At 40.5% G+C, this 110,778-nt stretch overlaps 2 protein-coding genes across 6 annotated transcripts; both read left to right on the forward strand.

Annotated features, from left to right (window-relative positions):
• The first annotated feature begins 18,949 nt into the window (after positions 1-18,949).
• On the forward strand, positions 18,950-81,462 carry rfng (RFNG O-fucosylpeptide 3-beta-N-acetylglucosaminyltransferase). 3 transcript variants are annotated; one of them, XM_028819676.2, is made up of 9 exons: positions 18,951-19,252; positions 30,817-31,348; positions 60,075-60,123; positions 62,360-62,462; positions 66,572-66,725; positions 68,313-68,398; positions 68,904-69,069; positions 76,857-76,942; positions 79,170-81,462. In XM_028819676.2, exons 2-9 carry the CDS (start codon positions 30,899-30,901, stop codon positions 79,234-79,236), a joined length of 1,161 nt encoding a protein of 386 aa, XP_028675509.1. In that variant the 5' UTR covers positions 18,951-19,252; positions 30,817-30,898; the 3' UTR covers positions 79,237-81,462. The 3 variants fall into 3 exon arrangements, with proteins under 3 accessions (XP_051792481.1, XP_028675509.1, XP_028675510.1); XM_028819677.2 differs by lacking the exon at positions 18,951-19,252 and adding an exon at positions 19,278-19,495; XM_051936521.1 differs by lacking the exon at positions 79,170-81,462 and having other exon boundaries at positions 18,950-19,252; positions 76,857-76,946.
• Positions 81,463-86,417: 4,955 nt separating this feature from the next.
• Positions 86,418-104,361, forward strand: dcxr (dicarbonyl/L-xylulose reductase). Of its 3 annotated transcripts, none has more exons than XM_028819679.2 (9): positions 86,418-86,510; positions 86,694-86,795; positions 93,604-93,701; positions 94,284-94,438; positions 95,556-95,598; positions 98,068-98,167; positions 98,507-98,571; positions 99,090-99,207; positions 100,480-104,361. In XM_028819679.2, the coding sequence occupies exons 2-9, from the start codon at positions 86,744-86,746 to the stop codon at positions 100,581-100,583; spliced, it is 735 nt and encodes a 244-aa protein (XP_028675512.1). In that variant the 5' UTR covers positions 86,418-86,510; positions 86,694-86,743; the 3' UTR covers positions 100,584-104,361. The 3 variants fall into 3 exon arrangements, with proteins under 3 accessions (XP_028675512.1, XP_028675515.1, XP_028675514.1); XM_028819682.2 differs by having other exon boundaries at positions 86,434-86,510; positions 86,697-86,795; XM_028819681.2 differs by having other exon boundaries at positions 86,486-86,563.
• Positions 104,362-110,778: the final 6,417 nt, after the last annotated feature.

The following is a 110,778-nucleotide window of genomic DNA, read 5'->3' on the forward strand; positions in this document are numbered from 1 at the left end:
CCTGCTGGTTTAACGTTGAATGTCGCAACCACCAGGGAGCCTCACTACCTTACTTTACTAGACACAAGGAGGCCATAGGCGCTTCTCCATTGATTAAATATTCATTATCAATTAGTGGTCTTAGCAAAACACAATACATGTTTAGCTGACATTCCATAAACTAGCATAATTAAAGTCCACATGCAGTTAATTAAATGAATTTGTTATGTACTTCTATTGATAAGCCATAGTCAATCACAAGTCTGTAATTCAGTCCCCCGGTTTTTCCTAACCTATACCTGTCATTCCTTCCAGAGCACCACACAGTATCAGCTAGAATGTCTGCCTGTCTCACTGATAAAGCAGACTGGATAAAGGAACACCGTCTCCAACTCAACCTGAAGACGGATCTACTTGGTATTATCCCAGCTAGTCCTGTCTATTCCTCATCCCATCTCTGTTCAGGGTGGTTCACCATCACCAACACCTGCCAAGTCAGTACGCAACCTTGGGGTGGTGATCAGTGACTAGCTGTACTTCAGGGACATTGTTACTACGGTTTCTTGGTCTTACAGATTTACTCCGTACAATATCCACAAAATCAAACCATACAGTGCATCCATTTTTTTATTTTTAATAAATTTGCAAAAACCTCAAGTAAACTTTTTCCACGTTGTCATTATGGGGTGTTGTGTGTAGAATTCTGAGGAAAAAAATGAATTTAATCCATTTTGGAATAAGGCTGTAACATAACAAAATGTGGAAAAAGTGATGCGCTGTGAATATTTTCCAGATGCACTGTAGATAGATAGATACTTTATTAATCCCAAGGGGAAATTCACATACTCCAGCAGCAGCATACCGATAAAAAAAAATATTAAATTAAAGAGTAATAAAAATTAGGTAAAAACAGACAATAACTTTGTATAATGTTAACGTTTACCCCCCTGGTGGAATTGAAGAGTCGCATAGTGTGACGGAGGACCGATCTCCTCAGTCTGTCAGTGGAGCAGGACGGTGACAGCAGTCTGTCGCTGAAGCTGCTCCTCTGTCTGGAGATGATCCTGTTTAGTGGATGCAGTGGATTCTCCATAATTGACAGGAGTCTGCTCAGCGCCCGTCGCTCTGCCACGGATGTCAAACTGTCCAGCTCCAGGCCTACAATAGAGTCTGCCTTCCTCACCAGTTTATCCAGGTGTGAGGCGTCCTTCTTCTTTATGCTGCCTCCCCAGCACACCACTGCGTAGAAGAGGGCGCTCACCACAACTGTCTGATAGAACATCTGCAGCATCATAACCAATCATAACCAGTACATAACCAACAGTTTATCTTGGTATCATCAGGCATGAAGTAGGGCACACTCATGCAAAGCACTGTCAAACAACTTCACACGCAATCACACACATCTTTAGGATGCGAGAGGTAAACCATGGTGCAGACACAGAGGCAGAGCCCAGGACTCTGGAGCTGGGACGCAGCACTTGCAACTTCTGTGTCCCTTTGCTGCTGCATGAAAATCAACCAGAGAGAAGAAATGAATTAAGATCTTTTCAACTTCTCATAACAACCACAGCTAACTTACTTGACCTAATCAGCAGGCTTTCTCTTCATAAACAATAAAATGCCTTTCAAAGTACACCACCACTTTAAATTCTTTCAACTGTAAAGGCTTTTCATTATCACGACTCACTTGGACTACAGCATCCTGATTTGCATTCTCTTTGTTCAAAATTCAATGACAAGAATTGAAAAACACCAATATTTTCAACATGACAATATATTATTTCTTCCATCTGCTTGCAAAAATGAGAACCTAAAATTGAGTACTCTATACATGTGACAGTGATGACCCTTAAAACCAGTGACTACAGACCAATGGCACTTATGTCCCACATCATGAGAAGCTGGTCCTGGACTATATGAGTCCTCTTGTAAAGGACAACCTGGACCCTCTGCAGTTTGCGTACTGAACAAAGATTGGAGTTGAAGATGATATTATCTATCAGCTTCATGAAGTTTGACAAAGCTGACAGCACGGTGAGAGTTAACATTTTGATTTGTCCAGTGCCTTCAATGCCATTCATGTAAAGGGATCAAGTGAATGAGCCCATGTCGTCCTGGAAAATGGACGATCTGTCTGGCAGTCCACAGTTTGTGAGACTCGAGGACTGTGAGAGCAACCCTGGAGCACCACAAGAATCAGTCCCGTCACTTTCTGACTTCACTCTGTGCACCTTGGACTAGAAATATAACACTAGGTCATGTTATTTGCAGAAATTCCCTGAAGGTTCTGTACTAATGGAGTTTGTTGACAAGGGAGATGAGATGGAGGAGAGGAGTCTGGTGGAGAACTTTGTTTCTTGGTGCAGAAAGAAACATCAGCATACCCAAGGAACCGGTTATTGATGTTTGCTGCACCAAAGAGTCTGTGTGTCCAACTGCTATTCAGGGAGTGCATGTAGAGGCGGCGCATTGCTATAAGTACTTGGGGGTCCACATGAGTGACAAGCTGGACTGGTGTCGTAACACAGAGGAGCTAAAGAAGAAAGGGCAGAGCAGGAAAACAAATAAATAAAGGGCTGTCTATCGGAGGCCAAGTGCCATATATAAAGCCTTTTGTAAAACATTAGAGGCTCCTAATGTTGTTGATTAGTTTTGGAGCAGAACCGCATCAGGCCGAATGATTATCTCATATAATTCTGTAAAAATAGTTAAACAGAATTTCATAAACAGTTGGGGACCAACCAGGAAACTAATTTAATAAATAAGGTCAAAATGAAAAGAAAAATGGCAACAATAGAGACATCTAGGGTCCTTGTCATAGTAATTAAAGGCTTCTCTTTTATGGAGTTCTTAATGCTCAGTGAGTGTGGTCCAAATGGACACTGTCTTCTGGTTCCTTCAGGGTTTAAGTAGCTCCCAGGGTGGAAGGGGTGGGACTCCTGGGGCTATTCCAGAAATCACGTTATGGTCCATCGGGGGGACTTGTCCTCTGGTCTGTGGGGAACAGAGAAGAGGTGGTTAGCAATCGATTTCACCCCACGCTGTGGTTGACTGCCCTACCTTAAAAGAGCTAACAGATGCCTTGATGCTCCACCAAGCGCTTGCATGCAACACACACCACTTATGTGCAGTGATGATACAAAGTTATGGTGTACTGTATGCAGTATTGTTCATCTGGAACATTTTGGTAAATCAAGATAGCTCCAGATTGTCATATTTATAGTGCCATTTGTAGAACATTGAATATAGCTCCTTGTCCCAAATTGACACATTTTTAAAATGTATATTTACGGTGGATTGCCCTATGGCAAACTGGGTACCACGTCCAGAATTGTTCCATCATTGCACCTGATACTATTGTGACCAGTTCTGGCCCCTGTGACTCTGAACTGCATTAAGCAGACTTGGTAAGTTTATATGGCAACCAAAATAGAAGCAAACAGCAGCAAGATTCAAAGAGCAGTCCTGGTTAGTTCTTGTTGCAAGAGCCGTTAATACCATGTTATAGTGCTGCCAATTCAGCAGCACTCCATGCTGCAAACACAACCCATAAGGAACTAAGCGGGAGCCTTCGCCAGCCTGCTTTGATCACTCATCTCTCGCAGACGGTCTTGATGACTCATCCTTTCACCATGATACAGTCTGAATTATGAGTCATCCTTTTTTATAAGGTGCAAATGACATACCCATGAGGAGTGATAGGCACATTAGAAACACAGGGACCTGAATAACAACCCTATATGCCGCCGAATCTGCTGGAGTGTGTTGTATTCTCTAGGATTATAACAAAGGAGTAGCATCCTAACAATGACCAGATCATCTTTGGGCGTAGGACTGAAACCACAGTAGTTAGGGAAGATCATCCATCCATCCATTATCCAACCCGCTATATCCTAACTACAGGGTCACGGGGGTCTGCTGGATTCAATCCCAGCCAATACAGGGTGCAAGGCAGGAAACAAACCCCGGGCAGGGCGCCAGCCCACCGCAGGGCACACACACACTAGGGACAATTTAGAATCGCCAATGCACCTAACCTGCATGTCTTTGGACTGTGGGAGGAAACCGGAGTACCCGGAGGAAACCCACACAGACACGGGAAGAACATGCAAACTCCATGCAGGGAGGACCCGGGAAGTGCCACCGTGCCGCCCTCAGGGAAGATCAGCAAAAAGAATAAACCTGGTGTAGCCGCCGAAGCATAAGGCAAGATCAAGCACGGGTAAAACGCATGTCGAAAGAAATCTCTCAGTTCAAAAGTTTGCTTTAAAATTATTTAGTGAAAGTTAAAAGCAAATAATCCACACAAGAATAAAGAAAAAAGTTGTTACACATATAGAATAAAAGGCAAAAAAAGGAAAAATGTATCTTCTCTAAACTTAACTTTTCTTGAGAAACTTTAGTTATTTCTGTACTTAACAGTTCTTTACTTCTTCTTTCTATACTTAAAAGATTCTTAGCTTCTTCTTCTGTGCACTATAAATAAATAAGTGCTGTTGTACGAGTTACTTTACACTCTCGAAAAGCCCGTAGGCTCATAAGTACATAGGCATGTGCACAGGCACGGTCACGGTTAAAAACCGCACGCCTCTACACCTTACACATGGCAAGGCTGTCACTAACTGAAGAATAAGGTTTACTGAGAGCTATTAGAAATGGCAAGAATATACCAATGCAATTCTACTTATGGGGGTTTTAGGAACCTCCCATATATTATGCATTGTCATCTTAATATAATATTTATGAATCTTATATAACTATGAAAATGACTTTTACACCTGGCTCTGTGAGATGGCAGGATTAACCTTTGTGCCATATTGTTGTTTGGTCATCAGTCCCTCAGCCCTTATTAGTAGCTATATACATCATCAGACCTGTTCAATCCAGTACAATGTTGTGGGGTGTTAATTTATTATATTACCAAAAATTAAAAAATTATACTGATTTGAATATAGATAGATAGATACATAGATAGATAGATAGATAGAATTTGGTATAGTAGGCAGGATTAGATAGATAGATAGATAGATAGATAGATAGATAGATAGATAGATAGATAGATAGAGTTTGGTATAGTAGGCAGGATTAGATAGATAGATAGATAGATAGATAGATAGATAGATAGATAGATAGATAGATAGATAGATAGATAGAATTTGGTATAGTAGGCAGGATTAGATAGATAGATAGATAGATAGATAGATAGATAGATAGATAGATAGATAGATAGATAGATAGATAGATAGAATTTGGTATAGTAGGCAGGATTAGATAGATAGATAGATAGATAGATAGATAGATAGATAGATAGATAGATAGATAGATAGATAGATAGATAGATAGATAGAATTTGGTATAGTAGGCAGGATTAGATAGATAGATAGATAGATAGATAGATAGATAGATAGATAGATAGAATTTGGTATAGTAGGCAGGATTAGATAGATAGATAGATAGATATAGATAGATAGATAGATAGATAGATAGATAGATAGATAGATAGATAGATAGATAGATAGATAGAATTTGGTATAGTAGGCAGGATTAGATAGATAGATAGATAGATAGATAGATAGATAGATAGATAGATAGATAGATAGATAGATAGATAGAATTTGGTATAGTAGGCAGGATTAGATAGATAGATAGATAGATAGATAGATAGATAGATAGATAGATAGATAGATAGATAGATAGATAGATAGATAGATAGATAGATAGAATTTGGTATAGTAGGCAGGATTAGATAGATAGATAGATAGATAGATAGAATTTGGTATAGTAGGCAGGATTAGATAGATAGATAGATAGATAGATAGATAGATAGATAGATAGATAGATAGATAGATAGATAGATATCAAATTCTATCTATCTATCTATCTATCTATCTATCTATCTATCTATCTATCTATCTATCTATCTATCTATCTATCTATCTAATCCTGCCTACTATACCAAATTCTATCTATCTATCTATCTATCTATCTATCTATCTATCTATCTATCTATCTATCTATCTATCTAATCCTGCCTACTATACCAAATTCTATCTATCTATCTATCTATCTAATCCTGCCTACTATACCAAATTCTATCTATCTATCTATCTGTTTTAAATGTATTTAACGAACTCATTTATATTTTTGGAATGTCTGTGTCAAGAATTTGTAAAAGGGAATGTTTACTTTGCAATTTTTTGTTTGGCCAGGCCAAGTTGGCAACTTTAAAAACAAGAAGAAATAGAGATAAAGATCTGAAAACCACTGATGCTCTATTAATGTTTAAGGTCCTCCTTCAAAGTAGATTGAAGATCGAATTTGCATATTTTAAACTAATTAATCAATTAGATATATTTATAGAAATCTGGGCTGAAAATGATGTTTTATGTTCCACAGAAAATTAATGTCTAATACTAAAGTATGAGTAGAAAAACTTTGTTTTTAAATATTGTTGAATTTTGGCTGTTAATTTGACTGCAACTATGTTATAATTGTTAATGAAGGTCTATTTAAAATTTGTTTTAAATCCTAATTATTCCTGTTCAGGCTCATAGGATCCTTATTTACTTCATAATCAAATGTAAAGTGTGTATGGGTAGACCAGTATCAGCATTACAACATTAAAAATAATGCATGAGGCAGTGTGTGAATAATCACATGATTGTAAATTATTATCAAAGAGCTGTTGTGAATAGGATGCTCATGGCAGAGCAAATGTTAGCGTGAGCCAGCGGAATAATTTAGAATCTATTTTTATTATCATTATTACGTTGATGACACCTTTATTCAAGGTGACTTACAACAACTGAGATACAATTGTTTCCATTTATTTTGGTTTCCAATTGGAGCACAACCTCAGGGATTGAAATCCAAAGTCTGCCCTTTATGCAAAGGGTCTTACAAATCACAAGTACAGTTTATGAAGAGAAATACCAGCACAACTGAAGTGACTTAGCCCCAACTGTTACAGTAAGGAATTCTTTTTCAGGATACACACTGCAAGAACACCCCAGAGACAGAAACGCATGGTGACAACTGAGAAGACTGCCAAATGCCCAAAAAATTCTGACCAAATAAAAGCTTTCAGGCGGCACGGTGGCGCAGTGGGTAGCGCTGCTCCCTCGCAGTAAGGAGACCCGGGTTTGCTTCCCGGGTTCTCCCTGCATGGAGTTTGCGTGTTCTCCCCGTGTTTGCATGGGTTTCCTCCCACAGTCCAAAGACATGCAGGTTAGGTGAATTGGCGTTCCTAAATTGTCCCTGGTGTGTGTGTGCCCTGCGGTGGGCTGGCGCCCTGCCTGGGGTTTGTTTCCTGCCTTGCGCCCTGTATTGGGTGGGATTGGCTCCAGCAGACCCCCGTGACCCTGTAGTTAGGATATAGTGGTTTGGATAATGGATGGATGGATAAAAGCTTTCCTTTTACATCCTTATATCGAAGTTTCTTTAAGACGAGATGATCAGTGTCACACTGTATTTTTAATGTTGAAAACCAAATGTTCCGCCTGCTCTAGATGAGCCACCTGAAGGAATTAAAGATATTCTGACTTCTAGATGAACCGATAGAAGTAACTGTTCAGAAAACATAAGAAGCATCAACAGTTCCTTATCTTTAACTTGGTTTTTATTTGAAATTTATTTTCAAAGTATCACTTGTGAAAAAATAATTGAAAAGTAACTTTCAGTTGAACGGAAAACAATGACAACAATAAGGAATGCAATGCTGAAAAGTGAACTTTGTTTTGAATTTAGCTCGATGTTGTTCTCGGTGTTTAATCAGACATTATGTTGTGTGATTTTTCTTTAAGAAACAGAGCAAAGGTACAACCTTCACAAAACGGAGGAATATCTCTTTAAGATTCATAAACCTTTCCCGTTGTTATTTCTCCCTTTTTTCAAAAGAGTTCAATTGTCGATGAGCGCACAGAGGTGCTAAAGACACAGAAATGGTGACATCCCACTGTCAGGGGCGGGGAGGGTTTGAACAAGCGTCATCGTGACGTAGAGGGGCGTGGCTTAAAGTGTTCTGGTGGTTTAAGAATCGAACCACGACGTGCTATTAAAGCAAGTTTTAAAATCAAGAGGGGTCGTTCTCCTCCATCTCTGGGATTACTATGAGACTGGTTAGTACTAATTTGGTACTGGAATGACAAGCAGAAGATAAGAGTGTGAAACCCCGACGCCAAATGTTCATCATTACAAGTTCAAAATGGAAATGACAGTGCGGGATCGCGGACGAAATCATCAAACTAAGGAGGAATTAATTCCCTTTACAAGTCTGCAATAATTACTGCAAACAGAGGCGTGGGTGTTAGAGATTCAGTGTGGCTTTCAAGGGTTATGGTTTAGCCAGCCCCTCAGCCCCACCATCTGCGCTCTTGGCAACGGAATCCTGTAATTTTAATATTTTACATACAAATATTTTTTTTAAACAGAGGTTAGTAGTTTACTTTTAGCTGTACGAATATTCCCATTTAAGAATAGACAATACTTTTGATTAAACCCAGGGAAAACGATAATGGTATTCTCAATGTAAGTTGTTAAATAAGGTGTAGGAAAGAAAACAACCTATCAAAAAACGTAACTTTATTTAAACCAGTTCATGCAGTCCAGAGCATGGCCCCCACAAGGGGGGGGGTACTGACAGGGCTCTAGCCAGGCGGCCCGGGATCACAGGGGCCCGGCGCGGGATGAGTAGATATTATGCACAAACAAAACGTATGAACAGAAAGAAAGCAAATCCTACAGCGTTGAGTGTCAACTTCAGCATAAAATATTTTGAAAACTAAAAACAATATCAAAAAAAGTTTAAGATAAAAAAATTTCTACATACATTTTTCTACAACTTTCTCGCTTTGACATTTTACGAATCCAAATAAAACGTAGACCTGTCCTCTGGTCGAAAATTTTGATATTAATTGTTGATTTGGTGTCATATACTTTATATATTCTTTATTTATAAATATTATAAACAATAAACTTAAACAAATTATACATGGTTTTAAATACAATTAAAGAAGAAATACTACACAAAACAATTAAACATTTACGTCACTTATTTCTGCAGATATAAAAAGAGTTAAAGTTAAAATTTCGATTATTTTCAAAATTGCCGCCATTTTCAAAAAGACGTAATTTCCGGCTTTTTGCAAGAAAATTGAGGTCTGCGACAACCCTTAGTCGGAAAATTTCTTATAGGAAATCCTACATTAGAAAAGTATATCAAAAATGACGGAGTACACGGAAAACTAAGCATCATAGAACCGTACGGATCTTCAACTAAATTGTATACCTACATTTAAAGCTAAACACGCAAACAATTCTATTTATATTCACAATTAGTTTATAAATGATTTAGCTAGGGTGGCGCAGTGGTAGTGCTGCTGCCTCGCAGTTAGGAGACCTGGGTTCGCTTCCCTGGTCCTCCCTGTGTGGAATTTGCATGTTGTCTGCGTGGGTTTCCTTCCAAAGACATGCAGGTTAGGTGGATTGGCGATTCTAAATTGGCCCTTGTGTGTGCTTGGTGTGTTTGTGTGTGTCCTGCGGTGGGTTGGCACCCTGCCCGGGATTGGTTCCTGCCCTGTGTTGGCTGGGATTGGCTCCAGCAGACCCCCGTGACCCTGTGTTCGGATTCAGCGGGTTGGAAAATGGATGGATGGATGATTTAGCTAAAAATGTTGATTTTAGTGAGGTCATTGAAAATTTTGCGTCAAAAAAAGCTAGAAAACAGATTTTGCAATAATTTTTGATACTATTGTAAGTTTTTCATTAGGATCTTTACTTTATAAATATATTCAATAAATGTGCATAATACTTCTTATGTTTTCGCATCATTAACCTCACTTATTTTATTTTAAATCCTATTGGGTATCGCATTTTCCTTAATCCTAGGTGAAGGGCCCACCAGAGATCCTGGCCTAGGGGCCATGGTGCAGAGGCATGGTTGGTCAAGAATCTATCAACGAATCAATGGAGTAAGATCACTGTCAAAAACAACACGTAATAATTATATCATCCGGCCCAAACCTGGAATGGACGTGATGTTTTGCAGTGCCCACACACACACACACACTCTTTTGGATGAGAAATGAAAAGCAGATAACCCTCGAGAATAAACCAGCGATTCGCGAAGCCAATACACATAAAATGAATAAACTTAATGTTTAACTACATTTGAAATACAGTACATTCAACTTTGACGGGCATGCAAAAAATCAAGGCTCTAACTTCACTGTTATCTTAAATTCTTAAAGTAATGATTATGCTTTTTTTAATAAACACCTGCTCCAAGTAATCTGAAATTGACAAAATGATGGCATGGACATATGAGACAAAGGTCACTGTGGTGGACTAGTGTGTCTGTTCAGGTATTACACGTGTTGACACTGGTGCAGTTCACGGCCCACACTAACTTACAATTAAAATTCTTTTTTTTCAGAGAATGAATGCGAGGTTACTTCTAAAATAAAGCAGCGTGATGCGTCTGGGCTTCATTTGCATGTGAAGTATTCAGAGACGAGGCCTTGACTTTTTTGCACAATACTTTGTATAGCTTTTTATGTCTTGATTTCTTTGTAACGTTGTTAGCTGTCATCCAAATAATAACAGCAACAATTTATCTCTTTGGTCATCACTCTAACATTAACAGGCAAGTTTGTAAAAATTTAATCCATCCATCCATTTTCTAAACCTGCTTTATCCTGAGCAGGGTCGTGGAGCAGCAGGAGCGTAACCCAGATAGCATTGGGAGCAAGGCAGGCACATTGCCTGGACATTGCTGGGTAAACAGAGACACACACATCCAGACATAATATAATAAACCAAGTATATCGTATGGTATTAGTTGTTTAATTATTAAATATATGCAAAAAGAAAATATGTTTTTATACACACATATGCACTCACTAGCCTTTTTATTAGGTACACCTTGCTAGGGTTGGACAGAGGCGCAGCTAGAGTTTTCAGCGCCCGGGGACAACTGAAGATTTTGTGCCCCCTCCTGTTTGCCAAAATGCAATGGGGAAGGGAAAGAAACATCAATTTGGCGCCCCCTGGATGCTGCGCCTGGGGACAAATGTCCCCCCTTGCCCCCCCCGCTATGCCTCTGGGGTTGGACCCCCTTTTGCCTTCAGAACTACTCTAGTTCTTCTTGGCATAGATTTAATAATAATAATAATAATTTTTTGCATTTATATAGCGCTTTTCTCACTACTCAAAGCGCTCAGCAATTGCAGGTTAAGGGCCTTGCTTAAGGGCCCAACAGAGCAGAGTCCCTATTGGCATTTACGGGATTCGAACCAGCAACCTTCCGATTGCCAGTGCAGATCTCTAGCCTCAGAGCCACCACTCCACCTTTAAGAAGATCCTGGAAACATACCTAGGGCATTTTGGTCCATATTGACATGATAGCATCATGCAGTTGCTACAGATTTGTCAGCTGCACATCCATGATGTGAATTTCCCATTCCATGACATCCCAAAAATGGTCAATTGCATTGAGAACTGGTGACTGAGGAGGCCATTTGAGTACGATGAACTCATTCTCATGTTCAAGAAACCAGTTTGTGATGTTTTAGGCTTTGTGACATGGCACGTTATAATGTTGGAAGTGGCATTCAGAAGACACTGCAGTCATAAAGGGATGGACGTGGTCAGCAACAATACACAGGTAGGATGTGGCATTTAAATGATGCTCAGTAGGTACTAAGGGGCACAAAGTGTGCCAAAAAAAATATCCCCTGCACGTTAACACCACCACCAGCAGCAGCCTGAACCGTTGATACAAGGCAGTATGGATCCATGTTTTCATGTTGTTGACACCAATTTCTGACCCTACCCTCCGAATGTTGCAGCAGAAATCAAGACTCATCAGGCCAGGCAACGTTTTTCCAGTCTTCTATTGTCCAGTTTTGGTGATCCTGAGTGAATTGTAGCCTCAGTTGCCTGTTCTTAGCTGACAGGAGTGGCACCTGGTATGAGCTCCTGCTGCTGCAGCCCATCTGCCTCAAGGTTCAACGTGTTGTGTGTTCAGAGATTCTCTTCGGCATACAGTACCTTGATTGTAGCAAGTGCTTATTTGATTTCCTGTTACCTTTCTATCAGCTCAAACCAGTCTGGCTGTTCTCCTCTGACCTCTGGCATCAACAAAGCATTTTTACAGAGAACTGACATTAACTGGATATTTTCTCTTTTTTGGACCATTCTCTGTAAACCCTAAAGATGGAGCAACAGTTCTGAAATACTCAGACTGGCCCATCTGGCACCAACAACCATCCATCCATCCATGTTCCAACCCGCTGAATCCGAACACAGGGTCACGGGGGTCTGCTGGAGCCAATCCCAGCCAACACAGGGCACAAGGCAGGGAACCAATCCTGGGCAGGGTGCCAACCCACTGCAGGACACACACAAACACACCCACACACCAAGCACACACTAGGGCCAATTTAGAATCACCAATCCACCTAACCTGCATGTCTTTGGACCGTGGGAGGAAACCGGAGCGCCCGGAGGAAACCCACGCAGACACGGGGAGAACATGCAAACTCCACGCAGGGAGGACCCGGGAAGCGAACCCGGGTCTCCTAACTGCGAGGCAGCAGCGCTACCACTGCGCCACCGTGCCGCCACCAACAACCATGCCACGTTAAAAGTCATCTTTCTTCACTATTATGATGCTTGGTTTGAACTTCAGCAGTTTGTCTTGGCAATGTCTGCATCCCAAAATGCATTGAGTGGCTGTCTTGTGATTGGCTGATTAGATATTTGCGTTAACAAGCAGCTGAACAGGTGTACCTAATAAAGTGGCTGGTGAGTGTACAGTATATACTTCACTGTAATTGTGACTGCTCTTTTAACCTTTAGTCCAGCGTTTCTCAACCTTTAAGTATTTGCCACCCGAGTTTTCATAACAGTTTTAATCGCGCCCCCCCTAACATTTTTTTGAAAGGAGCCCACTAATACCAATTTGTTCTTTTTTAATTAATGATATATCATAGATGCATATTTTATTATACCTACTTAACTTTTATCGACATTTATCTAACTATTTATTTTTCTAGTATCAGAATGCAGTTTAAGTTAATTTGTTTTGGTTTCAATACATGTATTTTACATATTTTCGATTTTTGTTTTCTTTTTTTCACATCTTCGCGCCCCCCTTTTTGTTACATTGCGCCCCCCTAGGGGGGCCCGTCCCACAGGTTGAGAACCACTGCTTTAGTCAATTTTTCTTTCTTTTTAGTCGGTCTAGTGCAGGGGTGGGCAAAGTCAGTCCTGGAGGACCACCGTGGCTGCAGGTTTTCATTCTAACCCTTTTTTATTTTAATGAGTGCCATGATTGTGCTGCTAATTAACTTCTTGTGAATTCATTTTAATTAAATTGCTTCATTTCTTTCCTTAAATGGCACCCAAACAGAAATGAAATGTGAAGTGAGGGAGCCAACAGACGACCACCTAAGTCAGGGCCTCAAACTCCAACCAATTTCACGCCAACCAGCAGCTTAATGAGGTGCTGAGCCTCGTCGTTAATTAAACTCGTTCTTTAATTTCGTGGCTTGTTGCTGCTCTTGTTGTGCATTAGCAGACATTTCCAAAATGGTTGATTTTCTCTTTCTAAGAGCTCTGGTGAAATGCTTTGGGGTCCTGAGCAGATCAACATTCCTGAGACCTTCATCTTTCTTTATTTTCAGATATTTTATGATGGACACCAGTTGTTTTGGCTCATTTTGTATCTCGTTATTGTTTGGCTGCTAATTAAGGAAAAAGTAAAAATTAAGGGGTCTGAGTCTTCAAGAGCAAATCAATTAAAATGAATTCATTAGAAGTTAATTAGCAGCACAAACAGGGCACTAATTCAGAGAAGGGTTAGGATGAAAACCTGCAGCCACGGTGGTCCTCCAGGACCGGACTTGGCGACCCGTGGTCTAAGTGACATCCATATGTGTACAGAAAAAGTGCTTTCTGTTGACACTAATATTTCTTATTATTATACTATGGATGTAGTAGTTCATCTCTTTGGTAAATGGAAGGCAGCAGAGTGGAAGAAATATGTGTTAAAAAACAGGGAAATTAACTAACCAAGTAGAAGCTAGTTGAAATGTCATAAATAAAAGTAATATATACCTTGCAGAGAAGATACTGAACTAGATTTTCCATGAAGATAATTTACTTTGGGCGGCATGGTGGCGTAGTGGGTAGCGCTGCTGCCTCGCAGTTAGGAGACCCGGGTTTGCTTCCTGGGTCCTCCCTGCGTGGAGTTTGCATGTTCTCCCCGTGTCGGCGTGGGTTTCCTCCCAAAGACATGCAGGTTAGGTGGACTGGCGATTCTAAAATGGCCCTAGTGTGTATGCTTGGTGTGTGTGTGTGTTTGTGTGTGTCCTGCGGTGGGTTGGCACCCTGCCCGGGATTGGTTCCTGCCTTGTGCCCTGTGTTGGCTGGGATTGGCTCCAGCAGACCCCCGTGACCCTGTGTTCGGATTCAGCGGGTTGGAAAATGGATGGATGGATAATTTACTCTGAACACATTACAGGCTGCAATAACTTAAAGGAAAAGCTATAAAGAACAGGGATTTGGTTTGCATCATCATCTCTGAGAGCAAACACAAAAGGTCCAGTGAGAGGTACATAGTTGTGTAGGCAAAAACAACTTATTAACGAGAGGTCGCATGAGAATGGCTGCTAATTAACTTCTTGTGAATTCACTTAAATTGAATTGCTTTTTTAAGATTTCTTCATCGTTCCTCTGAATTGCTTCATTTCTTTCCTTAAATGGCACCCAAACAGAAATGAAATGTGAAGTGAGGGAGCCAACAGAAGACCACCTAAGTCAGGGCCTCAAACTCCAACCAATTTCACTCCAACCAGCTGCTTAATGAGGTGCCAATTCTTGTCGTTAATTAAACCTGTTCTTTAATTTCGTGGCTTGCTGCTGCTCTCGTGGTGCAATAGCAGACATTTCCAAAATGGTTGATTTTCTCTTTTCTAAGAGCACTGATAAAATGTTATGGGGACCTGAGAAGATCGACATTCCTGAGACTTTCATCTTTCTTTATTTTCAGATATTCTATGAAGGACACCAGTTGTTTTGGCTCATTTTATATCTCGTTATTGTTTGGCTGCTAGTTTAGGAAAAAGAAACAATTAAGGGGTCTGAGTTTTCAAGCGCAAGTCAATTAAAATTAGTTCAAAAGAAGTTAATTAGCAGCAAAACAAGTGACTCATTGAGAAAAGGGTTACAATGAAAATGTGCAGCCACGGTGGTCCTCTAGGACCAGAGTTGGCGACCCCTGGTCTAGTGTCTATTTGAGAGGGGTTTGCGGTCTGTCATAATATGATAATATCCCATCCATCATTTCCCTAAACGCACTTCATCCATGATCAGGGTCACAGGGGTGGCTGAAGCCTGTCCCAGTAAGCATCATAAGCAAGGCAGGAACAATCCCTGGACTGGGCACCAGTCCATCACAAGGTAAAAACACAGACACGGTCAGGTTAGCGTTGCCAATTCACCTAACCTGCATGTCTTTGGACTGTGGTAGTAAACCGGAGCACCCGGGGGAAACCTGCATGGACACGGAGAGAACATTCAAACTCCACACCAGGAGGACCTGTGACATGAATCCTGGTCTCCTTGTTGTGAGGCAGAAGCACTACCACTGTGCCACACATAATAATATTTAATTTAGCTTCTGTAAAAAGACAAATTTCCTTCTGGGGACAAATTAGTTACTATCTATCTGTCTATAGATTGTAATATGTTTTTTGACACTTAAACACATATTTGGATATTCAAGGTTCAGTTTATTTAGTCATGTTTACCCAAGAAAACATGAAAGTTGCCTTCTAGTTGCATCCAATAACAGACAGAAATGAAAGAAAACAAATTGAGACAAGACACATTAAAACCTACAGAAGAAATTCTAAAATGTTTACATCATTTGAAAGGCAGATATTTGTTAAACCTACTTCTAGTAGATTGACAGTACATTTTACCTAAGTGGGTACAGGATACATAAAAAAATTCTGTACTTCTGAATTTTTTTATTATCTCTGATATTTCTGATTAAGAAGATGTATGGCACTGGGTGGAAAGGAAGTTCTGGAGTGATTTGTGTGGATCTTTAAATTTTTACTGAAATTAGGTTCTGCATGTAATGGGTGCCTGTCATCAATTATTTTTAAAATTGCCTTCTGACACACACTTACCAAATCAGCTACATCAGTCCCGATAGCTTTAGCTATATAATGATAATAATAATAATAATTCTTTACATTTATATAGCGCTTTCCTCACTACTCAAAGCACTTTACACAGTGAGTGAGAAGCCACTTCAGCTAATGTGTAGCATCCACCGGGATGATGTAACAGCAGCCATTTTGGCGCCAGTACACTCACAACTCATTAGCTGCTAGGTGGTGAAGGGGTGAGAGATGATTAGCCAATTACAGGCAGGGGATGATTAGGGGGCTGGAATGACCAGACCATAGAGCAGGGGTGTCGAACTCCAGTCCTGGAGGGCCGCAGTGGCTGCAGGTTTTCATTCTAACCATCTTCTTAATTAGTGACCAGCTTTTGCTGCTAATTAATTCTTTTAATTGACATGACTCAGACCCCTTAGTTGTTTCTTTTTCCTTAATTAGCAGCCAAACAATAATGAGACACAAAACAGGCGGCCACATGACCAGCTCACCTGTGCCCATCACACAGAATCTGAAAATAGAGAAAGGTGGAGGTCTCAGTAAGGCTGATCTCTCAGGTCACCAAAACATCTCAATGGTGTTCTTAGAAAAAAACAAAATCATCAGTTTTGGAAATGTCTGCTGTGGCAGAACGAATAATTAAATAACAGGTTTAATTAATAGCAAGAAGTGGCTTCTCATTAAGAAACTGGTTGGAGTTTGAAGTCCCAGGTTAAGCTGGTCATCTGTTGGCTCGTTTCACATCTCTTTTCTGTTTGGCTGTCATTTAATGAGGAAACAAATCAATTCAGAGGACTGAATCCTTCTAACAGGGCTATTAAAATGAAGGGAAAAGGTGAATTAGCAGTGAAAACTGGTCACTGATTAGGAAAAGGGTTAGAATGAAAACCTGTAGGCACTGCGGCCCTCCAGGCCTGGAGTTCGACAGCCGTGCCATAGAGGGCAGTTTAACCTGTTACATCACGATACACCCTACTCTTTATGAAGGAAGTCCAGGGTTTTAATGACCACAGAGAGTCAGGACCTCAGTTTTACATCTCCTCTGAAGGGCAGTGCCATTTTTTACAGCATGAGTTCACTGTCTCAGCACTGGGACATTGGGATCCACATTCAGACCACAGGGTAAGCGCCCCCTGCTGGCCTTGTCAATGTGTCTTCCAGGAGTACCCCAAGCTTCTCCTGAATATGTTTAGCTTCAGGTGGATGGCCTGTTCTGAAGTGTATGTGGTATTGCTGCATGTTTGGTAATCTGCTGGAGCTTTTTAAAACTTTGGTTTGTCAGACTATTCAAACCAGGCAATGAAGCCGAAAGTGATAACAGATAAAAGGACATTTCTTAACACTTTATGTTAATATATTTTTGAGAAAAATGATGGATAAAATGATTGCAATCTCAAAGTTCGTTTTTGGATTCAAATTTGGAATTATTCCATGGAAATCTTGGAGCGCTGAGTGGAGAACAGGGTGAAAGACTTCATCACAATATCAAGGACATGGAAAAAAGGTATCAGCGATGATAGAATGTCAGTGTGGCCCTGGATTACTGCTGGATGAGTCATAGACTCACGCCTGGACAAACTGGTGAGGAAGGCAGGCTCTATTGTAGGCACAGAGCTGGACAGTTTGACATCTGTGGCAGAGCGACGGGCGCTGAGCAGGCTCCTGTCAATCATGGAGAATCCACTGCAGCCACTGAACAGGATCATCTCCAGACAGAGGAGCAGCTTCAGCGACAGACTGCTGTCACCGTCCTGCTCCACTGACAGACTGAGGAGATCATTCCTCCCCCACACTATGCGACTCTTCAATTCCATCCGGGGGGGTAAACGTTAATATTATACAAAGTTATTGTCTGTCTGTATACCTGCATTGTTGTCACACTTTAATTTGGTATTGTTCTTTATCGGTATGCTGCTGCTGGAGTATGGGAATTTCCCCTTGGGATTAATAAAGTATCTATCTATCTATCTATAGGGACGCACCGGAAAAAGTGGACAAACTAGAAAAGTTATATGTAAGCAAATGAATACGTATTGTTTTTTTTTGTTACATATATGTTTAAAAATATAAGACTGTCTAAATGTCCATCCATCCATCCATTTTCCAACCTGCTGAATCCGAACACAGGGTCACGGGGGTCTGCTGGAGCCAATCCCAGCCAACACAGGGCAGGAACCAATCCCGGGCAGGGTGCCAACCCACTGCAGGACACACACAAACACACCCACGGGACAATTTAGAATCACCAATCCACCATGTCTTTGGACTGTGGGAGGAAACCGGAGCGCCCGGAGGAAACCCACGCAGACACAGGGAGAACATGGAAACTCCACGCAGGGAAGACCCGGGAAGTGAACCCAGGTCCCCAGGTCTCCCACCTGCGAGGCAGCAGCGCTACCCACTGCGCCACCGTGCCACCCCTGTCTAAATGTTTTCATATTAATTTAGAACTATGTTATATACCCCCGTGACCCTGTAGTTAGTAAATAGCGGGTTGGATAAAGGATGGATGGATGCTGAATACAAGAATAAATAATGAAATTTGTTAAATTTAACTACATTTCTTTTCAGTTTTATACTAAAATGTGACATGGTGGAAACATTAAAATGGCATTTTTATTGTGTTTATGAATGCAAATACTACTAAAAGCTTCATCGCAATTAAAACAATTTCTATTAATTTCATGTCGCAGGCCTGTGAAATATAACATACAGAAAACATTTTGGGGCGCCTCACTGGTGCGATACAAGGAGCAGCGGCAAGAGGGCGCTGCGTTTCGTTTTGTGTACTCTCTCTGGCTTGCAGTTAGGGTCGCGGGAGTCAGCGCTTGAAATCGACGGCTTCTTATAGTCGAAGAAACGGACGTCTCTGTTTTGAGGTCTCAAAAAGAACACTGTCATCGTAGTAGAGAAGCCTGTGGAAATCCAGAGTTAAAATGTCATTCCCGACAACATCCAGCGGGCATTAGTGGGTAGATGGGGCAGCGAAAACAATGAGCCCGTGTGTGCCGGCAAGATGCAGCCACCGCCGGACGACCGGAACGTGTGGGATGTGACACTTTTTCGAGCTTTGTTTGGTAAGACTCTTCAGCTCTAACGCGCTTCCTCAAAAAGAAGAGAAGGGTAAAAGTTTTGAAAGGGCCTGGCGGTAGACGCGCGTGCGTACACGAGAAATGTGTGCAGGGGGACTCGAAATGAAAAGTTGGAAGTAAGCCCTCGCCGGCGCAGCTCCGCTCAACTCGCCAGCCTGAGCTCGGCCACTTCGTCGCCAGCGAGTGACAGCTACCAGCTGCAGGCATTCGTCGACACGTACGGTGGTGGTGAGTGATTGGTAAAGGGGTTCTCTTTGTCTGGTCTCGTACTCGTTAGAACTTAAATAATTTGTCAATTACGGAAAAGTTACATTGAAGCCGAGTTTTCTTTGTGGCCGGGGTGAGGATTGGAGCTATTATGCTGGCACACGTATGCCAGTGGCGGGGAGGTCTTGTAAGTCAAATTTGTATTAAACAATGTAAACACTGATTTGTGGACGCGCCTGCTATAAAATGTGTCGATTCTGAATTGGCTCAGCTACAGGGGTGTGTGAGTGAATCAGCCGTGCGAGACACTGGCATCCCGTCCAGGGCTAAATCTTAATCTGTGCGCCCCTCGCGCCTCCCCGAAAACCGGTTACGTGGGATTCAAAAAGTGAATGATTGGATATTTGTACAATATAAAAAAAAATTAATACAAATCGGTATCTTTTATCATGAATAAATTGGCGGAGTGGTGGCTCTGAGGCCAGGGATCTACACTGGCAATCGGAAGGTTGCCGGTTCGAATCCCGTAAATGCCAATAGAGGGACTGTGTTCTGTTGGGCCCTTAACCTGCAATTTCTGAGCGCTTTGAGTAGTGAGAAAAGCGCTAGATAGATACTTTATTAATCCCAAGGGGAAATTCACATACAGCAGCATACTGATAAAGAACAATATTAAATTAAAGAGTGATAACAATGCAGGTATACAGACAGACAATAACTTTGTAAAATTTTAACGTTTACCCCCCCGGGTGGAATTGAAGAGTCGATAAATGCAAAGAATTATAAATAAGAGTGACTGAAATGTGCTGACTCAGAATTAGATTGATCGGCTTAGCAAATCCATAAATCCAAACAGCACTTTGGATGTGCAGACTCGAAAAGGTGTAAATGGGTATGCATAAAATACAAAATGAAGGAAGCCTTATTCACTTCTTATAGCGCCTTTGATAACACGGGCTGTACTAAGGCACGTCACATTACAATGTAAAACAAAGCTGGTTCTCTAAAACTATGCAGTATGTCATAGCTGAGGATTGTTCGACCAGAATTGAAATACCTTTGTGCAGAATCAGCATGACTCTCTGATTACTCCAGCTGTGATGGGAGGCTTATGGCCTTTTCAATTATTCATATTTTGCCAGAATATTACTTATATTGTTTTTGACGTTAGTTCTTCAATGAGTGTTTTTTTTCCATTTAGATATGTTTTTGCAAAAGACATTTAAGCGTTTGTAGCCACGTAGGAATTGGCATTGCTGCTGCCTAGTCACATGATTTTGTCACTCACTATTTACACGATTACAAAATAGATACCACATTTATTTTTATTTGTCTGAGTTCCATGTATTTTATTTTAGAGCATTCAGACTCTTGATGAGAACTGGCATTATTATTAGAAGCACTTTAGAAACTGTAATTCTGCACATGATACCCAATTTAACTGGCATGTTTTTCTTGGACAGTCCCAGATTGGTGCTTTGGATATGCCTGGAACAAAACTGTATCTGAGAATAAATTTCCGCTTTAGAACGTGCCAGAAAATATCTTTTCATTTGAATGTTCTTGTGCGGGGGTGAACTTTGACATGCTGACAAATTCTGATCGAATGAGAATTGTCGAGGCTTTGAGTTGATTTTATGCACCCGCTTAACGTTTCAAAACACAAACAAACTATAGAAAACATGAAATGATGAGAGCAAACAACAAGACTCTCTATGCGGAGGCACAGTGTTTTACTGCCATGCGTGTTTCGAAGTGTATTGATTTACCTCGGGCTTGTTAAAATTGCTTGAAGCGGGACTAGCAGTGCTTGGGTTTTGGTGTTTTTCGCAGGCATTGAGCTAATAAAACGTGCTGGACTCACAATGCCTTGCATTGATTGAGCAGTTGTGAACATCTGGTCAAAATTTCCTGATGTTAATCTGTCCGTGTGGGTGAAGCAAAAAAGCATTAAGTCACTATTTAATCATTTCAGGATCAAAATTCCTGGATTCTTTTATCACAAGAGTCATGGAGTTTGTAAATGGGCTTTTATTGAACACAGCTGCTGCATTGTTGAGAGTGAGAAATTTCTTTTTACTTAAGAATATATGTACGTCGTTTTATTAAAATCTGAAAAAGGAACAACTATACAACAATTAGTGATGAATGCGCACAATGAAAAGAAAATAAGCGTAGAAAAGTCATTTTGTTTTCCTTGTTTGACTTTGCCCAAGGGCGAAGTAAGTAGACCGCGACTTTGACTAATTTGCATGCAGATTAAAATGAAGAGCTAGTGGATTAGCTTTCGTTTTTAAAGATGCAGAGCCGTGTACTTTGTAAATTGGATTGTGCTAGGAAATGTATTTATTTTTTTTTTTGTTTAAGAAGGGCTTGTGTAATGTGCTCGACCAGAGTGGGCGCTAATTCTATTAAAACGAATTTGCACGCTTGCCATCGAGAGGCTTGACGTTTTGAGGGTGCTAGAAATGGTCACTTGCAGCGGGGAGGGATGCACTGCAGGCATTCATTGTCCTCTCGGCTTTGTAGTGGAGGCTGAGATGAAGGAGGGCCATCCACCCCTTTTCACATGGCAGGGCCCCTTTTATGCATTCTCTGAACTCGTCATGGTGGTGTCAAGTACGCCTTTAATGATCAGTGCGTGGCGACCACATGCCTCCTCTGTAAAGGGCCTAACATTTTGTGCATCTCCAGAATGGTCACAAGCATTAAAAAGTTTTTTGCCTCCAGACTCCGAATACGTGTGTGTGAATGAGAGGGAGGTCAGAGGAATGGTGAGGATGAGGGAGTAGAGTTGGCGAAGGTGGATGAGTTTAAACACTTGGGATCAACAGTACAGAGTAACGGGGATTGTGGAACAGAGGTGAAGAAGAGAGTGCAGGCAGGGTGCAATGGGTGGAGAAGAGTGTCAGGAGTGATCAGCAAGAGTGAAAGGGAAGGTCTACAGGACGGTAGTGAGAGCAGCTATGTTATATGGGCTGGAGATGGTGGCACAGGAGACAGAGCTGGAGGTGGCAGAGTTAAAGATGCTAAGATTTGCATTGAGGTGTGATGAGGATGGACAGGATTAGAAATGAGGACATTAGAGGGTCAGCTCAAGTTGGACAGTTGGGAGACAAAGTCAGAGAGGCGAGATGGCGTTGGTTTGGAGATGTGCAGAGGAGAGATGAGGGGTATATTGGGAGAAGGGTGCTAAGGATAAAGCTGCCAGAGAAGAGGAAGGCCTAAGAGGAGGTTTATGGATGTGGTGAGAGAGGACATGCAGGTGATGGGGGTGAAGACCAAAATGGAGAGGACAGGAAGATATGGAAGAAGATGATCCGCTGTGGCAACCACTAACGGGAGCAGCTGAAACAAGAAGCAAGTCATGAGTTAGTTGAGAATGAATTTATTGTATGTACGGCACACCACTTCATTGTTGTAGATGCTTTACAAATATTGTGTAAGAACACTACTATTGTCTACATTACGTGTGTCTGCTACTGATGGTATTTTTCATTACCATGCATTTCTTATGTTTAAGCAGTTGTTTTGTATGTTATAGTTGGATATACTGTAGGTGCAGAGCGCCGGTTATCTTGAGTTAGAACATCAATTTCTATATAGGAAGGACTTAAAGTGTGAAAGTGATTAGCGCTGCGGCCTCATAGCTCCAAAAGATGGAGTTAAATTCTGGGATGGTCATTATCTGTGTGGAGCTTTCATGTTGGTTTCTCTGCTGGCAACTTTGGTTTTCCTTCCAAGTCCCGCAAATATTTGTGTTACTAATAGACATGTCAAAATTTGATTATATGGACTGATGGCCAAGTGCAGACTTTGTTTCTGCCTTGTGCTTGATGTTTTTGTGATAGGCCTAGGCTTCCCATGACCCTTAGAGCAGGTTTGAGAATGGCAGCATAGTAGCACCTTATAGGCCGGAGAGTGCTGACATGTTGTATGTTGATTAGAACATTCAAGTAAGGATTTCCCTGGACTCCGTACATGTGACAGTAATGACTCTGGAAGAGAACGTCTGTGATATGGTTTGCATCTTTGCAGCTGGAGATCCACAAAGTGAGAAAATGAATCACATATCAAAAGTAGTTTTCATTCCTGAGCTTTCAGCCCCTGCCAGGAGCCTTCATCAGAGGATAATGCTTAGACTTACAAGAATCAAAGGCAATATATAGCAAAAGTTACGTGAGGGTGGGGCTAAGTCAGTGTGAACGGGGGTGGGGGGGGGTTATTGGTTGTAAAGATTTTATTTATTATGAACATGTTCTTCTTAAGTTTGTATATGCTGGGTTTATGTCCAAATGTCAGTTGATGGCGTTCTCATTTGATAGCCAAGATTCAGCCAGTTCTCTGGCACTTTTAGTACTGGCCTTAAATCTTACTTGTACATTGTCCCAGTTAAACGTATGTCCTGTTCATTTAGTATGCGTATAGATCTGTGATCGTCAGTCCTTCCTTCTAACAGCGTTGTGATGTTCCTGTGTACGTGTTGTGATTCTTTTTGATGTTTGTCCTATTTATACCGCTGGGCGAGAACTGCATGGAATGCTATAAACTGCGTTTCATGTTTCTGCTGTCGATTTCTTGTTTTTAGCATTAAAGAGTAATGACTCTTCATATCTGTAGCTCCTGGAGGCGAGTTTAAGTCATAGAACAGTCATTGTATGTGTGGAGTTTGCATATTGCGTTTTTGGCTGGATCCAGTAGTCCATTTTTCTTCTTCTATACCAAAGATATACGTATGAGATGAATTGCTGGGTTGGGGAGTGTACTCTGTAATGGACTGTCACCCGCTTTTGCCCATTGGTGCTAGCATAGATAGATAAACAAATAGATAGAATGGACTTTATTTGCCTCATGGGGGGAATTTGGCTTTTTACAGAAGCTCAAGAAATATTATAACAATATAACAACGAGTCAAGTCGGGGAGCATGCACTGGTACAGTGTGTTGCCGCACCCACTACACGACGAAACAACTCTGCCCCCAGGCAGACACGCGGTCCAGTCCCACCCTCCGGAAATGACCCTCTGTCTGCCACAGCCAGGTGTTATGTGGGTGACCCCTTGGCCTGGTCCAGCCACTCGGGTCCCCAACAGTGAGGATCTTACGAGCTGGATCACCCTCGGAGAATTGCGCCACATGTCCGTAGTACTGTAACTGACGCTCCCTCACAATGCAGGCCATGTGCCTCATTTGAGACTCCATGAGCAACACAAAGTCAAACCAGCGGTACCCAAGGATTTTCTGGAGAGACACAGCACTGAAGGAGTCCAGTCTTTGTCTCAGGTCACTGGATAGCGTCCATGTCTCACAACCATATAGCAAGAGAGGAAGCACCAGGACTCTAAAGACTTGGACCTTCGTCCTTTTGCATAGATATCGGGAGCACCACACACCCCTTTCCAGAGACCTCGTGACCCCCCCATGCTCTCCCAATCCGTCTACTGACTTCATAGGAAGAGTCACCAGAGACATGAATGTCACTGCCAAGGTAAGTAAACCTCCCGACGAGGTCGACACTCTCACCTCAGACAGACACACTGCTGATGGCCGTGCCCAAGAGGTCATTAAAGGCCTGGATATAATATAACAACAACCACCTTCAAATACACACAAGAAAATGATACAAAAAAAAAAGAAAATTTCTGACTCGCCTGATAAGTGGAGAGCATTCACAGTGAAGCACTATAAAGTCATATTTCTGTAGGTGGAAAAGAGCAGCAGGAGTGTTTCTTAACACACTCCTGCTGAATAATTTGTTGGGTAAAACATACTCAATGGGTAGTGTCCTGCTGTGTGACTGACGCAGCTGAGATATAATAATAATAATAATAATTCTTTGCATTTATATAGCGCTTTTCTCACAACTCATAGCGCTCAGCAATTGCAGGTTAAGGGCCTTGCTGAAGTGCCCAACAGAGCAGAGTCCCTTTTGGCATTTACGGGATTCGAACCGGCAACCTACCGATTGCCAGTGCATATCCCTAGCCTCAGAGCCACCACTCCGTCTGTAAGACCCAAAAACTAAGATAGGGAACAAAGTCCACAGAAAAAGGTGCAAAAGAAAACGAAGAACTTAAAACTACAGAAAAAACATGAATACTCTCAAATTCTTTTCAGAGTCTCCCACTTCTGCAGTTTTCTAAATGCGGAATAAAATAGGGCTGTGGAGTTGGATTCAGATGACAATTTTGGGTATTTGGAGTCAGGGTCGGAGTCAGCCAAAATGTACTGACTCCGACTCCTAATAAATTTAAATTGTAATGACAAAAATCATTTCACAAACAATAGTCCTAACGAAGTACTTCTCTGATGTAAGAATAAAGCCCAGTGCATAGTTGTGTTACTACTAGTGTGGAGTTCGGCTGAGCTATTATACAACCGGACATTCACATCTTGTAATCTGGATTATGGTACATTACAAAAAGTGTTTTCATTTTATTTCAGATATAATGTGTTTAACAAGTTCATGTGAGTGTAAACAAGTGTAATGATGGAGGTGTGTGCTGTGGCCTGATGTGTGTTCAGGGGTTTAAACTGGCCAACACAGTAGAGAGTCGGCTTCCTAGCCAGTAGTTCTGTGGTTAAATGACGACGTGTGTGTTGCCTTCCTTCAATCAACATGGAAAATACTTTAGCATATTAAATACAGAGGAGTCAGAAGTACCGGAAACTAAGGAGTTGGAGTCGAAGGATTTATCTCCCGACTCCACAGCCCTGGAATAAAACACCAATAATTATAGCACAGTAAAGTGGCTTAGATCACGGCTTGCCCTTTCTGTTGTTTATAACGTAGAGAAAAGCCAAGCAAAATGACACCTTTTATTATATATATAGTTGTTTATAACTAAACCTCTTGACCTTGTCTGTATGCTGTGTGTATTGAGTTGAGGCAGCATGACTGGCTGGTTGGAGGATCTAATAAATTGCCCATTGATAGTATTTGCTGATTTTCCAGATTAGAAGGAAGCAGGTATGAAGATTGTGTGACCATGCCGAGTTCATCATCTTACTGCGTTTAGCCAGTATCTAATTTTCTTTCATTACTTGTCATGTGGATTTTCTATTTAAAGAAAAAAAGCACACATTTTCATACATTTTAACAAATAAGAACAAAAACAGTGTGATGGTATTTAATGAATAGTTTTTACCTTCATTTGCGATTTGACCTTTACTTCACCTACTGAACTGTCTAAATCCTCACCTGAGGACAGTGACGATGGGTGATGTCTTAGAAGCAGGCACTGCAGTGAAGAAAGAAAGAAAAAAAATATCAGACAGTAGGTGACCTCTGATGTGACACAGAATATGAAGGCACTACACTACTTCTTGATCACTTTGGGGCATATCGTATGGATTTTAATAATAATAATTCTTTGTATTTATATAGCGCTTTTCTCACAACACAAAGCGCTTAGCAATTGCAGGTTAAGGGCCTTGCTCAAGGGCCCAACAGAGCGGAGTCGCTATTGGCATTTACAGGATTCGAACCGGCAACCTTCTGATTGCCAGAGCAGATCCCTAGCCTAATAGCTGCCTGATCACTAAAGGTCACCTTTAAATTTTCCTCTCACATCCTGCTTTATTGCAAACAGCTACTTTTGCGATTTTCTCCCATATTTTAAGTATGCATATACAGTGCGACAATTGAAACATCTGTGGGAATCTAAAAGTATTGACGCTGCTGGTGGCAGTGCAGCCCGGATATACCAGATACTGCAAATGGAACAGCCATGCTAAAGAGTCATTACACTAAAAAAGAGCTGAACGCCCCATAAGGGTGGAAAAGTGTGGCGCATAAACCGCTTGTCAACCCAACAACGAGATGTTTGTCCTCTCTTCGTATAAAATTTGGACTGAAAATTTAGTGAAAGCGATAAACAAGGAAGGTGAAGAATTTCACGTTCTGAGACAGATGTTTCCACAGTTAAGGAAGTCATTTTTGTTGGTCCACAAATTAGACACGCCATCAGTGAGCAAGCAGTTTGAAGATCCGCTAGTGGGGTCAAAGGAAACTGCTGGGAAGGCATTCGCAAAAGTTCTTGGCAACTTCAGAGCACCAAACTACATTCAGCTAGCTGGTTGACAACACGACTCAAGAATACAAAAGTAAGCTTTGCAACGTGTCACTAAAGATTCAATTTTGCACTCGCACTTAAGACTTCTTTCTTGCTAATCTCAGTGAAAGGGTTTCACCAGGACATTGCAACAATGGTAATGCGTTATCAGGGCAAGTGGAAGCCTTCAGACTCTGTGGCACACTGACACGAGAAGCATCAGATGCTGAGTACAAACTAAAACCGGCAGTAGAGTGTCAGAATCATGACGTGGTTAAACATGCTATAAATTCAATAAAGGTTCATTTCATGTTTCTACAAATTCCTATGTAAATCTGAAAGTATTTGTGTTCAGTTTGAACCTGTCTGTCGTCATCACCAAAAATGTTTCCGGAATAAAACTTTTGGGGGGAAAAAAGAAAAAAAAACACGATCCAGTGCTATTGAAGCTCAACAAAGCAGAGGCCCTCAGGTACAAAGGAACGGAGTCCCAGTGCGCTGTATGTGTGTTGTTGGTTCTTTTCATGAAGGCAGTGAAAATTTCATTGCTCGAGTTATTTTTAATTTACAGCCTCTATGTACTTTTTTATCACCCTTGTTTGGTTTATATTGTAATGTATGGTGCACTGTATCCACATTTACATGGTATGTACATTTTTTTTTTGTGTATGCAATTTATGCTACGCACATTGTTTTAATTGTAATGTGTGCTGCAGTACATAACCATACTGTTTGCAGTGTGAATAGCTGTCTGTTAAGGATGTTTGGATTTCTGTGCAGTCTGAGGGTCTGGGCTTGCGAGTGTCCTGATAAAAACCAAAGATCCTCTTAGGCACGGCCATCAGCAGTGTGTCTGTCTGCGGTGAGAGTGTCGACCTCGTCGAGAGGTTTACTTACCTTGGCAGTGACATTCATGTCTCTCGTAACGCTTCCTATAAAGTCAGTAGATGGATTGGAAGAGCATGGGGGGGTCATGTGGTCGCTGGGAAAGGGGTGTGTGGCGCTCCTGATATTTCTGCCAAAGGACGAAGGTCCAAGTCTTCAGAGCCCTGGTGCTTCCCCTCTTGCTATATGGTTGTGAGACATGGACGCTATCCAGTGACCTAAGATGAAGACTGGACTCCTTTGGTGCTGGGTACCATTGGTTTGACTTTGTGTCAAATGAGCGGTTGCTCATGGAGTCTCGAATGAGGCACATGACCTGCATTGTGAGGGAGCGTAAGTTACGGCACTACAGCCATGTGGCGATTCCCCGAGGGTGATCCAGCTCATAGGATCCTCATTGTTGAAGACCCAAGTGGTTGGACCTGGCCAAGGGGTCGCCCACATAACACCTCGCAGGGTGGAACTGGAGGGGTCTCCCTGGGGGGTTGCCAACTGTGATCCTGAGGTGTTTCATCTCGTGGTGGGGGCGGCAACACGCTGTACCAGTGCATGATACCCAACTTGACTTGACTTGAATGGATTAATATCATATCCAAGATGTGCTGCTGCCAGTATTGGATCCTGCTGCACAATCTGGGATGTATGCAAGGCATTTCAAATACAGTAATCCCTCACTTATCGTGGGAGATAGGTTCCAAGGCCGACCACGATAACTGAATTTCCGTGAAGTAGGGACACCATATTTATTTAATTATTTAACGTGTATTTGGACGTTTTTAAACCCTCCCTGTATTGTTTACAACCCACCATTTACTCTATTAATAACAGGGACAACTGCTAAGCAATATGAAATCAGTAGATAAGTTTACATTTACTGTATAGCGAAGTGCACGTAGCAGCTTGTAGGCGGTCATGACGTCGTCGACCTTGTTGCAAAGATTCCTAAAGCAGATTCCATCCAGACTACTGCCTTATCACATCCACTTGCAACTCATTTTGCACCCTGGTTAAAGGACACTGCGACCGTAGATCTTATATGCTTTTCCGCCTTTTTAAATAAAAAGAATCGGTGTCCTGCAGCGGTGTAGCTGTTCCCTTCCTTCAACATATCCAAAACTTTTACCTTTTCTGCAATCATTTGCATGTTCTGTTGGTGCTTGGACACGGCCCCTGAAGCAGTAGCATGTTAATGATGAATGAGTGAGATGAGACTTCCTGGTTAATGCAGCACTCTGTCGCTGAGCCAATCGGCAGCACACAGGAACTTAACTGCGTGCTCTGATTGGGTAGCTTTTCAGCCATCCGCCAATAGCATCTCTTGTATGAAATCAACTGGGCAAACCAACTGAGGAAGCAAGTACCAGAAGTAAAAAGACCCATTGTCCGCAGAAACCCGCGAAGCAGCGAAAAATCCGCGTTATATATTTAGATATGCTTACATATAAAATCCGCGAAAAGTGAACCGCGAAGTAGCGAGGGATTACTGTAGATTAGTGACAGCACTCAATTTATTTGTAACAGCTAAATTTTACCAGGGTGAAACCGGCCCCCCTCCCCCCCGGCTCAGGTACTGCTTGTATGGAGTGTGCATGAACCCCATAGATTTTCTTGAGCTATTTTGTTTTTCCCCTCATTAGATCAAGTGGTGAATTTAAATTGGCCCTGTACTAGCGAGTGTTTTGGTGAGTCTGTCCTGCGGTTGCCCAGCGTTATTTCCAGGTTTATTCCCTGTTGGTGTCTGATACTGCCAGGGTTGTCTTTAATTGAAAACTAGCCATAACAGCATGCTGTGCTGTCCGTGGAAAGCAGTAATATTAGACAGGTGCACAGCACATAAGACGGTGAGCGCAAAAGAAGGCTGAGAAAATGGATAAGCAACTTGTGCACTCACACATGCAACTTGTACGTGTAAATATAGTACTTGTGGATATCCTTGTATGCTTACGTAACTCCTTATTGAATTAAATAACATATATTAGCAGAAAATACTCCCATATAGAAAATATTTTAAGTAAACACTTTACCTTCATTGGGAATTAGGTTTGTAATGTATCAAGAACATTAACTAGCTTCAGGTCGCTGTAGGCCAGGGGTTCTCGGGTCCAGTTCTGGAGGTTCACAGTCCCTGCCAGTTTTTGCTTTAAACAAATTTGTTTATAGAAAACGCTTAAGTTTAGAACACAATAATGCCACGTTTAGTGGGGGGTAAAAAAAAAAAACTTCCGCATGAAAAATATCAAAACTTCACCTTTAATGGAATGGATGTGTGAATTCTATTATGGTTTATACTCACTAATGTTTGTCAATTAGAAACTTTACAGTGTCAAGGGTGTGATTCATTATGTGCTATGTTTAATTTAAGTACAGTTTCTTATTTCTAATATATTTTTTTTCTTTCCCACAGGTGCATAGTGCAAAGCATAACCATTATGGGAAGCAGAGTGGTGCATGAAGCTGGCCCCGGTGGCTGAACAGGGCTGCAAAGAATGCACTTCTCCAGGGTGGTAATCAGTAAACTCTGTTTCTTGCTGTCCCTCGCCTTTTCTGCCTTCCTACTGGTCCTGATTCCAGGCCTCCAGCCTCTTCGAAGATCAGGTCACCTTCCCCAGCCAAGGCCTCAGAATAAGTCAGGCGGGGGACAAGGAGGCAGCAGCATGTGGACTCCGGCGGGGTTGAAAACCCACAATGACAAGTCTATAGCTGTAACATGGGGAAGAAAAAGTAAGGCTGGAAACTCTGAATTCATGGGCAGAAACGTCAGTGGTCATGACCCTCCAAGGAGAGGAGCACTGGATTTAAACCACCAGCAGCAATTGCCCAGTAATGAACCCTTACATTTAGAGGACATTTTTATTGCTGTGAAAACAACAAGGAAATATCACAAGTCTCGGCTAGATCTGCTGTTTCAGACCTGGATATCGAGAGCCAACGAAGAAGTAAGTGGCAAGGCATCAATGCTTTGAGTATGAACAAATTTATAACCAAGTTACAGCATTATTTTCTATGCAATTCAAATATGCTTTGTACTAGAGACCAGTTTGTATTTAAAATATGAATCATTTAACAATTATTTTAAATGTTGCCTTTACAAATGAACACCATAAATACTGGAAGAATAATCAACATGCATAGCTTTCAGATACTAGAAATCACACAGACTTTAACAGAGTGCCCGATGGAGACCGTTGAGGAACAACTCAGATTGCGTATTCCTGTGATGTTTAGCGAATTTCTCATTATACATATGTGATGTTACATGATACGCCCGGTAATTTGTGTCTTTCTCAGCATGCACATTTTATTTATTTATTTTTATTGGATTTCATTGATTTTTTTTATTAAAATCAAATAACATTTGTTTTACAAGACTTGGTTCGAAAACGAATCAACCCCCACACATGAGAAAGAGAGCTAGGCCAGCTGAGTGGTAAAAATAAGTAAATAGATAAATTAATAAATGAATAAAAGTAAATAGAATTAAAAAAAAGGCACGCTTATTTTAGAGACATAGCTTGTGCTTTGTTCTCCTAAAACAGGTTGGTTTGTCATAACCAAAATTAATTTCTTTTTAGAAAATTGTTCAAGAATTATTTGTTCTTTGGCAGAATCCTATATGTAAACGTCTAAGCGTGGATGTGTGTGTGTGTGTGTGTGTGTGTCTGTCCGGCCCGGCAGTAGGAGGTGGAGTCGGGGTAAGGGCTTCACCTCCGAGGATACGCAAGGGAGGCAAACACATCGGCAAAGCGAAACCTCCGAAGAAAGTCACTCGCTTAGTCGCTGAAACAGAAGTGAGGCGAACACATCGGCAAAACGAAACCTCCGAAGAAACCTGAGGTTTCCTGACCTGACCTGACATCTCGACATTTCAATTTTTTTTCTGACCATTTCAATAGTTTCTAGGACCGGCTTACACAGCTAGTCTTTTTATATACGTTTACAGTATTCCGACATGAGTTAACATGTGGTCTGATCGACTGCCATAATGTCACAGTGCATGACTTACAGGCCTACCAACACGCAGTTCAGCTATACTATAACAAAATTACAAGAAACATTGTGTGTAATTACTGTTGAACTCTGATTTTACATTCCCATATTGAATGTTTTTCTGCATTTAGCATTTTTTTTGTGTGGTATTTTTGAACATGAAAAAAAGTTCTCATCTAAACAAATGTTATATTCACTCTACAGCAAAAAATTATTTTGCCTTGTATCGTTTTTTCGACAGTTCAAATAAATTTTGTGGGTCATTTAAATCCAATACGAGTGTATATACAGATCTATTGTTCATGAGTTCACATGAGCAAAATGAATAAGAAAAATGTTGCCGCTCTACTTCAATATCATTTTAGCACAGAATTTCTGCAAATTTGTCTGCTTACGATGGTAAGTAAGAGAAACAGAAAACAAAAAAAAAATGCAGGGGTTGGTTTGAGCAAAGTTATCACTGCTGTATCTGTGTGCAGAAACCTGTGGACACACAATAGAAGACCCAGGACTGGTGAGAGTGAGATGTTGAGGTTTTGAATGCATTGGCTCTGAAAGTTGTGTAAACTTTTTTTCTGGAAAGTTCTGATTCCACGTTGTTTTTTGCTAATAACACTTTCAAAAATGATGAGATCTGTGTATCATTTGGGAGAAAAAACAATACCTGCACTGTAGTGTGAACTTAGCCTTACAGGGCTATTCAAAATGAAAGAGAAGATTTCAAAAATGTATTTCAAACAAACTGTATAAGACAGAAACACATTCCGCACATCACTGGATAGAGGAAAGTTCAAAGTTTGGTCCTGTGATCCTTGAGATTGCATGCACTCAACATGAGCACCACGTGTAGCGTGACAAACATCAAAATGGCAGACCATTTCTTGCCACACATGAGTTAGCTGGTCCCTAGTTACTGAATTTGCAGCTTCCTCAATTCGTTGTTACAAATCTTGAAGATTAGCGGGCATAGGTGGAACAAACACTCTTTCTTTAATGTACCCCCATAGATAAAAATTGCAGGGGGTAAGGTCTGGAGACCTGGGAGGCCATAGACAATGAGCAAGATCTTGTTGTCTGCCTCTTCCAATCCATCGTCCTGGAATGGTGTCATAAAGGTAACACTTCTAAGTGGAAATGAGGTGGGGCACCATCTTGCACGAAGGTCCGGCATTACCTGAACGACACCATTCCAGGACATTGGATTGGAAGAGGTGGACAACAAGATCTTGCTCATCGTCTATGGCCTCCTAGGTCTCCAGACCTTACCCCCTGCAATTTTTATCTAAGGGAGTACATTAAAGAAAGAGTGTTTATTCCACCTATGCCCACAAGATTTGCGACATCAAATTGAGGAAGCTGTGAATTCAGTAACTAGGAACCAGTTGATTCGTGTGTGGCAAGAAATGGTCTACTGTTTTGATGTTTGTCATGCTACACAAGGTTCTCATGTTGAGTGCATGCAACCTCAAGGATCACAGGACCAAACTTTGAACTTTCCTCTATCCAGTGAATGTGTTTCTGTCTTCTACAGTTTGTTTGAAATATATTTTTGAAATCTGCTCTTTCATTTTGAATAGCCCTGTATTTTGTTTTCTAAAATCAAATGCACGATTGTACGTGCTGAGCTGCAATTGGGCTTCAGGCACTCTTGGCTTAACAGCAGCTCTATTGCTAACGACAACACGGCGGCATTCATGAAAAGGAGTAATGATCTGAAACATCAACAAAAAGGCCAGTAGTAATTTTACAGATTAAGCAGAAAACATCAGGACATGTTCAAACTGGATCCTAACTAGCAGTTGCAAAAATAATTGCAATGAAACTCTAAACAAATAATAACTGAAGACACAGTGAACCTGAAAAATGAGTAATGATTCTCTTCATTTAAGTTTTTTTTTTTTTGTCAGTCCCTAAGTGGAGATTCTACTAAAACACACAAAATAATGTTATTTTGTAAGCCCTGCTAGTATATGCAATATGGTAAAAAACAAAAAACAAAAAAAAAAAAACAGAAATGTGTACACATGGAGACAATGAACAGACTGGGCAGAGACAGTATCTGGTCCAGAATTCAATACCTGGGCAGCCATGCAAAAACAATTTGTGAATGTCTGTCTATCTATCTATCTATCTATCTATCTATCTATCTATCTATCTATCTATCTATCCTGCCGACTATGCTAAAATTAATATCCATCCATCCATCCATCCATCCATCCATCCATCCATCCATCCATCCATCCATCCCACCTCAGATGTATCTATTAATGTCTAATTCGACCTGAGTTAAGCTACCAGTAACGGCGCACTGCTATAACGATAACGTGCCGTGAATACACTTGACTTGAGCATTCCTACATTTCATCCTCTTTCTCTGTATGTTTACCATTCATTTGCTCAGAGGTTGATGCGTTTGCTTCTTCCTCAGCAGCTCTTCTTTTCTCCACCCTAGCGGCCCGCTTCTTCTCTTCTTTCGTCAGCATCTTTTTGCGTTAAAACGGATTAAGTCAGAGTTTGTGTTGCAATTACTTAGTACATTTTCCCTTACTTTTTCACTTAAGCTGGCACTTAAGTCTTCAATGTGCCTCAAGAATGATTTAAGATATGAAGAGGTAGGGGAAGTGACGGCGAAGGTGGTATGAATGAGAATGGTGCCCGTATGCATGTGCCACTCGGCCGCCCTGTTGGCCACTGCCAAGAGTTGATTCTACAATAAAATAAAAAGAGGAACAACCTTGGAGGTCACTCATCATCCCAAAAGTGGATAGTAGACGTCACGTAGTATACATGTACCAAATTTCAAGTCAATCGTTCAAACGGTTTGCGAGCGACAGGTGATTTAAAATCCTGGACATACGGACAGCCACGGTAGCGTATTATATAAGAAGATCGATATAAATATAAATAGCTCCATTGAAGTCACTGACACACTTACCAGATTACATTTGTTGTTTGTTTCGGTTACACTGTGCTTTCTTACTTTTCCTTCAGATTCACTAACTAAAATAGACACAGCTTACAAAATGTGTGTTGGGATATCCAGCTTGAGAAACAGAAGCCCCATCAAAGGACTGAGACACTGCCTAGAAAAAGATGTCCATGAAAAATCATCATCCAAACAAGGAGGGCTGTGAGGGAAGCTGCTGAAAGGTCAACAATTGCCAGAGGTCAATGACTAATAACAATAAATGTACAGTACATTAGTTGATGATATGAAGGACATTAAATACTCCTGGTAGGGTGACAAGGAAAATGTTATGATTAAAGTGAATAATCTTTAGGCCCATTCTGGAGAACATTAAAACAGTTCTGATGAGAATCCCCCAGATTGTCCAATACCTTCAAGCTCCCTAATATTGTAGTCTCCACCATACTACGTGGTAATTTATTCCACATGTCTGTGGTTATTTGCATGAAGAAAAACTTTCTAACACTTTGTAAAGTCTGCCTTTAACAAGTTTCCAGCCGTGTCTGTGTTCTTGTTGCAGAGTTGATTTTCTCACGTTCTCACACTGGGATCCACTCTACCAACTCCTTGAATTTATTTATGTCACCTCAGAGTCTTCTCTTTACTTGTTACAGACGTCACTTGTATTTGGCATGTTACTTAAGCCAACTCTGGGTACCTGTAAGGCATTTGCTGCTCACACTACACACTCTGATGTCCTAGTCCTCCTATGCAGTTGTCCATCTGGGCCTTCCCCTTCTTTTTCTATCCCAGTTTGCCCTTTTCTGTCATCTTTCATTTCTTGGTAATCTGTCACATGGAGTGACCTTCATTCTACTAAAAACAACACACTAACCTGTTTCTTGAGAAAGTTATTTCATTTTGGTTATTTTTTGAATCCAGAACTGAACCGTAGGAATGCCAGCACCTTACAACCCAAGTGAACAGAACAACAGGTTTCAGTGGTGCTAATGCAATTACAAAAGCTTTTTTTAATAACCATGTAGTGTTTCTACATGACTAATTAAGAATATGGGAGATGATCATTAGCCACACCACATGCACTTTAAAACAGGCCATCCACCTGAAGTAAGCACGTTCAGGCCCGGCCAGTACTTGGATGGGAGGCCATCTATGAAAAGCTTGGGTTGCTGCTGGAAGAAGTGTTGGTGAGGCCAGCAGGGGGCGCATACCCTGTGGTCTGTATGTTGACCACAATGCCCCAGTGCAGTCACGGGAACACACTGTGCTGTAAAAATGGCTCCGTCCTTTGGATGAGACGTAAAACCGAGGTTTGTGATCATGAAAGATTCCTGGGCATCCCTTGTAAAGAGTAGGTTGTAGCCCAGTGTCCAGGCTAAATTGCCCACCACAGCCCGGTCACTCAGGCACCAAATCATCCCCTGTCTCTAACAGGCTATCACTCTGTCACCACTTAATAGCTTATGTGTGGTGAGCGCACTGGCGCAAAAATGGCTGCTGTCACCTCATCCAGGTGGATGCTACACATTAGTGGTGGTTGAAATGGCTCCCCACTCACTGACGTGGTTTGAGTCGTGAGAAAATCGCTATGTAAATGTAAATTATTATTTTGATGATGCAGCTATAGCTATTAGGACTGATATTGATTATTTAGATTTATTATTATTATTATTATTATTAGGACACTGAAGGAATGGCTGCTGAAAATGGAGCTTTGCAGTCTTATGTGAATAACAAACTACAAGTCTGCGATTTGAATCAGTAATAGTTATTAGCAACACTAGTAGTGTCTTGGCTGTATTTTTAAATCATTTTAATGGAACTTTGATAAAAAAAAAAGGTATCAGTTTCTAACAGAAACATGAATATTTCTGGGTGCGTCCAAACATTTGACGGTCAGCGTATGTGTTTTTCACCGTAATATTGTTGGTTATAAAATTTTGCTGATGGTGAAATAGTATTGAGATGATTTACCTTAATTTCAATCATCACCCTAAGAAGTCAACCACAATGACACACTAAAAAGACTACAATATGCAAGCGCTTTCGAGGCAACTCAGGCCCCTCCTTCAGACCAGAAGTAATCAATGTAATCATTACATCTCGCCTCGAAAGCGATTGCATATTGTAATCTTTTTATTTTGCCAGTAAATGGTGTCGTTGTGCTTGACTTCTCATTGCATCCATAATGGCTAACGTGAAACAACACCCCACTACTACAATCATTACCTTAACAACATTTCGAAAACTGTGTGTAGCCTTTTTGTGGCGGCTGTATGTCTGAGCTACTCTGCAGTTTTACACAACTACAGGTAAAAGAACATCCACATTTTTCTTCTTGTATAAAAAATCATTTTATGTTTTAGTGATCTTTTTGGGAAACTCCTGTTTGGTTTTTCTATTTTTGATGCTTATGAGATGTTTTTTATTTATCTTAGAGTGTGGCTTTATAATTCTATTCTTGATATGTTCTTTGAGTAGAATAATATGGTAACCTCTCCACTGTGCTGTGGATAATGTTAGTGATTTCAGCGCCAGTTGTTTTTCAGTTCCTGTTAAGAGCTCACATAATTTTAATTTTCTTGGCCAACAAAATAAGACAGTGGTTTGATTCTCTTTTCATGAAATTCCACATTGTTGACCTTTCTGTGCCTAGTTTGTGTGCTTTGGTTTCAACAGAAGTTTTCTGTCCCCTCAGCAAACAAATTGCTTGCTTTCCTGTGGACTTTTCTCTAGTCCTCATGTTGGTTTGGGCTCCCTGCCTCCCAAGCAAAACATCAAAGGAATGCGCAGAGACTCCCTTCAACACTACACACTCGTAACTATCTGATGAATAAGAAGCAACTAGCAGACAATTGCCCCAATAGTTTCATTATAAATGGGGGAGAGTGGGATAAATAATGTATTATTTATAAGACATGTGCCAAAGTAAAAGGTAACATACAGTGCCTATAAAAATTATTCAACCCCTTGGAAGTTTTTCTTAGTTTATTTTTATACACTACTAACTGAAATACCCGGCCTTGCCCGGGAGGAAAATAAACTTTTTTTTTTTTTTTAATTGTTTGAGAAAAATATAATTAAAAAAAAAAAACAAATTTAAAAATAAATTAACAAACCATGAAGACTCACTAATGTGCTTGTCTTGCGGTCTTGTATGTATGTTATCATCCAGTTCATGCTCAGTTGACGCTTGGAACCGGCCAACTCTACTTAATTTTAAAAACAAAAGGGGCACCATTGCGCTCAAACATAAAGAATGCTGGCAGTCACCTCCAGTTCGCCCTCTGGTGGTCACTCCAAGTGTCAACTAGATGATAACAAGCATATAAGACGCCAAGATCTCCCCCCCCCCCCCCCCCCCCACCCTACCCAGTAGGGGGTGGGTTAGGGTTGATTTCACCCAACAGTATTTTTAGTTGACCAATGAGAAACATGTGTACCAAGTTTCATGAAAATCGCTCCAGCCGTTCGGAAGTAATGCTGGAACATACACACATACTTAATAATAATAATTCTTTGCATTTATATAGCGCTTTTCTCACTACTCAAAGCGCTCAGCAATTGGAGGTTAAGGGCCTTACTCAAGGGCCCAACAGAGCAGAGTCCCTATTGACATTTACGGGATTCGAACCGGCAACCTACCGATTGCCAGTGCAGATCCCTAGCCGCAGAGCCACTACTCCATACTCCATACATTGACTTTTATATATACTGTATACTAGACATTAAGCCCGTTACAATAACGGGCGCTAGAACAGTAGTGCATAAACATTAGTAGGAACAGTCTATATTAAATGGCAAGGGACCTTGACCTCATTCTGTTTGTTGGTCGTATTTTTCTTTGTCTTTCTGCCTTTCTTTTGTTGATGTTTACTTGCTGAGCTGACCGTTCTTCGTGAGCTTCCGCCGTGTATTGTGTGTCTTTAATTTTCTGTGACAGTAATACTGTCTTGTACGTCCGCTGGCTTGTATGTCCGTAATATACCTTTAATTTTCTCTGGCGGTAATACAGGCGTGCGCGTTGGTAATATGCCTTTAATTTTCTCTGAGGTAATACTGGCTTGTATGTGGCTGTAATATGCGTCACCGTATTGTGTACCTTTAATTTTCTGTCGCAGTAATACTGGTTTGTATTTCTGTAAAACGGCTGTAATTTTCTCTGACAGTAATATCGCGCGTTGCACCGTGCCCTGCGCATGCGCACTTCATCAGAAGACACCCACACACGGACACCTGGATGCACACAGGGATTTTATTAAAGAGGAGATATATATAAAACCAGTAACGGCGGACTGCATAATGCAGTGAATACACTTGACATAAGCATTCCTAGTTTTCATCCTCTTTCTCTGTACGTTTAGCATTCGTTTGCTCAGAGATTGATGTGTTTGCTGTTTCCTGAGCAGCTCTTCTGTTCTCCACCCTAGCGGTCCGTTTCTTCTCTTCTTTCGTCGGCACCTTTTCTTGTTAAAACTGATTTAAGTCAGTTTTTGTGTTGTAATTACTTAGTATGTGTTCTTTACTTTTTCACTTAACCTGGGATTTAAGTGTTCAATTTGCCTCAAGAATTATTTAAGATATGAAGTGGTAGGGGAAGTGACAGTGAAGGTGGTAGGGATGAAAACGGCACCCATATGCATGCACTGCACGACTGCCATGAGTTGATTCTACAATAAAATAAAAATAAAAAGAGGAATAACCTTGGAGGTCAATCATCACCCCAAAAGTGGATAGTAGACGTCACATAGTATATATGGACCAAATTTCAGGTCAGTAGTTCAAACGTTTTGCGAGCGACAGATGATTTAAAATCATGGACAGACAAACGGACAGCCACGGTACTGTATCTTAATACATAATTCGCCAGTCTACTCACTCACTCACTCACGTCCATCCGAAGCCGAATGCGCAGTTGCCCGAAAAACCTTACGAGACCGACATCGCGGCAGGCAGCGGATTTACAGCTGCGAAAATTCAAAGAGAAAGGCGACTACGACTGCGAAAATACAAAGAGAAAGGCGACTTCGACCGACATCCAACCCCAACATCGCGGGAGGCGGCGGATTTACGGCCGCGAAAATTCAAAGAGAAAGGCGACTTCGATGAAAGCTCTAGAGGCCTGAAAGGCGATTTCAACTACAGCTCGAGGCCTAATTACGCATTCATTCAATACACCTTTATCAGGTTTGTGGTGCTTATACTTATTATATATTATACTATTCCACTCGTGCCCGTTTCATCTTACTTTGTCGAAACGGGCTTTTTGTCTAGTTATATATAAAGATAGATTGAATTGGAATGGATTTAATTTGGCTTTTTTGAAATTGATCAACAGAGAAATACTCTTTAATGTCAAAGTGAAAATAGATTTCTTTAAAGAAGTCTACATTAATTACAAATATAAAACACAAAATTATTGATCACATAAGTATTCACCCCTTTAACATGATACCCCTAAATCAGCACTGGGATAGCCAGTTGGGCTTAGACCTCTCATAAGTAGTTCAGTGGAGATCCTCTCTGGGATTTCACTTGATTGTAGTCTGAAGTTGGCCTGACCTACACAATAAAGACAAAAGAACAGAACAAGCAACTCCATGAAAAGCAGAAATCAGGGGATGGAGACAAGAAAATATCCATGTCACTGAATATTATACCTTGGAGTCTAGTTATTTCAATCATTAAGAGTTAGAAAGAAAATCTGCCAAGAGCAAGCCATCTATAAAAACTGAGTGATTGTGCAAGATAAACATTTGTAAGGGAGGTCACCAAAAGACGTGTAAGAACTCTGAAGGAATCACAAGCTACAGTGGCTGAGACAGACAACAACTGTGCCTGGGTACTCCACCGGTCGCAGCTTTATGGGAGAGTCACAAAGAGATGCCACTATATTTAAAAAAAAAAAAAAACAAAACACAGATGACATCTTAGCTAGAGTTTGTCAAAATAGACATGGGAGACTCAGACGCCAGCTGAAAGAAGGTTCAGTGGTCTGATGAAAACAGAAAATTGAGCTCATTGGCCATCAGACTAAAACCCATTTTACATTGCACATTACCAAAACTACACCATCCTCACCGTGGTGGTAGCATTAGGCTGTAGGGATGCTTTTCTGCAGCAGGTCCTGGAAGTCTTGTGGGGCTAAAATGAAAGCAGCAAATTATGGGAAATCCTGGAGGAAAACTTGGAGTCTGAAAGAAATGTGTACCCGGGGGAGAAGATTTGTCTTCCAGTAAGACAACAACCTCAAGTGTAAAGCCAAAGCTACACGGCCTTCAAACAACAATGTGAATGCTATGGAGTGGCTGAGTCAGAGTCCACATCTCAGTGCAATTGAGATTTTGTTGCTGGACCTGGAAAAAGGCTGTTCACTCACAATCTCCTTAACACCTGACAGAGCTTGAGCAATTTGGTGAGGAGGAAGAGGGAGAAAAATGGCAGTGTTATTAGCGAGAAAGAGACAGGATGAGAGAGAGATGGCTATTTTGGCTGCCATCTGCCTAATACTAACGTTAAGGGGGTGAATGCTTAATCGGTTATTTTATGTTTGTAATTAGGGCGGCACGGTGGCACAGTGGTAGTGCTGATGCCTCACAGTTAGGAGATCTGGGTTCTCTTCCCAGGTCCTCCCTGCGTGGAGTTTGCATTTTGTGAACCCAGTATTTTATTAAAGGTCTGTGGGGAACCTATTCTGGCAAGCATCACATACAAACTGGAAGACAATCCTGGATGGAACCCCTGTCTGTTGCAGGGTACTCTTGAACATGCAGAACATTCTCTCACATTCCGCTGACCAGCCAACCCTCTTATGAAACATGGAATGAAAACATTGTGAAAATTTGCATGAACCCTGACCCCGACTGGGCTGGCTTTTAAACCAAAGTTCATGGACGTGTGAGGCAGCAGTACTAACCACTGATATGTGCATGATCTTCATTTTTTCAAGTTTAGGTTTATTGTTACGTGTGTGTTAATGTACATAATACAATAAAATTCATACCTACACAGCTCCTTCACGTTGTATTTATATGCAGATTTGTTATCTGATCTTTGCTTGCTCTGCTCGCCTACCTCCGGGTTTGGTTAACCGGATATACAATTTAAAGAGATTGTTATTTTCATGGGAATTGTTACATATGCATTATTTCCACTTTTACTTTAAATCTTTAGTAAAAACAATATTTGGAATTAACTTTTCTTCAAGATCGCATTGAAGTTTGATTCCGTGTTTGGAGTTACATCGTGACAACGCAACATATAACTAACTGCCTGTGAGTGACTATTGTTTCTTTCTCTCTAATAAATAAAACAACTTTCACAAATGTTTGTCCATGCTCTTTCTTCTTCGCTTAGTCGTTGATGTGTCATCGAAAACGTATAAAATTATTGTCCTGATAAAATTTATAAGAGCTGAGAGTGCAGGAAGTGTGTCTGCCAAAAGCATTCACGTGACTGAGGTTAGATGACCTGGTCTTGTTTAAAAATAGTTGTAAGTCGGGCGTGACTTGAAAAAATCTAATGTTAAAAGTCTCCGTCTCACGGGACTTCATACCGCATCAGCGTTTTTGGAATCTTTTAATTCTGGCTGGCAACACGAATTAGACAATCTACAAGTCTCCGACTTAAAGTTTAAATCTGAACAATACCTTCGATCTCTTTTCGCTGTTCCGTTATTTCATCGAGTAATAATTTCCATTTGTTTGAGCCAATGCGATCTTTACTATCCTTTTTTCGAATTTTCATACTTCCATTATCTCTAACCTGATATTTTTGAATTCTTTACGACGTTCTACTTTGTCATCTACTCTTTGTCCTTTATTTCTGGCCCCGGGTGTGGTTAAATCCCTTTCTCGTGGGACGTATAAGTGTCTTTCCGAGAAAATCGCATCTCGTCTCCTTCTCATATTTTTTTTTTATAATAGAGAGATGAGGTTTGACTTTTTTTTTTTTTTTTTAAAGTCGCATCACAAATAACGTCTGCTTATCACCATTCCTTTTACCAGTCTCTGTGTAGGCCCAATTACTGATGAAATGAGGAGAGAAGACTTGTTTCTACCTCATCCTTTCTTCCATTGAGGCGAAAGCAATAAAAGAATGTTTTCTTGCTGGCAAAATCAACTTCTGAATTTGCAGTCACCTCAACTGTAATTTTCCACAAATGTTTAAAATTGAAATTTCCATTTGAAGGAAATGGTAACATTTCATATGATGACAAAAAGAAAATTCCTCTAAGCCCTTAAATCAGAAAGCCACATGTGTGACCCATCCTCTCGCGACTCCTTTTACTTCAGGAATGTTGGCCTCAACTACTGAAGAGTGTTGCTGTTGGAAGTAACCACACAGCAGCTGCTGACACAGGCTAGCGGCTTTTTAAGCACTCGTCGGGAGCGGGCAGCTCGTCTCCAGGGGCCGCTTTCCTTAACCAACCTATCATTCATTCATTTAGCTCAGCACTCTGGCTTTGTGATGGATCTTCTTTGCTTTCATTTTGCATAAGAGGGGAAATTTAAGGAATGGTGCATGTTTAAGAAAATAAAATTGGGGACAAGCTTGGATCTAGTATTGTTTAGTATGTATAAAATGACAACTGTTACTGACTTAAAATTTATAAAACCACTTCAGACCTACGCCATTGCAGGGTATGATGGTTTTGGAAGTAATGTTCTGAACCATACTGCTAAGCCATTTTCTAGGCTTCCCCCAGTATCACAAATGTAAACTTGTTTCATCATTATTTACGTGGTACTGTTTCTTAAATGTTTGGTTCCAGATTTTTGCCTAATTATGTCTGCCTGTTTTTACATTTACTAATAGCATTACTGTGCTTCACATATTGCATGTTTTCTTCATTTCCTTTTGAATGTAACGTGGTTCATTATGTGTTTGTGATTGCCCCTACTAAACATCCCAAAGGCTGATTAATTTTTGCATTGTCACATAATTTTTTTGAAGCTGTTTATATTGAACCTTAAAGTAATACTTCACCCAAAATGATCATTTTTCATATGTTACTTACACCATGTAGCTTGTAGTAATAGCCAAGAAGAATATTCAGTCTCTTGTTTTCATGCAATTTCTTGTTCTAATCCTCCTTAGCATTAAGTTTACCTCCGGGAAAATGAGCCAACAATGTTGAATTTTTTTCAACAAGAAAGAATGTTATTGTGTGTAACTGAAACATATAAATACTAAAGCGTAACATAAATGCAGTCTGGCGTTCACTGCAGTTACAAGTCTTTCGTGTGGCATGTTTTGAAACAGTTACTAATGCAAAGTGCATTTCTTTGCACAATTTTCTTCTCTCTTTGCTTTGCACCCTCCCGCACCATAACCTATTGTCTGTGGGGGCGAAAGCTTTAGATTCAGGAAAAAATTTGATCTCTCTCGAAGTTTTAGGGTCCCCTGATACCGAAAACATCGATATCTCATAATGGGTGTGTCTCTCTTTGTGTCACAGTTTCTTGAGGACGGTCTAGAGCTAAAACGGCTGTACGGAAAAATATCAAAATCAAAACTTAAGCCCATGATGAGATGACGATGTGCTGATTAGTTTTTGAGCCAAATTATGCAAGAGAAAGAGGGACTCTAGAGGAACCCTCAAATACCATAATTCTACAATTAATTATGAATTCTTTTTGTCAATTGCTATCGTAATGACCGATGTTATGATCAGAAAGATCAGCATCAGAGTGGTAAATTAATACTAAAATGTTAAATAATACTTCTATGGCGCAAAACCTACTGACACTCACGTTCGGATTTCTTTTCTGTTGCTTGTGCAGCAGTGGGTAGAATGTCCGTGCCTGAACCACACGATTGATGCTGCCCATTGTTATTGTAGGCGACCACAGCACAAGGCTTAGGAACTTTCACATTTCCCCTCAAATGAACATTAAATGTTGCTGCATTGTGGAAAGTGCAGTGTAGCGAACAGTTAGAGGGCTAACATCTTTCTTGTCCATCTACTTGATTGCAGTCCTTCTTCCTTTTATATGTCACACAGCTCTACTTGCACCACCGTAAACCTTCACAGGGCTGAAGTCACCAGGCTTATCATGGCGATTGGATCATCCAGTGCTGTATGCATCAGTTTCACTATCTGTGTCAATGTCTGATGAACAATTCACATCACTTGACTCACAACTGGCTTTATAGCTTTTCTTTTATAGTCTACTATTTTTTTTTATTGACGGCTCCATTTCATTCACGAATGTTGATAAACCAGTAACGGGTGCACTTGACTTGAGCGTTCCTAGTTGTCATCCTCTTCCTCTGTACGTTTATCATTCGTTTGCCCAGAGGTTGATGCGCTTGCTCCTTCCTGAGCAGCTCTTCTTTTCTCCACCCTAGCGGCCCGCTTCTTCTCTTTTGTGTTGTGTTGGTGTTGCCATTACTTACTGCGTTTTCCTTAATTTTTCACTTAAGCTTTAACTTAAGTCTTCCATGTGCCTCAAGAATGATTTAAGATATGAAGAGGTAGGGGAAGTGATGGCGAAGGTGGTAGGGATGAGAACGGCGCCCTTACGCATGCACCACACGGCCACCCTGCTGGCCGCTGCCGAGAGTTGATTCTACAATAAAATAAAAATAAAAAGAGGAATAACCTTGGAAGTCGGTCATCGCCACAAAAGCGGATATTAGACATCACGTAGTATATGTGTACCAAATTTCAGGTCAATAGGTCCTGGACAGACAAACTGACAGTCACGGTAGCATATTATATACAGTGGGTACGGAAAGTATTCAGACCCCCTTCAATTTTTCACTCTTTGTCATATTGCAGCCATTTGCTAAAATCATTTAAATTAATTTTTTTCCTCATTAATGTACACACAGCACCCCATATTGACAGGCAAAAAAAAGAATTTTTGAAATTGTTGCAGATTTATTAAAAAAGAAAAACTGAAATATCACATGGTCCTAAGTATTCAGACCCTTTGCTCAGTATTTAGTAGAAGCACCCTTTTGAGCTAATACAGCCATGAGTCTTCTTGGGAAAGATGCAACAAGTTTTTCACACCTGGATTTGGGGATCTTCTGCCATTCCTCCTTGCAGATCCTCTCCAGTTCTGTCAGGTTGGATGGTAAACGTTGGTGGACAGCCATTTTTAGGTCTCTCCAGAGATGCTCAATTGGGTTTAAGTCAGGGCTCTGGGTGGGCCATTCAAGTACAGTCACAGAGTTGTTGTGAAGCCACTCCTTCGTTATTTTAGCTGTGTGCTTAGGGTCATTGTCTTGTTGGAAGGTAAACCTTCAGCCCAGTCTGAGGTCCTTAGCACTCTGGAGTAGGTTTTTGTCCAGGATATCCCTGTACTTGACACATTCATCTTTCCCTCGATTGCAACCAGTCGTCCTGTCCCTGCAGCTGAAAAACACCCCCACAGCATGATGCTGCCACCGCCATGCTTCACTGTGGGGACTGTATTGGACAAGTGATGAGCAGTGCCTGGTTGTCTCCACACATACCGCTTAGAATTAAGGCCAAAAAGTTCTATCTTGGTCTCATCAGACCAGAGAATCTTATTTCTCACCATCTCAGAGTCCTTCAGGTGTCTTTTAGCAAACTCCATGCGGGCTGTCATGTGTCTTGCACTGAGGAGAGGCTTCCGACAGGCCACTCTGCCGTAAAGCCCTGACTGGTGGAGGGCTGCAGTGATGGTTGACTTTCAACAACTTTCTCCCATCTCCTGACTGCATCTCTGGAGCTCAGCCAAAGTGATCTTTGGGTTCTTCTTTACCCCTCTCACCAAGGCTCTTCTCCCCCGGTAGCTCAGCTTGGCCGGACGGCCAGCTCTAGGAAGGGTTCTGGTCGTCCCAAACGTCTTCCATTTAAGGATTATGGAGGCCACTGTGCTCTTGGGAACCTTAAGTGCAGCAGAAATTTTTTTGTAACCTTGGCCAGATCTGTGCCTTGCCACAATTCTGTCTCTGAGCTCTTCAGGCAGTTCCTTTGACCTCCTGATTCTCATTTGCTCTGACATGCATTGTGAGCTGTAAGGTCTTATATAGACAGGTGTGTGGCTTTCCTAATCAAGTCCAATCAGTATCATCAAACACAGCTGGACTCAAATGAAGGTGATCTCAAGGATGATCAGAAGAAATGGAAAGCACCGGAGTTAAATATATGAGTGTCACAGCATACTGAATACTTAGGACCATGTGATATTTCAGTTTTTCTTTTTTAATAAATCTGCAACAATTTTCAAAAATTCTTTTTTTTTGTCTGTCAATATGGGGTGCTGTGTGTACATTAATGAGGAAAAAAATTAATTTAAATGATTTTAGCAAATGGCTGCAATATGACAAAGAGTGAAAAATTGAAGGGGGTCTGAATACTTTCCGTTCCCACTGTAAGAAGATTATTACTATAGAGTGGCAGAATGTATAAAAACATTCATGATTTTTTTGCAGTATGATGTTATTTCATCTTCTAGATGGCAGCAGAATATTTGGGCATAACACTCCATTCCTCACTAAAATTAATTAACTCAAGTACTGCTTGGGATCACCTAAATAGAATTCCAAGCCCGACAAATACACAGGGGTACCGCCAAGGAGGTTAATTTTATTTTTGAAAAGCACATCATTACATTGGTGTGGTATTCAATTAAACAATAATAGATACAACCATTTACTTCAAAATCAACACAGAGAAAACAAAGGAAAAATAGAAATATAAAGGGAGAAAGAGCAGACTCGACTCCCACCGGACAGAAAAAGATTTTATAGTACAAGTAATGAGATTTTTTTTTAATGGGTGTTTTCATATTGTTTGCTGTTGTCCACAGTTGGTCACCATAGACTTCTATTCTGTCAAACTTTTTTTTATCACTGCTTTGCATGAAAACATGAGTACAATTTTTTTCCTGCTATCATTACAAATGTCGTAAGTAACATATTAATAAAATATCATTCTTGTGTGGAGTATTCCTTTAAAAATGAGGGAAGTGTTGTTTTGATGCTGCAATAAAGATCTGTATGGCGCACAAGTGGGAGTATTAAGAGGACGTGGGCTTACAGCAGTTATTTTTCTGCTTCTGATTAGGGGCTGAAGATAAGAAGGTGAGTCAGGGGTCAAAGCATTCCAGTTGAATGGCCTTGTTTTCCGTTCTTGCCCAGAAAGCCGGCTTTTCCTGGGTGTGTTTGAAAGCACTGCTAGTGTTTTGTTTCAAAGTGTTGCTCTGAAGGGGGGCTTTCATAAATATGAAATGCTGACCGTCGATCATCCAGAGCAGTAAATCTCCACTTATAGTGTATTTGAAAAAATGTCTAAAGAATCATTAAAGGAGTAAAAGTGGACCATAGCAGGTACGGGGTCATAAAGCTACCCTCTCGGCATTTTTTCCATTATCTGTTACAAGTTAACTGTTGTAAGAGAACAAATAATTGACTCCCAACTCTTCACAAAGTTTTGGGGAATAGCCCTGTATAATGTCCAGTGGACAGGTCAAAATAAGATTTGAAATGAGGTTCAAAATAAACATTTGACATCAGGTTCAGGTACAGAGGGGTATTTATACAAACAAAAGATGGCTACAGGAAATGAGATAACGGGAAATGATGTCATCACAGTGGGACTGGGAGTGACGTCATCAGTGCGGGGACGGAAGTGGAAAGGTGGAGCGGCCATTTTTGGATTCTGGAACGGAGGTAAGTGCAGTTATTTGTCGTCTTTGTTTCTGGAGAAAGAGAGGCGTTAGTACCCATCAAAACCCTTTCATCTTGCGAATCTTTCTTCACCTTAGGGTTTGCTGGCTGCCTCCTAAAAGCGCGTGTGTGACGCTGTGGAAATAAGATGATGTGCATTTGTAGATATATATTTTGTTTAGCTGGTTTTATAAGAGACTGTGTTACTCTTTCCACATTATTTGAGCTACAGATTCGTAGGCGTGTGTCTCATTTTGTTCATACCAAAAATGTCTGTACATGTCAGGTGTCAAAAAACAAAACTGCGTGTCTTGGATGCAAGTTAATAATACTCCTGTCTTGATTTTTGTGAAAACTAACACAGTTGCTTGTGAAAGTGGAGTGCTTCTGAAAATCTGGTATCTTGAATCTCTTTGGGGGGGAAAAAGACTTTGTGGTCTCATCACAGTCTTACCCTCAATGTCAGCAAAACCAAGAAAGCTAGTTGAGAGACTTTAGGAAGCAGAAGGGAGACCATAATCCCAACGATATCGGTGGGGTTACTATTGAGAGAGGGTGAGGAGCTCTACATTTCTTGGAGTGAGTATCACTGATGAACTCGCCCATTTTGTCTCTTTTCAAGAAGTCTAACCAGCACTTCTACTTACTAGACGTCTGAGGACAACTCACACTTTTTCATCGGTTACTGCAAACTTCTAAAGGTGCCCAGTAGAGTCCATCCTTAGGTATGCGGCATCACATTCTTGACTCAAGAACGTACAGCATGGCAAAGGGTGGTGAATGTGGCACAGAATATTACCAGCACCCAGCTGTCTTCTGGATCCATGAGGTAACTCTGCTAACCACTGTGCTGCCTTTCTTACTGGATCCACATGTGAAATGCAGTTGTTTACGTACAGTGAATACAAGAGTGATAAGAAGACCCATTTCTGCTTTCAACCTGTAATTGGGGGAAAAGCTGAAGGATAATGGCATCCTTTATAACCTAGAAGCTCTTGGAAAGGAAAATTAAGAGCCTAATAAATAACACTGCTTTACTATGATCCACAACATTCTCCATGCCATTAAAATTTGGTATCGCTTATGACCATCTAATTGCTGTATCAGGGACTATTTTATCTTCCTATTTCAAGATACTCATCTCAGGGTGACTGCCGTAGAGGTTTCTGAACAACTGTGAGAAGACCTTCTGTTATTGTCATGTGGATGAAAACCCATTCAGAACCACGTTCAGTGTGTTTTATTTATATTTTTAATAAGTGTTACACATCTACAATAAAAGTCTTATTCAGCTAGGATTAGTTTTACACTACGATGTGGACACAAGTACGAGGGGCGTTCAAATACTGTATAAACAAGAATTTATGAGCTGTGCTTTATTTATTGAATACAATGAAACGACTTACTATTTTTCTATGTAGTCTCCTGCCACAGCGATACACTTGTTCCAGCACTCAGGAAGCTCCTAAATCCCAGAAGAGTAGAAGTCTCTTGACTGCATGTTGACCCGTTCTTCCATAGTGTCATTAACCTCCTCATTCGACTTGAATTTCTTCCCTCCTAAAAATTCCTTAAGTGGACCATATGAGAAGGATTTAGAAGTCATAGTGGACTCTAAGCTATCGACTTCCCGACAGTGTTCAGAAGCCATTAAGAAGGCTAACAGAATGTCAGGTTATATAGCGCCTTGATGTGTGGAGAACAAGTCACAGGAGGTTCTGCTCAACCTTTATAACACACTGGTGAGGCCTCATCTGGAGTCCTGTGTGCAGTTTGGGTCTCCAGGCTACAAAAAGGACATAGCAGCACAAGAGAAGGTCCAGAGAAGAGCGACTAGGCTGATTCCAGGGTTACAGTTATGAGGAAAGATTAAAAGAGCTGAGCCTTTACAGTTTAAGTAAAAGAAGATTAAGAGGAGACCTGACTGAAGTGTTTAAAATTATGAAGGGAATCAGTCAAGTGGATCGAGACTGTTATTTGAAAATGAGTTCATCAAGAACATGGGGACACAGTTAGAAACTTGTTAAGGGGAAATTTCGCACAAACATTAGGAAGATTTTCTTTTACATAAACAATGATAGACAATTGGAATAAGCGACCAAGTAGTGTGGTAGACGGTAAGACTTTAGGGACTCAGCTTGATGTTTTTTTGGAAGAAATAAGTGGATAGGACTGGCGAGCTTTGTTGGGCTGAATGGCCTGTTCTCGTCTAGAGTGTTCTAATGTTCTTATGTTCTTATTTATATTTTTATTTTATTAATTTTCATTGTAATCATTCCATACAAACAGATCAATTTATAACCCAACAAAATTGAAGACAGATCAAACCCCACCCCTGAGAAGGAGAATTGCTTAAAGCTTTTTAGTAAGGCAACATTAAACAAAAGAAAGGGAGAAGTAAATATCTATGTAAATAAGAGATGGAGAAGGGAGTTAAATGCGGTAATAGTTATTTCTCTTATTCTAAAATAATATTGATTAAATCCTGCCAGGTTTTGAAAAAAATTTGTACAGATCCTCTAACTGAGAATTTTAATTTTTTCCAATTTCAAATAATATAAAACATCGGTTTCCCACTGACTTATAAGAGGAGAATTAGGATCCTTCCAATTTAACAAAATAAGTCTGCGTGCCAAAAGTGTAGTGAATGCAATCACCGTTTGCTTGTCCTTCTCCAATTCAAGTCCATCTGGAAGAACACCGAGCACAGCTGTTAATGGGTTAGGAGGGATTGTGAATGTTCTTATGTTCTAATGGACCAAAGAGGTGATAGTCCCTCTCTGAATGACTTGCACCAATCATACACTCTAGACTTAGAGATAGAGACACTCATCCCCAAACTGTTTTAAGTCTCTGTGATGAAAAGACTCCTTCATTTGTCAGATTTAATACTAATGCGCTGCGCACCACTGCTGTGTACCTCCTACTCCGACATGTTGATTACATCGGACAGGGAGGGAGGGGAGAGCAGCTAACGCTACTAACAACAAGTTCATATATGCGTGTGTTTGTCCAATGACTCAGGTCTACCTTGCACTCTTTATAAGAACAGTGCATGAAAGCTCCTGTTTCTAATTGAACACCCCTCGTAATAATTACTGGAGAACTTCTGTAACTTTAATCCAGTTCAAATCATTTACATCAGTAACTTTTTACCTTCTATAAAAAGTCCGTAAACAATTTTATTTGACCTGTTTTTACCTTCCACAGCGCCTGTAATTCTCTGTATTTATACGTGCATTCAGTATTTTGCAGGGAAGTCTTAAGATGAATAACATCTCCTACTCACTAAAATAATACAAGATAAACAATTTAATATTTTAAATAAAACAAGCTTTTTGTATTCCTGTTTCTTTGTTTTTTTTTTAATTGAATTGAATTAAACCCACAAAATGATTCATTGGGCTCCCCATTATTTTTAAGAGCCTCCAACTAAAGAGTGATTACAGTTTGCTATGCCTCAACTTTTTATCGTGCCAGCCCCACCATGAATATTACAGTACCTAGTGTGCAAGCGAGGGCATGTGAGACAAGCACACCTACCCAGGAACACCCTTGATGCAACATCAGGGTGAAAAGGAAAGAAACTTAGTGAACTTTAGTACGTAAAAATCTGAAACACAACACTTTTGCTTGATATTGTATGTCAATACACTTCTTTGAAGACTGCTGGGCTGTTCCTCAGGTATTTGTGTACGTCACGCTATACCGTCCATTTCATCAATTGTGTCTGAATTCACCTTGATACCAACTCGTCATCAGAAGGATGACTTTCTCTAAAGTTAAATGTAACTGAAATACTGGAATATCACGCATGTTATTTCCTGTAAAGGGTGAATGTTTTTTGCACTGCCTGTATGAGAGACACAGGGTGTTCTTGTTGGCGTATGAACCGATAAGAAAGCAGCCGGGCCTTCCTTATATCTTAACAGAAACTGCTTTTATTGTGTTTGGACTCTTCAAGTGTGCCTCTTGGGCCTCATCTTTTTATTATTTACCCCCTTCCCCTTGGCAATATCTTTCGTAAATATAACATTCATTTTCACTGTTATGCTGATGACACCCAGCTCTACCTTGCTAGTAAACCCACCTCTTCTTTTCCACCATCTTTGCTTATTAACTGCATTGCTGAAATTTGAATCCTGGTTTTCTTCAATTTTTCTTGACAAAACTGAGGTTCTCCTCATTGGCTCAAAATCCTCATTATCCAAAGTCGATAATCTTTCACTTGCTATTGATAACTCCGTTGTTTCCCCATCACCTCAGGTCAAGAGTCTGGGTGTCATCCTTGACAGTACTCTCTTTCCAATCTCACATTAATAACATCTCCCGGTCTGCTTACTTCCACCTACGTAACGTTAATCACATCCGCCCCTCCCTCACTCCCCATACCACTGCCATCCTTGTTCACAGTCTTGTTACTTCTCGTCTGGACTCCTCTTTGGTCTCTCTAATAAATCTCTCCATAACCTTTAGTCCAGAATTCTGCTGCCCTCATCATCACTCGAACCCCGTCTATTCACCATATGTTCTCCCCGTGTCTGCGTGGGTTTCCTCCGGGCGCTCCGGTTTCCTCCCACAGTCCAAAGACATGCAGGTTAGGTGGATTGGCGATTCTAAATTGGCCCTAGTGTGTGCTTGGTGTGTGGGTGTGTTTGTGTGTGTCCTGCAGTGGGTTGGCACCCTGCCCAGGATTGTTTCCTGCCTTGTGCCCTGTGTTGGCTGGGATTGGCTCCAGCAGACCCCCGTGACCCTGTGTTCGGATTCATCGGGTTGGAAAATGGATGGATGGACTCCGGTCTTGCAGCAGCAGCTTCATTGGCTCCCGATTAAGTTTCTAATTGATTTTTAAAATTCTGCTGTTAACATTTGAGGCCATTCATAACCTCAGCCCTCCATATCTGTCTGACCTTCTTCATGTTGCCATTCCCTCCCCTAACTTTAGATCCTCTTCCTTCATCCATCTGACCGTCCCTCTCGCCCGTCTAACCACCATGGGGAGCGGAGCATTCAGCCGTTCTGGAACTCACTACCATCTGAGCTTAGGAATATCAAATCATTTTCAACCTTCAAATGTAAACTTCAAACCCATCTGTTTAAAACAGGCTTTTTCTCTAGGATTACAGTGGCTTTGTTTGGTTTTAATTTTTATATTTTCTGATGTTTTAAGTTGTTTATAAGGTGTTTTTATTTATTTGTTTGTTCTGTGTCCGTGAGTTCTTAGAAAGGCGCCTTGTAGAAATAAAATGTATTATCATTATTATTATGTTTTTAGTGGCTAGTAAGTTGTGTATTTTTTTCCCCTTTTTTTGAAATGATAAGCAGCGACCACAACTATTCAGACATATAAAGGCAAAAAGCCAAAGACAGTAGCCCGTCGACATTCTAATTTTAAGTCACACAACACATATTTGCAGCTTCAGCTTCTTTCTCACTGCTTTCTTTTTTGGTTTGGTTTAGCTAAAGATTGTTTTGAAAATGAAATGGAAAGAACGTTTGGTAGCCTCTCTTGGTCATTTGCTGTTTGGAATTTAAAAATCTGCAATGACGGGCTGTTGCGGTAAAATTTAAAGTTAGCATTTAAGAAAAAAATGCATCAAGTAACGAAATTATTTATTTATTTCACTGAAGTGATGTAAAAAGCCAGATGTCTGTAAAGAATGAGCCAGCTGTTTTGTCTGTGGAGTGGCCTGGTTCTGACAGTAAAACAAAAAGTGAGCTTTTGTTCTTGTGACCAGCAGTTTTTGTTTTGTTATACTGTTACAATATAAAACTGCAAAAAAGGCTATATTGTAAAAGTGAGACAATGGTAAAGGGTGAATTAATAAGCTTACAGACGGTAACCTCAGTGCAGATTATGATGGCATCATTACTATGGTGGAAGCAATGAAAGTTTTAAATGGCAGAATCCATCCATCCATTTTCCAACCCGCTGAATCCGAACACAGGGTCACGGGGGTCTGCTGGAGCCAATCCCAGCCAACACAGGGCACAAGGCAGGAACCAATCCCGGGCAGGGTGCCAACCCACCGCAGGACACACACAAACACACTAGGGCCAATTTAGAATCACCAATCCACCTAACCTGCATGTCTTTGGACTGTGGGAGGAAACCCACGCAGACACGGGGAGAACATGCAAACTCCACGCAGGGAGGACCCAGGAAGCGCACCCAGGTCCCCAGGTCTCCCAACTGCGAGGCAGCAGCGCAACCCACTGTGCCGCCTAAATGGCAGAATACAAATTAAAAAAAGGCAGAAAATGGCCTGCGTCTAAAGTTAATAATAACAGAGCCACATGAAACGGTCAAGGAGCACAGCTACATCAGGCATGCAGTGGCCTATAATGGCCGAGGCATTTTAAACCAGAAGGATTTTGCGTCAGTTCTCACTTCTGTGTGACTCAGAGTAAACCATTTCACTTTCGCACAGATGTTTTGTGAAAGTCTTTAAATAAACTTTTTATTTTATGAATAAAATCATTTTCCAATGTCTGTCCATTGTAGTGGTTATGGCCATTAGATAATGGAGTTCGGATAAAGATCTCCAAAAGATGAAAAATAATGGGTTCATGTACAGTCTCGAGCAAACGTTTGGACACCCCTGGCCAAAATACGTATTTTGTTGACATTTCAAGTAAAAAAAAAAAAAAAAAAAATTATATATATATATATAGAGCTTCAAGATAAAGTAAAACAATGTAGTTTTATGAAAATGATAATGTACAGTTAGTTTATTTGAACTAGAAAAATGTAAAAAAGAAATAAAAGCAAACGTGGCATCTGCAAAAGCGTGGACAGCCTGCTGAGTTTAGCCCCTTGGCAAAAGTCATAGTTTGGAATCATTTTTTTTGTAGCCGGCTATGAGTCTTTGAATTCTTGTTTTGGAAATGTTTCCCTACTTAAAGAAAAAAAGCAACTCCGATGACGGGGTCTCAAAAAAACGAGACAATTGAAATGAAGGGAAAATGAAGTCAATTAACAGCAGATGCTGGTCACTGATTAAGAAATTGGCAGGAAGGAAAACCTGCAGCCACTGTGGCCCTCCAGGGTCTGAGTTTTACACCCCTGTTAGCCTATTTTGGAGAAATTAGGTGGACAGGACTGGCAGGCTTTACTGGGCTGAATGGCCTGTTCTCGTCATTTCTGTAATGTTCTCATTTTGGCTGAAGTTTGATTTGGTGAAAGTCACTAAAATAAAATTCTATCGTAGCTGGTCGTGTTATAGCTTTTAAGTAAGTCTGTACTGGAGCGAAGTATTCATTTAAGCTCAGTTATTGTATATGTCAGTTTTCACGTCTAAACATTAAAATATGTGCCAACCATTTCACTTGTATGTGTTTTGTTTTTATATGAATTACTTTGTGCAGGTAGAACATGCTGCTTCTCTTAAACTCAATGGTCAATCTGGTCAAAGTTGTTTGCAGCTCTCTAGTCTAGAGTTTTCCATTTTGAAGATAATAAAGTAATACATAATGAGTAATATATAGTGGATGCTTGGTTAAATTAATTAAATTAACTCAGAATATGGAACCAATGTAGAAAGCATTTTAAGATGGAGAATCTTTTATCTGTGGCACCTCTGCATGAGAACCACCACAATGAACAATTACATTCCAAATTTAACCTTCCAGCAACACATTTCTTTCACTATCTTCAAATTAGAAACTTTGTTAAACAGAACCTGCCCGATTTTCCTCACCTCCCACCTTCCTCTATGCTGGAAAAAATATTGCTCAGTTTCAAGGACTCAGACAGCATTTCTGCAATATATAAAATCATTTTACAGTCTTTCCCTTTCAAAGATCCCAGAGGACAATGGGAAAAGGATCTCTCACTCAACATATCAGAAAATGAGCGGAAGGGAGCAATGCAGAGAATTAACTCGAGCTCCATATGCCCAAAGCATACAATTATTCAACTCAAAATTAAATAACGAGCGCATCTGTCTCGCCTAAAACTGTCCAAAATGTTTCCAGGGCTAGATCCAACCTACGAACGCTGCAATCGAGCTCCAGCCTCACTGGATCACATGCTTTGGGCCTGCGCCAAATTAACATCATTTTGGAGCAAGATTTTTAAATGCCTTTCAGACAGCCTTGGGGTCCCAATCCCTCCTAATTCACTAACAGCTGTGTTTGGTGGACTTACAGAGGGGCTTAAAGTGGAGAAGGACAAACAAACGGTGATCGCCTTTACTGCACTATTGGCACGCAGACTTATTTTGCTAAACTGGAAGAATCCTAACTCTCCTTTTTTAAGTCAGTGGGTAACCGATGTTTTATATTATTTGAAATTGGAAAAAAATCAAACTCTCACTTAGAGGATCTGTGCTGAACTTTTTCAAAACCTGGCAGGATCTCCTCAATAACATTTTAGAATAAGCTCTTAAAGCACTGAGGAAGCAAATTCTCTTCCCATTTCTTTTTCTTCTCCATTTATCTTTATCTGCCTATTAAACTCATCAATTTCTTTATTTTTAATAGCTTCAAGTTGTGGCACGGTGGCGCTCCCTCGCAGTTAGGAGACCTGGGTTCGCTTCCCGGGTCCTCCCTGTGTGGAGTTTGAATGTTCTCTCCGTGTCTGCGTGGGTTTCTTCCCACAGTCCAAAGACATGCAGGTTAGGTGGATTGGTGATTCTAAATTGTCCCTAGTGTGTGTGTGTGTGTGTGTGTGTGTGTGTGCCCTGTGGTGGGCTGGTGCCCTGCCTGGGGTTTGTTTCCTGCTTTGTGCCCTGTGTTGGCTGGGATTGGCTCCAGCAGACCCCCGTGACCCTGTAGTTAGGATATAGCGGGTTGGATAATGGATGGATGGATGGATAGCTTTAAGTTTTACTCTGTTGGCCATGCTCTCTTTCTCAGGGGTGAGGGCTGATTTGTTTTCAATCCTATTTTTTGTAAAAATTGATCTATTTGTATGGAATGATTACAATAAAATCAATAAAATTTAAAGAAAAAATTAATTTGAAGATTTCTTTTTAGTTTTTAAACATCCAAGATGTCTGTATAGTTAAGAAAACCAGTTTTCTCAATGTGCATGGTCTCCAGGTCAAAGCTGCGTGCCATTTAGCAGTCTACATTAAAAACTCATTTTTATATTTAATAAGCCAATAAATTATTAAAATTCATTAAATCCACAAGAAAAGGAAAAAATGGTTTACTGATAGACTGAGCGCACTGAAATCTGCTGCTTTAGGATGAATGTCTAAAAGTAGAAAAAGCAATAAATGATAATGAAGAGCCAATGTTTTCCACCAAAAGTCTGTTTGCACAGCAGAACAATGTAAATAAACCTTGAAATTGTTTTTTTAGCTCTTGTTTTGTCAAACAGAACAAATGAAACTAATAATATTTAACAAAGTGGAAGGGGGGTTACGTTCATCCTGCCTTATATTTTGACTTCACGGATGCAGGTGCATACATTAAATAGTAAAGAAATATGAATTTAACTTCAAAAAGAAACGGATCTCCAAAATTGCATTCCTGTGTTTCAGGCACAAATGCAGCAATAACAATACCAGGCCATGGCAGGTGGTTCAAGCTGTAAACTCTGTATATCGTATATGTAGAAATATGCTTATGTGACATACGGTACACTGTACAAATGTTAAACGTGATTGTTTTTGACATTTAAACCTCGTTTAGCCGACATTGTTCCGACGTCTCCTTTAAGCATATTTGATCAGGAAAGCTTTCTGTATGCTTAATGTCTGCTGGTTTTCTGGACATGATTAATAGGCCGCTCCCAGACCAGGACCTAAAGTTAAACAAGTGAAAGAATGAGTTGCACTGAGCTGAAAGGAAGCTGCTGTGAAAAGAGTTGAGCTTTGACATGGGAGACTAACAAAGTATGCATTTGCAGATAAGATGGTTCTGACATCTGTGGCAAACGTTTGTTTGATCCGGCAAGAAAATAATCACATTTAGGAAAGGAGCTTGCATCGTACTGAAAATCTGGCACACTCATCTTTTCATATAAGTAGCGTGTCTGAGTAATAGCGAGTACTACAGCCTCACAACACTATGGACCTGGGTTTGATTCTGCTGTGGTTACTGGCTCTGTAAAATTTGCATTTTATCCTTTGTGTTTGCACACATTTTCTGTAAGTGTTCCAGTTTCCTCGTTTGTCCCACAGTTGTGTATGTTAAATGAACACCTGCATAATTCAGAGTCATCTGTGCCTTGTAATGAACTTGTGTCCAAGGGCTGAATAAATTAGGCTGTTTTTTTAGTCTTCTCTTATATTGCAATACTTAAAATACTTTAATGGTTGTTTAAAGAAATATAACAGGCATAGCCATAATTATGGAGTAGTGAAACTTAAGCATTTTGTTTTTCCCTTTTGGGTAAACAAACAACAAGCTGGGGACTGATGGACGCACTCTCAGTATCAAGGGTTCTGACAAGAGATCCAGGGCTGTGGAGTCGAGGAGTCGGAGACAATTTTGGGTACCTGGAGTCGGAGTCGGCAAAAATATATCGACCCTGACTCCAAATAAATTGTAGTGAAAAAAAATACAGCAAGTTCAAATGTCCCATTTCACAAACAGTAGTCCTAATGAAGTACTTCTCTGATGTAAGAATAAAGCCCAGTGCATAGTTGTGTTACTACTAGTGTGGAGTTCAGCTGAGCTATTAAACAACCGGACATTCACATCTTGTAATCGGGATTACGGTACATTACAAAAAGTGTTTTCATTTTATTTCAGATATAATGTGTTTAACAAGTTCATGTGAGTGTAAACAAGTGTAATGGTGGAGGTGGAGGTGTGTGCCGTGGCCTGATGTGTGTTCAGGGGTTTAAACTGGCCAACACAGTAGAGAGTCGGCTTCCTAGCCAGTAGTTCTGTGGTTAAATGACGACGTGTGTGTTGCTGTCCTTCAATCAACATGGAAAATACTTTAGCATATTAAATACAGAGGAGTCGGAGTCAGAAGTTCCAGAAACTAAGGAGTCTCGGAGGATTTATCTCCCGACTCCACAGCCCTGAAGTCTTCATCAAATGGCACCCATATATGAATTGCACTGTAAAAGCCTTTGGACTATCACAAATACATTTTTCTGCCTTTTAACTTTATCTTCTTTCTTTTATTTCAGACTTTCATATTTACAGATGGAGAAGACAAAGACCTCAGAATAAAAGCAGGTACAATTTATAAATATAACTCACAGCCCTCCTGCTTCCACTTTCATCACCACAGAGAAGTTCTTCTGTCTCTCTGAGGCTTTGTTACTTCTCCAGTCAGTGGTCAGAAACAGCAAATGTGCTCTGTGGTGGAGGCACCAGTGGATTTTGCACTCTTTATTTTTTTTAAATTAACAGTTTGGCAGGGCATGTCAGTTTTTTTTCCATTTTTAGGATGTCTGGTGGAAATTACCAGGGTGCTTTTTTTGATGTTTACATATAATCGACAAGTGTAAACACCTGGCCTTGACATTTGTGAATGAGAGAATATGGCTTCAGTAGGTCATTAAGTGATGTACAGTGATCCTCCGCCTATTGTGGAAGTTACGTTCCAGACCCATCAGCGATAGGTGAAAATCCTGGATATAGAAAGATCATATAAATAAACATTTTTTTATAGTTTAAGCCTTAAAATACTCCTCCCACCCGCTTTAAACACATGTAAACTTATTAAAACACACTTTGTAAACACATATGATATGTGGATGTCGGGCTAAGGATATGAGTAACATCTCTCTATTATAAAAAAAAAATCTTAACAGGGAGACGAGACGTGATCTTCTCAGAAGACAATTTGACATCCCGCGAGGGACATTTTAACGTCATGCAAGACAAGGCAGTGAGACAGAAGGACAGCTGCTGTACAGGCTTTTAAATGATCGACGCACAGAGCGACAAGCAGAACTGGCATCTTGGCAGAAGCAGAACAAAGCCAGTAGCTGATCCGTCCACCTCTACTTAGCGTGCGTTCAGCTCCCCTCCTTCACAACGTGAGCAGGAGACACGTGAAGTGGCAGGAGCGTAGTGCGCCTCCAGGGGGGGTTGAGCGAAGTGATCGAGACCAGATCATCTCGGAGAGACACTTTGACGACACGCAAGACTAGATATTACAACCTTAGGAAGCAAAACCTGTGAGACGGTGACTTTTGCACGTCACGCCCCACTTACAAACAATTTAAAACAAGTTCACTGACATCTAACCTCGCAGTTGTTGGAATGCTTTTGGCAGACACACTTCAGCTCTTAAAACAACGACAAGCAGAACACGCAGCTCGTCAGCAGATGATCTGAGCACTTCTCCTTAGTGTGCATTCAGCCCTCACACCCCCCACCCTCCTCCTCCTCCAGAACGCTAGCGGCAGAGACGCGAAGTTGTAAAAGGACAGCTGCTGTACAGGCTTTTAAGTGATTGACGCAAAGTGCGCCAAACAGAACACGCAGCTGGCTGGCAGCAGCAGCTGATCCGACGGCATCTCTTTAGCGTGTATTCAGACCCCCCCTTCACAACGTGAGCAGCGTTAAAAGTCCCACGAGAAAGAGATGTAACCACACCAGGGGCAGGAAATAAAGGACAAAATATTGTTTTTACAAAAGTTTTAAAGTAAAATTGAAAATAATGCATATGTAACAATTCCCATGAAAATAACAATCTCTTTAAATTGTTTATCCGGTAAACCAAACCCGGGGGTGAATGAGTGAAGCAAGCAGTAGACTGAACCCCCTAGTAATAATAATAAAAATATTAATAAATCTGCGATATAGCGGGTGATCACTGTATTGCTATCTAAGCATTGACAGAAAAATCAGCCTCATGGAGCAGAACCTTTCCTCTCTTGTTTTATGATTATCATTAATCAAAGACTAAGCTTGGAGTTAGTTAATGATCTTGGTCTTAACTGAAACGTTTGGCACAGCTGCGAGGTAATAAGTCTAATTCATAAAGGATCCTCATTCTGAAGCATTATGGTACATTGCTGGTGCTTCTCACATATCTAGCTGGTTTTGTTTGTCCTGTACAGTACCTGATCCCACTTATAATTATCTAGATGAGAAATACACTCAATGATTTTTAATATGTCTTATGGGTAGCAAGTAGTTATCATTTAGTGGATTTCATTAAATGAATCAAAGGTGGTTTTAGTATCCTTTTCTTTCTCCTTGTCCCTGAACTGCAAGAAAGATCTTTCTGTAAATATGTCATTCCATCTTTGCCTGAAGAAGGGGCCCGAGTTGCCTCGAAAGCTTCCATATTGTAATCTTTTTAGTTCGCCAATAAAAGGTATAATTTTGCTTGACTTCTCACTACATTCATAATGGCTAACACGGTACAACACCCTAGTTCTGTAAATATGTCTCATATTAATGCTAACTTTATTCCAGTAGATGCATCCACTTACCAGCTTCCCTTCCTGTACAGGAGATCGTCTGATTAACACCAACTGTTCAGCCGCTCACACTCGTCAGGCCCTGTGCTGCAAGATGTCTGTGGAATACGACAAGTTCATTGAATCAGGGAAAAAGTGAGTATCACCGGTAGGGCCTCGCTGCTCACTCATTAGACAAAATGCCAAAGAAACTGCCAGGAGCCACACTTTTGATGGGCTGTGTCAGTTTAGTTTATGCTGGACCGATGTATCCTACACTACTCCAACTATGACAGACGTTTCACTTTTGAAATTCACACCATACTTGGCAGAACAACATCCATGTTACTAACCGAGAATGGTAAACCGGATGGCATGGACGCAGGTACACGGCGATGGGACCATGAGACGTACTGCGCAGGCGCGTACAGCGCACGTCTCATACACCGCAAGCGAAGTCGTATCCACCGCGCACGAAGGAGTCACGGACCAAAAACGAAAGAGCTCAACTGACGTGAATGAGAAATGAAGCAACAACGCGCCCGTAGCTAACGACTACCGACACAGCCACGCCAAAAAGAGGATTCTGCGCTGCAGCCCAGATTCAAACGGAAGAGGCTACGGAGGCCCCACAGGTCCACAAAGTTAGTACGGAAGGCGCGGGAAAGTACGAAAGGCAAAGGCGCCTACACAGCATAGTGAAACCCGACATAGTATGGAAGGCGCAAGCGTCACCGCCATATTGTGAGTGGCACTACTGCGGAGTGAAGTTAGGAATAATGTGCTGCTTGGGATTGTACAAACCGCTGAACGCTTTACACCAAATTCAAACACAATACAGTTCAACGATACAAACACGAGCCCACCTGGATAAGATCAATGAACGCAGGCGCCTACAACGCGTGTCTGAAGCTATGGAAGCAAAGCAGGCACGGGTTCAAAACGAACGAGCTCGACTGACGGATATACAAACACGCGCCCACATGGATACAATCAATGAACGCAGGCGCCTACAACGCGCGTCTGAAATGCCGCGGGCAAAGCAGGCACGGCTCCAAAACGAACGAGCTCGACTAATGTATTTCGGGATACCCAACGCCGGGGGTAGGCGAGCGAAGCGAGCAGGGGGCGGAGCCCCCTTGTTGTTTTCTAAGTCAGGGGTCGCCAAGTCCGGTCCTGGAGGACCACCGTGGCTGCAGGTTTTCATCCTAACCCTTTTCTTAATGGGTGCCCTGTTTGTGCTGCTAATTAACTTCTTGTGAATTCACTTAAATTGAATTGCTTTTTTAAGATTTCTTCATCGTTCCTCTGAATTGCTTCATTTCTTTCCTTAAATGGCACCCAAACAGAAATGAAATGTGAAGTGAGGGAGCCAACAGACGACCACCTAAGTCAGGGCCTCAAACTCCAACCAATTTCACTCCAACCAGCAGCTTAATGAGGTGCTGAGCCTCGTCGTTAATTAAACTCGTTCTTTAATTTCGTGGCTTGTTGCTGCTCTTGTGGTGCATTAGCAGACATTTCCGAAATGGTTGATTTTCTCTTTCTAAGAGCTCTGGTGAAATGCTTTGGGGTCCTGAGCAGATCAACATTCCTGAGACCTTCATCTTTCTTTATTTTCAGATATTCTATGATGGACACCAGTTATTTTGGCTCATTTTATATCTCGTTATTGTTTGGCTGCTAATTAAGGAAAAAGTAAAAATTAAGGGGTCTGAGTCTTCAAGAGCAAATCAATTAAAATGAATTCATTAGAAGTTAATTAGCAGCACAAACAGGGCACTAATTCAGAGAAGGGTTAGGATGAAAACCTGCAGCCACGGTGGTCCTCCGGGACCGGACTTGGCGACCCCTGGTCTAAGTGACATCCATATGTGTACAGAAAGTTAAAGTGCTTTCTGTTGACACTAATATTTCATATTACTGTATTATACAGTAGTATGGATGTAGTAGTTCATCTCTTTGATAAATGGAAGGCAGCAGAGTGGAAGAAATATGTGTAAAAAAAGGGAAATTAACTAACCAAGTAGAAGCTAGTTGAAATGTCATAAATAAAAGTAATATATACCTTGCAGACAAGATACTGAACTAGATTTTCCATGAAGATAATTTACTCTGAACACATTACAGGCTGCAATAACTTGAAGTAAAAGCTATAAAGAACAGGGATTTGGTTTGCGTCATCATCTCTGAGAGCAAACACAAAAGGTCCAGTGAGAGGTACGTAGTTGTGTAGGCAAAAACAACTTATTAACGAGAGGTCACATGAGAATGGCCAGTCTTGTGTAAGCTTACAGAAATACCACAAATACTTTACAGCAGTGGTTTTCAGAAGTGCGAAGGCACAATATGCTGGGTGGGCTTGAGCAACAGAAGGCCATACAGCGTTCCACTCCAGTAAGCTAAAAATTGCAAATGATTACCAAAGCTGGAAGACTGAAGTTTGGAAAAGGAAAAATGTTGCCTGGGTGGAAGAATCTTGATTTCTCCTGCAACATGCAGATGATAGAGTTTGAAAGGCCTGAATTCATGGATCCATCCTGCTTTGTGTCACTAGTGCGGGATGGTGATGGCATTGCAATGGTATAAGAAATGTCTTCTTGACAAACGTTAGGCATCTTTATAGCAAATGATTGTCATTTGAATGACACAGCCATACCTAAGCACTGTTGCTGACCATCACAGTCTACTTTTCTTTCAAATGGATGACGTGCAAAGTCACAAAACTCGCATCATCCCAAGCTGGTTCCACGAATGTGACTGTAGTGTACTCCAATGGCCCGATCCCGATCTCAAACCAGTAGGGCACCGTTTGGACAGAAAAGAAGGTTTGCTAAAACTTTTTTTATTAAATCAGCTTGGACTAAAAACGTTTGTTTCCAGACACTTTTTGTGCTGTTCCTTGAAGTAAATGGGTTTTCCTGGTATTAGGTACGGTAAAACCTCAGTTTGTGAGTAACTTGGTTTGCGAGTGTTTTGCAAGACGAGCTAACATTTTTAATACATTTTAACTTGATAAACGAGCGAGGTCTTGCAATACGAGCAGTACGTATACGCTTTGTCTGCTGAGCATCACATGATCACAACTGAGCTGATGGTGGTTTTCTCTCTGTCTCTCTTGCTGCGGGATTGTGGGTAATCGTCTCCCATGCTCGGTCTCAGTCGGCGTGCCTCACTCATATAGTCAACATCCGTCTGAGCATATACTTGTTTACTTTTTTGGTAGTAATTCTAATCCCAAAAACAAAGAATAAATTATTTATTCTTATTTAATTATTTTTTTATGTAAAGAAACAATTAAATATGTTTTAATTTTTAAAAATCTCGTAGACGAGGACACTGATGAAGTAAATCTGCGCGAGACAAATGTATTTTTGTCCGACAAATAATATACCGCTGTTAGTTGTATCATGAAAATAACCCAACACGCAGTAAATTATTTAACTCAATTTGGCAATATTGGCTACGCTGCCAATGTGGTGCAGTCGTGCCGCATTATCACCTGATCTACTGTTACCCAAATATTTGCGACAGATACCGATACGTCTCGAACTTTAAAGCAGGCACATATTAGTCATTAGATCTATGCCTTAGAAATGTTTTATTTTAATTTTAGTTATAATGCATTCATTGTGATTATATGCTTGCAAATTTAAATTTGAAATAAAAATGTAAAAAATTAATTTTGATGTCTTGTTCATTTATTTGGCACGCCCCACAGTTTGAGAACCGCTGCCCGAAATGAAGGCTATTCAGGAGTCCGCCAAAGGAGAATCTATTCTTGATCCACATAATAGCCATTTCATTCTATAAGAAAAAAAAATAAATGCATGTGAAAGTCAGATCCCAACTTGCGCTAATCATTTTTAAAGGATCTCCCCCAGCCCATTAAGATCCTTCTGTTTTAAAACCACATGCATGCAACAGAGACGTCCATCCGTTATCCAACCCGCTATATCCTAACTACAGGGTCAGAACTCGGAGGAAACCCACGCAGACACAGGGAGAACATGCAAACTCCATGCAGGGAGGATCTGGGAAGCGAACCCGAGTCTCCTAACTGCGAGGCAGCAGCGCTACCCACTGCGTCACCGTGCCGCCGCAGCAAAGACATAAAACTGAAAAAACTGGAAGCATTTGGCTGCTAATTCTCCCCAAGTGACCTCCATAAAAAACAAACCAACAGAATATCTTTATGCTGTAGCAAATTATGAGTGAGGATGAGATGCCACAGTATAACTACACTTGTTTTTATTTCCATGTAGGTGGTTCTGCCATGTGGACGATGACAACTATGTCAACCTTGTCGGTCTGATACGCTTACTGTCCAGGTATTCCCACACTCAAGATGTGTATCTTGGGCGACCCAGCCTGGATCACCCCATAGAGGCACCGGAAAGAGTCAAAAGTGATGGCCTGGTGAGAAACCTATAATACAGCAATGATAAACGTTTAGCTTTATTGTGTTGATCTATTCCTATTCTAGTATTTTTGTCATCTCCCTTATTCTCAAAATCTGAACCCCTGTGAAAATATGGCAGTCATCCATGCTAGGTGTCCTTAACACTATATCTTGACCCAACTTGCTACTGCAATAAATTATTAAAACACAGTAAAAAGTAATAGAAGCAAACGATAGGAAATATTTTAAAATAATCATATTAAAAGATCATAAAAAGTTAGGTGCTCATTTAATATCAAAGTTTACAAGAATAGGTTGGCACTAAAATGTAAAATGCCCTGTGATGGATTGGCACCCTGTCGCCAGCTGCCCTGTCTTGCTAGGGTAGTCGTCTCTGGCTGGCACTCCACGATTCTGAACTGAATTAAAACTCCTTCAAAATTTGGTGGACGACTAAATTAAGCCGTGTACTTTATAATTACTGATGATGTGGATTTACTTTTAAGTCACCTTAGTTGAGGGCGTCAGCTGAATTAATAATTACTTTTACTTATAATTGCAACAGGTTTCTCCAGCTCCAAGTTTAGACACTAATGTTGTAAAGAACTTTGTTGATGCTTACACATGAAACAAGCATTTGAAATTTTCTCCGAACAATTCCAGTAGCTGTATTAGCAACAAGCCACATTTATTTTATAGAGCAGCTTTTACAGTCAGCCTCGCCTTAAGGTAGTTTGCATTTACAGTACAGAGCTACTGTATAGTACAAATGGACTTAAAAGGTTATCGTATATACTCGCGGATAAGTCGGGACTTGATTTTACTGTATAATTTCCGGTATTTTATAATGTTGGTTGTATAAGTTGAATGAGGAGAACTCCCGCTATTGGTTGAGGAGATTACGATATGCTAACGCCCACCTGAGAGCGTAACCACGGAGCACACGGCCTTGTTTTCTATGTATTGTGACCACACGGTGATACCCAAACTATTCCGAAGTGACGTTTGCACTGATTTGTGTTTTTTGTATCTCACACCTTCATACACCTTTATTGTAAGAGCATCCCTTATCTACGATGGAGTGTTCGATCAGAAGAAAATATGAAGCTGGTTTTAAATTAAAAGTCGTTGTAGTAGTGAAAGAAATTGGTAACTGTGCTGCTGCAACAAAATTTGATGCATCTGAGAAACTGGTGTGAAATTGGAGGAGGCAAGAAGTGTCGTATTTTTGAACGGGCGCATAAGTCAGGATCTAATTTTAAGATCGATATTTCGGGTTTCAAGACCCGACTTATATGTGAGTATATGCGATAAATGACTTTGGGTCTAGAGTCTGTTGATATTTTAAACATTTAAGATATTTACCAGCAAAATGCTATCATTCTGTTACACTTTATATGAAATACTAAAATCTATACTGTGTATACTTTTTTGAGGCAACTTTTATTTCCTCCCCATCATGACACTGTAAATAATTCCACAACAAACACCCTGTTGGATTCCTTAATGTAGAAGAAAATGCTTTAATTCCACTCTAAGCATTATAGTTGTAGCTCTGTATTAATTTTTATTAATATTTTTGCATTTTCCCCCTCACTTTACAGGTATCAGTAAAATTCTGGTTTGCAACAGGTGGTGCTGGATTCTGCATAAGCCGTGGATTGGCCCTAAAAATGAGTCCTTGGGCCAGGTAACAATTCCATTTTACAAAACACATTAAATAAGTTTGAGAAATTTCTGTCATTGAACATCAATGATAAAGATGAGGCTATCGACTAGATGTAATGTTAGTCTCTAGTCTGATATACTCTCTTTTTAAACAGTAAAGTTCAGCGATGTTCATCAAGATAAAGTCATGATTATTGTACATGGGAGAAACTGGCAGGGAGAAGTCCTTGCAGAAGCCCACTGGGTGGAGTAAAGATGTCCTGTTTTCACGGGTTTGTTAGGCATCTGCAAGTAAGAACTTCACGTGCGAGAATAAATTAGAAGCTGAATTTGAATCCTGACGTAAAAGGCAACCCAGTCTCAATTTAACAGCGGCCAAGCTGCATCAAGGAAGAAAACGTATTTGGAACTCCGTTTTAAAACCAGTTCTCCAGTTCTTTAACCTTTGACAGCTATTGTGTCTGTTTGCACTTTCTTGCTTTTTTAAGAGTTAGTGTGCCAAAAGCATGTCTCATGTTGCCTTGCAGCTTGGGGAACTTTATCAGCACTGCAGAGAAAATTCGACTCCCTGACGACTGCACCATTGGCTACATTATTGAGGCCTTACTGGAGGTTCAAATGATTCACAGTCATCTCTTCCACTCTCACCTAGAGAATCTACAGCGACTTCCTACTGAGGCCGTACTTCGACAGGTCAGAAATTGAGCAGTTTGCGTTTTTGTTTTTATATAAAACAACACATCTTGAAAAGGCCCCAGCGCTGAAGTTTTTGGAAATGTGTTTTGGGTTTGCGCCCTTGCAAGAAGAAGAAAATAATATAGGATATCTGTTTGGAGTTGAGCTGTTCGATCACTCAAAATTATATATAATTACAGTAGAGCAGAGTCCCAAAGTCCAGAATATACATCACATTTATATCCTATAATTATTTTTGCATGGTCAGCATTGTGAAACTGTATTTTGTGTGTGTTTCCATTTTATTGATCTTACATTGTTCTTTGGTCTTTAGAAAAAAATTTTAAAAATACTTTCCCATATTGCAAGACAATTACCGTTGACATGTCCAGTACAGTGGTACCTCTGGTCACGACCGTAATTCGTTCCAAAACTCTGGACGCGACCCAAACGTAATTTCCCTATAAGATTGTATGTAATTACAATTAATCAGTTCCAGACTGTACAAACTGTATGTAAATATATATTTTTAAGCACACAAATAGTTAATTATACCATAGAATGCACAGTGTAATAGTAAACTAAATGTAAAAACCTTGAACAACAGAGAAAACTAACATTGTAAGGGTTGGCGCTACACCCTTACGAACCGCTCGCCGTAAACACTTTTTTTATGAGTTTTAAGCACAGGGAAAAAAAATTAAATGCCAAAACTCTCCAAACAATCGTCTACTGGCTTTAAATTCCTCACCTTTGCCACTCGAAGGAGGATTTTGTTTTTTCAGCAAATCACCATGAATCTTCCTGGCTTTCTCGCATATGATCACCTCGCTTACGCTATCCCCTGCAAGTTGCTTCTCGTTCAGCCACACTAGCAACAGTTTTTCTACTCTCTTCCAGCACTTGAGGCCTCTGCTTGGTTAACACTGTAACTCCTTTTGCAACATCAGCTGCTTTGTTAGGACCTGCAAACAAAAGAAAATGAGAAACGGAGAATGGCAAATCATTGGTGCATACGAACACGCATAGGGAAACTGGCCGCCAGTGTTTTTGTTCGCCACCAGAGCGTGTGGTCGTGAACAGAAGCAAAATTTTGGCAAACTTTTTGATCGTAACCAGATTTGTACGTGTTTGGAAACATTCATGACCAGAGGTTCTACTGTACTAGGAAAGATTGTTTTAAGTAGTTTTGAGAACTATTTCTATATCGTTACGATAAAAAGACACTACACTAGTAACAGTTTTCTGCATTAATTTATATTGTTATACGTTTTTATCCAAACACATAGCATCTCTTGCAGTATGTAGAATGCAATAATAAATTCACACAGTGGCTACTTTATGAGCTACTCCTATCTGATATTGGGCAAAAGATTCTTTTACCCTCCAGAAAAACACACATTCTTTGAAGCATAGATTTAGCACGACAATACACTTGGAGCAAAATGCTTGAAGAATTCTTCCGCGATTTTGGTCCATGCAGACTCAGTAGTATCATGCTATTCTGCCACACATTAATGTTTCAGATCTCTCATTTCTCTTTATCTGGACACTGTGCAGGATATTGGAGTAAACCAAAGTCGTTTTCACTTTTGAGATGAAGTGTGATTTGTGACGTGGCACATTATCCACCTGTATTCAGCATCAATTCTTAGGTGCACTGTGGCATTCAGATGATGCTCATTTGGTATTAAGAGGCCTAGTATGTGCCGACAAAAACATTCATCGCACAAATTGCACTACCACCTGTACCACTGACACAAGACAGGAGGGATCCATGGATTCATGCTAATCAGGCAAACGTTTAACGAGACAGACTGCTTGAGATTCACCTCATCAGTTGATATTTTTCTAGCCTTAAGTCATGGCTTACATTTTCTTTTGTTAGCTGACATGAATGACACTCAATGTGGTCTTCCATTGCTATAACTCATTTCCGTCAAGGCCTGATGTGTGTGTTCAGTTTGTAATGGCCATTGTTTGAATATTTTTGGCTGTTTTACACAACCTTTCTCATGAAGGTGTTGTTTTAGCCAATTGCCACTAATAGGTGTTTTTGTTTATTTCCCCATTCCCTGTAAACTCTGAAGACCATCCCAGGGGAGCAGCTGTTTGTGAGATGGTAGAACAACCATGCCCATTGCCAAGATGAGATATCTTGCTCATTCTCACATTGGCCAGTTCACAACTAATCCTCATGACCGTTTCTGCATGCCGTATGTACAGAGTTTCAGCCATACGGTTGGATGTTAAGAGAAGCATGCTGTTTGCATTAGACCTCCTTTACACTCCACACCTTTCACAGAGATGTTCAGTCACAGACTTTGTTTACCTTGACTTAGGGAGTCAAGCAAAATCACAGAGTGCTGCTATGGTCATTTCCAGTGACTCAGACTGGTCTGCGACTCGCCCCAATAAAGTCAGACAGGTTTGACAGGCTTGTATGTGTGAGAGCTGACAACCAATGACCACTGATCCACATCTACAATGCCTACAAACAAGAGGAAAGGACCCACGGGTGTCAAACAGAAGGGTAGCCCACTTGTCTGATGCCTTATGCTTCTTCTACCATGACAGAATTGAAAAGGAAAATCACAGGGCTGAAATTGTGGATGAATTCACCGTATCTATAAAGCTAGGTAAAGGTTCTAGTGCTGTCAGGCAGCACATTAATGAGATATGATAAGATTGTGATAGTTTGGAAATTGTAAACTGTGGTGAAGAGTCATCACTCAGCAGAGTAATCTGTTAATCCCTTTGATTCCTACCTGAGTAATCTGATCTCCTCAAGCCGATGAGAATCCAGAATCGGCAGTTGTTAGGTTTGACAACTCCTCTCACCCCCAGCTAGAAGTTATGTTATGTCACCGCCAGTGTACTTAATAAACTTACCACAGGGTGTATATCAGATTGATATTTCTCATATTTATTACAAAATGTACCCTTTTTGTGGTTGTAACAAGCCAAGTAATGTAGGCATTATTTTCCTAATATTCTGCAACTGTTTCAAGTTTCTCCTAGTGAATCCCCAGATGCCTTCAAGACCCATCTACAAATATAAACCCTCCAGCGTGTTTTAGGTTAGGTTCTTCAGGTATTTCAGTAGTAGACTCTGCTTGGTACTCTTCTGAAAGAAAAGATGCTCTGGGATCATCCTTAACAGATACCCAAACTCCCACAACTGACGAGACTTCATCTAAAACTGAAGCAATTCGAATTCCAGGGCTGTCATTGATTGCCAAGTCCCTCACCCTGTTATGGTGAATTGGAACCTCAGGCCTATGATCGATTCGCAGCTGAGTGTGAAGCGGCTGGGATGGGAATCAGCACCTCCAAATCCGAGACCATGGTCCTCAGCCGGAAAAGGGTGGAGTGCTCTCTCAGGGTTGGGAGCGAGATCCTGCCCCAAGTGGAGGAGTTCAAGTATCTCGGGGTCTTGTTCACGAGTGAGGGAAGAATGGAGCAGGAGATCAATAGGCAGATCGGTGCGGCGTCCGCAGTGATGCAGGCTCTGCATCAGTCTGTTGTGGTGAAAAAGGAGCTGAGCCATAAGGCAAAGCTCTCAATTTACCAGTCAATCTACGTTCCTACCCTCACCTATGGTCATGAGCTATGGGTAGTGACCGAAAGAACGAGATCGCGAATACAAGCGGCTGAAATGAGATAGGGTAAAGATAGGGTGAGAAGCTCAGTCATCCGGGAGGGGCTCAGAGTAGAGCCGCTGCTCCTCCGCATCGAGAGGAGTCAGATGAGGTGGCTCGGGGATCTGATCAGGATGCCTCCTGAACGCCTCCCTGATGAGGTGTTCTGGGCATGTCTAACCGGGAGGAGGCCCCAGGGAAGACCCAGGACACACTGGAGGAACTATGTCTCCCAGCTGGCCTGGGAACGCCTCGGGATTCTCCCAGAAGAGCTAGAAGAAGTGGCCGGAGAGAGGGAAGTCTGGGCATCTCTGCTCAAGCTGCTGCCTCCGCGATCCGACCTCGGATAAGCAGAAGAGGATGGATGGCCTATGAAAGAAAATCATGTTGGCCAGTTATACCTGCCCTCACAGCATGGTACCCTTTTAAGCACTACAAGCATGAAGAAGGCCCGATACTCTAAATACTGTTCATGTTAGGTGCATACATTAAAATTACACTCAGAATATTTACTCTATGCCAGTTGCAGTCACAGTTAGAGGACCAACACAAACCTTACAAGTATGGCACTAGCTAAGAGTGCATCTGAGCAATCGAAAACCTGCTCACAGTCTCTCCTTTAGGACAACTGTTGAGCTGGAAAGAGAGATTGCTTGTGATACAGAACTTTGTTCCAGAGCCAGCACATTATGTGTAGATGAGTCACACCGTTCCTTATTTAGGTGGAACTGTTTAACTTCCCACACAAGATCCTGTCCCTTCCCTTCTAATAAGGAGATGTGTGTTTTTCCATGAGCCAGTTTCCTCTGCCAAGGTGTAGCCAGTCCAGATCTGCCTTGCAGAAGTTTCCACCCTCCTCCTTGCTGGTGATGAATCCATGTGGAGGAACAGTCTTATCTACTTGTCAGTGTTAAATCTTTATTCATTTTTCCTAAACTTTTTAAGTGCCTAAGGTTAATGACCACTCTTATTTATTGTGCTACATTCAGTGGAAAGTCTCTTATACCGAAATAAAGCATAAACTATTAAAATACTAAATGGGTTTTATGTACGTATCTCATTAAGAAACAACTTTAGCACATTCTTGTTTATCAAGGTGCCTGAGAACAGTAACGTGCTACATGTTGGGTGGATAATCAAGTGAAAAGTTCACTGTACTTTCTACATAAGACAAAACAAAACTACGCCAATTAGTAATAACTGCTTAACAGGTTTCTGTTACACTATCCATCCATCCAATTCATTCAGTTGCAGACTGCGGTTTATATTTGTAGTGAAATTATTTAGTGATTATTAGGTTCATTTGTTAGTACCGTGTTTCCCCAAAAATAAGACAGGGTCTTATATTAATTTTTCCTCCAAAAGACGCACTAGAGCTTATTTTCAGGGGATGTCTTGTTTTTCCATGAACAAAAATCTACATTTCTCTCTATTATAAAAAAAAAAAATCTTGGAAGACGACGATACGTGATTTTCTCTGAGACACTTTAACGACCTGCAAGACAAGGCAGTGAGACAAAAGGACAGCTGCTGCACTGGCTTTTAAATGATCGACACGCAGCATGACGGCAGTAAGACAGCGGCTGATCCGACCGGGTCTCCTTAGTGTGTGTTCAGAACATGACTCAAAGTGGCTGGTGCGCAGCTTGCCTGGGTTGGGGTGGGCGAGTTAAGTGAGCCGAGGACACAACCCCCTAGTCTTCTGGAAGAAAAATCTACATTTATTCAAATAGTCATGTCATCATCTTCTGGAACATCATCATAACTAGGGATGCACCGATACCACTTTTTTGGAAAATGAGTACGAGTACGAGTACTTGCATTTCAGTACTCGCCGTTACCGAGTACTTGCCGATACCGAGTACTTAATAAAAACATGATTTAAATTTACAGGTAACAGCTTTAGTCATATAATTTAACAAAAAAAACAAGAAACTCTCGTCTATCCACTGGGAGGTTAGGCTAATTAGCGACACGGGGCTAACACTGCTTGTCCAAATATCCGTGGTGAAACTAAACGCAGAGGAGGCTTGCAGTAGGCTGTGGATATGTTTTTTCACGGAGTCGTGTAGTTTAGGCAGCTCCGTGTCAGTCATGTAGCGGCGGCTTGGGATATCGTATCTGGGCTCCAGAACATGGAGGAGACGCAGGAATCCCACATTTTCTACCTCCAAGAGTGGCTGGTCACTCAATGCAATGTACTCGATAATTGCCTGTGTTATTTTCACAGCACGTGGATTGTCTCTGGACATTTTCTCTCGTCTTGCAAGAGTTTGCTGCAGCGTGGGTTATGTTGGTTTAGAAGCGTGGGTAAACTCTTTGTACTCGTTGTCATGTTGGGATTTTAGGTGCTTGATTAAATTACTTGTGTTAAATGCGCTACCTTTTGAGCCGCCTCCTGGACAATTTCGCTGAGCACAATTTGCAGTCCGCCTTTGTTTTGTCGTCTTCATTCACTTTGAAATAGTTCCACATGGCTGACATGTCTCGCCTCACCTTGCCTTCTCCCCGCTCTGAGCTGCAGCCGGGGCCTGGGGGCGGGCACTCGGCGCCTGTGATTAACCCCTTACATGCCGCTCAAACATAGACATTTCTCAGACCGTGGTATCGGTCCCCGGTATCGGGGGACTTTTAACGAGTACGAGTACTTTAGAAAATGTGGTATCGAGGCCGATACCAGATACCCGTTTCGGTATCGGTGCATCCCTAATCATAACTCTCCAAACCCCGAATTCCATTATGAATTTCTTGCGACTCCATTTCCTTTAGAACAATTGGCCCCGATCTCTCATGTCTAGCAATAGAGCTTTCCTTAAATGACCACCTCATGTCCGTGTATCCTGCTCGGAGTGCATTCGGATATCCAACTTCTTCTATTTGCTGAAAGTAGTTAGATTTTTGCCTGGGACTCCGCCGCAATTACTTTCTTGTACTCGACAAAATAGGTCTTTCTTTTTGCACTCATCTTGTCGGGGGGGTCAAAATACCAGAATTATTTCCTGTTCATCTGTGTACATACGGTAGCGGTAGGCGTTTATCGCTCATCCAAAGGCGCCTACGTGGGATCGTAACTATTTCTTTTTTTTCCCATATCTGTCCATCTGTCTCTATTTGTAATAATCATATAGTGTTCATAAGTGAGAGTGCACATAATAAAAAATAAGATGAATTGTAATATGCTTATTAATACCTTAAACTGGAAGACACTCTTTGAAGATAAAACTGTGTCCTGCCTAGGAGCAGCTCAGTCATTTTTTTGTTTATCCAAAATTGCATGTTGCACGTTTGCTTTCTTGAGAGCTGTCAGAGAATCGCTTTTGAAGTACCATATATACTCATGGATAAGTCCTCCTGCAGATAAGTCGGGACTTGATTTTACCGTATAATTTCCGGTATTTTATAATGTTGGTCGAATAAGTTGAATACGGAAAACTCACGCTATTGGTCCAAGAGATTATGATATGCTAACACCCACCTGAGAGAGTAACCACGGAACACAGAGCCTTGTTTTCTACATAATTTGCCTACGTGACCACACAGTAATACCCAAACTATTCCGAAGCAACGTTTGCACTGTTTTGTGTTTTTTGTATCTCACACCCTCATACACCTTTATCTTAAGAGCATCCCTTATCTACGATGGAGTGTTCCATTAGAAGAAAATATGAAGCTGATTTTAAATTAAACGTCGTTGAAGTGGCGAAAGAAACTGGTAACTGAGCTGCTGCAACAAAATTCGATGCGTCTGAGAAACTGATGTGAGATTGGAGGAGGCAAGAAGTGTCATATTTTTGAACGGGCATATAAGTCGGGGTCTGATTTTATGATCAACTTTTCGTGTTTCAAGACCCGACTTATACGTGAGTATATACAGTAAGTCATAAAATCAAGTCAAGTGCATGAACTGGCTGTTAGTTAATTTTCACAATAAAGGCATATTCAAAGTCTACAACAACTCAGAAGTTGAATGGGAAAGAAATGTCGAGGCAGAAAATAACCTCCGATGAACAGACTGGATAACGTACAGCTGTTGTTATTGTCCAAATGCTGATTCCAGTCTTTCTGTTCAACTGGATTTATTATGATCATCTTTGAATTTCCTCTGAATATTATGGACTTCTAGTGTGAGTTTTATGTAATGCCAGAGTTTTCATACTTTTGCAGGTAACACTAAGCTATGGTGGCGCTGAAAACAGGAGAAATGTTGTCAGTATAGGAGGAGCTTTTACTTTGCAGGAGGACCCATCAAGGTAAGTGAATATCATTCCTTAACTTGAATAATTGATCATCTGCATTTATTGAAAAATACAATTAAAAAACAAACTGTCAGGAATGGCTTCAGCCCCCTTGTGACCCTGAATTTAATTAAATACGTTTGGGAATTAATAGATGGATTTTATGTCACTGTAACATTTAGAATACATTTGGCAGTGCTGAGGCTGTGAGGCTAGGGATCTGCACTGGTAATCGGAAGGTTGTCAGTTTGAATCCCGTAAACACCAAAAGTGACTCTACTTTGTTGGGCTTTTTGTTACTTTTGTAAGGGGTAACCTGCAATTGCTCCGTCCTGGGTATGACGTTAATCTGCATCCAGCCCTTCATGTAGGCCCTCCAACCTGCAGGGAAAAACCTGGGGATTGTTGGCCGAATTGGCACTCCGGCCACCATAAAGAACCTCCCACTGGTTCCATTCCATCTGAACTGGTGTGGTGCTGAGGTGTCACCCACTGCATGTCTGCATTCGGGTCCTAATCTGGGATCCTGAGTTGGTTTGTCTTGTGGTGGGTGCGGCAATGCGCCCTATCAGCGCCTGCTCCTAACCTCTCCTCTCTCTATTTCACTCTATACTGGGTAGACGCAGGCGATATTATTATTTTAATTACAGGTGCTGGTCATAAAATTAGAATATCATGACAAAGTTGATTTATTTCAGTAATTCCATTCAAAAAGTGAAACTTGTATATTAGATTCATTCATTACACACAGACTGATGTATTTCAAATGTTTATTTCTTTTAATGTTGATGATTATAACTGACAACTAATGAAAGTCCCAAATTCAGTGTCTCGGAAAATTAAGAATATTGTGAAAAGGTTCAATATTGAAGACACCTGGTGCCACACTCTAATCAGCTCATTAACTCAAAAGCCTTTAAATGGTCTCTCAGTCGAGTTCTGTAGGCTACACAATCATGAGGAAGACTGCTGACTTGACAGTTGTCCAAAAGACGACCAGTGACACCTTGCGCAAGGAGGACAAGACACAAAAGGTCATTGCTAAAGAGGCTGGCTGTTCACAGAGCTCTGTGTCCAAGCACATTAATAGAGAGGCGAAGGGAAGGACAAGATGTGGTAGAAAAAAGTGGACAAGCAATAGGGATAACCGCACCCTGGAGAGGATTGTGAAACAAAAATGTGGGGGAGATTCACAAAGAATGGACTGCAGCTGGAGTCAGTGCTTCAAGAACCACCAGGCACAGACGTATGCAAGACATGGGTATCCGCTGTCGCATTCCTTGTGTCAAGCCACTCTTGAACAAGAGACAGCGTCAGAAGCGTCTCGCCTTTGGACTGCTGCGGAGTGGTCCAAAGTTATGTTCTCTGATGAAAGTAAATTTTGCATTTCCTTTGGAAATCAAGGTCCCAGAGTCTGGAGGAAGAGAGGAGAGGCACAGAATCCATGTTGCGTGAGGTCCAGTGTAAAGTTTCCACAGTCATCTGGGGGTGCCATGTCATCTGCTGGTGTTGGTCCATTGTGTTTTCTGAGGTCCAAGGTCAACGCAGCCGTCTACCAGGAAGTTTTAGAGCACTTCATGCTTCCTGCTGCCGACGAACTTTATGGAGATGCAGATTTCATTTTCCAACAGGACCTGGCACCTGCACACAGTGCCAAAGTTACCAGTACCTGGTTTAAGGACCATGGTATCCCTGTTCTTGATTGGCCAGCAAACTCGCCTGACCTTAACCCCATAGAAAATCTATGGGGTATTGTGAAGAGGAAGATGCAATACGCCAGACCCAACAATTCAGAAGAGCTGAAGGCCACTATCAGAGCAACATGGGCTCTCATAACACCTGAGCAGTGCCACAGACTGATCGACTCCATGCCACGCCGCATTGCTGCAGTAATCCAGGCCAAAGGAGCCCCAACTAAATATTGAGTGCTGTACATGCTCATACTTTTCATGTTCATACCTTTCAGTTGGCCAACATTTCTAAAAATCCTTTTTTTGCATTGGTCTTAATTGATATTCTAATTTTCCAAGATACTGAATTTGGGACTTTCATTAGTTGTCAGTTATAATCATCAACATTAAAAGAAATAAACATTTGAAATACATCAGTCTGTGTGTAATGAATGAATCTAATATACAAGTTTCACTTTTTGAATGGAATTACTGATAGAAATCAACTTTGTCATGATATTCTAATTTTATGACCAGCACCTGTATATTCTGATGATTGGTTTTCTTTTCAGGTTCAAGACAATCCACTGCCGTCTTTACCCAGATACTGAATGGTGCCCAAGCCAGAAGAGGACGTGATGTCAAGCATTCTGTCCACACCTGGATGTCTGAATCTGTTTTCAGAAAACTTTTTTTTTTTTTTTTTCCCCAATGAGTTCTTTTGAGATGAAAACAAACTCCTTAATTTATAAAAATGTTGTATATAACGCAATGAAAAAGTTATTTAAACTAAAAATCACCATAAAGACAAAAACAGCAGCACTGGGGATCTCCAGGAGAGCACGAATCAAGATTTTCATTATTTTGTTCAGGAATTTGGAGAAACGAGGCGACTAATGGCACCGGCTGGTGTCTGCAGATGTCAAGCTTATTCACAGGATGGAAATTCAAATTTGAAACTGGAAGTGACAACCGTAATTACTCCACTCTGCAGGACAGCGTGGTGTTTGATCTTTTATGCATGTTTCTAGGCTTTCTTTTTCTAAGCCTAGCTGAAAGGTTTATATATATATATATAATTTCTTTTTCTGTAAACTTAGTTTGCATTACAATTTTATGTTGTAGTCATTTTTGTGGTATGGTTAATTTGGTGCAATATACAATAAGTGGAAGGATCTTTAAAAGCGCATTTGCTGCTATTTGTTGTTCTTGAAGCAAATCGTTTTTTTTTTTTTTTTTTATAAAATGTAAAAATGAAGTATGAAGAATGAAGGTCTTACATTTCTATAAATTCTGCACACGTAATCCTTCAGGTTGCTCTGTGCATGTATTGGTGCTCAGCTAGAAAACACCATTTTCTTTAAGGGGGTAGACAATCTTTCCACTTTTTTGGGATTGTGAAGACCAGCGTGCAAGTGAATGCGTTTCTTTCATGACTTGTGTTTCGTTAGTTTTACAGTACCTGCTCGTTCCTGCTTGGAGTCACAGAGGGATAACTTGGCGCTAAGCGGAATTGAGCCACGCTGCGTAGACCACACACATCCGCTTCATATTGTTCACTGCTTTCCACTCTTCAGCATACGTGAGACACATTTGCAGTCTTCTTCAGTGACAGCAGTCCTGCGGGGTAAGACAGAAAAGATGAGCAGGAGCCGTTGTTAGCGCTGCCAGGGAATAGTCATTGCTGAGGTTCAGATTAAGAGAAACTTATCCTTGAACTATCGTCACACATCTGATTGGCAGCAAAGAGGTTGACAGAAGTGTTTGACGGGAGTGGTGTCCACATTCTGATAACTACGAGTGCACGCACTCCCAAGGCCACCTGTTTGCTTTGTGACTGCCAGGCATTGAATCTGTGGAAACCGAGGGCTTTCAATAATAGCATGGAGGTTGTTCTCTCTCTGCCTCCTCTTTTCTTCTTCTTAGAGACAGCTGGACTGGCATTTTGAAGAAAAAGAATGCTGATCATGAGCCCCGAGCCCCCCAGCTGCCCTAACTAAGAAGACAGCACTGTGAGTGTCAGTAACTGCGTCCGCATTACCTAGAAACCACTGCGCGTGTAATAAATTCAGGCCCTGTTACAAATGAGCACAACTCCTTAAGCATGAAAGTAAGTGGAAACGTGGGCACATTGTTCTGTCGTAGAAACAGACTGCCGGCTTTACCAAAGGATAAGAAAAAACAACACTTTTTAAGCCATCTTTTAAATATACATCAGCTGTTTATGTGCCGTTATGTCAGAAGGAGGTCGTGAATTTTGAAAATTTGGAGCGCTCAAGTGTTTAAAAGGCCAGGCAACGCAGGAGGGAGCGGGTTCATCAGTTTTAAAAAGTGTTTTCCTGTGGCATTCATGAATAAAAATGAATAATAACAAGTAGACCTTAAAAAAAGAAAGCTTCAACTTGTAAGTACTGTGTATGCTTTTTCGCCCGAGAGCTTTCACTTTCAAATGAGCCCTAAGTGCTTCAAGGGAAGGAAAAACTTAACAGCATGTTTCCGAATATGCAATTAATTTTCAATTCTACCTGCTGCCAAGGCAGTTCTTTTGTGTTGCAGCTTTTCAATTCCTGCTTTTTTTTGTGACAACTGCACAATCTCCATAGTTAGGAAGGCTGCCTATAAAGAGAACATTCTGGGGCATAGTATGGGTCTGACTGTTGCTTTTTCTCTCGTTATCTTTTTATGGATTTAACGTTAATTCTTAGCCTACAAAAGGTGTACTTTTCAAAGTTGGCTGCATTGTATTGGAATTCTTTGCACAAGGGAGGTACTGAACAGGCTGATGCAGAAATGTATGTAATGCCGCATACTTGTTTTGGGGAGCCAAAAACGTGAATTCAAATAAAAGTCAAATGCCAAAACGAATGTGAGTTGAAGGTGTTCATTTATTGATAAACAAAGATAACGGTGCCTATAAATAGTCATTTGGGAGTTTTAATTTGGGAGCTCTACCCCCTGCTCGCTTCGCTTGCCCACCCCCGGGTTTGGTTATCCAGATACACAATTTAAAGAGATTGTTATTTTCATGGGAATTGTTACCTACTCAATTGTTACCTACAATATATTCAATCTCTTTTCGCTGTTCCGTTATTTCACAAGAGTAATAATTTCAGTTTGTTTGCACTAATGCGATCTTTCCTATCCTTTTTTTTGAGACTTTTGAATTTTTGTACTTCCATTATCTCTAACCTGCTCTGCATGTGTACCACGCCAACATTTCTGAATTCTTTACGACATTCTACTTTGTCATCTACTCTTTGTCCTTTATTTCCATCCCCGGGCCTGGTTAAATCTCTTTCTTGCGGGACGTATAACACTGCTCGCGTTATGAAGGAGACGCTAAGGAGATGTGGACGGTTCAGCTGCTGCTGGTGAGCTGCGTGTCGATCATTTAAAAGCCTGTACGTACAGCAGCTGTCCTTTTGTCTCACTGGACGTTAAAGTTTCTCCGAGAAGATCACGTCTCGTCTCCTTCCCAAGATTTTTTTTTATAAGAGATATATATTGATTGAAAAAAAGAAATGCAACACATGTACGGTTTTGTTTTCCTGCAATTCTTATTTGTTTGTTGTTATTTTGGATGAATTAACTTTCTGCTCTCTGTTGTGATTTAGAGTCCCAAACATAGAAAAAAGGGAGCGAGGCCTCCTAAAGATGACCATAAAAGCAGGGGCTTAACCTAACTAGCCTGCCCAAGGAGACCCCTATCCCCCCCCCAAATCCAGCTAGTTAAATCTTCCAGGGCTGATGTCGACTTTTGTCAAAATTCAGGAGTAGAGGACAGTAATCAGCTGTAAACTGCAACAAAACTCACCCTTACGTTATAGTTCGACTCTTTTTACTATAAGGAAAGTTACATAGCTTTGTCGATTTTACCTCTATTCCGTACGCGTGCATGAGTAGCGAAGAGCAAACAACCTCTAAAATGGCACAATTGACTTATGTGTGAAACCATTGCTTTGTGTGCTTTTCAGAAAATTGTGTTTTTTGGAAAAAATATTCAGCCCTCAAAGAGTTAAACCTGGTAACTGCAGGCTTCCAGACTAGCAGACCCCCAAACAAGGCAAGCTGACCAATTAACAAGAAAAAGTCTCCAAAAATATACACAAGAGAAGGATGAGCAGAAAACTTGTGCACAAAGGGGCAACAAAGAATCTTTATAAATGAAAGAGTTTAATAGTGAAATGGAAAAACACCAGAAGTCCAATTCACAATCCAGGAGATAAAATCCTTAAACAGAAGCAGAAAGTCACAAAAAACAGAAAATCTAAAGAGAATAACAATACATACCAACACCAACACGATGGCCTCCTGATCTGAGCTTCTTAGCCATGGCCTTTAAATAACCTGAGTGGGGGCTCAGTGGGAGTGATGGCAGGATTGGCCCGCTTCTTGAGGCTCCACACACAAAGACACCTTCTTCTTATTTAATACGCTACTGTGGCTGTCCGTTTGTCTGTCCAGGATTTTAAATCACCTGTAGCTCGCAAACCGTTTGGACGATTGACCTGAAATTTGGTACACATATACTACGTGACGTCTACTATGTGCTTTCTGGGTGATGATTAGGGAATCCATTCCCGGATGGGTTTATCCATTCCTGGGAATTCGGGAATCCCGGGTTCCCGGGGATGACACAGTGCACGGGCATCTCACATGTGAACGGTTTTAGAACGACTGACACTTATTTTTAATAAAACTACTGCAATATGTTGGCACAAATAAAAGACTAACCTTATCTACAAGCAGTTCATGCTGTCATATAAGTACATGTAACTTTAGTTGCGGTAATAAGAGCGTAGAAAGCTCAAAGTATCGAGGGTGTGGTCGTCCAGGGAAGAACGCACCTTCGTGCAGAAGTATGCCAGCCGCTGAGAAAGCACGCTCTGTCTCCACTGAAGTAGGCGGCACAATCATCAGATGTTGATACTCTTGTTCTGAACAACGCCTGCACTTGCTGTTGCTCTGAAACACCGCCATTTCAGCTTTTACTGATGCATCCAGTTTCTTGTCATCATTCTGTGATGGCACGTTTCTTGGCACAGATAATGCGGATATAACAGACTGACGCATTGCAATTTCAAGTTGCTGTTCAAAGCTGTTGTCTGATGAAGTGCAAGCTGCAGCAATGGCGCCACCTTAATTATTTTCAACTATAACTCTGTTATTTCTTGATCGATTTTTACACGCTATATATGCGAGCTTGGCCGTTCCCATTGTCCCGGGAATTACAGCAGTTTCATTCCTGGGAATGCGAGAATGAAAAATGTCCGGGAATCATGGGCGTCTGAGAATCGGGAGCCCGGGAATGGATTCCCTAGTGATGATTGACCTCCAAGTTTATTCTTCTTTTTATTTTTATTTCATTGTAGAATCAACTCTTGGCCAGCAGCGTGGCCATGCAGCGCATGTGTACGGGCGCCGTTCTCATCCCTACCATCTTTGCCATCACTTCCCCTACCTCTTCATATCTTAAATCATTCTTCAGGTAGATTGAAGACTTAAGTGAAAAATTAAAACGTACTAAGTAATTGAAGCACAAACTCTGACTTAATCAGTTTTAACGCAAAAAGATGCCGATTAAAGAAGAGAAGAAGCGGGCCGCTAGGGTGGAGAACAGAAGATCTGCTCAGGAAGCAGCAAACACATCAACCTCTGAGCACACAAATGATAAACGTACAGAGAAACAGGAGGAAAACTAGGAAAGCTCAGGTCAAGTGCATTCACTGCACGTTATCATTATAGCAGTGTGCCATTACTGGTGGTAAATAATTACAAACATCACGGAAAAGACATAAAATATGGAAAACAATAATTCAAAGGCAATGAATGCACCAATAAAACAAACAGACACACATTAAAACGTAACACTCTCATAGCGAGTCATGGCATAGAAGTAGAGTGAGTGACATTTCGTGGCCTTAATGCAGACACATCACTGTACTAACTAGCATGAGGGTTATGATTATTATAATTGGGTCATTGCTGTTACTTGTGCATAGTAGAGTAAAATTCTTACTTGCTTGTGCTTATCAACACTCAAAATACATGACCACTCTCTGGTGCCATAATTACCTTGAAACGTCTGTGTTTTATACCTGAAAAATTTCAGAACATAGCAGCAACAAATTATATAAAGATTTTAAACAATACTAACACACAGTATTTAGGAAAGAAAATTCTATTATGTTACATTGCTTGCTTTTCCATTTTATATGTGTAACTAGCCATCCTTTGCCCACGTAGAAGTGAAACAGGACAGCGAGGAGGGCCCTGCCTGGCTCCCCACTCCTGACGTCACGCTTCCCCCTCCACTTGGCTGGCAGCCTCTGTCTCGGATTAGCGTGAATATGTCGCTCTTGCAAGCGATGAGAGAAGTCGCAAAATGTTCAAGCAAATTCTAGAAAAAAGCCTGATCTAAAACCGTTAAGTAGTTTTCTCGTTTGCTAGCTAAGCAGATGTAAAATAGGCTGCTGCGGGAGTGTGGAGGGCCCTGCTGCGTCTCTCTCGGATTCGCGTAAATAAATTGGTATCACAAGCAAACTATGAGAAGTTGCATAATCAACCAGAATGTTAAAGCCAATTATAGAAAAAAAATACCTGATCTAAATCCGTAAAGTAGTTCTCTCATGAAAAGCGGACAGACATGCAGACATACAGACAGACAGACGTTGGATTTTATATATATTTTACATATCTCTCTCTCTCTCTCTCTCTCTCTATATATATATATATATATATATTATATATATATATATATAATATATATATATAGAGAGATATCGCACATTCTTGCTTATTGCTTTCACCATTGTGCCCTATCAGTCTGGGAGAAAGTATAATATTGCCTCTGCAAGGAGAAAAGCCTAGAAAGTTCTTGGTTTCCATAGATTTCTAGCAAGCAGGAGTGAAGCTGATTGGTCCGTTGTATCAAAACAATATTATTTTAAGGTTATAAAATGAGTTACAACCAAACTAGACGTTCACACTGTGCAGTTGCTGCTTTATAAAACTTCTATTAATCTGAGTGTTTAGATGAATTGTTTTGGCTTGAGTTCCATTGAAAGCAAACAGGCTACTGACCTGACCAGTCAGACTCTGTTACAATCCCTTGTTCATAAATAGCTAATTTTATTACTTTAGGGACCTTCAGATCTCGACTTAATATTGTTTTGGAGAATCTCAGTAAATTGAATGCACAAGCTTTTTGGGCCAAATAGTCTGTTCTCGGCACAACATTTCTAATGTTCTAAACTGCCTGTTCCCAGAGGTCCACAGTAATTCCTGCCATTAACAACGTTAATGTTAATTCGATCTACCACAATTTTATTCCAATAATTGTTTCATAATTGGTAGTTATTTTAATTTAAATGCCTCCATTCAGTAATAAATTAAAGCCCTCGTTCTTCATTTTAAGAAAAGGTTATAGCTGTGTCTTTTGGCCAGCATTGCAGCCTGCGCGCTTTCTTAAATCTGTACTTTGAAAACTGTTGAGGCTTCAATTTAACGATGCTGGTCTGATCACGAGGCTGGATTTTGAACTTGGCATTCCGAAGCAATACAGTCTTCTATTATTAATTCTCATTTACAAATGCAAATAATATTAATTTATAGACAGCATGATATTTGAAGAAGACATGAAAACATACCCCAGTGGCTTTCCATCAACAAACTGCCTTCTTATCAATCAATCAATCAATTAGTGAAAGCCCCCCTAGCTAGACTACCGTAGCCGGAGGGAGGGGCCTTGCTGACGTCAAAAGACAGCGGCGGCTTACCAACACACTCCCGCCTGTTAATTAATAAGAAGGAACGACATGATAGGTCGCAATAACTGGGGGCGGGGTTAACGTCACAAGACCGAGGCGCGAGTACCACCCATCCATAACACTCACGCGACACCAACTTGCAAGGTGAGAGTGAGCGAAGGCTGTTATGCTCTGTTAGCATAATTTCTATTTACAAAGTACGTGTTTATAAGTAAACGGTTAATGAAGTATTTAGTAAAGCTGTCATAACTTTTGTTAATGTAAGTTTGCATTACGGTGAACTTTTGCGCCAATTAGTATTTTTTTTGTTTGTTTTCTCCTTTCAAGAAGAAAACAAGGCTGGTACACCGCGACTGGATCTATCAACAGGAGGAAACATGGAAATTTCATTTGCGAAGAAACGGGCCTTGGTCACTGGTGCTGGCAAAGGTAACGAAACACACTGTCGTCTCCGAGCAGCAAATCGAGCGACACCGTGTGGCTGCGCGCCCGCGTCAAGGCAGGCGGCCCAGGGTTATTTATATCCAATATTTGGTCGTTTACAGACAACCTGCACTGCTTTTGAGCGGCTGCCGAGGCAAACCGTTTTAATCTGTTACGTTATCAAGTCATGATTATACTGTCACGGCTCAAAATTACGTTTTAGTTGGCTGAGAATGCAAATTTTTCATATTTTAAGCCTTGCTTTCAGTAGTCAAAATTTGAATTGGAGATCTGTAAATATTCAGGGATGGGCAAAAGTAGGTTTACAGTTATTCGTATGGGGCAGAAATCATGCAGGTAGTGGTTGCTGCACTCGAGCACACCTAAATAATAATAATCAGGCGACAATGCAAATAAATACAATAATTAAAAAAATTAATACAAGATTAAATTAATACTCAAAACGGTAACCTACTTCAGCCCACCCTGTATATTTTACTAGCTATAATTAGTGCTACAGGTACCTTCAGCAAAATTTTGAGTAGATAAAATTGATCGTTTAGATCTTTATTTGAAGATCTATTAATGACGTCAATAATACAAATTTTGACCCGTTAAAATGTAATAGATACTTCTAAATGTTAACCGACAGTTAATGAAAAAAGAATCTCCCAATTACCACAAATAAGTTTTTCAGATATCTTCAATTTCAGTTTTGAATACTCCAAGAGTACAATTGTAGATATTCACTATAATAATTTGCATAAGATATTAAATGACAAAATGGTTTCCCATTGGCTGCAGCTTTTTTTTTTTTTCCGGTAATACAACAGCTGGGGAAAGTTCCAGCAGCATCACATGATTTTAGGGCACACTTAATGAAGGAATGGAACCTTTTCAGCTTAAGGAAACAAGTATTAAGAGGGGACATTACTGAAGTATTTTAAAAATTGTAAAAGGAATAAAAGTACTGTAAATCCCAGTTACTTTAAAATACATTTTGCAACAAAAACACAGGGACACATTGCAAACTTTGTAAGGGCAGATTTTGCACAAATGTTACTTTTTCTTCACACAAGGATTGGAGACAGATGGGGTGGGGGGGGGGGGGGGGGTGACAATGTAGTGTGGTGGAGAGTAGGACTTCAGGGACCTTCAAATCACAACTTGATATTTTGGATAATGTAGGTGAATATAGTTTCACTAGCTAAAATAAGAGTTGTGAGTATCTTCAGTTACAGTTTGAGTACATAAGATTGAATATCTAGATGTCTAAAGTTACCCTTTACATGTTCTTACTTTAAGAATATTTAAGGAAGTCAATAATTCTAATTTTCATTACTTGAAATGTACTTGGACATCTCTAAGAGTTAAACGGAAGTTTGGGGGGGGGGGGGGGGGGAACGGGTCTCCTAGTTTTCACAGGTGAAAATGTAATTCCATATACCTCCAATTTTAAGTTTTGAATAGCTAGCGTATAATTATAGATATGCGCAATAGAACTTGGCATTAGATTTTAAATTACAAAATGGCTTACTGTTGGCTGCAGGTCTTTGTTCCAGATAATATGACCTTCTCAAACCTGCTTGATCCATCTCACGCTCAAGCAATTTCTGACAGCTTTAGGCAGGAATAAGCAGTGAACAGAGGCTCACACCATTTCAGGGGACACTTACTGCATATACCCCTCACATTGGGACCAGTTAACCCAGTGTTTCCCAACCTCGGTCCTGTGGCCCCCCTGTGGTTGCAGATTTTTGTTCCAACCAGCTTCTGTTTTTAATTAAACTCCTGGGCTAATTAAGTGATGTGTTGTTTCCCAAGTTCTGTGTTTTGGGAACAATATAGAAATTAGAAAACTAAGTTTGGTTTTAAAAAAAAAAAAAAATTAAAATGTACCAAGCAGTTATATGGGAATAATGTATTGTTTTCATTTTAACAATATTTTCATCTTGATTTTCATTCTAGTTTTCCAGGTGTTCTAATTGTTTAATTAATCCATTATTTACTAATTAGAGGGTCTGACGCTAAAGTACTTGCAGCCTTTGATTATTCCGTGTTGTTTTCCTGGGTGTCTGCTCTGCTCATTTTTAATTGTCATTAATAAGATACAATGAAGGGGAAAAACTGCACAGAGAAAGGGCAAAATAAAATGAAATCAACAAAAGAGAGTTAAGCATCTAAATCAATAGCAAAAGCAGAAATATTGCTAAATGTCTTATAAATGTAAAAATCATGCTGCTGTGCATTTCTGAATGTAGAATAAAAGAAAAATAATACCAGCTAATTAAATGAGATCAGTGCTATCAGGTGTTGTCACTGATTAGGAATCTGGTTGGAACAAAAACCTGCAGTCACAGGGGGGCCACAGGACCGAGTTTGGGAAACACTGAATTAACTTAACATGCAGGAAATCCTTCAGAGATACAGGGGAAAATATGGAATCTCCCATCAGCTAACACCTGGGTATAGGATTTGAACCCAAGCATTCTGGATTCATGAGGGAGCAGTGCTAATCCATGTACTGTACCACCTGTGCTCCCCTTCAAGATACTAATAATATAGAACTTTATGCCTTCAAATTATTTCTTGTTTATTTAGGTGACTTTTTTTAGTCTGGATTCTGTAACACATATTGGCACAGATTTGCCTGATGGGATCACTGCACTATTTCTAGTCACTCCAGTTTGAGCTGGTTCACCTTCTTTTAAAATGTTGTGATGAGTGGATGTAGGTGTAAATGTTTAAGTTATCCCGCTTTTATTCATGCCAGTGTGGACTCCTCACAAGTGATCTCCACTTTGAAATGGTCAGGATGAAATTGTATAGAGTAAATGTAGGTCCTTGAACTTAAAACAGTACAAATCTGACCTGATATTTTTTTTTTTTTGACTTTAACCCAATGAGAGGCAAGTCTGAAGTACAGCCAGGCAAACCGAGTCATACGAGTAGTTGCTGATTGTCAGATTAACTGCAGTAAACCCTGCCACCACTGTGCCTATCTAGGACTGGATTTGACAATTCAGCTCTTGCTCAAACCTAGTTGCACATGTAAAATGTTTTCTCAAAAAATGAGTTTAAAAATTTAATATGGACCTTGCAAATATACACTTTAAGAGTAAGCAACATTTACTGAAAAAATTCAAGAATTAAATAGATTCATATCCGTAAGCCTTCTCTAAATCGCTGACTGTTTTTACACTTGTCAGTATTAAACTCAGGTTGTGTGCAACATTAATCATTTAATTATAAAAGAGTACAAGGTTTTGCTTTGCTCAGTGTAAAATCTATTATGAATTAATTGCTGGGAGCTGCATTAGAAAACAAAGACTGGAAATTAAATAAATTAGAAAATAGATTCTAAATGATCGATTGAGGCAAGAACCTGGAGGCACTGGGTTAACTTCTTACTCAGCTTTGTGAGTTGTGACATGTTTAGCATAGTGTTGTTATAACAAGATAGAACGCGAGTACACTTAGTGGCAGCTTTATAATGTAAACGCATGTAGTGGAACAACCTGAATTGTTCAAGGCATGGATTCAACATGATGGAAGTAGACCTTAAGGATTTTGGGTTCATTCTGACTCGGTTTTATCACACAGTTTGTGCAGAGTTTTAGCAACATATGCATGGTGTGACGCTCCTGTTCTAGCTCATCTAAAAGATGCCATTTTGTCTTGAGACCCAAGGACTCTCCAGGCCAGGGGTGGCGAACTCCAGGCCTGAAGTGTCGCAGTGGTTACAGGTTTTCATTCTCACCCTTTTCCTAATCAGTGACCAGTTTTCACTGCTAATTCACTTTTTCCCCATCACTTTTTAATAGCCCTGTTAGAAGAGTTCAGCCCTCTGAATTGATTCCTTTCTTCATTAAATGACAGCCAAGCAGAAATGAGATGTGAAACGAGCTAACAGATGATCAGCTAAAGTGGGGCTTCAAACTCCAACCAGTTTCACTCCAATCACTTTCTTAATGAGAAGCCGATTCTTGCTGTTCATTAAACTCGTTCTTTAACTCCATGTCTTGTTGCTTCTCTCATTCTGCTACAGCACACATTTCAAAACTGTTCTAAGACCACCGTCAAAATGTTTTGGTGATCTGAGAGATCAGCCTTACTGAGACAATCACCTCTCTTTAATTTCAGATATTGTGTAATGGGCACAGGGGAGCTGGTCATGTGGTGGCTTGTTTTGTGTCTCATTATTGTTTGGCTGCTAGTTAAAGAAAAAGAAACAACTATGGAGCCTGAGTCAAGTTCATTAAAAGAAGTAATCGGCAGCAAAAACTGGTCACTAATTAAGAAGATGGTAAGAATGAAAACTTGCAGCCACTGCGGCACTCTAGGCCTGGAGTTTGCCACCCCTGTTCTAGGCCCTTGGAGTATACTGAAATCGTCATAATTTTCATGGAAGCAGCTTGGGAAGATTTATAATTTATGACATGGTGCATTATCTATTTCAAAAAAAGAATACTATGGCCATAATGAGCATTTCATTCAATGATCATGTGCTCAATGTAACCTCTTTCTGTTCTTGGCTGACAGGTGTAAAACTCAGTGTGGTCTTCTGCTGCTGTTGCCCATTTGCTTCAATGTCTGACATGTTTAGTGTTCAGATATTCAGTATTTGTGACTTTTTCCTTTATCTCAGATGAGAATGACCAGATTGGTTTCACTGAAGAAACTCCTGCTTATTGGATGGTTTGTTCATTGAATTGTTGAGTTAAAGTCCCAGGAGAGCAGCTGTATCTGTGATGTTGGTATTACCACATCTGGCACCAGCAATGTTACCACTGTTAAAGGTACAAAATCGGGTGTGGGCTGTAGCCAAGCTTTACACCACTAATGATGAAGCAATTATTGAACTTGAAGGACCGACATGCCTATCTGAACCTAACATCCCAACATCATAAGTGTTCTCCACTGATGGGCAAGCAATATACAGTAGTCTGATTCACTTACTTTGCAGTGTGGTCCGTACAGCTTCAAGAATTTTATAGACAATAGAAGAAAAGGGCCATTCTGTGATAAACCTGCAATATTATTTATTTAAAGAATTTGCCTCTAGTATTTAAGTTTTAAGCTACACATTTATTTTAATTGCCAGGAATTACAATTAGGTTGCAGGTTTTTTTTTTTATTTCCCTTGTTATGAGTTCCTACCGTGCCTATTGAGTAAATATTAACATTTTTCATTGTAATACTACTAACAATACATGTTTTTGTCTTTTGTTAAAAACCAGGTTTCATTTACTATGGATATTACATTTTTTTTCTTATGTATCTCATGAAAATGTACCATTTTTTCCTTCTTAATAGAAGTACCTATTCAGTACTTGGTATTGGTATACTGTATAATGTACATTAAGTACTCTGTATTGGTATCAATCGGTCAAAAAATGGTATTGGTGCATCCCTAATTGGAACTTTTCTTTCTGTTTACTAGTATGTTATTTATTGTAATGAAGGATGAGGGGAAGGATTTGTGATATCAAAAGAAGGAAACATAAAATTGAAAGCTGTATTAGTAACGTGATGTAATATAATGCTTTGGTATTCAATAACTAGTATCAGTGAAACATTTAGGGGTGTGTGTGTTTGTATAAGTAAACTATAAATGGCTGACAAATTCTAATCTCATATGATCTGTACAGTAAAAGGCCCTATGTACTTGGGTGATGGCTGCATTGGTAGTATGTGCTGTTTTGGCTATAAATTTTAGTTTTGTCTGCTTTGTTCCCCACTTATTAAGTATTAGCTAACAGAAGATGTATTTTACAGTCCACTTAGTTAAAAAGAAAATAAATAAATCAAAACCAATAATAGTCAAGTTCAGTTTCTTTTCTTGTATACTAATTCGTATTAATGTTAACATTTTAAGTATTAATGCTGATTTACCATTACTTCACCTTTTTAAATCTTTTTTTCATAATTTTAATGACTACTACTTTTGGAAGAATTTGTGGTTAAACAAATGTTGCCACGTCACAAAAATGTTATCCTTTTGTAGCAGTATTTTTTTTTTTTTTTTTTTTTTTACAGAGTAAAAGATATCTAAGAGAAAATTCAAATTCCAAGATGAATTACCATTATAAGTCTTATGCTAACAACAAGTTTTTGTTTTGTTTTTTTTTTCCTTCCTATACAAGACAGTTTGATTGCAGTTCTGCAAGGGAATACCTCATTATAATTTAGACCAGGTGTGGGCAAAGTCATTCCTGGAGGGCCACAGTGGTTGCAGGTTTTTGTTCAATCCCAGTTGCTTAATCAGAAAACAATCCTTGTCAATTATTCAATTTCATAGCTTGTTAGCGCTTTAACTCTGCCATGTCAGGTCATTCTCATATCCTACATTTTTTTTTCCTTTCTAAGGATATCATCCAAATGATCTGAAGTCTAAAACAGATGAGTAATTTTCAGTGTTTCACTTTTGTCTCTTCACTTTCTTTCCAAGTATTTAATTAAACCAAATAGTGCACGATAAATACACACAGGTGTAAATGAAAACAAGCTAAATGGAGAAATGCTGGTTTCTTTTGTCATTAGCATCTTATTGCTAATAAGGAGCAATTAAAAACCAAGAATACAGCTGTTTAAGACTAAAATAAGCAATAACGGTTCAAAATCTTAACGAGAGAGACAACTAAAGTGAAGCAATAGTGTTACTTGACCAATAAGGGTTTCTTATTAAGCAATTGGGTTGGAACAAAAACCTGCAGCCACTGCGGCCCTCCAGGAATGACTTTGCCCAACTCTGATTTAGACAGTCGGTGGTGTTCTTGAACTTCTACATAACATTCTGCTTTACTTATTTCAGGAATTGGCAGGGATACCGCCAAAGCTTTAGTCAAGGGTGGTGCATCGGTGATTGCAGTCAGCCGCACACAGTCTGACCTGGACAGCCTCAAAGCAGAGGTATGGATAAAATGAAAATGGTGTCTGTCTGGCCTGTGGCTCAGCAAAGGAAGCTGTTTTAAGACTTTTTTTTTTTTTTGAAGGCCCAGTCTAAATTAATTTTCAAATACTGATAACATGCACTTCAAACAGTTGAAGATGTATATAGATATACAGTTTAATTTGCTTGGTAAATAACACAAAATCAGAATGTGGAATCATAATGTATGACTTCTTTGGTGCTTGTCCTAATGTGGATTTTAACAAGACGTGTATACAGTGCAAGTAGAAATATACATTTCTTGAATGTTTAATGTTAGCTCGTTTATTTGGAAGTTTATATTTTTTGTGTTTTATTTTTGTAAGTCTACATCATATAGTGTTCATAATTCTTAATTTTCAGGAATATTTTATAATCTCAATGACTAGTTAATGAGAACGACCTATAAATGAGATATCCAGTCCATTTCCTGCTAAAGTTGTCATTTAATTAAAAATGTGATTTTTTTTTTTTTTTGTGTGTGTGTGTGCTTTTTCCCTTGCATAAATATCAAAGCTGTTTTCTAAATACATTACAATATAATCTATATTTCTTATTTATAGTGTCCAGCCATCATTCCAATCTGTGTAGATCTTTCTAACTGGGAAGCTACTGAAAAGGCATTAAATGCCATAGGCCACGTGGATCTCTTGGTAAACAATGCAGCAGTTGCCATTCTGAAGCCTTTTTTGGAAGCCACGCAAGAGGATTTTGATAAGTATGGTTTGAGGGTGGAAAGAGTACTATTACCTGCATCATGTATTTTAATTTATCAGGTCTCAAAGAAAATAGCCAGTTGCCAAAAACGTAATACAGTGCCCTTCAGTGGAACATTCTGATTTGGATTAGATTAGCCAAACTTTATTAATCCCATGGGAATGTAGAAGAAACATAAAAAATCGAGAGTGGTCTCCCCCAGACTTTCTCACATACTCGGATATAAGGATGGATATTTGAGGAGTAAACCGCAAGACAATTATATTTTTTTATTATGTACATTAAAGAACCATCAACAGCAAATGAAATTAATAATATATTGAACAATTATTATAAAAGTAAAGTTGAATAATAGAAGTACCACTTCTGGTTATTGGAAGTAGCTCAAAAGTTGATAGAAATCTACATTTTGTATCTAATACTTGTATGCAAAATGTGGGTGACCTAAAGTGAAAGTGTACTCAAGTTATTGTGTTATATATATATATATAATATATATATATACACACACACAGACATACATAATTACAAAAATGGTATTTTTGGACTTGGAGGTCTAAAACATTGATTCATTAAAATCTGGAGGATTTCAGTACTATTCCTATACTTTGCATATGAGAAAGTAAAAATAAGGATACATGTTGACTGGACAAATAATACAGCCAAGCATCCATCCATCCATCCATTTTCCAACCCGCTGAATCCGAACACAGGGTCACAGGGGTCTGCTGGAGCCAATCCCAGCCAACACAGGGCACAAGGCAGGGAACCAATCCTGGGCAGGGTGCCAAACCACCACAGGACACACACAAACACACCCACACAACAAGCACACACTACGGCCAATTTAGAATCGCCAATCCACCTAACCTGCATGTCTTTGGACTGTGGGAGGAAACCGGAGCGCACAGCCAAGCATTCAAATCATAAATAAATAAGTAAATGTATATTGTGCTTATTTTTAAACTTAAGAGTACGTTGGGAGGCAGCAGTGAATTGATTGTGTGTGTGTTTTGTAGCGTAGCTTCCATTGAATAGATCTTGCCTGAAGGATTTAAGCATCAGCTTTATATTTACAGTCTGTTTACAATTTTCTGTGTAATGTTTTCTTTTTGCAGGTCATTTGATGTCAACGTGAAAGCAGCTTTCCATGTAGCACAGGTAAATAATAAAAAAAAAATCATGAAATAATAATAAAAAATCATGATAGAATAATGTGCTTATGCAGCAGGTTAGAGTTATAAAGGATAAAGATGGAATGTACTCGCAAGCGAGGAGAGTGTGTTGAGCAGATGGAAAGAGTACTTTGAGAGGCTTATGAATGAAGAGAATGAGAACAAGAGAGAGAAGAGGTTGGATGATGTGGAGATAGCGAATCAGGAAGTGCAACGGATTAGCAAGGAGGAAGTAAGGATGGCTATGAAGAGGATGAAAAATGGAAATGCTGTTGGTCCAGATGACATACCTGTGGAAGCATGGAGGTGTTTAGGAAAGAAAGTTTTTAACCAGATTGTTTAATGGAATCTTGGAAAGTGAGAGGATGCCTGAGGAGTAGAGAAGAAGTGTACTGGTGCCGATCTTTAAGAATAAGGGGGATGTGCAGGACTGCAGTAACTACAGGGGGATAAAATTGATGAGCCACAGCATGAAGTTATGGGAAAGAGTTAGTAGAAGCTTAGTTAAGAAGTGAGGTGATGATTAGTGAGCAGCAGTATGGTTTCATGCAAAGAAAGAGCACCACAGATGCGATGTTTGCTCTGAGGATGTTGATAGAGAAGTTTAGAGAAGGCCAGAAGGAGTTGCATTGTGTCTTTGTGGACCTGGAGAAAGTATGTGACAGGATGCTTTGAGAGGAGATGTGGTATTGTATGAGGAAGTCGGGAGTGGCAGAGAAGTACATAAGAGCTGTACAGAATATGTACGAGGGAAGTGTGACTGTAGTGAGGTCTGCAGTAGGAGTGACGGATGCATTCAAGTTAGAGGTGGGATTACATCAGGGATCGGCCCTGAGCCCTTTATTTGCAATGGTGATGGACAGGGTGACAGACGCGATTAGACAGGAGTCCCTGTGGACTATGATGTTTGCTGATGACATTGTGATCTGTAGTGATAGTAGGGAGCAGGTTGAGGAGACCCTGGAGAGGTGGAGATATGAGAGGAGAGGAATGAAGGTCAGTAGGACCACCACGACAGAATACATGTGTGTAAATGAGAGGGAGGTCAGTTGAATGGTGAGGATGCAAGGAGTAGAGTTGGCGAAGGTGGATGAGTTTAAATACTTGGGATAAACAATACAGAGTAACGGGGATTGTGGAAGAGAAGTGAAAAAGAGAGTGCAGGCAGGGTGGAGAAGAGTGTCAGGAGTGTTTTGTGACAGATGGGTATTGGCAAAAGTGAAAGGGAAGGTCTACAGGACGGTAGTGAGACCAGCTATGTTATGTGGGTTGGAGACTGGCACTGACCAGAACGCAGGAGACAGAGCTGGAGGTGGCAGAGTTAAAGATGCTAAGATTTGCATTGGGTGTGACGGGGATGGACAGGATTAGAAATGAGGACATTAGAGGGTCAGCTCAAGTTGGACGATTGGGAGACAAAGTCAGAGAAGCGAGATTGTGTTGGTTTGGACATGTGAAGAGGAGAGATGCTGGATATATTGGGAGAAGGGTGCTAAGGATGGAGCTGCCAGGTAAGAGGAGAAGAGGAAGGCCTAAGAGAAGGTTTATGGATGTGGTGAGAGAGGACATGCAGGTGATGGGTGTAACAGAACAAGATGTGGAGGACAAAGATATGGAAGAGGATGATGCACTGTGGCAACCCCTAACAGGAGCAGTCAAAAGAAGATGACAGAATAATGTGCTGTCACTAGTATCGTATTAATGACAGTATTCAAAAGTCAAAGTATAATCAGGACCATTGTATTATAAACACATTTCTATTGTTCTGTTTCATGAATATGAAAGAGTTAAAACCTCTGGAAAGTGTATTGAGAATAAGTAACTTTTATATTTCCTTCTACAAGTAACCTTTAGTTGTTTAATTTGACACATTTTTAATTTTAGCTTTCAATTTGCCTGAATTGATTTTTTTTTTCCTTTCTCATACAATTAATGCAGAGTTCTACATTGACTTGAACACCCACTTTACAAATTTTTTCCTTTGAAAAATGATTTCATAATCTTCAGTTATTGTGATCTACTTTTCATGCCCTTGAAGCTGAAAGTAAACCCAAGTTTTTTTTTTTCCCCCTAACCTTTTGACTTAAAAACAAATTAGTGAAAGAAATGTTTCTACTTGTGTTCAATTTCCTTGCATTTCTACAAGCATGCAGAAGTAAACGCTGATGTAGGATTTTTAGTATATTTTATTGGAGTAGCACAACTTCCACATTGAGCTGTTTAAATATTGAACCTTTCACAGTATCACATCAAAGGGATCAGTCTAAGACCAGAGAAACTATGTCTGTAGACTGCTTTTGTTTTCCATAAATTTCCAATTAATTGGGTCACAGTTAAAGAATGTTTTATGTTTGCACTATTAAACTTTTGACTGTCTGAATATATCTACACAAGTTCTTTTTGGCATTTCAAAGTGGCAAGTCCAAATCCTATAAAGAAGTGTAACTTTTTGCAGATTGTTGCTCGTGAAATGAAGGTTAGAGGAACAGGTGGAAGCATTGTCAACATCTCCAGCCAAGCATCTCAGGCTGCCATTGAAGACCATGCAGTTTACTGTAAGCTAATATACTTGTAGCCATGGCTCAATATGACAGAAAATGTAATGCGAGTAAAGGGTAAAACAAATTTCACCTAATTGTTAATCAGTGCATTCAAAAAGAGAGCTGGTATTCTCCTGTATAGCTATGCATAGATTGGTTATTGTCTTATCTTTGTTTCTGTAAATGAATATGTGAAATGAAGCTGGTGACCTGGGTAGGAGAGCAGAACCAAAATGGAAAATTGTGTAGATAGATAGATACTTTATTAATCCCAATGGGAAGTTTAGAGACTAGTTACATTTGAGTGCACTGAAGTTCTTTTCCTTTCTGCCTAACATGTATTTATTTATTTAGGTGCAACCAAGGGTGCTTTAGACATGCTGACTAAAGTGATGGCTTTGGAATTAGGCCCTCATAAGGTGTGTTTTTTGTTTTCTGACATTTCCTAAAGAATGTATGCCTCTGTGTGTGGTAAGATTGTGTAGAGGCTAACACTGCTGCCTCGGGGCTCTAATTCTTGCATTTTATATCCACACCAGGTATTGTGAGGAGTTTTATTTGTTCTGCCAGTGTCTGAATTTTTAACTGGGTAATCTGGTTTTCTCATGCATGTTAGGTTGATTGGTGACTCTTAAATTATTCAGGTATTGTTATGTGTGTGAGAATGTTGCAGTGAACTGGAGAACGGCGTGATTCCTGCTGTAAGGATAGACTCCAGCTCTCTGCATTCCACTGAATGGTTGAAATAGATTCAGGAAATGGATGGATTTAAAATCTCAATGCTCTGTGTACTAAACTACTGCAATATTTAATCTACACATAAAGCTAAGGTTTTACGTTATGATTAACTCTCCACACAAAATAGAGAAATAAGTGTCTAAAGATGATATTTTGTCTGATGTTGAAATTGTATTATATAATGGATATTTTATTGCAGATCCGAGTGAACTCCGTGCACCCCACGGTCGTGCTGACTGCTATGGGCCGCATTAAGTGGGAGGACCCAGAAAATGCCAAATACATGATTTCACGAATACCACTCAGGAAATTTGCAGGTCAGAATCACTCTCTCGTTTTATGAAAGATAATTACCTACTAAAAAGTAATGATCAACAAAATTGGAGGCATTCTTTGTTTGCAGTATTGATGAGTAGAAATTTACATCTTTATATGACAAATAAGAAAAAGTAGTAGTTTTTATTAGGCAGTAACTACTCTTCAGAGAAGTCTCACGTTTTTAGAGTAGATGCATTATTTTTCCTGTATAGAGTAGGTTTGCCCGAATAAATTACAAAGACAGAGAGGATTAGCATTGTTGCAAAAATAGAGGAAATCTGCTTTTCGATGTCCTCGATCTACGCCATTGTGTGTGTGGTGTTGGGGTGTTTGTGTTTCTTTTTTTCTTTAAATATATATAAAGGTTCCAGATCTATAGAATGCATCTTTAAGGTCTGCTGCGTGGCAGTTCATATTGTATATTTCATATCCTCCAATATGTAAACATACTCAAAATCAATCATTTTGGTCTACTTTTTCTATGGGAAAATTAGTCCACACATTTGTGTGTTTTACAATTTTTTTTTGGTAGGCATGCTGTATGTAACTGGCGTTGGTACAAGAGAAAGAGGATTTAAAAAAAAAAAAAAATACATAATACTATTTTACTGACTCAGATGTAACCTTCAAATTCTAAAAGTTGTTTTCTGTTTGAGGGCAGTGGTGCTGTCAGGTTTTTATGACATCCGGTGCTTTACGTGTGCATTCATTCTCGGTCTGCTGGAACTTCTCTCCTACCCTTTTTTTTTTTTTTTGTTGGAAGCCTGGTAAAACGTGATATTTTAATATTTTAGGGTGTTTCTGACAATAGTTAATTTTTCCTATCAATTGAATTGTTTCCTAAAGTGATATTTACATAGAGTATTAATGTTAACAGTAGTCATTTTTCACTAACTGGAGATAGCCAATTGTGCGAGCCAGAGCAGCTGCAATACAAGTCTATTAATTCTGATTTACAGATGGGGGCAACCTTGATCTTAACAAGCAACCTTACAAAAGAAGGTGTTACTTGGAACATGAAACACTGCAGCATCCTCGGACCTGTTGGTTGGAATACTTAAGGCATCTGCTTTAACAGCATTCACCTGTAAATAACACACCGAGTTTAGTAAAGGCTTATAACCTGTGACTTTGCAGGGCTGAGCTCACTAACCCTGGTGTAGGCTCAGACTTGTCCATCAGTCCTTTTTCGGATGCAGTAGTCTGTCTGGTGCCATTGAGCAGATTTAATAATACTCTGACTAATTGAATGTTTCTTCTTCTGTTTGCAGAGGTTGAAGATGTTGTAAATGCCATCTTGTTTCTTCTCAGTAATAAGAGTTCCATGATAAATGGGGCCTTGTTGCCGGTCGATGGTGGATTCCTTGCATCCTGAAGCTGGTCCCAAAACAGATATTGTCATGTTACTAACTGATGAAGTTGTTTTGCCAAATCTAATTTTACAACATATAATTTGTACTCTTAAGAGGTAATTTGATAAAGTACTAAATGCTACTGTAATAATATTTAAAACTTATTAATTTTCTATTGCACATCATACATTTTAGGAGTCTCCCTGTATTTCATAGCAAGGACATGCCCTCTGATGTGTGGATTTAAGAACTAACAACATTTATGAAGCATAAACCATTTGTGTTTTCCTTATCCAACAAAAAGGTTCTTCATTTTTATCACATTAGAAAATACATTCCCTTTCTGTTTCTTTCTATTTTCTCTAGATTACGTAACTGAAGAAAATTTAGTGACTTTTTTGGTGAAATGTCTGCATTTGTAACACAGCTTTAGTGACCACTAACTATGCATACCACAGCTGCTGAAGCATCTTATGGAGCCCATTATTTGACACCAATATAAATAGTTACACTGTACTGTTAGTCTATTTATGAAAACTACCTCACTAATTATACCCAAAATAATCCTAGAAGCTTAATCTTTCATAGCACATATTCTGTGAAGACTTCAATTACCTTTTATTTTTTGAGACAATATAAATAATCCCATAATTAACTTCACAAATGTAAGCAGTCAATAGTGTTCACTATACTTTTAGTATAAATTACATCTAACTGCAATGCTTGTCATAGTAATGTAAGTGAATAATTAAACCCCTCCTTTACTTTTGCACTTTACAGTTCATGTTATTAAACACCTTTGTAAAAGGTTGACTATTTGAAGCTAACGGAGCTCTATTATGAGACGACAGTTCCTCTAAGTGTCAGTGATTATATTTTTGTTTTTGCCTTAGACTAATTCAGCAACCTAAATTAAGAGTTTCTGTGGACATCCAAGCACCAGGGTGTCTCAGAAAACATTCAGAACACTGAAGGTATATATGATAGACCGTAGACAAGGAGTAAATTGTTTTTTTTTCCCCCAACATTGCAACATAACAAACTCTAGTGAGAACAGTGTGAGTGAAAGTGTTTGTTATTGAGAATCCAGCCCAGTGTCTTCATGCATAACAAGATCTAAGAAAACTCACATTAAGACATGGAAACAGGCCAAAGCATTCAGTTCACATGCTTCTTTTACCACACACACTATGTAAGATTTATCTGGGTCAGTATTCTTTTTGTAAGAGATGTCTCTGGGCACCTGTAACACTAATTTGTATATTTTGGGAATGTCCCATGTATCGGGTTAGTTTTCACCCCATGTTTGTGGAGGATTTTCTCTGCGTTCTCCGTGTACTGTAGCACATTGTGAATAGGTGTGTTAATTGATTCTATGCTGGCAGTGTGCATGACTAGGCCCCTGCAATGGACTGGTGCCCACTCCAGGGATCCCTAGGGTGTGCCTGCTGCTGTCTACCCTCCAACAGTTCCACACATTGGATTAGGCATGTTTTGAGAATTTTGTTATGTCATTTATCTTGGTAGCATTATAATCATTGATCCTCTACTGGAACAGCTCTAGCTGGGGAAACACCCCATGACTTGTACCTGCTTAATGAACAACTTTAACAACAGTCACTCCTCCAGTACATGAGGCCCGTTTCACCTGCAGATTCAGTTCAGTTGATAAGGTTTGTGCCAAATCACAGACAGAAGTGTGACCAGTTGCCTTGTTTACAAAAATGGATAAAACCATTAGGTTAAGTTCAATACTTTTCAGCCAAGTAACCTTGAATCCCAACCACGGAGTAAGATTTAAGGAAAAGTTTGGCAAAGTATTCTGGAATGGCCCAAGTACTATATACTGTAGAAGGGTGTATGTGCTGTCAAATGGAATTGTGTGTCTTTAATAGAAACGGAGCACTTTATATGGAAGGAAAACTCGAAGTAGTACAAAGTCAGGAACTTCACTTGCTGCTAATGGACATTACCCAGGTTTAATCAGGTTGGCAGGATGTCCTCCAAATTCCTCTGAACAGGGGGTCTTGGGTATCACCCCCTTCAGCACTTACACTGCCATTCTTTGCTTTTTGTCTTAAAATTTTAAACCAGCTCCTGCCTGTGTCATCTCTCTACATTATTAATCGATTCCACCCAAGCCCTGTTCCTCTCATTTTTGTTCCTCTTTCGATGTGGCACACCAGATGTACACTCATTCATTGTTCCCTCCACTTTCTACCTTCATGAGACAGACTTTACTGAACTATTTCTATATACATCTCACCTCTGCTACCATTTCCATGTGAGCAAATGTATCTTAAACAAATCACCTACTCACTACTGTTACATTGACTTCTGTCTTATCAATACCCTTTCCTCTCACCACCGCATCTGTTAGGAACCCACTTCCAGCCTGGTGTGTACTATAGAGTTCCTAACAACATTTTAATACACTTGATCATGTAGCCACCACCACCACCTCCTCATTGCTCTCAGCCTTGGGCACCATTATTGTTGTCATCCTATACTTCTCATAACATTGCTCCTCTTCACTATCTCCTTCTAACTTCTTGTCTCTTCTAATCATGAGCACTGTAAAGCGTCCATGATAATTCATCTATCTTTCTAGGTACCATACACATCACCATTGGACTGAAGTTGGGAACCACCTTTGTATAGCAATCGACACTTGTCCTGCTTTCACATCCAAAAACCTTCACTTTTCCAGCTTGCTGTCCTTTCTACATCTTGTCTGCAACACTGGCACTGCAGGAGATGCACCACAGAATTTCATGGACATCTTATGCCTACCTTGCCACCAACTCTCAAACTCCTCCAGAAACAAGACTGTGGCTGTCCATTAGGTAATGCTTCTCCTCCGTGCCATTGAGCACAGAAAAGCAGATATTCTGTATTGTAGCAGAATAATATTTATTAGTGTTGTGCACATTTCTCTATAGCATGTGTGCCAGGTGCCAATGCCAGACTTTTACTTGGCCATCCATGTAAAAGACATCATGGTGTCAAGTACATGAGCAAAGTGTACCAAGGTGGAGAAGTACATTTTAGAAGTGGCAGGGCTGTAAGAAGCAACACTGTGACCCATGGGTTAGCATTGCAAAACTAGGGGTGTAAAAACAAAACCAAAGTACTTTGGTGAGCTGCTAACATGTTCTGGCAATGGTTTGGTTTCAAACTGAGCTGCAGTGGGGGCTCTCATTATAATTGCATGAGCCATGGGTGTAAACTGTATGTTGAGACCACTGAACACTTTTGATTGCTCTAACATTTCAATGTAGTACTGACTTTTACTTACTTGGTCTGTTCACACATACGTACCTTCAGATTTACAGGATGTAGATTGTGTGTGTGTGTGAATACAATACTAGCATGCGTGTGCGCACACACAATGCATTGCAAAAGTATTTTACTGAATGACAAATCCTACACTGAAGGTGTCACATCAAACAAATATTTGGGCTTTGAAATGCTAATCACAGAGGAGAAACTTTCAGAGTAGGATTTTTAATTTGGTAAATTGAGAACTGGTCAAGGGTTCAGATAGTCCTGCAAGGTCCTACAATATATAATACATATATTAGTAATAGACTTGTTACCACTAAATGTTAACTGTGATATTCTTATTTGCAGGTCCAACCAACATGCAAAATGTCGCCACAATAATTAACCCTACAACTGCTTCTGGTCACATTTGACTTGTTTTTGTGTTTGAAATCAGTAAAAGCACCTTACGTTTAGTCAGTTCTGAATGAAACTGGGTGACTTTACTTGCATTTCTCCAAATTGGTGAAGTTTTTTTTTTTAAAAAGTTAAAACATCCCATAATTTGCACAGCTTCTAAAAAAATGTTTACCTTGCCATGTCTTGGGTCAGTTTTGACTTGCCGTTGATTTTTCTTCAGTAGTATATTTGCTTTGCAACTCAAAAAAATCCTAAATCTTATTATTTCATGTCAGAATTGGGGATAAATAAAAAGATTGCCAATGCCCCATTTGTGTATAACCACTGCACATTTCATACACAGCCCTGTCCTTCAGGTCACCATTGACTTTATTTCCCCCACTGCATTCTACCTACCTGGTAGCCTCAGTGGATTTTACTGTCCATTTAGTGTACTGTTTGTTTACATCCCATAAAAACATCCTAAATGTCATCTGTTCTAAATCCTAGGATCATTGGCACTACAGGTGAAGATCAGAGTTTTCCACCCCATAAAAATTTTATACTGATGTTCAGAGCACCTGAAAAGGGGTGTCAGAATTGGGTCAGAAAAGACCCGTAAGACGCAGCATTGGGCCAGCACTTGTATGCTGTGAGGATAAAGAATGTATTTACAATATGAAGTTCAATATTTACTTAATAGAAATCAGAAATGAACTTACCTGATGTACCTCCCATATTCCTGATTCTGTGTTCCCATTTCCTGAAATCTTGTAGAATGAACTCTGAAAAAAACTCCACATACCGGCTATTTGAATGATACAAGCATAATAATATACTGTATAACCAAACACACGCATGAACAGTACACAAACCTGTGCACACAAACACTTGGTTATTAGATTACAAATTAGCTGGATTTGAATGATTTTTAATGAAGGAGCGACAGGCTTAAGGAGAACAATTAAGAATCCAATGTTAGGATGTCCAACAGGGCTGCTGTTGTGATAAATGTGGTACATCATGTAGATCACCACCACCTCTAATTAAGGACACAGTAGCTAAGGATGGAGCACACCCCCAAGAACACTTTTAAATAAGAGATGGCTGTTGGCTCAGCCCTTTAGATGCCAAAAAAAAAAACAAAATAAAAAAATGTAAGAGTAGGTTTTAAAAATTTGGGAATTAAAAGAAAACAGCAGGGTGCCCAAGTGCTCCATAGTTCCACTGAGGAGAGGCTGAATGTGCAGCTGTTACCACTGCAGGTAGACTGAGAGGATCAAACCAAATGACAGAAACAACACTCATAAGAAAGGAGCAAGAACAACAGTCATTAGTCATAAGTCCATATTTATTATACAAAATGCTTCATTTGCAATGCTTTTTATGACATGAATAATAGTTAATAAAAAAAATTATACAAGCGCATCTTGAGCAAGTTTAAAATGTCATCATATCCACAGAGAAGATGAATGAGATTTCACTGACAAGACCAGACTCAATCCACAGATTCCATGCAACTGAATAACATTTGGAGAAATCAACAGCCATCTCTCTCTCTCTCGCTCTTTTTAAATACATTTTCCCAGAACATGCTCCGGGGGAACTTGCTCCTCACACGGCCAACACATGCTGTGGTGTGTGTGTGTGTGGGGGTTTAACCAGCAAAGGGCGCTAAGCATTTTACTCTCAAGTGGGAGACGGCTAAGGAATACCAGACGCTCACAGTCTGTGGTCTGGCATCACCACACAAGAAAGCGCCTCCTGCTGGACACCAGAGAAGCGGAGTTTATATATCTTAAAACAATTGTTTACCAAGTGGATAAATGCCCATTCAGCAGATCCTAAAGGAGGAAGAATTGCAGCAGATGATACTCGACTCGCATCACCAATGATGTTGTGCCCTGAACACAAGAGCACATCACACAACACAACAAAGACTTTTTTTTTTAACGTATGACAAATGTAAATGTATGGCTGCTTCTTGCAGAACTGAACTGTGCGGATGTGGATTCTCTTAATTATCTACATGGGATGCTGCAGTGAGTTTTAACAGGGCGTTAACATGTAAGGTATGTGCTTTCACTTGCCCACCTGTATGCACACTTGAGGCCAGGGTAGCGGTGGGCACAACTAATGGGCATCAGAGTTTAGGGGCTCTTCTAATCAGAGCAAGGCATTAGTAGAAGCGCAGCTAAAGGATTATTAACTACGCCAGCCGGGACGTTTTATATAGCGCCTGTAAAGAGTATTCACCCCCCTTCTGTCACATTTTATTGTTATACAACATTGAATCACTGTGGATTTCATTTGGCTTATTAATAGAAAAAGACTCCTTAATATTTGTAATTAGTTTAGATCACTTTGCAGGGATCTGTTTTCATTTTAAAATTAAGATTTTAATATGACACCTCTAAGACTATCAGTGGAAGGCCCGGACCAGAATTAGTTCAGCGTAGACCACTGGTCTGAGGTTGTAAGTTAATCGCAAAGTAAACTGCCCCTGAATGTGGAAGGGTCACCTTGTGCGAGTCTGTTTGGTGGCCGGACCTGCACAATAAAGACGAAAGTAGAATAAGCAACTGGATGAAAAGCACAAGTCGGGAGAGAGACAAGAAAACATCCACTTCAATCAAACATTGAATCAAAAATGGAAAGAGCGGCACGGCTAGGAATCTCCTACATAAGGCTCTCCAACAAAGACAGTGACAGTGACCACCAACTGACATCGGAGAGTAGGAAAGAGTGACAAGCTCCGGTGAGACCAACATGGAAGGTTTTGGCTGCCAGACTGAAAAAGTCACATTTAAACACTGGTCATTATTAAGAACACAGAAGGTTCTGGAAGTCTTGCAGGGCTGACACGAATGCAGCAAAATAAACAAAATCCTGGAGGAAAGCCCGATGCAGTCTGCAAGAATGCTGCACCTTGGGATTTGTTCTGTTTTACCAGCCAGATAACAAGCCCAAGCATAAAGTCATAGCTACACAAGAACAGCTTGAAAACAACCATGTGAATGTCCTGGAGCGGCCGAGGTAGAGACCAGCGCTCAATCCAGTGGACAATTTGTGGTAGGACTTGACAAAGGCACTTCACGCATGAGCACCGTCACGACTCCTGACACGGCCTGAGCAATTTAAAAAGGACGAGTGGATGGGAAATGGCAGATGTGCAAAGCTGAGAGAGACGGAGACTGAAGGCTGTCATGACTGCCGTGTACCAAACACTAATTAAAAGGAAGTGAATACGTGATGTCCAGTATTAGCTGTTTTATATTTGTCATTCATTTAACTCGAGATCAGTTTTCAGTTTGATACTAAAAAGTCTTTTCTGTCAAATAAGCCAACGTAAATCCACTCTGACTGAATGTTACACAACAATAAAACAGGAAATCTTGCAAGTGGCCGACTCCTATTCATAGGTGTACTTGTCACCACCTGCTGGGACGGTCACCTCTCTGTGGCCCAGAGTGGGTGGAGCTTTAGTAACAACATTGGAGGCAAAAAAAAAACAGAACCCCCCCAGCCCTCACCATGGCAGCCTGTTTGGTACACTGGCTGCACAACAAGCTTCTCCTCACAAGCTCCAGTGCCCGCCCCGATGCCACCGATCAGGACTCTACGTGAATACACATATCTGCGCTCCTCTGGCAGGACCTGAGAAGGGTCTGTTTGTTTACCGACACGCACTTTTGTGGTGGCATATAAAAAAAAAAAAAAAAAAATACCCAGTTTAGAAAAATTTAGCAAAACACCAACAGTCCACGCCAAGTGCACTCCTCACTCCACTCAACCAGCAAACTGAACTGTCTGAGGTGAAGGACCCCGGCTAAAAGTAACGTGTGAGGGGGGTGCACTGGACAGCAGTGGGCCGCCCTTAGTCTCCGGGATTTGAGATTTGTGCCGTCACCTTAAGCATGTGAATTTTGGAAGGTGCTGAGGACACTCGACTCGGAGCTTTTTTTAGGCTTTTCCTCTTTTTGGACGGTTTATAAAATACTGCAGATAGAGTTATTCATGTAAATGTTTCTAAAATTGTAGATCTACCCCTCAATATGCTTTATTCATAGATGTTTGCCAGCAATTTAAAACACCCTAAATGAACCTCGTGTTTTGTAATTCTTTTGTATATCCTTCAGATACAAGTTTCATTTTTTGCTCTTCTGCCAACTAGGAATGATAACCCTGGGCACCTTTGCTACTCCAAAAACCCCAAACTGAGGTTTACTGTGTCACTGCAACAAAATGACCTGAAATGCCAGCTTTGCCCATTGCTCTGACTTGCCTGCCCCACTCAGTTTCCATCTTTGCATCCTCTCTCACAATGATCTACTGTGAATTACTCAAAATGAGAGAAAAATCAGGTTAGAAAACAAAAATAAAATGCCGTGGCTGTGATGTCACCTTTCTTGGTAACGCGGGCTCTGTGTGTCCACCACTGGAGGCAGCTTTAAACTCCACCATCTAGTGCTGACTGTTTTATCTTCTAGTAGGGTATTGGAGAAGCTGCCGAGAATGAGGTGAGAAGAGGAGGTCTCTGTGCACTGTCCTCCACGTCCACACCTTCTAGAAGCTCCCAGTAGCTCACTTGGTTTACCAACAGCCAGGACTTACTGTGTTAAGTCTTTACAGACTCCCACACACTGTTCTTGGGCCTTGTGCCACTCGCCCTCTACAATCACAGTCATGGGCTTGGGGTGCCAGCGATACGGCCTCACCCAACATCCTGGGCAGCTTTTTAAAATTCTGATGCTTTACACTCACCTCCAAAACCTCATATGTGGAGTCACAATGGGCGATATGAACTCATCCTAGATGGGGACACCATTGGAGTGTATCACTAACGGCACAGAGAGGGTGGACTAAAGTTGGAATTACAAGCAGAATGAGAAGCCCCTTCAGAGAACACGCACAGAACTGGCAACTCGATGTGCCTGGCATAGCTCAAATCCAAATAAACACAGTCATGTACCACCCTCGAGTTCCAAGCCTCCCACGAGACCTCATGTTCTAGTTTGTCAAAGGCAGGCAGGAAATACAACATCCTATCCTGGTCAGACTTTGTGAAGAACGCACGACAAAAGCTGCCCACTCGCTCGCCGCAACCAAGAGTCTTTACCAAAGGAGTTTGTGTGAATGCTGGAATTCTGACCATCTATGCCAACTGCGTGAGGAGACTTGTTCTTTCGAGCATTGGCCTGACGTGTGCGTGCCAGCTGCTGAAACTGTCCTGGCACCAATAGTTTAGTGTGGAACTGATGGCACGGAGCTGGTCAGCAGCAAGTTCGGATCAGAAACAACACTTGGTACACTACACTGGAGACCAGTTTTGTATTCTGGACTATTCAAGCATAAAGGAAAAAAAGTTAGTTACTGGTTATTCTCATGCTGAAAAGAAGGTAAAAGACACAAAGTGTTGAGCCTTCAGAAGGCGTGATGACTGATGAGGACTATGGAGCTGAAGCACTTGGTCTACTTCTTTTCTTTCCAGGGTGGTAATAACCTTAAGTTTCTTTCTTTCTTTGTTTTTTCTCCCCTTTACAGATGCACAACCCAACACAAACTCCATCCAGGTGTAAGCACCTCACTTTGACGTCACACGTGAGGAGAAGGCACCAGAAAACAAACTGTAGTTAGTGCTACGAGTCGTTCACACGTGACGGGCCGCCTGGCACTGCACCCCTTACCACGCTGTACCCAAACCCCTCACTGCCCCTTCGACTGTTAGGATAATAAAGGCCTGGGCTGTTTGAAATTGCTGGCAAGTTCTGACAGACTTTATCAGGTATTTTTTTTTTTATAAGTGGAATTCGAAGCGGCGAGATTTACATTGACCAACTTGTGGGGCTTCGACAACCAGAGGAGCGAACGGGCAGCATGAAGGTGGGAGACGTCTGCACTGGTAAAAAGGACCGCCGCTCCGATTAATGAATTGCTTTGTGCTGCTCTATCCTCTCATCGTATACACTTGTGTGGTAACTACATGAACGCCTCTGTCCTCGTTTCTAATTTAAAAATCAGGGGCACCATTAAGTGTCTCAGACAGCATGTCACAGTAATTCAGAACAGCCGAGGGGCAATAGGGGGGCTTTACTTAAGATACATTCATCCAAACGACACACTTGAAGGGATGCCCAAAGTCAATATGGCAGAAGCGATCTCACGAAAGCTCGGTCTTCGATAAATGCGGTTCGCCTTTACTGGGTGCGGATGGCCATTACTGGCAACAGGGCCTCCCATCGTTTAAGCCCTTTATTAACATCACTGTTCAGCGCATCGGTCTTTACAACATGTAACTGGCAGACCGACCTACCAGGGAGTCACTTTACAAACGTTTTACGGACAAAAGTAAATGCAAGAAGGCTGCGTTGAAGTGTTTGTGTTGACACAGGAAAGAATTTAACAAAACGTCCAAGTGGAACTTTGGATACACCTGGCTATTTATTTTGTCCGAGTAATAAAGAAATCGTACCATACAAGAGACGTCAGTTCGGAAATGTAAAAACAAACTGAAATGACACAAAGGAATGTTCCTATCTTACAAAGACACACTAC

The sequence above is a fragment of the Erpetoichthys calabaricus genome, chromosome 14 (assembly GCF_900747795.2).
Source record: "Erpetoichthys calabaricus chromosome 14, fErpCal1.3, whole genome shotgun sequence".
Lineage (NCBI taxonomy): Eukaryota > Metazoa > Chordata > Cladistia > Polypteriformes > Polypteridae > Erpetoichthys > Erpetoichthys calabaricus.

Coding starts and splice junctions, on each gene's coding strand:
- rfng (XM_028819676.2), top strand. CDS start 30,899: ATGCACTTCTCCAGGGTGGTAATCAGTAAACTCTGTTTCTTGCTGTCC. Junction 62,463..66,571: donor TTCATTGAATCAGGGAAAAA/GTGAGTATCACC, acceptor ATTTCCATGTAG/GTGGTTCTGCCATGTGGACG. Junction 76,943..79,169: donor TTGCAGGAGGACCCATCAAG/GTAAGTGAATAT, acceptor TTTTCTTTTCAG/GTTCAAGACAATCCACTGCC.
- dcxr (XM_028819679.2), top strand. CDS start 86,744: ATGGAAATTTCATTTGCGAAGAAACGGGCCTTGGTCACTGGTGCTGGC. Junction 94,439..95,555: donor ACGCAAGAGGATTTTGATAA/GTATGGTTTGAG, acceptor TTCTTTTTGCAG/GTCATTTGATGTCAACGTGA. Junction 99,208..100,479: donor ACCACTCAGGAAATTTGCAG/GTCAGAATCACT, acceptor TTCTGTTTGCAG/AGGTTGAAGATGTTGTAAAT.